The sequence below is a fragment of the Pleurodeles waltl genome, chromosome 6, assembly GCF_031143425.1.
Source record: "Pleurodeles waltl isolate 20211129_DDA chromosome 6, aPleWal1.hap1.20221129, whole genome shotgun sequence".
In the NCBI taxonomy this organism is placed as follows: domain Eukaryota; kingdom Metazoa; phylum Chordata; class Amphibia; order Caudata; family Salamandridae; genus Pleurodeles; species Pleurodeles waltl.
This window is the reverse complement of record NC_090445.1, coordinates 452227889-452372067: the sequence shown is the minus strand read 5'-3', so window position 1 is coordinate 452372067 and position 144179 is coordinate 452227889. Positions and strand designations below refer to the sequence as shown.

The 144179-nt window shown below is 44.4% G+C and overlaps 1 protein-coding gene across 1 annotated transcript; it reads right to left on the bottom strand.

Annotated features, from left to right (window-relative positions):
• Window positions 1–37400: 37400 nt before the first annotated feature.
• On the bottom strand, window positions 37401–127091 carry RHEX (regulator of hemoglobinization and erythroid cell expansion). Its single transcript, XM_069238576.1, has 6 exons — window positions 127027–127091; window positions 90446–90643; window positions 79465–79596; window positions 76007–76126; window positions 57929–57993; window positions 37401–40338 (listed from the first exon to the last, which is right to left on the bottom strand). Exons 2-6 carry the CDS (start codon window positions 90555–90557, stop codon window positions 40135–40137), a joined length of 633 nt encoding a protein of 210 aa, XP_069094677.1. The 5' UTR covers window positions 90558–90643; window positions 127027–127091; the 3' UTR covers window positions 37401–40134.
• Window positions 127092–144179: the final 17088 nt, after the last annotated feature.

Sequence of the window (144179 nt, the reverse complement as noted above, 5' to 3'; positions counted from 1 at the left end):
AGGGTGAGGGGGCCTAACTTGCTATTCGGTATGGGGTCAGACCACCATGCCAAGGACAGTGCAGCCAGAAAGGCTAATACCCAGCAGAGGCCACTGACAGCTGTCAGTGCCCAGAACCACACCTTTAGCTCTTCACCTACAAGGGAAGGGGCTAAGTTACGGGCTTCTTTGGGTTTAGGGTGCCTGTCTGCTGTGTTAGAGAGGGGGGGTTTCTACATCTTGTAGTAAACACCTATCTTCAACTCTTTTTTCTGTTAGCTGAGGAGCCACCCACTCAGGCTGCCTGACTAGCCAGGACTTCTTGTGGGTCAGGTTGGACTTTACCAGTGCCACTTTTGGAGTTCTCCACTACTGGAGCAGAATCTCCTTGGCTTGCTGGAACCTTGGCTAAAGGGTGTCCACCTTTCCTACACTGTTTTCTTTTCTTTTTCTTCTGGGGCCTACTTGCAGTAACTCCAGAATCCTTGCAGGGGCAGCAACTCCAGAATCCTTGGGAGAGGGCTGGCACTGGACCAGTTCCTCTTTTGGGCTCTGACTAACCTCTGGGTAGTCATTTCCAAGGAGACAATCAAGGGGGAGGTCTGTACTGACTACCACCCTTCTCCAGCTAAAAGTCCCACCCACTTCTATGGGCACAAAATCCACAGGCTTATCAGTGACCCTGTCTGGGCTAACTCTTACTCTGGCAGTCTCATCTGGATTGTACTGGTTTGAGAACACCAGCCTGTCATGCACAATAGTGTAACTGGCAAAAGTGTCTCTCAGGGCAGTGGCTGGGATTCCCTTCACCAGTAGGTGATGGAAGTGTTTACTTCCCTCTGGAACCTCCAACTCACCTGTTGGGCCCTTTTTCCAGTTGAAGGCTATGAAGACCTCCTCATCTGAGGAGTCATCCCCAATGGCTACGCTGGTCACCCCTGGGATTTTGCTAGGGGGTTTGTTTTGGGGACAAGAAGTGTCCTTGGTGTGGTGCCCTGTCTGTCTACAGTTTTGGCACCATGCCTTAGTGGCATCCCAGTTCTTACCCTGGTACCCACCTTTGTTTTGGGTTGTGTCTTGGGGCCCACCCACCTGGTCTGGTTTTTGGGGGCCTACAGAGGACTCTTTTTCTTTGTTTCTAGTGTCACCCACCTTTTCCTGGGCATGCTTTGCAACCCCTTTCTTTTGGTCACCCCCAGTGGAAGTTTTGGTTACCCTAGTCTTGACCCAGTGGTCTGCCTTCTTTCCCAATTCTTGGGGAGAAATTAGACCTAGGTCTACCAGATACAGATGCAACTTTTCATTGAACCAGTTCCTTAAAATGTGTTCTTTCATAAACAAATTATAAAGCCCAACATAGTCATGCACTTCATTTCCAGTTACCCAACCATCCAGTGTTTTCACCGAGTAGTCTACAAAATCAACCCAGGTCTGGCTTGAGGTTTTCTGAGCCCCCCTGAACCTAATCCTGTACTCCTCAGTGGAGAATACAAAGCCCTCAATCAGGGTAGCCTTCATGAGGTCATAGGATTCTGCATCTTTATCCCTACACTTTTCAGTGAACATTTCCCAAAGGAGAGCTCCCCAGTGAGATCTGTTTACTTTTCTGGTTGCACAAGCCCTCTCAAAAGCTGTGAACCATTTGGTGATGCCATCACCATCTTCATATTTTGTTACAATCGCTTTGGAGATTTTTAGGATGTCAGTATTTTCTCTTACCCTATTTAAGTTGCTGCCACCATTGATGGGAGTTGAGCCCATCTCTTTTCTTTCCGTTTCTTTGGCTAGGAGCTGCTTCTCCAAAGCCAATCTGTTGGCCATCCTGGCTAACAGGTGGTCATCTTCATTGTGGCTGTCCTCAATGCTACCAGAGGTGCTGGTCTCCCCTGTGGAAGAACCAGTCTCTCTGACTATTATTTGTGGTGTCAGGGTTTGAGGAACCCTGTTCTCCCTATTTAGGACAGGAGGGGGGAATTCATCCTCCTGTTCACTAACTTCCCCATCTGAAGGATTATCCTCAGAGGGATGGTCCCTTTGAACTCTTCCAAAAGCTCCTGGAGCTTTACTTTGGTAGGTTTGGACCCAGTTTTTATCTTTTTTAGCTTACAGAGAGTCCTTCACTCTGACATCCTTAGATGCAGGTAAGGGGTGAGGTTGAGTTCCACCACCATCTCATCTGTGCTAGACATTATTTCTCTAAAAGTTGTGATACATTTTTAAGAATCTAAAAGCTTCTTCTAGAACTTAAATCCAAACTTTTAAAAACTTTTAAACTCTAAAATAAATGCTAACAGGGACTTACACAAGGCCCTAGCAGGACTTTGAAAAATTTAGAAAAATAGCTCAAATTTCAAAAGTCAGTTTCTAATGACAATTCTTGCAATTTAGTCATGTGATGAGGTATTGGCTGAGTAGTCCAGCAAATGCAAAGTCTTAGACCCCACCGTTGATGCACCAATGTAGGAAGTTGACTCTGTATATACTATCTCAAAGTAAGAGGTAGTGTGTACAGAGTCCAAGGGTTCCCCTTAGAGGTAAGATAGTGGCAAAATTAGATAATTCTATTGCTCTATTTTGTGGTACTGTGGTCGAGCAGTAGGGTTATCAGAGGGTAGTGTTAAGCATTTGTTGTACACACACAGGCAATAAATGAGGAACACACACTCAAAGAGTAACTCCAGGCCAATAGGTTTTTATATAGAAAAATATATTTTCTTAATTTATTTATAGAACCACAAGTTCAAAATTTGAAGTAAATACATAAAATGCAAGGTACTCCACACAAGTAAGTTAGGAACTTTGAATTAGAGCAATAACATACACAGTTTTTGTTAAAATGGCAATACGCTATTTTAAAAGTAGACACAGTGCAAAAATCAACAGTTCCTGGGGGGAGGTAAGTATTGGTTAGATTGTGAGGTAAGTAAGACACTTACAAGTCTCAGTTCCTGGGCATAGGCAGCCCACCGTTGGGGGTTCAGGGCAACCCCAAAGTTACCACACCAGTAGCTCAGGGCCGGTCACGTGCAGAGGTCAAAGAGGTGCCCAAAACACATAGGCACCTAAGGAGAACAGGGGTGCTCCGGTTCCAGTCTGCCAGCAGGTAAGTACCGGTGTCCTCGGGGGACAGACCAGGGGGATTTTGTAGAGCACTTGGGGGGGACAAAAGTAGGCACACAAAACACACCCTCAGCGGCACAGGGGCGGCCAGTTGCAGTGTGCAAAGCAGGCGTCAGGTTTTGAATAGGTTTCAGTGGAGGGACCCAGGGGTCACTCTAGCGGTGCAGGCAGGCACAGGGGGGGCTTCCCCAGCCAGCCACCACCTGGGCTAGACAGAGGGTCACCTGAGGGGTCACTCCTGCACTGAGGTTTGGTTGCTTCTGGTCCTTGGGGCTGCGGGTGCAGTGCTTGGTCCAGGCGTTGGGTCCCTTGTTACAGGCAGTCGCGGTCAGGGGGAGCCTCTGGATTCTCTCTGCAGGCGTCACTGTGGGGGTCCAGGAGGGTTGTCTCGGGCCACTCACGGGGTCGTAGTCGCCGGGGAGTCCTCCCTGTGGTGTTTGTTCTCTGGATCTCGAGCCGGGGGCGTCAGGTGCAGAGTGTGAAGTCTCACGCTTCCGGCGGGAAGAGTGAGGTCTTTAAAGTTGAAGAAAAGTTGCAAGTTTGTTGCAGGTTGTTGAGCAGAGCCGCTGCTCACAGGAGTTTCTTGGTCCTAGGGTTCAGGGCAGTCCTCTGAGGCTTCAGAGGTCGCTGGTCCCTGTTGGATGCGTCGCTGGTTGCAGGTTTTCGACTCAGGAGACAGGCCGGTAGGGCTGGGGCCAAAGCTGTTGTCGTCTTCCGTCGTCTCTGCAGGCTTGTAGGTCAGCAGTCTTTCTTCTTTGGTTCAGGTTGCAGGAATCTAATTTCCTGGGTTCTGGGTCGCCCCTAAATACTCAATTTAGGGGTGTGTTTAGGTCTGGGGGGCAGTAACCAATGGCTACGGTCCTTGAGGGTGGCGACACCCTCCTTGCGCCTCCTCCCTGAGGAGAGGGGGGGCTCATCCCTGTTCCTATTGGGGGAATCCTCCAAAATCAAGATGAAGGATTTCTAAAAGCAGGGGTCACCTCAGCTCAGGACACCTTAGGGGCTGTCCTGGCTGGTGGGTGACTCCTTCTTGTTTTTCTCATTATCTCCCCTGGACTTGCCACCAAAAGTGGAGGCGGGCATCTCCACTAGCTGGAGTGCCCTGGGGCATTGTAACACGAAGCCTGAGCCTTTGAGGCTCACTGCTAGGTGTTACAGTTCCTGCAGGGGGGGAGGTGTGAAGCACCTCCACTCAGAGCAGGCTTTGTTTCTGGCCTCAGAGGGCACAAAGGCCCTCACCCCAGGGGGTCAGAAACTTGTCTGTCAGCAGCAGGCTGGCACAGACCAGTCAGTCCTGCACTGAAGGATTGGGTAAAATACAGGAGGCATCTCTAGGATGAACACTGGCATCAGTGTTGGTTTATTATTCTGAGACATTTGATACCAAACTTCCCAGTATTCAGTGTAGCCATTAAGGAGCTGTGGAGTTCGTTTTTCACAAGCTCCCAGACTCTATACTTAATATGGCCACACTGTACTTACAATGTCTAAGAACAGGCTTAGACACTGCAGGGGCATATTGCTCATGCAGCTATGCCCTCACCTGTTGTATAGTTCACCCTGCCTTAGGGCTGTAAGGTGTGCTAGAGGGGTGACTTACCTATGCCACAGGCAGAATTTTATTAGCATGGCACCCTGAGGGGGATGCCATGTCGACTTTGCCTTTTTCTCCCCAGCAACATACAAAATCTGCAATGGCAGTGTGTATGTGTTAGGTGAGGGTCCCTAAGGGTGGCACAACACGTGCTGCAGCCCTTAGAGACCTTCCCTGGTCACAGAGCCCTTGGTACCACTTTTACAAGGGACTTATCTGTGTGCCAGGGGTGTGCCAATTGTGGAAACAATGGTAAATTTTTAGTGAAAGAACACTGGTGCTGGGGCATGGTTAGCAGGGTCCCAGCACACTTCTCAGTCAAGTCAGCATCAATATCAGGCAAAAAGTGGGGGATAACTGCAACAGGAGCCAGTTCCTACAAACCCTAAACTTAATTTCTGAACAGTTTTCTTCTACGGATCCTGGATTGCAAGTAAATACGTTCAGAAAACTGAACTAATCACAACATAAAGTATTTTATGCACATCCCAAACCAAAGAAAAAACTAGCATTATATGAAATGTCAGTTTCCAGAATAACAGAACTTGGTTTACAATCCATGATGGGAGATAATCTTGACACGTGATTTCAATTCCAACTTAATTTATATCCCATATGAAGATGAAAGACTAACAGCAGAGAATTCATATTGGAATGTGCAACTACCGTCAAGTCTCCTATTGAAACATCCTGATTTAGGGTGAAAAGCTAGTGACAGCCTCAGAATTTTTAGGCATGAGTGTATCAAATGGTAGATTGCAAGACGATAAACCACCTAAACACACTTACCACGGTGTAAAGTCTAGGTCTATCATTGACTATATAATCTTATAACTCCTGTTAATTCCATATCTATGGCAAAACTCGATAAAATATACCACTCTCAGCAATCAATTCTATCAGCTGCTTGCACTGGGAATAAGTCCACCAATACATAGCCTTGCTCTAGTAGACGTTGGCCTACTAAAAATGGCCAATTTAAGGTGCTTGAGATTGAGTAATAACACAATAGCCAGTCTGTCTCACCTTGCCACAGATTTACTTGAGAACAGTATTATGACCTCAAGCAAACTAACGAAAGCATGGAAGAAATTTACTGTCATCCTGTTAACACACTCAGTTTCAGTCAGTGCTTAATTTGTAAATAAAAATGTGACGGTGCTCAAAGCTCTCCTCTTAAACAAGAGGCTACTGAAATTAAAAGTGCGATCACAGAATACTCAGGCAGCGTAATCCTTAAGCCACCTCGGGCCTCTTCAGTCCATTTAAAGCCACCCTTTGCCCCTTCAGCTCACTCTTGCAGCTTCCAGATTTTCCCCTTTCTGACGCTTTTTCGTTTTTCTCTTCCTCTGTCTTTCCCACGTGTCTTTTGCTCGCAGTAAATGCTTGAGGCAGAAAACTACGCGTCGGCCCTCAGAAATAAGTGCTGGTGCTCAGCACCGGAAACAACAAGCACAAATTAAGCACTGGTTCCAGTCCAAAACAATACACGACAGTCAGAAAAAAGCTATACTGGACTGTCTTTCAATTGCAAAATCTTAAAAAAGGAGCTAAGAAACCTAGGGCCAGATGTAGCAGAGGGTTTTTCCCATTCTGTGTCAATGGGAAAATGTGTTCGTACATATGGCCCCTAATGAGAAATTAGAGGAAAATGAAATGTCAATCTTACCCTAGAGCAAAGGTAAAAATACTAAGAAAACAACATAAATGGCAGCTCTGGGTAGACAGGGGTCACCTCAGCTCAGGACACCTTAGGAAATTAAAGACAGATGTGTTCTGGGCAAAGTGGATGCACAGTTCAAAGCAGAACAACTCCAGGACCTTCTGGGAGACAATCAATGGGCTTGATAGACAAGTTAATTTAATAAACAACTCAAATGTGGCTGAGGAAGCATGGATTGCATACTTAGTGAAAATGTTTGTCGGTACAGCCCAATCCGAAGGAGCAGCGATAATAAACAACGTAGATAACCTAACTGACATGTGTAACAATGGGCCTAATATATCTGAAGTTACGCAAATAAGAATTCCTGAGGTTGAACATCAGCTATACCTGCTGAAGGAGGTTCAAAAACACTTACATCCACAGGGAGTGTGATGGAGTGCCAGGGTCAAATGGCATACCACAAGCCATCTATAAAAAGGACCCTCAGTTTGGAGCAAACAAGTTAAGTACATTATATAATGAGGTCCAATTGACAGGCTATTGCGAAGAGCTGGCGTGGTTCTATAATAAACCTGTTTTAGAAGGGAGTGGATAGATCTAAGCCAGCTAACTACAGGCCAATTGTGTTAATAACCTCAGAAGCCAAGTACTATGTATCTTTAATACTGGAAGACCTCACTGAATGGTAACATAAGAACAATGTGATCCCAGTAAAGCAGACAGGATTCAGGAGAGGACTTGGCGCCACAATGAACATCCTAGCAGCTCCCCTGATTGCAGATAAATGCAAGAGAATGCAAACAAAGCTACACCTTTGCTTTATAGATTTAAAAGCAGCATTTGACTGTGTAGATTGCAGGATCTTGTGGAGAAAGCGTGAAGCCACTACTTACAATAATAGTGGCCAAATTAATACCAACTGTGGCATTTGCAAGCATTGCCATGCGCGGCCAGGGTGCAGCACTTCTGGTCAAACTGCAGCTCAGGACTTTAAGCCCATGTATGTCCTTCCCCGAAGTGCCTCTGCGGCGCAGGTTCGGCTAGAGTTTGGACTTAATCATCAAATATTAGGGAGGATATACACCTCAATATAGTGCTGGCACAAGATAAGGTCAGATCAAGAAAGCCTATGAGATGTCTCATTATAGTCAGCACTGGAAAAAGATCCACAATTCAACTATCACCAATATCTCCACACTTCATTAAAATTGACAAACCTAACTGAATTCTGGAATAAGAACTTGCACTTTTTGACCTTAGAGCAAATGGCAAACAAAGCTTCAGTTACATCTGTATTTGGAAGACAAAAATAATTTCAGCCATCAATCTCATACTTGGATGGTGCTTAAATTCTATGATAGCTTGGACCGGCCCCATACCTATGTCTTGCATTCCTGGCTCAAATTAAAAGACGCTTAATGGCTATTCATTTTGGCCAATTATCTGCTCTGGCATGTCAACCAAATTGGTAACATAAAGGTTCAATGCCATATAGGCTCTGTGGCACTGAGAAAGAATGATTTTTGTACATTTGGTTTGCATGTGCTCCCCCTTACACAAATCATGTGTTTATTAAAAAAGGAGTTTTAGCACCAGAGACATACGCACATGCAGAGCAGTGATAACTGTAATTGTAATTGTATTTATATAGCACTTACTACCCCTGATGAGGCATCAAAGAGCTTTTTGGTGAGTAGCACGCTACTCTGGAACTGAAGAGGAATTAGTGTTGGTTTAGTATAGGGAAATATGAGTACATTATTAGTATTATCATTAGTTTGGACAGAGGATATGTGAGATTGTTAGTTGGATTGACTAGAGTAATGGAGGGATAGAGGAGGGAAGACTCCAAAAGTTTTAATTGAGAGTTTATAGTAATAGGATTAAGCTTGGGATGAGTAAAGGAGAGATGGAGGAAGGAAGAGTCAAAGCAGGAGGGGTTTTGGATGAGTCAAAGGTGAGATAAATGAGGGAGAATTTAGTAGGGTTGTTTGGGAGATCATGGTAGTAAACAGGTTTGCGGTGAGCTAGATGCAGTAGAGGAGGGAAGAGCTTAGGCAGTTTAATTTTGGAGATGAAAGTAGTAGAATGGGTTTGGGATGAGTAAGAGTGGGGATGGAGGATAGATTGATAGAGACATCGGGTGATTGGGGAGACAGAGTAAGGCTTACAAGAGAGTAGAATTTATATTATATTTTATTTATTTATTAATGTATTTATATATATATATATATATTTTAGACCATTTGGGTTGGATTTATATATATATGTATATATATATATATATATATTTATCTGTATAATTTGTTATTTATTCTTTATTTAATTTACTTATTTATATTTTGAATTTTATTTATAGATTTAATGTTATTTATTTTTATTTATTTTTCTCTAGTACAGTAGGGCTAGAGAAATAAATAAATAGATATGTAAATACATAGTAAGAGAATATATGTGCAAGGAATATAATAATGGGTATAATATGAGAAGAAAAGTAGTATTGTATAAACACGGACTTTCAAGATTTGTAATATTTGAAGTTAATTAATAAGTGTACTTTTCTAACATTCATTTATCTTTCCTCAATTTTTGAATAGTGAAATACTTACTGTTGAATAGATACAATAACATTTGATCATTGTGATATAAAAACGAAAGCAGGGATTCATAAGTATCTAATATAACACTGTATCTAGGAGCTATGCAATGACCTCTGAACATGTTAAGCATAGAATAATATACACATATGTATTTACACACACACATATACACATGCACACACATACACACGCACATATATACATATATTTAACCGTGAGTAAATATACATTTATTAAACAGGCTTGAAGAGTATGTGTATAATATATTATTATGAAATAGCAGCAATACATGTTTCTTAAAGAACTATACATATCTAGAATATACTCATAATCAGATTATAAATATTTATCAACACAGGCGTATGCAGTCCATTGCTGTTTGAATATGGTGGTTATGAAGGAAAGAGCCAACTCCTGAGTAGTACAAAATTTCCAAGTCACTACGTGTATATAAAGAGAATATAAGTGTCCATATCTCAAATGTCCATGTATCTCCTCTTTGATGTTAAAGCCAGATACACAAAAATTTGGTATTCGAGTCCAAATTCATATTTATTCACGTAGTCCAAAATACCAGCTTTCAAAACGCCAATTATTTTCCATGATCAGAGTCCAAATTAACAGTCTTCAAAGTAATGCCAGATTTACAGTCTTCCAGGCAATGCCAACACGTGTTTCGTCAAGCGGAGAATATTCGCATAGACTTCCTCAGGGCATAGCACTCGGTTCTTTGCAAATTCTATTAATAATAAAATAAAATCTATACTTTAAGTCACAAGCTTCAAGAGAAACAATTTAGCTAAGGACAACACCCAAAGTGCCAACAAGTGATGGGAACAGGCATTAAATACAAACAAAACAACAATTATTTGTGCCCCAATTCTAGAAAATAGCACTATGCTCCTTTGTTACTTAACAACCACTATGAGGTGAGCCAGGAAAACCCAATCATATCAAATTAATAGTGTTATAAAAATATACAATCATATTTGCTGAGAAGGAGAGAATTAATCCACGAGCGACAACCGTAGCAGACCATCCTATCCTAAAAGATCCCTCAAACCCATTTATCAGCGCCAAAGTGAAAATCAAAATTAAATTTACCGAAAAAACACCCAAACACTTGTATAGTGAATAATTATCCCATAAGTGCCCAATATCTGTTGCAACATACCTTGGCGTCTGAAACGTAATGTTTCTAAACCGACATTTAAAATCCAACTGCAAACTTCCTTATAAGCGTAGCATAAACATCAAGTCAAACTCATCTAAAGAAATATTGAGAACGTTTTTTAGCCAAGTCTTGAGTAGTCTTCTGAAGGAAAGATAGTTATCTGTGGATCTTATATTTCGGGGCAATGAATTCCATAGTTTGGCTGCTTGAACGGAGAAGAATGTACCACCTATTGTCTTTTTCTTGTATGGTGGTGTTTTAAGGCGGGGTGCCAATCGTGAGTGGAGGTTTCTTTGTTGATGTATTAGGTTATTTTGTTTCTGATGAAAAGTGGTACTGTTCCATATATAGCTTTGTGGCTGACACAAAGCAGCTTGAAGGTGGATCTTCTCGCAATGGGTATCCAGTGTAGTGCTCTGAAGGCAGGGAAGATGTGGGTTTGTGGCTTTAAATGTAATAGTAGTTCTGAATACGTTGTAGTTTTTTCATAATAGATAGAGATGATCCATGGTAGAGGCCATTGGCATAATCCAGTCTGGATAGTAAAAGAGAGATAGTAGCCTGCACCTTGTGTGGAAATCTGAGGTGGGGGATGATGCGTCACAGAGTCTTCAATGTATTGAAGCTTGATCGTGCTAATTTGTCCACTTGGGCATTCATTGTTAACTTGGACCAAGACTGTCAGGCCAGGCGCCCAGTGGGACATAATTTTCCGATTTCCGTTTTCGAAGCATTCAGTTTGAGATGGTTCCAATTCATCCACTGATCAATGGCTCTGACGCAAATGAAAATTTGTGAGTTTTCAATGTCTTTGGGGCATTCCAATTTAAGTAGTATTTGTGTGTCATCTGCATAGTTGCAGCATGTGAGTTGAAAATCATTGTTCAATTCTGGTAATGACATCATGTAGATGTTGAATATCATAGGTGAGATGATTGACCCTTAGGGAACCCCTGCTTTTGTGAGGTAGGGTCTGGATGAGAAGGGGGGAGAATAGATAATGTAGGATGTAATCCAGTTGATAGCAGTCCCTTCTATGCCAGTTTTGTGGAGTCTTTGAATTAGGGTGTCATGGTCAACAGTATCAAAGGCAGCTGATTGGTCCAAGAGCAGTAGCGCAACAACTCCATTGCAGTCAATTGTGTTATTAAGATCATCCCCGATTGCTATGAGTACTGATTCAGTGCCTCTTTTTGGGCGGGATCCAGTTTGGTAGTCTGAAAATATGGAATTATCTTCAATGAATTGTGACATCTGGGCGAATGCTGCTCTTTCTATCAGTTTGCCCAGGAAAGGTCCATTTGTGATTGGTCAGGAAAAGTTATTGATGATTCTTCTTACAGGTGTGGCAGCAGAAGTAGATAAAGGAATGTTCTTGAAGATGTGTGGCGGCCAAGGGTCAGAAGGGTAACTGGAAGGCCTGCTTGCTTTGACCAAATCCAGAAATTCACCTTGTGATATTTGTTTGAAGGAGTGCAGAGTCTGGTTTGAGTTATTCTTGGAGGGGATTTTAGGAAAGGGGTTGGTGCTGATGGTTTTCTTCTATTTTAAATTTCCGAGTCCAATGTGTCTGCCTTGGTTGTGTGATGAGTTGCCAGTTATTTTGTGAAATTTTGAGAAGTGGGAAGACTTCCTTCCATGCATTTAGGTTTTTGAAATTCATTGAGAATTTTGTAAAATTCTTTTAGTTGCAGATTTAGAATTTTGAATTCTGTCTGAATAGTACCTTTTTATAGCTTTTTTGATTGAGGATTTGTATATTCTGTTAAGTTTGTGTAGCCAAAGTTTGTCTTGAATGTCGTTTGTTTTGAGCAAGGTCCGTCGCAACCTTCTGATTTTATGCTTTATATTTTTAAGTTCTGTGTTTCTCCAAGGTGTTGGTTTTCTTTTATCCTGTTTAGTTTTTCTGAGTGGTATTAGGATATCGAAAGCTTCCTGTAGCCACTCATAAAGTTTTGGAACATAATTATTTGTATCTAGATCTGTGTTGGCTGTTAGTTGTGTTCTGTTTCTAAGTCTTCAAAATTGAGTTTGCTCCATGGTTGATAAATGCATGTATGTAAGTTGCTATGGGGTGTGTTGATTTGTTGTGTTTTATGTTTGACAGTTATCAAATGGTGGTCTGACCATGTGATTGGCATGATGCTTTGAACTGTAACTAGTTCAGGCTTTGCAAAAATGACATCTAGGATGTGTCCAGTGATGTGTGTGGGATTGTGTACAATCTGGTGTAGGTTCAATGTGACTAGGCCAGTGTTGAGAGCTTTTGGATGGGGCATATTGGGTTTGTCAAACCAAATGTTTAGGTCCCTAAATAATGCATTGGTTTGAGTATAATGTTTGAGACCGTATCTAGAAAAGTGTCTGGGATTGTTGAGTTGTTAGGTGGAGGTCTGTAAATGAGGAGAAAGATACAGGAGGAAGCTGGTGTAGGGTTGCATCTGGTGAGGAGGGCCTCACAACCTTGTATGGAAATGTTGTCTGTTTTACTGAGATTTATTGCTTATTTGAATATAATAGCTAGTCCACCTCCTCTCTTGCCTATACGGTTTTGTTTGATGGTTTGATAGCTCAGAAGAAAAGCTTCATGCAACACTGGGGCCATGTCATCTCCTAACAATGATACTATTACCAATAGTAAGTCAGGTTGTGTGTCCGTGAGAGTGTCAAAGATGTGGTGCTTGTTTTTTAAGAGAGATCGAGCATTTATGAGCATGCAGTTTAGAAAATGTGTGTTTGTGGTGGTGTTGATTTGTTTTGGAGAAGGGTGAGCAGTAATTGAAAGTCTTAATCCAGCAGATCCCCCAATAAATTGATTACATTTTTGACACTGCATGAAAAGGATGTACAACATGAAATCTTGGACAACTCATAAGAAGTGCCTGCATAGGTACTTAAAATCTTAATTGGCAGATTATTTAAAATATTCTGGAATACCAGCTGCCCTGCATGATGATTGCACTTATGGAACAAATAATCGCTTGACAGGCTGCTGGCAGAGAACATCGACTATCCTGTCAATGGTCTGGGTCTAAATTAGATAAAAATACTGAAAATCGTTCACCATTATGACCAATAGTGTTTTGCTATCACAATCCATTTTGTGGTAGGATGTTAGCAATGTGCACTTTAAGGAGCCAACTATTATTTTCTTATTAATTAAGCTGAATGCTTGCACTTTACTTATTTATTATTAAAACTGTTGGGCAGGTTGTTGTTTATGTAGTGGAACGTTATTAGTTTTGTTGCCTATATAATTGTTAATTTGCATTTTATCAAATATTTGATCAGCCACATTTTAAATGAATAACCAGACTTGTTGATACTTATCATTGGTGTTAGACCTGGTATCCTTAGGGTGGTTTTACCCCAGACCTTTTGCCTTTACCTCCTGTTTTGTTGCTGTATCTTTTTGTTGACCTTAGGACTCTGAGCACTTTACCACTGCTAACCAGTGCCAAAGCACATGTGCTTTTACCCTAAACATGGTGATAGTGGTGAATCCACAATTGGCATATTTAATTTACCTGTAAGCTCCTTGTAAAGTGGTATACCATATACCCAGGGCATGTAAATTAAATGCCACTAGTGGGTATGCCATTACATCACACAGAGGGTAACCCAATAGTAACCCGAAGGACCTGGATAAATCATAATACATAACTACAGTGGTCCAAACTGAAATTTTAAAACTAATTTTGGGCAAAAACTACCACCTCAATTTTCATCAACACACCCCCAAACTAAATCTGTAATATAAATTAAATCATATAAATGCAGCACAAACAACATCCATAATTGAAAAAATATTCATACACCCAATATCACATAAATATGAAATTTAATAAACCATGAATCATACAATTTTAAAATATTCTTGCCCCATGACAGATCATGCAAAAAGGTAAAGAAAGTGTTCAGGAAAGGTGTTCGTGATTAAAGAAAAGTGAAAAAGACAAAAATATTCAGTCTGAGTTACTATACTGTACATAGATTTTATACAGAGGAACCTGTAGGTTGACCATTTGACAATCACATGAATGTAAAACACATTCCCACAAGGGTAAAGAAGCTTAATCACAATTGCTCTCCCGTGGTCTCCCTATAACAATCCAGGCTCAATATAATCGTTGACGTTTCGACCCGGTGAAGTAAGCAGGGCCAATTCTAGCCTCAAAAGCGGGTCTTCATCAGGACACACAATGAAAAGAGCAACCTATAGACAAAAGGACACAAAGGGGGTCATTATGACCCCGGCGGTGAGTGAAAATGTGGCAGTAGTACTGCCATTAGGCTGGCGGTACATACCGCCACATTATGAGAATGCGGGTTGGCTGCAGCCAGCCTGCCACTTCTCCACTCATACTGCCATGGCGGTATCAGCCGCCAGGCCGAAGATGTCAATCTCCAGCCCGGCGGCTGGCATAGTACCGCGGACTGCATTTTCAGCCTGCCCACCACCATGGTTTTCGTGGTGTTAGCAATGCCACGAAAACCATGGCGGTATGTCCCACTGCTGACAGGGAATTCCTTCCCTGTCACCGGTAGGCGGCTCCCTCACCCCAACACACACCTGATACCCCCACCCCCTCTCCATCCAAACTCCCCCTCACCCTCTCCGATCCTCACACTTCCCCACACCCTCCATAAATGCACACACCCGCAGACACGCACCACACATACACCCAATCACTCACACTGGCATACACACATTCATACACATACTTCCAGACATGCTTGCACACATTCTTACACAATCACTCACACGCATACAACCATGCAAACAACACAACACATACAGATGCATTCACACACACACTCACACATTCATGCACACAACCAGACACACACACACACAACACCCTCCACCTCCTCCCCTGTCGGAAGCCGGACTTATATTGTTCTAGGTGGTCTTCCGACAGGGAACGGGTAGGGGTGCTGCTACCACCAGCAGAGCCCGCTAGCAGAACACCACCAGGCCGTATTACAGGTCATGATACGGCTGGCGGCGTTTAACAGGCGTGGCGGTGCTGGTGGTAGCAGCGCCAGCTTACCACCGTCCGCCAGTAGGATCACTGCCAGATTTCCGCCCTTCTTGTGGCAGGAGTCCGGCAGTGATCATAATATGGCAGACGGATGGTAGGTGCAGTATTTTGGCAGCCGCCACTGTGGCAGTAGGCAGTTTTTACCGCTAATGACAAAATGAGGGCCAAAATGTCCAAAACTTAATATAACCTTGCTTTAAAAAATCTTTTTATATTTTGTCATTTGTACTGTCCCCATCACCATAAATTACTTAACAATTCACCTGACACATTCAGATGTAAGGTGAGACAGAAATAAATGAATAAAATCAATACATCCAGCACTTCAACGTAGAGCAACTCTCCTTCCTGTTAGTTTCAGAACAATATGCACAGTTCACAGGAATTCTTACTAGTTATCCCCCACATCAAATACACTTTCTAGTATAAGTACTGGGCCCCAGACCCACTCAAATTAGTACAGTTCTGGACTCTAGTAAGCGCTGCTGGAGTAATGACTGCTGTGTGCCAGGATTGCCACTCTGCCATGATTTTCTGTTCCCAGTGACTGCTGCCCTGCCTCGCTGTGCCACCCTGCTAACTGCTGATCTCTGCCCAGTAGCCCAGGACTCATCCACCAACTCCAGAGTGACTCAGAGCAGCCCTTACTGTACTTTGTCGCTCGCTTTCTTCAATTACCCTGGACGACTCTGCTAACCTTCAACATCAGCTTTCTTCAATCATTCTGAGCCGCTGTGCTGGCCTTTGCTGCCACTTTCTTTAATCACCCTGAGTGGCTGTGCTAACCTTCATCACACCGCTTTCTTCAATCATGCTGAGCGTCTTTGCTGGACCTCGCTGCCCGCTTTCTTCCATCACCTCAAGCGGCTGTGCTGGACCTTGCTGCCTGCTTTCTTCAATCACCCTGAGTGGCTCTACTAACCTTTGCCGTCCGCTTCCTTCAGTCTTCCTGAATGGTTTGGCAGAACTTAACCGCCCACTTTCTTCAACCACCCAAGCGGCTTTCCTGGAACCTGCAACCCACTTGCATCAATCATCCCTGAACAGCTTTGCTAAACCTGGCTGCCCATTTTGATCTTCAACCTCAAGCAGCCTTGCCAAGTTCATTGGCTGCCCGCTTTCGTCAAAGGACCTGAGCGGCTTCAGGTTCCTTGCTGTCCGTTTATACCCTGAGTCTGCAGCAGTGACTTCCCACCTTATGTCACCAGCCTCCGCTTCACAGCTTCCCCGTGGTGCCCGCCTTCTTTACTGGTGACCATGCCCAGGAGCCTCTCGCTCTGCCGCTCCCCGAGAGGCGCGTACCTGGGACAATACCGTAATCTGTGAAAACAACACACACTCATGCCAAGGAGTCTCCAGCACACCCTCTCCTATCTCATCCTCAGTTATCAATCTTGTTTTACTTACTCCTGCAATGTGAATATTTAGTAACTGATGATTTGGACCTGTATTGTTCTGATCTCGATTTATGCGGATAAACAAAGTTTTTTTTTCTTCATCTGTGTGGAGACTTTTGTGGTGTATCGCCTATGATTATTGTGTGAGTGTTGTACAAGTACTTGCCTTCTAAGTTAAGCCTCCCTCCTCTGCGCAGAGCTACCAGAGGGTGGGCACAGGTTAATTTAGGTTGTGTATTTTGACTTATTCTGAATAGGATTGGGGTCCCTACTTGGACAGGGTGTATACTGCTGCCAACTACAGACCCAGTTTCTAACAATTGGTGAAAAACTGTTTTAAGTGTTGCTGTAAGGCATTATTATAAATTACCTATCATTTGTGTATTTTATCTGACAAATCAATAATTAGAGCCGATATAAATGATCAAGGTCCAATGCTCCCTTCTATTAATTAAAGCCCTAAAGTTTAAATTTAGACTGTGGGTGATCAAGTGGGGATTTGGACCAGTTTTCCCCAGGTATGTAAACTTCTGGATATGCGAAAGTTGAAAACCCACTTAAGTCATTTTTTGAAGAAATCTTTTGTGGAGAATGTCAGTCACAGAAAGGCAATAATCCATCAGATTTTAATGTAGTGTTCAAGTTTGTTTATTAATGCAAAGTTCTTGATTATGATGAAGATGACATAAGTGAACAGCCGACATGTGTTTCGCCCCAGGCGGTCCATACACCTAGGGCTTTTTCAAGGCTTAAAATATTAATCAAATAAGGTTCATTTTGCGAGTTATTGGAAATCTACGTACAAGATGCAGAGGTCCTGGGAATAATTCCGAATTAGAAATTACGGCGTTCTAAATCAGCGCCATGGGGGCGTGGCCAGCATGGCGGTGTGAGCGGACGTGTTCCGTCCTTGCTCCGCCGCCCGGGCCTTGAAAATAGTGTAGCGGCCCCAGGGGGGGAGAAGCCAGGGGTCCAACTAAGCGTGTCAGACGCCCCAGATGTTGAGGAGCCCCGGAGGGCTCGGGACGCCTGCACTTTCCCTGTGCGAGGCGGAGGAGCCGCGGGGCCTGTTCCGATGCCCGGAGCAGGCCGGCGTGGCCCGCGGCAGCTCGGGCTGTGTGGCGGCCTTTGAGCCTTGTGGCTCCATGTTCGGGGAGCTGTGAGACGGCGCCCCAGGAGGGCGTGGTGCCGCTGGTGCCCCGCGGGGCTGTTTTCAGCACCTGAGGGGACCAAAGAACTGGTGCCTGGGACGGCAGGGGCTGGGCCCACGGCGGGAGACACGGGTCGGCTCCCGTTGAACCAGGTGCTTGGTTTGGGGCAATGAGAAGCCCCTGAGGAGGTGGGGACCCAGGCCCGTGTATCGGTGGTGCAGGCGGCCCGTGGGGGATCTTGCCGGCGCCGCGATTTGAGGAGTGGCCGAGCAGTGAGGTGAGCCACCATTGTGCAGTGGTGATTGGTGGCGAAGCTGGACCAGGCATTTAGTCCCTGGCCGATGGGCAGCCCCTGGTGAGACGGGACCCGGAGCACATGGAGCATCGGGGCGGGTGGCCCTTGGAGGTCCCTATTGTCACCATGGAATAAGGAGCGGCTGAGAGGTGAAGTGCCTCGCTACTTTGAGAGGAGGTTAGTGGTGACTGGCCCCTTCGTTGTGCCTGGGGTGATCCACGGGCGTAGTTTGGAGAAGGCTGAAATTGACTTTGACGCCCGACGCAACAAGGGTGCTGGAGCGATGGCGTCTACTAAGGGCAAGAGAGAGCCAACGGTGAGAGACAGGGCGGTGCTCCGGAGGAGCCGCCTGCTGTGAGGGCTCCGGAGGAGAGGGGCGAGGTGGAGGACGATGAGGGGGCCCCGGTCACGAGGGGTTTTCTTGCCTCCCTGTTCGACTCGCTCAGGAGCGATCTTCAGGAGCTTCGTCGAGATATCTCCCATGAGGTGAAAGAACTGAGAGCAGAAGTCACCTCCCTCGGTGAGCGGGTGGCACAGGTGGAAGATGGTGAAGTCTCTCGGGGAGAGGAGGTGGCGGATCTCCAACAAGAATGCATCCGCTTGCGGGAGCAACATGATCTCCTCCAGATTACGGTGGAGGACCTTGAGAATCGCTCACGCCAGCATAATATCCGCATTAGGGGAGCACCGACTGGAGCGGAGAAGGACGACATTGGAGAGTTTGTGGTGGAGCTATTTCCCTCAGTTCTTGGCCTAGAGGAGTCCCGAGAGATCACGTTGGATAGAGTGCACCGGGTGGGTCGGTCTCGGGGTGAGGGAGATCGCCCTCCGGACATCCTGGCTTGTGTCCACAATTATGGGCTTAAGGACAGTATACTGCAACAGGCATTCAATCCGCCGCAGATCCAATTTAGAGGGCTTCAGCTTCAATTATTTCAGGACCTTTCGGCGCAAACTCTGCAGAGGCGTCGTGAATTTAAACCTATTACGGAACATTTGCGAGCTCAGGATGTGTCATATTCTTGGGGCCACCTGTTCCGCCTTATCTTTCGCTGGGAGGGACAGCTTCATCAGGTGAAATCCATATCAGAGGCGAACCGGATCCTGGGCCAGTGGGAGGGTGGCCAGGACTTGAGTGTGCAACCGGGCCCGAGTGGAGAGGTCCGACCGAGTTGGAGGAGAAAGGAGAAAAGGAGAAAGCGACAGAGACCTACTGCGTCAGGGCAATTATCGGAGCGGAAGTCGGCAGTGTATAATGTGGCAGCTGGGACTGGTCTCTGAGTCTGGGGCGTCTGGTGACGACTGCTTAGCATGGGGTCGCTTACTTGTTTGCCTATGGGATGTCAGGGAGGGGCCGGGGTGGCGGGGTGGACGGACTTGGCGGGTGCACTTGAGGGGGACCCACGGCCCAGCCGAGACTTTTTCCTCTTCGGAGAAGAGTGTGAGAGGACTATATGGTTATGAGCACCTGTTGTGCGCAATGGTTGTTTGTTGTTGTGCTTCCTTTGTAGTCCGGTCTAGGAGTAATCATGGATATGCACCCTCGGTGACGACATGACAGTTAAATGTATACGTTTGAATGTTCGGGGGTTGAACAACCCAACCAAACGGCTAGCGATTCTGACTAGTCTAGAGAAGTTGGGGTGTCACATTTGCCTATTACAAGAGACTCACTTGTTACATAAAGATACGTTCCGCATGCGCTCACGATGGTTCCCTAGACAGCTTTGGTCCTCAACTACTACGAAGCATGCGGGGTGGCGATACTGCTTTCGAGGACGTTCCCCGGGGAAATAGTTGGAAAGATACATGAAATTCCAGGTTGGCTCCTGGCCATTAGAATTCAGCTTGGGGCGTTTTTCTTTACCGTTGCTTCCCTTTATGCCCCGAACGTCCAGCAGGAGGCCTTTCTGAGACGGTCAATCTCCCCTGTCCTTAGCTCGCCAGGTAGTGCTATGTTAATAGGGAGGGATTTCAATCTTGTAATGGACAATGAGCTTGATCGCTCGGGCCAACGCTTTGGAAAGACTGGGGCAGTGTCGGAGATGGGGCGTCAATGGTTGGCAGAGTGTGGGCTCGAGGATGTTTGGAGGAAGTCCCATCCAACCTTGCGAGATTATTCTTTCTATTCTGCGGCCACCAAGACCTATGCCCGGCTTGACCTTTCCTTGGCTTCGCAAGAGTGCATGTCCCGGGTTAGAGAGGCTACGATTGAGCCCAGGGCCTTGACTGATCATGCCCCTATTACTGTTGAGTTGGCTATGGAGGTAGGTCATGGTGGCACACCGAACTGGCGCTTTAAGGACTCCTTGCTCCAGAGTGAGTTAGCAGTGGAGTCGCTTCATCGTGCGATTGTGGATTATATTGCTGTTAATGATGACGGCAGCACCTCTATGGAGATTGTTTGGGAGGCACTGAAGGCAGTGGTGCGGGGAGAGGTTATGGCACTGTCGGCGAGGGATAATAGAACGAGGAGAGAAGTGAGAGAAAGGCTAGAGCAGAGAGTGACTGTCCTAGAGCGTACCCACAAATCGACCGGTGTGCCTAGAATTTGGCGAGAACTAGAGAAGGCGAGACAGCAGCTGAAGCGGTTAGACTGGGATAGAGCAGAGTACGCAATAGCACGTCTTAAGCACAAGTATTATATTGGGAGTAATAGATGTGGAAAGTTGTTAGCGCACCGGCTGCGAGCACAGCGCGCTGCGTCGACATTTAAGCTGATTCGTTCCCCCTCTGGTGATGTGGCCTGTGTGAGTGATCAGATTGCGGAGGCTTTTGCGGGGTTTTACCAGGGCTTGTATGCGGCGGATGCGCGGGACGAGGCGGCTCTGGACTCCTATTTGGAGGGGTGGCGGTCACCCCTCTTGGGGAAAGAGTGGCGATGTCTCTAGACCAGGAGATAAGGCTAGAAGAAGTGGTATCATCGATTTCCCGCCTGAAGAAAGGGAAGTCCCCCGGCCCAGATGGGTTCACGGCGTTGTTTTACAAGACCTTTTGTGTTGAACTGGCCCCGCTACTCACCCGACTTGTTAATTCCTTTCGGACGACGGGGACCCTAGCGCCTAGTATGTTGGACGCCACTATTACTGTTATACATAAAATGGGTAAGGACCCTGAGGATTGTGTTTCGTATAGGCCGATCTCGCTTCTGAACATAGATGCCAAATTATTTACGGGGATACTTGCCTTCCGCCTTAATCCTTATATGCCGGGCCTCATTGATCCAGATCAGTCAGGTTTCATTTCAAATCGACAATGCGGTGATAATACGAAACGGCTTTTACGTCTGATAGACAACATGGATAGATCTCGTAGAGAGGCGCTTTTTCTCCCAATTGACGCCGAAAAGGCGTTTGATAGGGTCCATTGGCCATATCTTTTTTCGGTCTTGAAGCGTTTCGACCTGGGTACGGGATTTCTATCTTGGGTCCAATGTGCTTATCGTTCTCCTAGGGCGGCGGTTCGAGTCAACGGTGTGCTCTCTACGTCGTTTTCAGTTGAGCGGGGGACTAGACAGGGATGCCCACTTTCCCCCCTATTATTTGCGCTATACATGGAGCCCTTTGCACAGCGCTTGCGAGATAGCCCCCTGGTTTCTGGCGTGAAATTTGGTGGAGATCACCACTTTATTACTTTATATGCAGACGATATGATTCTCACCCTTGCGGAGCCTGCCACCCCTTTGCCTGCGCTTATGGAGTTGGTGGATGAGTTTAGCCAGGTTTCAGGATTTAAAGTGAATATGCAGAAATCCCAGGTTCTTAGTCTGTTTTTGAGCACGGATCATGAGGAAGATCTGCGAGCACGGTACCCCTTTATTTGGTCGTCTTCGCATCTTTCCTATCTGGGGGTTGAGTTAGCGACGTCCGCTGAAAAAACGGTGGCCCTAAATTATAGGAAACTGGTACGAGATATACAGCGGAATCTGGAGGCATGGGGGAAACACAAGCTATCTTGGTTGGGAAGGGTGGCCGCGGTCGAGATGACGGTATTGCAACGAATATTATATATGTTCCAGGCACTCCCGTTGACCCCGCCCCCCCGGACCATTGCTACCCTCCAATCCGCGGTTTTGAGATTCATTTGGGCAGGTCGCCTGTCGCACTTAGCGAGGCAGGTTCTATACCGTCCCAAGAGCAGTGGGGGGCTGGCGGTCCCGTGCCTCCTGAGATATTTCCATACTGCCCAACTCCGCTTTCTTGTAGAGTGGAGTCGCCTACTTACGAAGAAGCATTGGTGTTTTATGGACCAGGCGGTGGCTGGCTCTCATATTTGGAAGGAGCCTTGGCTCCGGCGTAGGCATAGGGCTAGAGGTCTCTATACTTCCCCGATTACTGGGACAACGCTGCAAGTGTGGGATGCAGTGGCTTGTCGCTCAGAGCTGACTTCTTTTCCCTCCCCGATGACCCCCATAGGTGCAAATCCCGATTTTGAGCCTGGACTGCGCCTGGAAAGCCTTAGACGTTGGTATGAAGGGGGCTGTAGGAGGGTGGGAAGTCTATTTGACGAACATGGGGTTTTGTCCTTTGATCAGATGAGAGAGTCCTATGGCTTAGTTGAGGCGGATAGGCTAATGTATTACCAGGTTCGGCACTGGGCGCTCTTGCCGGCGAACAGAGCATTGATGGATAGGCCTCTTACGCCATTTGAGAAATGGCTGTTCTTAAAGAAGGATGACAAGAGAATTATCTCAGAGCTTTATTGCCTTCTACAAGGAGCGAGCCGTCCACCAAAGTCAAAGGGCCAGTTAAGGTGGGAGAGGGAGCTAGAGAGGGATCTCTCGGACAAGGAATGGGACAGCATATTCTATAGAACACACCACACAGCCTATAGCGCGGCAGGGACAGAGACAGCATGTAAGATCGTCTCTTACTCGTACTATACTCTGGCGCGAGTGCATGCATGGGATCATGCTAGGACAGACCTTTGCTGGAGAGGCTGTGGAGCTACGGGCACACTGGTACATTTGCTTTGGCATTGCCCCAAGTTACATCGTTATTGGGAAAATATTATAGATGAGATAGATACAGCATTCCAGGTCACGATTCCGAGGTTCACATCGTATATCCTACTGGGGCTACCCAACCCCCTTACTTTTCCATTACGATCTCTAAAGGGGAGGAAGATAGCGTTGGCACTCAATTCAGCGCTGCAATCGATTCTATCGCTCTGGGGAACATATAGGGTTCTGACTCACGTCTCATGGCTCCAGAAGTTCTGGTTTATTTTCGCAATGGAGAAACGTACGCTGGCTACCCAGCAGCGGGCAGAAGATTTGGGTGCACTGTGGAAGCCCTTTATTCGGCTTCTCTCTGTAGAATTTACTGAGTTGACATGCCCGACCTACCTGAGAGTTTTGAGGTTGACCTGAATTACGGGTTTAAGCGCGAGAGGGGGAGCCGGTGGGGTTGTTCTGCATTTGAATACAAATGGGATTTGTATGCTATGGGTACTGTGTCACCCTCATTGAAAGTGACATAGGTAAACCAGATGGCACCAGCGATTATTCTGATTACCAAGTTTGTTTTGTTGTTACATGTGTATAAAAGTTTTGCTTCAAACATGTCTTGTTGAAGGTCTTTGAGAATGCGTGTCCAATGTTTGTTTGAAAAATCTAGATGAATTAAGTCATACAGAGGTTTTATGCATTGTGTATAATCAGGTATGTATGTTCTGCCAAAGTAAAAGAAAAAAACAGCAATGACTGTGGTTTGTTGATGGTATCTGGTGGTTGAAGTTGTGTGCATTTTTTTAGAAAGTGGGGGGCTGGGCTCTTGCTTTCATCTGATAACCTGCATCCTAGGAAAAGGCAATTTTTGTTTTCTTGAAATTGAATATATAGCCCTGGATGGTGAATCCAAGAATGATCTGATTGATCCTGGGAAGATGAATGTTGAGGTTGTCGTCTGTGTGATAAATATCATCCACATATGACAACGCCTTGGGGTCAATATCATGTAATATTGAAGTTATACGGGCTGAAATCAACCCTAGGCTATACCCCTGAGGCAAACAACAAAAGTGCCGCTGCTAGCCTAAAGCGCTGAAGGCGCTAACATCCCGACTTTCAGGTGCTAGATTTTGGCAGAAAAAAACATTGGAAATGTCCAAGGTTGTTTTATATTTTCTGCGTACTATGTTGTTAATCAGTGCTGTGCTGTGTACATTTTGTATTGCGTATGGGGGTGTGTGACTGTTTAAATGCCTGTAATCTACGACTAGTCTATATAAATGGTCTGGTTTTGCAACGGGAATAACATGTTATTCATTGCAGAGACGTAGGGTTCGGTTACTCCCTGGTACAAGACTTGTGCAAGAATCTCTCACTGGAGCTTTGGACTCATGCTTAATAGGATATTGTGGTTGAGACTGTGGTGTGGACCTAAGTGGTATTACATGGTTGGGAGATTCCTTATCCTATCCTACATAGTTGCGGTACAGTGAGGGAGCCTGCGCTAAAGCTCACTCAGCTGCATAGGCTTCCTTTACCTTGTTTGGAGCTAGGGCTGGGAAAGAAGGCAAAATGACATCTTCCCTATGTGAGAGCTTGCAGACAAATTCAGGTGGCCAGTATTTGTTCTGCCAATAAAAAATCACAGTTAAGTGCTTACCAGAAGATGACCTCAATAGTACATTCTCTGTCCCTTTCAATTAGAATTTTTAACTCATAAACCCTGTTGGGTGGGGAAACGCACCTCCGCTGTCTCTATGATGAGAATGTTGTCAGTTGCTGTCACATCCAGATGATCTGTAGGACTCCGGGGACAAATTGTGACTTCTTCCACGCTGTCCAGCAGAGTTGCTGCCCATGTCCTTTTCTTGAGCAATTTTTGCAAGATTGCTGGCATGTTTTAATGGAAATTGCTATCCCTTTTTTCCTTTTTAAATTGGGGCTTCTGTTGGGGTGATTTATCCTCTTTTTTAATATGTGTTTCTGCTGAGTGTTGTGAGTCCTTTTTCTGTTTTGTATAGTCCGTGTGGTGTTCAGATCGGCCACTCTCTCACTCCGTTTATCCGGTGTGTCCTGAAAGGAACGAGAGGGATGTGTATCAGTATATTGATATCTATCAGGTGTTTTAAAGTTTCCCTATTTCAGAGATTATATCTCCATTCAGAGGTCTCTGGGTGCGGAGAATCTGCTCTCTTACTTCTTTTGTCATTGTTTTGTTTTTGCCTATCCCAGTATTTTTTAGAACCTTCTTTTGCTTGTTTAGTACCTTTCTTAGGGATGGAATTTGCTGTTTAGTTGGTCTAGCCCCCAGACAATCCCATCCTATACTAGTATAGGCTTCAGATATAATCTTTGTCAGCTCGCGCTCCTGGTTCTGTTGAGGAACCTCTCGGAGCTATTGGTGAATGGCGAAACCCACTGCTTCTCCTTTAATATTTGCTCAAAACAATTGTGGAAACTGTGTCGAAGTTACGCATCAGTTTCATCCTGGAGTGCAAGGCCAGGGCTGCCATGTGTACATTTTGAATTTGTTTTAACACTACCAGCACGTTGGCAAGTGTTGGGGTACCATGCGTGGTTGTATAAGTTGCAGCGAAGACTGTACCCCAAGTGGTGCAGTCCTCAACTGAGGGAACAATTCCAAATGGCAAGCACATAGTGAGAAGTCTGTTTATCTTGGGGTCCGGTATGGGGAAACACTGCTTCCAGCTGATTTGTTTTTTGGGCTATCCAGAACAGAATCTTTTCCTGTTCTGTGGATAATTTGCCCATTACTGAATGTACTGTTTGAGGATGAATTCCTGTAACTGCCATTTGATGCATAGCTGGAGCAGCCCTCACTGGGGTGGTATTCAAAGTCCGCATTACAAACTGAACTAGTCGTCTATATATTGCAACTGGCTCATAAAGTGCGTGTACGTTTGCTACTTGCATAGCCTGCACATCAGGATGTGGTGTGTGCATGACTAACGTGGCTATGTTGGTACGTCATTGTTTGAGGGACGTAATCTAACGGATGTATTACATATGAAAGGGCACCATTGAACCAGACTTGTTCTTGATAAGAAAGTGGCATTTTTAAGTGTTGATAAGCTTGGTACCGCTGTGGTACATTAACTATTCTGTAAGTGTGAAATGTATGTGAGTTGTCATTCAGTTCATGAAAGCTGACCCAAGAGTAAAATGTTTCTGTTTGGTATGCTTCATGAGCTTCTACAACAAATGTCACTTCCCCGCCCTAATCTGTTAAGCCATTGGCTTGAAGAAATTGCGTAAGTGCTTGTCTGCAGTTCTTCAGAATATTTACGGCATTTGCAATGTTAAGGAGGTATCAGAGTAGGGAATAGTAACATTGAAAAAACCTTTTAACATTCAAGCTTGAACAACCCACAGCCTAGATAGATGATCCCTATTCAACTGAAGAGGATTATCTCTAAAGCCACGGACGTCTCCGTATAATGGTGCTTATAGAGATAGGAATAATAAGGAGACTTGAAAATCAGTGCCTACACCATAGTTGGTGGCTCCATTTCGTAAGGACCCTTGTATCTCTACAGGACTGCTGAATTAGGGGCGGCAGCACCTCTGATTGTAGGCGACTGAGTCACTCCCACAACAGGTTGCAACAAGGTCGGCTCAATCCCCCCGGCTCTCTAGCAGCACATCACCCAAAATATGAACATTAAAGGTGATTTCTGGCCGCCTAGCCCTTGGACTCTGAAATCCTTTCAGGGATTTGCAGTGCAACAAGTCTTACCCTTTTCTCTTGTTAGAAATGAGTCTCTTATACACACACAGGCAAGAAATAATATGCAGGGAAGTTTTCAATATATTTATTGAAAAGACTGCAACCTACAAAAAAAATGCATGAGCTTCGATGATTAGGATAATGACAAGAGACTGTGAAAATAAGCAATGTGAATTTCAACAATTCTAACATTTTGAAAGAAACATGAATACACAAACCCCTCCCTAAGAGTTTATTGTCTACCCTAAAGAGAACAAGGTATGATAAACCTAATCTGCCTAACCCCTGCCCATGAGAAACGCCCCGTTACCTTGGAACAAGATTGGCCTCCAGTCCCCAAATTAGACGATGTAGAGACACAAAGACTGAGGTCTGCTGCAAAATGCTGTGCATTGTAGATGGAATCTCCTGGATTGAACCCCCTCCAATGATCTTGGTCTCACAGAGTGTTTATATAAGGCCCATGTTATTGTTCATGCAGACATCCTGATGTGGGTATGTGCCTAAACTTTAAATTGCGTGCGCAAACTTGAATCGTCGACACCATAAGAAAAATGCATGACATGTTCATATTCTGTGAAGTAGAGGGACATGATGACATTTCAATACGTACATTGCTGATAATGTTGCTTTCACGGAATAGCAACTGATTATAATATAAAAACATTTCTCATAAAATGTAGGAACTGCAAGTACTGTTAAAATGAATAAAAGATGAATAATGATAATGTTTATCAAGATAAAAAGGGCACAGGCCTGCAAGCCAAGGCTAAGCTAAACTTCTGAAAGTCACCCCTAAGGAAGACCCTGGACAACCCAGAGAACAGGGTGCAATGTATTTAAAAAGTAGGACATGCACTTTTAAGTTCTACACGTACTGGCAGTGGAAAAATTGTTGTTTTTCACTACTCCACGGCCCACCTCTCCCATAGGATACACTGTAGTAACTTACGGTAAAGTTGGATTTCCATTACCATTTTACAATTACAATTACAAAAGAAAGTGTGCATTTTCCTGCCATTTGGTGCGGGCAGCCTGTTTCTGTGTCACAAGACTGGGTGTAGTTGACAGCGGGCTTTGTGAATTCCTCCTAGACTGCCACACACAATAGGGAGCTTAGGCATGCCGGGATGGGCTATCACTGGCAGGATAGGAGAGAGGAACTGGGCACAGCCCCACTTACACTTGAATAGTATCTGTCCTGCCTCCACTCAAAGGGCTGCATAACCGCTGTAGTTAGTCTGGAGCCAAGTCCAGGAAGTCAGGGCACATGTGCAATGTAAAGGTATGCCTCTAGAAGCTTCTCCCAACTTCAAAGACACTACTAGGTATACATATTGGACCTCAGACACCAACTCTTCAGAACACCTTTGGACCTTTAGATGCTACTGAAATGACTGTCAATCTGCTGGACTGCTATTCTGAAGAACTGCTGTCCTGCTGACCCACTGCTTGCTGTCCTCTTGTCTGGGTAAGAAGGACTGGACCTGCATCTGTTGAACCCAGGATACCCTGAGTGACTCCAAGGGATAGTGGTTGGCTGGCCTCCTGACTTGACCCTCAGGGACAGAAGGTTCTAACAACCTCAAGCCGGCACCTGGACTTTGCCATCTGTGAATATATCCTGCTAGGTAGTTCTGTACCAGTCATGGAGACTTAGAAGTGGGTGTAAGGTGCTCTGCCAGCCTTTGTGGACCCAGCAGAAGCAACTCATCTCTTCTGCTCTCTGCTGTGCTATACAACCCTAAGAAGAACTGATACATCACTGCTGCTACATAGATTGGACCCATTGCAAAGATCTGCATCACCTCTGTGGCCTCTTTAGAGCTGCTGGTGTGCAAAGCATCCTCAGTGCAAGCCCTTGCATCCCTCATTGATGGCAGCCTCAACGACAATGCTGGTCTTCGCATCACAGCCTTACAGCTCCTCAGATCCAATGCATCACACCGACTGCGAGACACATCCTCGACACCGTACGTTGTTCAGTGGGCCTACCTGGGTCCCTGTAGCCAGCCCATGCTCCAACACAGTCGGCCTGAACTAGTGACTTTGTCCTGGTCTAGCGCAACCAGATATCCTTATTTGGCACTCTGTGCTTGTTGGGGGTATTTTCAATAAAATATTTAAAATTGCATATCTCTGGCTCTACTAAGTGGATTTTTGTTACTTTGGTCTTGCTTTATTTATTAAAAATGACTCTATTTTTTCTAACTTGATGTGGGATCCTTTTCGTGTTGTGTGTTTCATTTTTATTATTGTTTGAAGTGTTTCTCAAATACTTCACACAATGCCTCTACATTCAGCCTGACTTCTCTGTGCCAAGCTACCGGAGGATTGAGCACAGAATAATTTAGGGAAAGCCTCACCCTGATAAGGATTGTGGTTGCTGCTTGACCAGGGCTCACATCTCAGTCAATGAACAACCCAATTTCTTACAACAACCAAATTGTAATCCCTCTCAAACAAATATCTTTTGTTACCATCAAATCAGGATTTCCCCAAACTCATAATGAAAGCCATTGTTGGCTCAAGATCATCAGCACTTGATTTTTTGTAATGCTAGGTTGTAACGATCAGAGAGGGAAAGATAAATTAGAGAGTGGTCTTTCCAGGACTGCAATTGCCTCTACAAGGGGTGGCTTTTATGTTATGTGTAAGTGATTTGGGCAGCACACTTTAAAAAAAAAAACTCAGGGAATTTATATTTTCAATAAAGTACATTGGTTGTTGAGGCTCTGTTATATCAACTCATAAGCTAAAACCACCCATGTGACTGCAGTGGGTATTTGAAGAATGGGAAGTGGATGTTAGAGTGCTTAATGCAGTTTAGATCAGCAGAATGAAAAAGAGCCATTCCATCACCTCTCTTTTGTTGTGGGTTATTTTGAGACACTGCAGAGAGCAGGTCGTTGAGTGTAGCAACCGACTTGTCATAAAATCATGTTTCAATTAGATCGGTTATGCAACATTTAATTTCAGATAGTAGATCATGGGTATCCAGTACATGCATTTGGGGCAATCAGGTGTAAATGAGTCCCACTTTTAGGTCGGTGAAAATTATTTTAATTTGTAAAGACAGTTGTTAAAGTAGACAAGTTTGGATAGTGTTGGTTGTAGGAATAAAGGGCCTGATTTGGAACCTGGCGGACGGGTTACTCCATCACAACGGTGATAGGTATCCCGTCTGCTGAAATCTAAATCCCATTATAGGGTTTACATTTTGGAGGATGGGATATCAGTCACAAATGTGATGGAGTAACACGTCTGCCGAGTTCTAAATCAGGCCCAAAGTCTTTTGGGTTGGTGAGTCGCAGGAAGTTCTTCAAGGAGCCATCAGAGCGAGAGTTTGAAGCCCTTGGGATGGCATTGGTGGATCTTGTGCTAATGTATGATTGGTCCATTGTGATAAAGGCAATATACAAGCAATCCAGTGTTTGGTGTGGGTGCCACATGTTTTGCAGTTCGGCTGTGATGAAATTATGTATGGTTCTATGGTGTCACCTAAGCCTTGGACAATCATTTTGAGCCTACATGACGATTCTTCAAAGGCTGTCAATTTTTTTATAAATATTGATTGTGATTTTTCTGAGGGTGTTGGAGGTAAGCAGAGCATCAAGCACATGGCTGCCACAGATTTTAGGCTCTTCAATATGGATAGTTCTTGCCGGGTTGTTAATCACCATGCTTCTTGTGTTTTTTATAACTTTATTTAAATATTAGATTTGCGGTCATGGCATTCAAACAAATGACATGCAGGAGTCAATTTGGATTATACCAGACCAGGCAAAGCATACACTACATTATGTATTACCATAGATAGTGACTAAAAAAGTGTAATGTTGGGCCTTTCTATGTTCAGCTGATTTCAGCGATAGAAATAACTACACTTCAGGCTTGACTGACATTTTTAGGCTTGTGGGAAAGAACCACATTGGGGCACTTTTGCACCTTTACTTAGCATTTTTGGATGTTGCAGGGGTCGGGTAAGCAATGGAGAAGCACTCAGGGCAGGGATTCCTTAGTACACCCAGTGGCTCTTCATTTATTCTTCTAGAATGAATTATGTGGTGTGGAGGTTCCAGGGCTAATGGGTAGACTTACATTGGGTGAGTAATTTATGGACAAGGTGGACATGAATGTAGTGGGAAAACTCTAGCTGACAAGGCATAGCTGATTGTTCTTCTGAACGTCCCCTCTTGACAAAGAGTAATAGTAAATATATTTTCACTGGGAGACAGAGCAACGGGGATTTCTCAGTGGAACCTCAAATCTTCACCTGTAATGCCCATTTGTTCCCCGAGAGCTATTGGTAACTCTGCTGGGGAGGTTGGGTTACTGGGCACAAATCCAAAGTACTACACTGAGGCATACAATGACCAACCGCAGCTAAGTAGAAGATAAATGTTTAATAAGAAAACTGACATCAACATGATAAAAAATGGATAAACCGTTCATAGGCTACAAAAGAATCAAATGTATCAACCTCACGAATACAAAACAGGCAGGTGGGGAAGCCTTGGTCCAACTCAGACAGGCTTGTTATCAAAAACGGCCACGGACAAGCAAAAGGGAGCAAGGGTGTTTACCAGTGACTCCCAGAGGGCACGAGGCAGTATGCAAGCGTTGGGGCAGGCGATGGTGTCAGTGCGCAGGTGAAGGAAGGAGATTAGAGGAAGTGGTGGTTTAGGGCAGCCTGGCGCCAGTGGCATCTGCTCATAGGGAAATGACAGTTATAATGCATGTTTCACAAGTGAGCGAGGATAATGTAAGGATTGTTGCAAAAAGAGAATTTGGCCTTAGTTGGGATGGCTGCATCTGGGAGACCTGACAAATTAGCCTTTTTACAGCGGCATACCTCTGATCAGCTGGACTAGAAATGGAAGGAGGTATGAAAGGCCAGGGTGTGCATATTCACAAGTAAGGGAGGTTCTCACAGTCGAAGAGCAAATGGGGCATGTTGCAACATCCTTGGCACTGGGGTGGCCTGCAGAAGAGGACGCATGGTCAAGGGGTTGCCACACCAGAGACCAGTGAAGAATGAAAGAGAGAAGTGGGGCAGCATCATACTGTGGGAGGAGAAAGGAGACTTAATTATTATTGAGAAGGACGTTTTGTAATCTTTAGAGGAGTAAGTTAAAGTAAGGGAGTTGAAGGAGGATGCAAGTTGAACATTAGGGAAAATGTCAGGAAGAAGAACCAGCTGAATGGAATGGCAGTGGGAGAGAGAAGTGCTACGAGAGCAATGATGGAACAGATGGCCCTGACAGAAGCTGTATGTGGAGGACGAGCGTGGTTGAAAGTGAAATTTGCTAGAGGGAGAGTAACTATATGAGGGAATTAAGGGCCAGATGTAGGAAGCACTTTGCGAGTCGCAAACGGCAAAATTTGCCGTTTGCGACTCGCAAATGCGTGTTTCCTATGCAGAAATGCATTTTGCGAGTCGTTACCGACTCGCAAAATGCATTTCCGAATCGCAAATAGGAAGGGGTGTTCCCTTCCTATTTGCGATTCGCAATGGTATGCAATTCCATTTGTGACCGCTTATGCGGTCGCAAATGGAGTCGCAGTTACCATCCGCTTGAAGTGGATGGTAACCCATTCGCAAACGGGAAGGGGTCCCCATGGGACCCCTTCCCCTTTGTGAATGGACCCCAAAATATTTTTTCAGGGCAGGGAGTGGTCCAAGGGACCACTCCCTGCCCTGAAAAAAACGAAACAAAAGGTTTCGGATTTTTTGAAATGCAGCTCGTTTTCCCTTAGGGAAAACGGGCTACATTTAAAAAAAAAAAAAAACTGCTTTATTGAAAAGCAGGTCGCTAACATGGAGGCCTGCTGACTACAGCAGGCCTCCATGTTAGCGAGTGCCTATACTCGCTATGGGGCCGCAATTTGCGACCCACCTCATGAATATTCATGAGGTGGGTCATTGCGACCCCATAGCGAGTTGCAGTCGGTGTCTGAGACACCGTACTGCATAGCAATTTGCGAGTTGCAAATTGCGAGTCGGAAGGACTCGCAATTTGCAACTCGCAAATTGCTTCCTTCCTACATCTGGCCCTTAGTTTCTCTGAATACAGGGAGGACATGAGCTTCATACGAAGTGAGAAGAAAGGCAAGCAAGACGTAGTCAGGAGATGCACAGCCACAGATGGCCAAAGAGTAGGGGCCTTAGCACCAAAGATGCTTGCCAGCTAGCAATGATTGAAGGGAAGGGACATTGGTAAATCATGTTGGAAAATGAGAGCGCTTCTGACGGGGGATTGTGCACCAGGCACACTTGTAGAGCACTGGGGCTAAAAAGGGGGAGAGGCGGCTGGGGTAATGGGAAAACGTCAGGAGGTTACTTTAGAGGCAAGGGATTGGAAGAAAAATGGGCAGAAGAGAGTAAAGTCACTCAACGTGGACATAATAAAAGTAATTGGGGTCATTTTTGATGCAGAGACAACTTGGAATGGAGTTTGGGGAAGTTTTATTATAGAGGGAGATAATGGCAACGATAAGAATGACACAGATGTCCACAGATAACAAGAACTGGATTTGGGATTTTTGATTTAAACTAATGTACACTACAAAGGGCACACACAATGGTCTATTCCACTGTTCACCTACATAAATATAAGAAATCCCTACTGGAATTTTAGGGGACATGCTTGCTTTCACTTGAGGAGGAGTTTGGAGCAAGAAAATAGGTGATTTGTAGAAGTAATGAGGTGAATAAGATCATGATTTGTGTCTGCAGCTTATGTCACAAAAAAGTCACCTCCATCAGAACAAATGGCAAGTGGTTTGCCTCTGCGTTTTCTAGGAATAAAGTTTGATGTGTTGGCTATGGAGCACAGGTCTCAGAGAAAGACCTGGACATGAGAGACAATCAGCTTTTGACAGCAGTGGCCAAAGGTAAATCCACAGTTTTCCTTAAGGTGCCTTATCAGTATTGAAAGTATGGAGCTCTTACACAATCTACAGTAGAATCAAAGCTAGAAGCCCAATTAAGATTTTCCTTTTTACTTAAATTATCATCTGGTCAATTACTCGATTAGCAGAGACTGCTACAACCTAGCCTCTTGCACTAAATTGTCCCTATTCCTGAACTCGACAGTGTCGGTGTTATCTCCCTCTGGAACAACTCCTGCCTTTCCACATATGAGAAGCAACGAAAAGCACTATTTGTTGCAACAAGTTGAAAAACTCTGAGACAGCAGACATTTAGGAGCAATCGGATACAGGCCCATTACCTCCGTCATCGCTCACTTTTCCTGTTATAAGGCAGCATCCTTCATATCCCGAACTTTCCCCAGCTATTGTGAGAGGTTTCCTTTTCAGATCATATCACTCCGATGCAACAGCTTGAATGCCCCTAGTACTGAATAGCCCTGTATTGAATATATTCATGGCAGAGACAGCATGTGGGGCATTCGTGAAAGCAACCTGTATTGTTAAATCATAATAAACTGGATTTACTCTGAAATAGATCAGGCCTCTATCAGTTCATTGTTTATTAGGCTCTAGCCCGACTCATTCTCCAGAGTCTAGGCGACCTCAGGACTAGGTGCTCCAGAGCTTCTTCGGTTTGTGTCCTCATTTATGTGCTAACCTTGAACTAACAGAGGAGAGGATTTGACTTAGTATACTGTTATCTGGCAGGGCACCACACTCCGAATTGCTGGATGTAAGCGTCTTCTTAAAGCAACCGCGATCAGTTTCATGAGTCACACTTTCTAGCCGGCAGAAACAGAGACTACAGGGAAATGCTTGATGTAAAGTAATAAAAATAGCACAAGAAGTAAAAAGTCACAAAGGAATAGAAACCTTTTTCTGTGAGACTCCTTTTCACTGGGCCTGTTCTGTTTTTTTAGTAGTTTAGAAGCCTTGGAACACTGCTGTGGAGGTGCAGGGTATGCGGCCGATCTTCAGACAGGTAAACTTTGTCTGCAATTGCCAGATAGAAGCTTGCAGATCTGTATTGCTATTAGGAGCAGACATACATTTTTAAAAGACAAATATTGCTATGTATTGCCAACTATATGGAATATTGAGTTACGATTAAGATAAGGTGTGCTGATGCGTTTCGGCATGTCGCCAGTTCCATGCTCAACTAGGAGAGGGGGGCTGGTGGGTGTTCAGAAGAATACCTTTATCCTACTCTTATGTACTGTCTCTTTTCCATTCTGGACCTTGACAGATTCTCAGGCAATTGCTAATGAGAAAGTAAGAGGAAGGAGCTTTGTGGAGCTTAGAGCCAGTCAAACAGGTCAACAGAACTTGTTGGATGAATAATGAGGATGAATAATGAATCATTTTGAGCAGAAACCTCACGTTTGATATAATACATTTAGCATAGCCCATTGTCAAGTACTGGATGCTGTCTACACAGCCCAAGGAAAGGGTGACTCCTCCCAGTAGTCTCGCGCCACATTGCGCAGCATAATATACAGGAAAGGTGCCAAGTGTCCCCAATAGAGTCACAGATGGAAAGAAACATTGACAAAGGAGTAAACACACTTCTAAGGGAATTGCAATTTTCCCAGCTTAAAGTGAATATAAACTCAAGATTTTATTAAAGACACAGAGGCTTGGACTATGTGCAGTTCCTTTTAATGACTGGCCATAACAAGGATGTTTCCACAGTAACAGAACTTTAAGAACCCACGAAAATGTTTGTGCCTTGGAATGCAGCCTTTTTAATGCTGCTTCCAAGAAAGGGAAGAGAGAAGACACACCTTTCTTAGCTTGTAAAATTCTGTGGTTGCTTTCAATGTTTTTCTCTTATAGTGGCTCCTGCCAATGGGAACGAGAAAAGAACTAGATTACGCCAAGAGAAGATACCACAAGAGAAAAAAGCCAATCTGCTAGGAATAAAAACCTAACCCAAAAACAGTATAGTAGTCCTAGTAGTAAGGGGTGAAGAAAGCATGAAAAATCAGGGAACTAAATGCTTTCTTTGATATATATGCCTCAAATCGGAATTTCGGAAAGAGCTGTTGATATAATTGAGGTCCTTTTCCCCTAAGAGCTCCAGGTATCCATTGATTATGAAGTCCGGGTTTGCCATTCTGTGCTCCACACAGACGTCTAGAGTCTCTCTGCTGCCCTTCACGCTCTGCACAGCTCTTAGAAGTACCCTCTGGGTCACCTTGCGCACGGAAGCTCCAAAATAATATCAAGGATGCACAGAATCTGTCTGAGCACAGCGTCTGGCAATATGGTGATGTAGAGCATGTGAAAATATTCATCCCCTTCTGAACCAAGGTGGTTTGAAGTAAACTTTGGGTACTGATCTCTGCACTGATCCTGCCAGCCTCTCATCTCATCATATATCTCTGAAAGGCAAATGCCAGGAGAATGCCATATCTGCTGCTTTACTGCTGGCGGAGTGCACCCAGACATCACACTAGGGATGAGCTTCGTGCAGATTGTAGCAAAGGGGAATGCATGATATTAGCCACATAGCTATGTTGTCCTTGGGGGCCACTCGGCAGGCGTCTCTGCCTATAAAGTTCATGAATAGTTGATTATTTCAAAACAAGTCCCTAGTTTTATCAAGATAAATGTGTAAAGTGGAATTGACAACAGACTGTTTAATATCTCCTTAGCTGAGGAACCCTGAGATGGAACTCTGACAATACCCTGAGACAATGGTAGGATGAGTCATCAGGACTGCCTTGCCTCTGTGGGATACAGTGAAAGGTTATGAAGCTAAATGACTTATGCACCAAGCATCAAGTATTCAATTTCAGAAGCATTGTGCCACATAATGCCAATGCCTCTAAAATGTATACATCAGCCTGATCAGAAACTGGTTCAGGTCATAGATGCCCCATCCGAGGAAACAAATTCAATCAGCCTATCAGATTCATTTTGGTGGACAAAATAGCTCTGGAAAATAACTATAAAGCCCAGTTCTGGTTGTTCCAATGGCCTGAAGTAACTTGTACTCTGGCAAGTGACACAAAAAAATACATAACACCATCCACTGAGCAGGGGAACTTGGTTGTCATTGTTTGCTAGTGCCTAACAGTAGAATGTATGGCCAAGGCATATTCTCCCAAGTACCGTGTCACATTGTCAGGACCTTTCAATCATCCGGACATTTATTGGTGTTCTTAGGTGATAAGAAGTTTAGGGAAGTTGATGTAGGCACTGCAGGGTGTGATGTTTTTCTTCTTTCTGTGCTCTCACCTTCCGGAATTGGCATGTTTCTTGCAGATGATTTCTTCCTATGAGCATACATAAAAAGGGAAGAGCTCCACTATCTATGTTACATACAGAGGCACCTTCTTGTTTAAAGTGCTGCTGCACTTATCCCAAAGGCCGTACATTATGCATTTGATAATAACCAATCCACGAAGGAGCATCAGAACTTGCAAGCCAACGCAGGAAGCATTTAACATAAAGACTATAGAAGGCAAGTAGAGTGTATCATTGATACGTTGCAATGCTCAGGAATGCTACATCTTCATCATGATGAACATTTTAGCAGCTATTGACACAGAAAAGTCAGTAAATGAATCTGCTTGGTCACTCTCTGACTGTAAAAAAGACTGGCTACACGAAGAGCTTGGGTTGACTCCCTGGTGCAAGCCATCAGAATCGCTGAAGCAACATGAGACTTGATCCACTGACCTACACACAAGAAGGGAGACTTGCTTAATCCCTCAAATCAACAAGTATACAACACAATGCCATGTAAAGGAGACTGGCTTTATTCTGTGGTGGAATATCCACACATAGATAAGAAGTTAGGCACAACATAATGGTTTAATATTGTTTATACAGTGCTTTGTAAGTGGAAAGCCCTTGAGTACTGGATGCTTAACATTCTTTATCTGATGGATCCATCTTAAACAATTTGTCCCATGGAAGGTGTGGCCAGGTACATTCACCTTCCTCTGCGTTGCTCACACCACTTGAGAGTAACTTGGGGGACAAAACATTCAGTGGCTCTAAAGACATGGCTTGAAATTAGAGCTTTGTGGCAAATGCTACTGGGAAAGTGCAATGTGATAGAGGCATAAAACAGCAGAAGAGGCAAAATGATAAAACTGAAGAGAAAAGTAGCTGAAGAGAGGTTCCAATAAGTTATTTATGACCAATGGCCAGAAAGACATCTTCTAAAAAACTGCCATTCACAGGTGCAAGACCCGGGCATTCAGAAATTTTCTAGTGATGCTCATTGGGATAAAAAGGCCCCTGAAGTTCAGCGTCCCGTGGTCATCTGAAGGAGGAGATTATGTGTAGAGAAAATAAGGGCCCTTGCATTGATATTCATCGTTAGCACAACACCAAGGTATGATTGTTTGTTCTTTTCCAGTGTTAGGCCACCTTACTTCAAACGCGCTATTCAGAGCAACTGTACTCATAAAAACACATTTGCTCATTTATTACTACCATGCAGATGTCAAATTCGACTTAATTAAAACTCTACAGCTGAAATTGCATCAGAAAAAAAAAATGTTTACTAACTCACGGATTACATGTAACAATTACATTACACTGGGGACCAACTCTCCTAATACCCAAGACAAGTCTTCAGTGGGGCTTAGCCTTGATGAAGAAATTAAACACATTGCTTTTTGCTTGGTATCTTTTTATACATAGGAAAGATGCCATGACATAAACCATGCAGGCAGATGTGAGAGACCCTATAACCATTAGTCGGTTGGGGGTGGGGGTCTCATGACTCACTCAGGCCTTTGCCTCTTATAATTCATGGCTGGCCCCTGCTCACACTCAATAATAAAAATGAGTAGCATATTAAACTCTGCACATTTGCAGATATCTATCTATCTATCTATCTATCTATCTATCTATCTATCTATCTATCTATCTATCTATCTATCTATCTATCTCAAATGTTATTGAAAATAAGTTTAATTAAATGCTTTGAACTAAAAATCTTGGTATAAGCAAATTGCTTTTATTGCTGCTAATAAAAATGCTAGCATCAATGGTAAAAAATAAGGACATAAATTGATGCTTTATTTTTCATAACAAATGAAATCAATAGGCCTGTCAAGTCTTCTCATAACTGAAACTGGCTTACCCATATTACAAGTGGCAAAAGTAGCGTGCGTTTTGAAAACAAGTCTGAATATCGCTTCTCTCCTCTGACCTAAGTCAACAGAAACCCCTAAGCAAAACTTGGAATCTGATTGTGAATGTCAAAACATACTACGTGACCAATGAATGAAATGGGCAAAAGGGACAATCCATTCTACTGTCCAAAATGTAACTCCCGCCCACCACTCCAGGACAGTACTAGTTGGAAATGGCTCTGCTCAGCATAGAGGGGCTATCTCAGGCCTCTTTTAAGAGATATGGGCTTCTGGCACCCCGCTTCCAAATATGCGATGCCCAGACCTATAGTGAGCTCAGGGACAGCCGTTTAATGCCCTTTGTTCCCATGAATAAGCTTTGATAAAACCAATAAAAAACGCATAGTCGTCTTGCCAGTTTCCATTTAGGATTCGCTGGATTCATAACAGCAAACTAGTTGTCAGAGTCAGTCAGTTCTCGAGGGAGGGAATGGATTAGCATTTATGTCCAAGATAGATAGGTGGAACCGCGCTGTGTGCTCTGATAATGGATGGGTAGCAGTTATCACTGGGATGACCGGGCAGTAATCTTCGACTCTTCATGTTACAAGAAAACAAATGAAAATTACGCAAGATTTAACTGTAAGAGATGGCAGATCTAATGGCTTTTAAGTTTAAAACTCAGTGTGGCCCATCACACATCTTAAACTAAAGGCAGTTAAAAGATCTGTTGCGATTTGTCCTTGACGGAAACGTTCTTACCATAGCCTTGTACTGCTGAACATGACTGTGCCAGAATCTTTGAATAATATGTCAGAGATGAAGGTCAGAGAAGCTGGGTGAAGACTGAAAAACATACATCTCACCTTGTGTTATAAATACACCTGCTTAGTAGAGAGATCCTGATTTAATAAAATAAAAGCAAATTAAATATGTGATCAAAAGATGTCTTATTTGTTACTTTGATAATATGACTTTCCCTAGGTCTGAAGTTATCATTCCAAATCTCAACAAGGCCCAGCTCAGTCTTACAGTCTTCTAAGGTTAGTAAATTGCATACCATTCATTTGGCTAATAGTAATACTTGTTATATACATCCCTTACAAATAGCAGGAGTATGCACTGTATGGAAAAAAATATAATTAAAAAAAGTTAACAAGCATCCTTCGTTTAACAAACTTGCCATGGTATTTTAACCTGCAGAAGTAAGATAAATGGGCAGGGAGTGACTGGCAGCGAATTAAATAGACATGAGGTGCATTCCAGACTACACAGCCTTGGTATTTGGTGCACTGACATGAAATAGCGCCAGCTGCCGGCTTTTTAGCAGAAATTCGGGCACCAGTACTCTTTCTTTTACAAATAAAGCATTGCAGACGCTAGACGTGCTGAGAAACTTGGGCGTAGTCTGTAGATTCGGCTCTTTCAGGACGTAAAATGGTTCTGGGTTGAAGCTTTGCTTTTTCCGGATCCAGGTTGATGTAATCTGGGAATTTCTTTTTTTTGTGCATGCCGTCTGCACCTTGACCTTTGCCTGGAAAGACTAGGCTGGTGTAAGTGACGTCTGGTTTTGTCTTCGGTTTCTGAAGGAAAGAAGAAAACCAAATTGATTTAAACCTTTCAGACCACAGGTGATTGCTGTGTATGCTGTAGGTCAGTGGCAATACAACATCATGTCTGTTACATATGTTATTTGAACAGTTGCCAGTGGAACACTTCCAATTTGACTAGCGCCTTGATGGTGATGCGCAAACTCAAGTGATTGCTATTTACTTTTATTTGTGCGTTCATGATGATGCAAACATCTAAGTAGAAGTGATGGGCGCATTAACGGAGATCTGCACACCCAAATGATTATTAGTTAATTTACTTGCCATGTTCACGGTGATACGCACACCTAAGTAAGAATGAAACAGTGACCACATTTGTATTATATTCTAAATTGTTCTTTAACTTCCTACTAGCTGCATATACCCTATTACAATTAGTGGAAAGTTTTGCTATTATATATATAATTAAGCATTATTGACTTGAGCATTGTGCCACCCTCTGTGTTTTGGCCAGCACCTGGGGAGCCTCCCATGGATCGGGAAACTTGAGAAACAATGTTTCTTGCTTATATAGAAGTTTTGGAAGGTGATAATTGTGAACCTGAAACTTGGCTGTGGTGCGCGCGGTAGGGTTGGAATAAAAATTAAATTAATATTTAAAAAAATAAACACTTATCTCCATCGCCGCCGCCACACCCCTCCATCTGCTTCTCTGCTGCAGGCGTAGTCTTCCAGCCTGCCCTGCGGCCAATCCTGATGCTGCTCAGAGCAGTGGTAAAATTGGCTGGGAGCCTGTGCATGCTCTCTCCAGCCCAGCAACTAGGTTGCTGGGCTGGAGGGAGCCTACTGCACATGTGTGTTTGGCTGGCCTGAGATGGCTGGCCAAACATACATGCACACTGAGGAGGAGTGCACACTGCTCGTCCCCCTGTGGCCCGCCCATTTACAACACAGCTTATCGTCGTTTTCTTGTAAAGGTTTTGCAGCTGCCGCTGCTGGTGAAGGTGCAACGCTCCTCTGCCCTAACGGAGGAGCCACCCCTGCCTGAAACAAATTTGTCTCTATTAAAGCACTGTGTAGTTGGTTTTGGGTTGAAGGAGTACACACATCTATTGGTCTTACTTAGTGTTGGTGACTTGAATGTTTATCAATATGCTTCAAAACAAATGTTCTTAAGGCATGGGAAAAAACAAATGTGGTCATGATGAGATTTTGATTTTATTCCAGGAAACAAAATGCGAATTAACGTTTATGAGAACATGTTTCAAAGTTACTGTCACTTGTTTCAACCTGTGATTTTGAGAACATTAATTATGAGCAGGTGTTTAGAGATCAGATCCTGATGAAAACCGATAGTAAGAAAGTCTAGGAGAGGTTATGGGCTAGTGCTGATCTGTCACTTAATGTGCACATTGAGATTGCCAAAGCAATACAGCATTCATAAAACACTGTACAAGAGATAAGGGGCTCATCCAGTGGTGAAATTCATGTTGTTACGAAACCTAATGAAAAATAAAAAAAAAACAATATTAAAAAGGTACAGGGCAGGAAACCATCAATAGCATCCTGTAGATGAGGGAATCCATTGTATTTAGGTAATTTTAAAGTTTGCTAAGCCATAGTTAACGTATGCTCTACATGCAATAAAAAGGCATTTCAGTAGTGTGTGTGTAGATCCAGTGTATGGAAAAAAAAGGTGTAAATCTATGTGAGGACCAGACGAAATTGAGGAAGTGAAGCAAGATCCAAATAGTGTGGTGAATGTAAGTGGAGGATCAGACAAAAGAGTTTCAGTCCTACAATGTTGATATTGATGGTAAACAAATGTATGTTCTATTTGATTCCTGTTCTTGGTAAACTATTATTGAGCAAGAAGTGATGGATGAATTATGGCCTAATAAATGTTTTCTGCTAAATGATGTTGCCCTGGGGGATATACAGGACATGAAATTCATTTGGCAGGATATTTTTGCGGAAGGGTGGATTTTTTGGGGTCATGGTACTAGAGGAAAAGGGTATATAGCATGAAAGGGGCACTCATTATTGGGATGGCCTCATCAACTTGAAGTGGGCATTAGACTTTATCCTAAATTGAATTCAGTTGTCGATATAGTTGATGAATGGAAGGGCAGTAAACATGCGTGAATGAGTTTACGTTGCAATTAGAAAAAATATAATGGGGTTGTCAGTGAAAATGTAGATGAATATAAATGTTTTAGACATTGTACAGTATTGAAGAGTGATGTGATACCTGTAAGACATAAGGTCAGAAATGTACCATTTGCTTTTAGGGAAAAACTTAAAATGATACTAAAGGATTTATGTGAAAAAGGTATAATTGAGCCTGTCGAATCATGACCTTCAATGTCCCCCATTGTTGTGTCAATGAAAGCATCTGGGGAATTGCAGCTTTGCATTGACTTATGCAATCATACCGCTTGGGTGGACGTCCATCTCTTGCCAAATATACATGAATTGATTTCAACCCTAGTGGGTACCAATGCTTTTAATCCCCTAGATTTAGCAAGTTCATTCCACCAGATCAAGCTTGAAGATTAATCAAAAATGCTAACATCATTCATTACACCAGAAGGATTATTCCATTATTTTAGGTTGCCTTTTGGTCTAGCCAGCTCTGTCTCTGTTTTCCAGCATTTAATGAAAAAATGCTGGAGGGAATACCTAGGGCAATTGCCTTCAATATGATATTTTAGTATATGGGTGCAACATTGAAGAACATGATAAAATCCTGGATAGAGTCCTGCAGGCATTTTCAGATAAAGGACTAACCTTGAAAATGAACAAATGTATATTTTTAAAACATGAAGTAGAGTATTTGGGACCTCTCACAAGTGGGTCAGTTATCAAGCCGAAGTGTAGTAATGTGAAAGATATTTTGAAAATGCCTATACCGCACACCAAAGAGCAGCTGATCACTTTTTTAAAGATTAACTGTGTTTTATGAGAAGTTCATCCAAAACTACGCTGAGAAGGTCGAACCGTTAGGGAATTGTTAAAGAAGAATGCAATATTTGAGTTGAATGAAGCAAGGACAGGTGCGTTCAGTGAGTTGAAAGAATTAATAAGCAATGCACCGTGTCTAAAACCATGTGTTGTGGGAAACTAATGTATAATAGCTGTGGATGCAAGGAATTGTGGTCTAAGAGCAGTCCTCATGCAGAGAGAAAAGGGAGGAAAATAACTGCTAGATTGGTCAGATTGGTGCCAAGATTACAAGTGTTTCACTAAAGAACTGAATATGTTCCAGGGGACAAAATATTCATGCAGATTGCCTGTCAAGATTACCATTGTCAGTTGAGAATCCGGTTGATAAATTGGATGACGAACACAAGGTAGTATTTACAGTTGGTGATGTGAATTTAACAGTTATAGACAATACTGTCATTCTTGAATCTGAATGGGGTGATGACATGAGGAAAAACTCAAATGTGAAGTTACTCACTGAATTTTTGGTAAATAAATGGCCTGAGGAACGTAAGGTTCCAGGAGAGTTGAAAGGGTTCTTCAAGGTACATGAGGAGTTAGGTGTAGAAAATTTAATAATTATGAAAGGTGATACCTTCATTCCTCCTTTTGGTCTCAGGAAGAAATTCATTGATTGTGCACATGAAGATCATTTGGGAATATCTAATACGAGGAGGCTTATCAAAGATAACATTTGGTGGCCTGAAACTGGTGTAATGGTTGGTCAACAGGTAAGATCGTGCAGTGAATGTACATTTAGTGATGTCCTCATTACTGATTTGTGCCCAATTGAATTTCCTGCAGGACCTTGGATGAAATTGGGCATAGACATCATTGCAGTTTTACCTAAGCACAAGGCATTTAGGAGAGTTCTCATAGATTACTTCTCAAAGTGGGCAGAAGTAAGAATGGTTAAGGAGGTTACATCGGAGGTTATTGAAGTCAGGTGTCAGAATGGTTAAGGAGGTTACATCAGAGGTTATTGTAGAATTCTTGGATGAATTGTTTTTCAGAGAGAAAATACCACAAGAAATTGTTTCAGACAATGGCCTGCAATTTACCAGCAACTATACTCACAATTGTTTGTCTAGATGTGGTATCATTCATAGGAGGATCTCTGTATCACATCCAGAATCCAGTGGCCAAGTGGAGAGATTTAACAGAGTACTAAAAGAGGGTATTCAATTATCTGTTAAGGAAGGGTTAAGTTGGAGGACGGCATTGCAAGCAATACTCTTTGACTATAGATCCACTTCCAATTCTGTGACTGACATTAGCCCATTTGAATTGTTGAGAGGGTGTATACCAAGAACTTGTTTTGTACCATGGTGGTTGAAGAACAAGATGAGCCGTGATATTGAAGTAGATTTAAAAACAATAAGGAGGGTGGTAGAGGACTATAAGCACAAAATGAAAGTTGAGATGGATATGAGTAAAGGCATTTGCAGTAAAGTGAATGTCAAAGTGGGTGAATATGTTTATCTCCAGAAAAACACACCAGTAAGCATGCAATCAGTGTGCTGGTCAAATCTAGTGAAAGTTGTGGAAGTGTTTAGGGATACTGTGCATGTAGTAGTGGAATGGTGTGGAACCTCAATCATGTTTCCCTATTTAAGGGAAAATAGAGGAAGAAGGGGGGCAAGTGAAAGATGAAGCGGGAAGTAGAGATAGTGATAATAATGTTTTTTTTATGTACCAATTTAGTGATTACATGCCAGAACTATTTTTCATTGTGAGTTTTATTGTTTTAATTTTTGGGGGGAAGTTGTGATACATATGTTGTTGTTCGAACTGTTGGGAGTTGTATATATAACACATTACATGTTGCTATTTGAACTCCTGGGGGTTTGATTATTATCAAATGAATTATGTGCGTATGAGCAAGAGAATGTCCTGAGGGCATAAATAGAGGCGAAATAACTTTAACGGCATTCATGAAATGGGCGTGGTACTTGTAGTATTTTAACTGAGGACTAAACAATTGGAGCATCTACATTGTGGACTCGTTCTTGCTATGTGATCCTTTACCCTCTTAACAATGTCTCTAAAGCTACATGGCACAAAAGTAGAACTTTACAGCCCTGACAGCACAATGAATACAGATCTAAGGTGCAGCATTGTCTGTTGCTGTGAAATATTGTCCAGGCCAAAGCACAAATATTTTGCTGCATGAATTTACGTACTGAGGTGCTATTTAGCACCCTATTACACGTTGTTACTGGATGCTATTTTGTAGAAGACTGTCTCAAAAATAGAACACTTTTACTAGTGTAAAGTGGTGCTAAATAACACTGTTGTGCATATTAGCACGAGCCAGGCATTTTGAGGAAACTACCTCTAGCTATACCAACTTGCAAAACTCTTTACCATAATGCTGCTATAACTTCATCCTAATACACCACCAGCAGCATATAATTAGTAGCACAGCTGCACAGATTTTAAACACAATACACCCTCAAGGACATAGTCTTGCAGCATGGTGTAGTACAGTATAACGTGCAAAGACTTCATCTGCGTAGAATGGCGCATCGCACAAAGCAGAAGAAATCTAGCAAACGTTTGAAGAACAGATATGGTCTGCAGGTCTTCAGTGTACACAGAGCACAGAGCTCTGTCTCACCTGTGAAAACACTGGATGCTTCATAGTATAGTCTAATTAAAGGCCAGCAGCTGATTCACGCAATAGACCTACTAATCTCTGAGCAGTTACACAACACAACATGGTACATTTGCAGGCCCATATTAAAACTGTATAACATAACCTAGGATTTATTACTCTGCCATTACAACCATCTCACATGTCTAAAACACCTGTACACTCTCTTGTTGGTATTATGCAGTCAGGTCCTTCAAGTGTTTCCAAATCCACTATGCATAAACAACCTTTATCTGTGACCATGAACAACACTCTACAGTCTTTCAGCTAGGCTTGCGCTATAAAAAAATCATGTTCATAAATCCATACACACACTGAATCTACAGAATCTTGGACTATGTGTAGGACAAAGCCCATCAGTAGACCACTGTCCATGTTCATAACACAATAGGACACATATTCTGACCCACAAAAAATGTTTGTCATAGGAAAAATATGTGGGATAGTTGTATATATCATAGGACAACTACAAGACTTGACATAATATGCAGTCTATATTGTATCTGCACGATAAAGCATATGTTCCTTAAAGCCCTGTAAACTATTGTCAATTCTGCAGACCTTTGGCACAACTGCACAGCAAAAGACATCTATTTATTGATCCTAAAATAATTGATATCTTTATTGGCTATATTTACAGGACTTTTATTGATAGTACTATTCACCCAAACCTTTACACATGGCAATGCCACTTTAAAGCACTAGCCAACTCATCACTTGGCATGCAAGCCTCTGTCCCTAATAATTTGAAATCGTGATTTGCACGTTTCTGATAGATCTCTGCTGTTAGCTTATTGAACCACTGAACAAGATGGACATAAGATGTCCTAAATGTTCTAGAATTTGTTTGAGACTGGTGTGAAAAGATCCCAACAGATATCAGACATCCTATACCATCTTACTGTGGGGTCAATCAACTTTTAGTCATGTGTTAGAAATGGGGTTTTTGGTTGGCAGTCAGGTTGCCCTCTGTCCAAGCAAGAACCCTCACTCTAGCCAGGGTAAGTCACACACAATCCAAAATTAGCCTGTGCGCACCCTCTGGTAGCCTGGCACGAGCAGTCAGGCTTAACTTAGAAGGCAATGTGTAAAGTATTTGTGCAATAAATCATACAATATCACCATATAGCACCACAAAAATACACCACACAGTGTTTAGAAAAATATATAATATTTATCAGAATAATTGCAGGTCAAAACGAATAAAGTTGCAATGTAAATTTGTAGAGATATCACTGAAAAGTGATATAAAGGGGCTCATTCTGAGCCCGGCGGGCGGCGGGAGCCGCCCGCCTGGAGGGAGCCGCCAAATGACCGCACCGCGGTCAAAAGACCGCGGCGGCCATTCAGACATTTCCTCTGGGCCGGCGGGCGCTCTCCAAAAGAGCGCCCGCCGGCCCAGAGGAAATGCCCCTGCAACGAGGACGCCGGCTCAGAATTGAGCCGGCGTAGTTGCAGGGGTGCGACGGGTGCAGTTTGCACCTGTCGCGTATTTCAGTGTCTGCATTGCAGACACTGAAATACACAGTGGGGCCCTCTTACGGGGGCCCCTGCAGTGCCCATGCCATTGGCATGGGCACTGCAGGGGCCCCCAGGGGCCCCGCGGCACCCCCTACCGCCATCCTGTTCCTGGCGGGAGACCCGCCAGGAACAGGATGGCGGTAGGGGGTGTCAGAATCCCCATGGCTGCGGAGCGCGCTCCGCAGCCATGGAGGATTCCCCCGAGCAGCGGGAAGTCGGCGGGAGACCGCCGACTTTCCGCTTCTGACCGCGGCTGAACCGCCGCGGTCAGAATGCTCGTGGGAGCACCGCCAGCCTGTTGGCGGTGCTCCCGTGGTCGGTGGCCCTGGCGGCCACCGGCCGCCAGGGTCAGAATGACCCCCAAAGTGTCTTAAGTCTTTAAAAAGCAAACAAAGTCTCTTTCAAGCACAAAGTACCTGGTTTGGAGTGGAAAATCTTCTCAGAGGGCCACAGAAGAAGAGATACGTTGAAAAATGGTGTGTGCGTCAATTTCTCCCCAGCACACACGGACTTGCGTCGTTATTTTTCACGCGGGCAAATCGTGTGTCGTTTTCCGGCACGCGGACAGTCTCTTTCTGTGGATCGCGGGGATTACCAGATGTCCCGGGTCTGTGCGTGGATTTTCCTGCTTGTTTTCCGGCTGCGCGTCGAAGATTCGATCTCACGGCAGGCGTCGTGTCGATTTCTCCTCTGGAAGTCGGGCGGGGTTGTCCTTGCGAGACCGTGCGTCAAATTTCCGGTCGTCCCGAAGGCGTTGCATCGATCAGCGTCGGTGTGCGGCGTTTTTCTCGCCGCGGAACAAGCTGTGCGTCGAAAATTTCAGCACACGGAGCGTCCAAGTGAAAAAGAGAAGTCTTTTTGGTCCTGAGACTTCAGGGAACAGGAGGCAAGCTCTATCCAAGCCCTTGGAGAGCGCTTTCACAGCCAGACAAGAGTTCAGCAAGGTAGCAGGCCAACAGCAAGGCAGCAGTCCTTTGTAGAAAGCAGACAGGTGAGTCCTTTGAGCAGCCAGGCAGTTCTTCTTGGCAGGATGTAGTTTCTGGTTCAGGTTTCTTCTCCAGTAAGTGTCTGATGAGGTAGGGCAGAGGCCCTGTTTTATACCCAAATGTGCCTTTGAAGTGGGGGAGACTTCAAAGAGTGGCTAAGAAGTGCACCAGGTCCCCTTTCAGTTCAATCCTGTCTGCCAGGGTCCCAGTAGGGGGTGTGGCAGTCCTTTGTGTGAGAGCAGGCCCTCCACCCTCCCAGCCCAGGAAGACCCATTCAAAATGCAGATGTATGCAAGTGAGGCTGAGTACCCTGTGTTTGGGGTGTGTCTGAGTGAATGCACAAGGAGCTGTCAACTAAGCCCAGCCAGACGTGGATTGTAAGGCACAGAAAGATTTAAGTGCAAAGAAATGCTCACTTTCTAAAAGTGGCATTTCTAGAACAGTAATATTAAATCCAACTTCACCAGTCAGCAGGATTTTGTATTACCATTCTGGCCATACTAAATATGACCTTCCTACTCCTTTCAGATCAGCAGCTACCACTTCAATACTGTATGAGGGCAGCCCCAATGTTAGCCTATGAAGGGAGCAGGCCTCACAGTAGTGCAAAAACAAATTTAGGAGTTTTACACTACCAGGACATGTAAACTACACAGGTACATGTCCTGCCTTTCACCCACACAGCACCCTGCTCTAGGGGTTACCTAGGACACACATTAGAGGTAACATATATGTGGAGAAAGGGGAGGTTTAGGCTTGGCAAGTAATTTTAAATGCCAAGTCGAGGTGACAGTGAAACTGCACACACAGGCCTGGCAATGGCAGGCCTGAGACAAGGAAAAGGGGCTACTTAAGTGGGTGGCACAACCAGTGCTGCAGGCCCACTAGTAGCATTTGATCTACAGGCCCTAGGCACATAGAGTGCACATTACTAGGGACTTATAAGTAAATTAAATAGTCCAATCAGGTATGAATCAAGGTTACCATGTTTTAAGGGAGAGAGCATATGCACTTTAGCACTGGTTAGCAGTGGTAAAGTGCGCAGAGTCTAAAAGCCAGCAAAAACAGTGTCCAAAAAGGGGAGGGAGGCAGGCAAAAAGTTAGGGGTGACCAGCCTAAGGCTGTCAGGTCTAACATGTGTCCCCCCCAGCTGAAAGTGGGGAGAGCTACCCGACCTCCTGGGAGCACTCATCGCTAAGGCGGAAGTATCTGGCGAGACCATCAGCGTTAGCGTGGTCAACACCTGAGCGATGTTCCACCGTAAAGTCCATCCCCTGTAGGGAAATGGACCACCTCAAGAGTTTTGGATTCTCACCCCTCATCTGCATGAGCCATCTGAGGGGCCTGTGGTCTGTCTGAACCCAGAAGTGAGTCCCAAACAGGTAGGGTCTTAGCTTCTTCAGTGCCCAGACCACAGCAAAAGCTTCTCTCAATAGCACTCCACCTCTGTTCCCGTGGTGATAGCCTTCTGCTAATAAAGACTACCGATTGGTCTAGGCCCTCCTCATTTAGCTGTGCTAGGACCACCCCTATGCCATGCTCTGAAGTGTCTGTCTGCACGATAAATTCCTGGGAGTAGTTAGGGGCCTTGAGCACGGGGGCCGTGCACATGGCTTCCTTCAGGGAGTCAAAGGCTTTCTGACAAGCCTCTGTCCAATTCACCAACCTAGGTTGTTTCTTGGAAGTGAGTTCTGTCAAGGGTGACACAATGGTACCATAGCCATTGACAAATCTGCGGTAGTATCCTGTGAGGCCTAAAAAGGCTCTCACCTCAGTCTGAGTTCTAGGTGGTTGCTAGGCCTTGATTGTTTCAATCTTTGCCTGGAGTGGCTGCACCTTGCTACCACCCACTAGGTGTCCCAAGTACACCACAGAACCCTGCCCAATCTGGCACTTACTAGCCTTGATGGTCAGGCCTGCCTGTTGCAGGGCCTGAAGCACCTCCTTGAGGTGGAGCAGGTGTTCCTCTCAGCTGGAACTGTAGACAGCTATGTCATCCAGGTAGGCTGCACAGAAGGCATCCTTGCCAGCTAAGACCCCGTTAACCAACCGTTGGAATGTAGCGGGGGCATTTTTCAATCCAAATGGCATCACCCGGAACTGGTAATGGCCATCAGGGGTTGAAAATGCGGATCTCTCTTTAGCCCCCTCAGTCATGGCGATCTGCCAGTACCCTGAAGTAAGATCAAACGTACTCAGGAACTTGGCAGTGCCCAGCCTGTCAACAAGCTCATCAGCTCGGGATGGGGTGAGCATCAGTCCGTGTGACTGAGTTGAGACCCCGGCAGTCCACACAGAACCGGAGTTCTGGTTTCGCACCTGGGGCAGTAGCCTTAGGGACCAACACCACTGGGCTGGCCCAAGGACTACTGGATTTCTCGATAACCCCTAAAGCTAACATCTTGGAGACCTCCTCCTTGATGCTGGCTTTCACCTTATCCGATAATCTGTAAATTTTGTTCTTCACAGGGACACTGTCACCGGTGTCAATGTCATGAACACAGAGGTGGGTCAGTCCAGGAGTAAGGGAGAACAGGGGGGAGAACTGCTCCAACAGCTCATAGCAGTCTCCTTTCTGGTTTAGAGTCAGTGAGTCAGAGAGAATGACCCCTTTTACCGACCCATCACCTTCTTGGGCAGAGAGGAGGTCGGGGAGAGGTTCACTCTCGTCTTCCATTCCTTCATCTGTGACCAGAAGCATGCTGACCTCAAACCTCTCAAAATGAGCCTTTAGTCGGTTGACATGGAGCACCCTTAGGGGGTTCCTAGGGGTTTGGAGGTCCACTAGGTAAGTGGCCTCCCATTTCCGCTCCTTTACTTCAAATGGGCCAGACCAGCGGTCCTGCAGAGCTCTAGGCTCTACTGGCTCCATTACCCACACTTTGTCTCCAGGTTGAAACTCTACCAGGGTGGCCTTCTGGTCATACCAGCGTTTCATGACCTCTTGACTGGCCTCAAGGTTACTTTGGGCCTCTTACCAGAAGCGGGTCATCTGGTTGCGGAGGGCCAACATGTAGCTGACCACATCCTGAGGGGGCGTCTTTGGAGCTTTCTCCAACCCCTCCTTGACAATGCTTAAGGGTCCCCTAACAGGGTACCCATAGAGAAGCTCAAAGGGACTGAACCACACCCCCCTCTGGGGGACCTCTCTGTAAGCAAAGAGAAGGCATGGTAAGAGGACGTCCCACTTACGCCTCATGGCCTCAGGGTGGCCACCAATCATGCCTTTCAAGGTCTTGTTGAATCTCTCCACAAGACCATTAGATTGGGGGTGATAGGGTGTGGTGAACTTGTTGGTTACACCACACGCATCCCACAGAGACTTCATGTATGCAGACATGAAGTTAGTGCCTCGGTCAGACACTATCTCCTTTGGGAATCCCACACGGGTAAATATCCCCATTAGAGTTCTGGCCACCACCTGTGCAGTTACGGTCCTCAGAGGGATTGCCTCTGGGTAACGGGTGGCAAGGTCCACCAAAACCAGGATGAACCTGTTGCCTAGGGCAGTTTTGGGGTCCAAGGGACCAACAATGTCGATGCCCACCCTTTCAAAGGGGGTGCCAACGACAGGAAGTGGAATCAGGGGGGTTTTAACCCTTTTCCCTGCTTTACCACTGGCCTGGCAGGTAGGTCAAGATCTACAGAACTTATCTGAGTTTGTCCTCATTCTGGGCCAATAAAAGTGGGTGACAAGCCTGTCAAAGGTCTTGCCTTGCCCCAAATGTCCTGCCAAGGGAATGTCGTGAGCCAGACCCAGTAGGAAGGTTCAGTAACACTGGGGGACCACCAGCGCACGCGCTGACCCCATGGCCGGAGCCTTAGGCTCACTGTAGAGGAGATCATTCTCCCAATATAGGTGGTGATCGCCAGAGGCTTCACCTGCTGCCTGGTCTGAGGCTTGCTTCCTCAGACCCTCTAGAGTGGGACATTCTTTCTGCGCCTTGCAAAATTCCTCCCTGGTGGGTCCACCCTCCACTTGCCAGCCAGCAAGCTCAGGTAGGTCACCTAGGGTGGCAATGTCTTCCATAGTTGGCTCGGGAGCCTCTTCCTCAGGATCCCTGTCAACCACTGCAGGAACTTCTGGGACCGGTTTCCCGCGCCCCGTGCCCCTCCTCTCTGCAGTTCTCTGGGCCATTGTTCCAGGCTCCAGATGCCCTGGACTTCCCTCTCGGTCAGCTATCTACCGTGTGGCCTGCATACCCACTCAAGTAACCCTAACATCTCCAGGTGAGATCTGAGCTCTACTTCTTTCCAAGCAGTATGCTCAAGATCATTGCCTAACAGACAATCTACAGGCATGGCAGGACTCACAGCTACTTTCAGAGTACCAGAGACCCCCCCCCCACTCAAAGGGAACCAGAACCACCGGTAGGTGACTCTCACGATTGTCAGCGACTATGACCTGGTGGAATGTATTAGGGACTATCTGCTCTGTTGACACCAGCTGACTCTTGATAGTAGTCATACTGGCTCCTGTGTCACGCAGAGCCTCCACCTTCTGCCCATCAATGGTGACCCACTGCCTGTACTTGGAAGTATTTTGGGGCATGTGGGCTTTGGGCACCATTTCTCCTTCTCCCAGGGACACTAGGGAAATCTCTACCTGTTCCCCAAAGCTATCTGGGTCCATCTCCCCCCCGAGCGCTACACTAGTCAACCCAGGTGTCTGTCCAGTAGTGGACGGTACCCTCTTGGAGCACTGGGTGTCGCCTTTATAGTGACCATATTGGTAGCACTCTAAACATTTGGGGTTGGATCTCCCTGATTTGTCATAAGTCCCTGGCTTTTTCCCAAATCTGGAAAAGGAATGGTTGCCACCCCCTCCCTGGGAATTCTTTTGGGGGCCTTTTGAGAGTTCCTTATCTGTAAGTTTATCTCCCCCCTCTTTCTTCTGTTGGGAACCCTGACCACCTTTGTGGGTGTCCCCCCAGGTACCTTTTTGGACACTCTGGTGCTAACCCAGAGGTCCGCCTCCTCAGCAAGCTTCCTGGGATCAGTCAGCTTACTATCTACCAAGTGCTGGCGCAACTCTGTATAGGTAACATTGAGTATATGCTCTCTCAGAATCAAGTCATATAGCCCTTTATAATTATCTACTTTGTTGCCCCACACCCATCCATTCAGTGCCTTACTGGAAAAGTCAAAGAAATCTACCCATGTTTGTGTGGTTTGTTTGGTGCTGTCCCTGAACCTCTGACGGTATCCATCAGGGGTCAGCCCAAACTTGGCAAGTAAAGTGACTTTCTGAAGTGGGCATGTGTTTTGATCAGGTTGATCCAATGTGAGAAGTGTGTCCCTCCCCAATGGCGCCACATAACCCCACATAGCTACCCCCCATTGCCCTTCAGGAACCTCATGAGCCCTTAGTGCAACTTCATAAGCAGCTAACCATTTCTCTATGTCATCTCCCACCACAAAACTGGGCACCACATTTTTGGGTATACAAACCTTCTTTTCTCCAGCAGGTCCTGTCTGTATGCTGCCACCATTATTGCTGGATTCAGACTGTCTCACCTTGATCTCCAGCTCCTTGAGACTCAGTTCATTACCAACAATAGTTTCTTTTCAGCCAAAGCTCTCTCAGCTTCCACCTGTTTGGCTGCTCTTTCAGCTTCAGCTTGTTTGGCTTCCCATTCAGCTTCAGCTTGTTTGGCTTCTCTTTCAGCTTCAATTTGTTTGGCTGCTCTATCAGCTTCAATCTGTTTGGCTGCTCTTTCAGCCTCAGCTTGCTTGGCTTCTCTCTCAGCCCTTCTTTCCTCCTGTTGAGCCTCAATTTTCAGTTTTGTCATTTGCAATTGGAACTCCCTTTCCTCTCTCCTTTCCTCTGCGGTCAGGCTTTGCACAGAGACACTGCTCCCTTGTCTGGAAGAGGGCACAATTGCAGTGGTAACATCATCCACAGATAGCAACAAATCCTCTGAGGGGCCATTTTCTGGCTCCTCTTCCTCATCATCTTCTTCTAAATGGGCTTCTGCCCAGGCCCTCAGCACCACTTGAAAGTCCTCCTTTTTGGAGGCCCCCTGGGTGGGTACCCTCATTGCCCTGCAGAACCCTCTTAGTTGTTTGACCGTATATGTATCCAACAGGACTAGATCAAAGTCTCTCATTTGAGACCCAGTCAGAGACATGTTGAGTGACGATTTAGTTTTTGAAAATTGTCAGGAAAAAAAACAAACGAATTTTGCAAAAAGAGATAAAAATCAAGTTGACCTTCAACTGTGGGTAGGTAGTGAAATACTTAGCTACTGTATGTCACTGCAAAAACACAAGTCCTATCCTCACCGCTGATCACCAATGTTAGAAATGGGGTTTTTGGTTGGCAGTCAGGTTGCCCTCTGTCCAAGCAAGAACCCTCACTCTAGTCAGGGTAAGTGACACACAATCCAAAATTAGCCTGTGCCCACCCTCTGGTAGCTTGGCACGAGAAGTCAGGCTTAACTTAGAAGGCAATGTGTAAAGTATTTGTGCAATAAATCATACAATATCACCATATAGCACCACAAAAATACACCACACAGTGTTTAGAAAAATATATAATATTTATCAGGATAATTGTAGGTCAAAACAAATAAAGTTGCAATGTAAATTTGTAGAGATATCACTGAAAAGTGATATAAAGTGTCTTAAGTCTTTAAAAAGCAAACAAAGTCTCTTTCAAGCACAAAGTACCTGGTTTGGAGTGGAGAATCTCCTCAGATGGCCACAGAAGAAGAGGTACGTTGAAAAATGGTGTGTGCGTCGATTTCTCCCCAGCACACACGGACTTGCATCATTATTTTTCACGCGGGGAAGTCGTGCGTCGTTTTCCGGCGCGCGGACAGTCTCTTTCTATGGATCGCAGGGATTGCCAGATGTCCCGGGTCTGTGCGTGGATTTTCCTGCTTGTTTTCCGGCTGTGCGTCGTTCTGCGGGGCTGCGCGTCGAAGTTTCGATCTCACGGCAGGCGTCGCATCGATTTCTCCTCTGGAAGTCGGGCGGCGTTGTCCTTGCGAGACCGTGCGTCGAAGTTCCGGTCGTCCCGAAGGCGTCGCGTCGATCAGCGTCGGTGTGCGGCATTTTTCTCGCTGCGGAACAAGCTGTGCGTCGAAAATTTCGGCGCACGGAGCGTCCAAGTGAAAAAGAGAAGTCTTTTTGGTCCTGAGACTTCAGGGAACAGGAGGCAAGCTCTATCCAAGCCCTTGGAGAGCACTTTCACAGCTAGACAAGAGTTCAGCAAGGCAGCAGGCCAACAGCAAGGCAGCAGTCCTTTGTAGAAAGCAGACAGGTGAGTCCTTTGAACAGCCAGGCAGTTCTTCGTGGCAGGATGTAGTTTCTGGTTCAGGTTTCTTCTCCAGCAAGTGTCTGATGAGGTAGGGCAGAGGCCCTGTTTTATACCCAAATGTGCCTTTGAAGTGGGGGAGACTTCAAAGAGTGGCTAAGAAGTGCACCAGGTCCCCTTTCAGTTCAATCCTGTCTGCCAGGGTCCCAGTAGGGGGTGTGGCAGTCCTTTGTGTGAGAGCAGGCCCTCAACCCTCCCAGCCCAGGAAGACCCATTCAAAATGCAGATGTATGCAAGTGAGGCTGAGTACCCTGTGTTTGGGGTGTGTCTGAGTGAATGCACAAGGAGCTGTCAACTAAGCCCAGCCAGACGTGGATTGTAAGGCACAGAAAGATTTAAGTGCAAAGAAATGCTCACTTTCTAAAAGTGGCATTTCTAGAACAGTAATATTAAATCCAACTTCACCAGTCAGCAGGATTTTATATTACCATTCTGGCCATACTAAATATGACCTTCCTACTCCTTTCAGATCAGCAGCTACCACTTCAATACTGTATGAGGGCAACCCCAATGTTAGCCTATGAAGGGAGCAGGCCTCACAGTAGTGCAAAAACGAATTTAGGCGTTTTACACCACCAGGACATGTAAACTACACAGGTACATGTCCTGCCTTTCACCCACACAGCACCCTGCTCTAGGGGTTACCTAGGGCACACATTAGAGGTGACTTATATGTGGAGAAAGGGGAGGTTTAGGCTTGGCAAGTACTTTTAAATGCCAAGTCGAGGTGACAGTGAAAATGCACACACGGGCCTGGCAATGGCAGGCCTGAGACAAGGAAAAGGGGCTACTTAAGTGGGTGGCACAACCAGTGCTGCAGGCCCACTAGTAGCATTTAATCTACAGGCCCTAGGCACATAGAGTGCACATTACTAGGGACTTATAAGTAAATGAAATAGTCCAATCAGGTATGATTCAAGGTTACCATGTTTTAAGGGAGAGAGCACTTTGGCACTGGTTAGCAGTGGTAAAGTGCGCAGAGTCTAAAAGCCAGCAAAAACAGTGTCCAAAAAGTGGAGGGAGGGAGGCAGGCAAAAGGTTAGGGGTAACCACCCTAAGGCTGTCAGGTCTTACACCATGGAAGTTACTGTGAATTGTTTTGACTGAATTAACTCTACATGTTTATCATCCACGTGTTGGTAAACATGGCTGTGCCCCTGTGACCACACTTCGTCCCATAACCAATACAGAAGCACAGCAATCACATATGGAAAGAAAGATTATTTAAACATGTGTTATAGACACACTCAATTCAAAGTATATCATCCCCCCATGATTATTTACATGACAGGAGAAGGGAAAGATGAACTTGATTGTTCTATGCTGAACAACGTAGGGGAACAGCCTACAGAAAGTATCTTGACTTGGTTGGGATGGTTGGGCCTTCAGTCAATTTTGAAAAGCCTTCATCAGGATACTATGTAAGAGAAAATGTGTGTTGTGTTTCATATATAGATATCCTTCAATGGTCCATCTCTTCTTAAGTCCAGATTTCAAAGACATTATTAGTTTTATAGTAACACTTCTGAGAATAATATTTAAAAGCAAATATATTAAATTAAATATATTTATTTGCAGTGTGAAGGATTATTAACATTAAGGGTCTGATTGAGAGTTTGGCAGACTAGTACTCAATCTCAAGTGTAATGGACATCCTGCCCACATTTTTCTAAGTGCAATTGGATATAATGCTCTTATAATAAGGCAGGTGGTATATCATTTACACTCATGATGGAGTAACCAATCCGCCAAACTCTAAATCAAGCCCTCAATCTTTATCAGTTCTTAGGAGATATGTGTGCGTTAGTGTATTCCGATTTCTATATGTTAAAATAGATTGTAAATCAAGAATTTCCATAGACAGGTACACTCAAAAGTAGGGGTAAAATAAATAACCATATGAAGTTATTTGATACACTAGTCCACATTAATGAATTATTCAATAGACCTTTGTGTTTTGGACATCCTCTTATTTTAAAGCTGTTGTAACCAATCACTGAGTCTGTCCTCACCTGTCATTCTAGTAACATCAACTATATCCTCTGGCGTAGCAATTAGAAAACAGGCAGACGTAGGGACCATTGGTCCTGAATAACAGCTGTGGAAATACACCCCTTAATTCTAACTCAGTGCTGCTGCTTTTCTTTCAGTTACCTGGCAGGCTGGGTGACGGTTGCCCTCTGAACTTTCTGAACTCTCGGAGGAGGTGTCGCTTTCATCTAAAGGAAGAAAAATAAGAGTCACTGAGATAATATTCCTGCTTATTGGGAATTACTACCATATCATGACTTAACCATCTGGGCCTAAATATTTGAATATTTTAGTAAGAGAGATCCCTCATTGGTGGCCAACTGATTGCTTGTGAAGCCTGGGAACCATTGCCAACACTATAGAACAATATTATTGGTGAGAAAAATGGTAAATCCATGTTGCAAGATGTATTGTTAGCTTACACTAGGCTTATGTGCCACTATTGCTTACCATTGGTTGGCTTCATTGCCACTTTCCTTTGCTTGCTTCCTATGCCCTTGTATCCTCCCCAACCCACTTTGATTTCTCCCCCATGAACTATTCCACCTCCCAGCTCCTCCTTGCTCTGTCTCGCTCACTTTTTACTTTTCTTTCCTGCCCTCCACACTCCATGTTGCTCTCCCTTTTCCCCCTCTTCCCTGTGCTTTTTGTGTTATTCACCCTCCACCAACACCTTCCATGGTCCCCTTAGTCCCTGTGATGCTTCGGCCACGCCTCTCCAACCCCTAGTGTTTTTCCATGCTTCCTCCGCGTGTTCCTTCCCTCCACTGGTTTGCCCCAATGTTGCATCCGCACTCCCACTGTGTTGCTGTCCCCAAACAGCTTTCCAAAAAAAAACACTCACTTTCATGTGTTTTCTTTCTTTTAATGTGCCGATCTGAATTGCATCAGCAAATAAAAAGAAAAAAAGCATACGCATCACAAGCGAAGTGATCAGGCATGTTGTGCAGCATGGCTAAAATGTATTGACAATGCTAATAGGTCCCAAAGGTGAGACTTATTGGCTTTGCCAATGATTGTTTACTTTTGTGTAATGGGGAATGGAGATAGCAGCATTTAACTCAGCTGTTGTACCAGAGTTAACGAATGACCAAAATAATTCTGCAACCTTACTATGATTAGAAAAGACATGGAGATATATTTTTCTCCCATTTTCTCCACTGGCTAACTGTGAAAGATGGAACTAAGGTGGAGTCAAGGTCATTTCGTTCCTTTTGAAAAGCAGCGATTAATGAAAGATGACTTCTTTGTTTAACAAAATAGATTTGCCCTGTGTTTTGCATCAGTATAAATCAAGTTTGAATCTCTAGGAAATATTGTGACCTTAAACCTTATTTTTCTTAATCCCACTGCTTAATTTGTGCCAGTGGTACAGACAAAGATAGAAAACCGAGAAAGAGAAACATAGAAAAGAGTGATGAAGTGCGAGAACATGGATGCTTCTGCAAGACTCTGACAGCCCTGGTCAAGCATGCGGTCACCCCAACAAAGAAGAGTGGCCGAGAGGATTGAGAGACAGACTCTGCTCAGGGTGAGCAAGCAGCTCATTATGGGCCAGATGTTTCAAAGGATTTTGCATTAGCAAACTATGCGAATCTGTAAATTCCACCGTTTGCAAATGCAAAATTGCCTTTTAGGATGTATGAAAGGCAGTGCAGTGCACTTTTAGGGAATCGCAATTTTATTGATTCCCTAAAATTGCGACTTTGAATAGGGAATCACAAATTGTGATTCCCTAAATAGGTAATTGCAAATCGGGAATACATATTTGCGATTACTTGTGCACACGTATCATGCATTTCCTAAATGCGAAGTGAGCATTTAGGAAATGCAATTACCGCAAATTCAAATTTGGTGATAACCGTGTGCAATTTAAAAAAATGCATTGAAATGTATTGTTTAAAGTGCCATGTTGCGCACACATGCCCCAGGGCATGTGTGCACTGTACATGTGCACAATTTTTTGGAGGGGGGTGCATCAATGGGGCCTTAGGCCCCCAGCATCCTTGGATTTGCATTAACTAATTCGCAAATTCCTAACAGGAATTCGCAAATTGGGAAATGCAAAACCATTCGCACCTATGGGCCTTCAGGTCCATAGGGATGAATGGAGTCCCATTCCCTAATAGCGATTCCCTAATATCAATTGCGAATTTTAAGAAATCAATATTAGGGAATTTGCTATTTTCTTACATCCCACTTTACATTGCTCAAACAACCATTTCTTAAAATTTGCTATTTAAGAAATGCAAATTGAGTTTTTGATTTAGTCCTGCATATTCATACCCATAGATTGTTTTTTTCACAGTAATAAAATCAGGATGACAGATACAACTAAGTATGGCAGAACTCCTAGATGAAATACAAACGTCTGTGGATCCCTGAGAGCATGGAACACAGGAAACAGTCAAGTGCGCATGTTGACAAGAGGAGTACAGGACTCCTAGAGTACTCACTGCAATGGCCCCTCTGCCAGCATCTGCCTTTGTAGCAAGATATTGTGAGGGCCCCTAGGATGCACAGAGCAGGCACTCTCTGTGCACACTAATGCAGAAGGTTAGTTAGAGGCGAGGTTGGCAGAATATTGAGGACTTGGCTTGGCTTTTCGAGCAGTTCAATGCTACAAGACAGTCAAGCTTTCAGGGTATCTTCAATGGATATGCATAATTATTTGCCAAGTTCAAGTTTATTGATACATCAAACATCATGTTTTATCATCAAAATATGTATCAATACGTACCAATTTATATAGCACACAATCTGCCATTGTCATGGCGTCGCAGGAGATTTGGTAGAGGAAAATGTAGTTGAGGCCCTTCAGGACCAGATGCAAGCTGTTGTTGGGCTCTTTTCCCACCGATTGCTGTTGCCTTGTGGCCATTTGCCTCTTCGTACCTCTTGTATTCTCATTTGCCTCTCCTTTGCCATTTTCTGGCCTTTCGCTCTCTTTTTTCCCATTGCTTTTTTCTTTTGCTTGTCTCTTGCACTCTCTTTTTGCCAATTTCTGACCTTTCACTCTTTGTTTTTCACACTCCCACTTGCCATTTCCGTTTCTTTGCCTCTCGCACTCTCTTTTTTGCCTTTTTCTGACCTTTTGCTCTCACTCTCTCTCCCACTTTTACCCCCTTTCCACTCCCAGCACCTTTCTCGCATCCCCCCTCTCACTTCTCCCTGCTCCTTACCTGCTCTCCTGTGTGCTTCATCTGCCTCTTCTTCTCGCCTCTGCTAGCTGCGCCCACCTCACACCCACACTCCTTTCACCTTCGAGGACATACTTAATGGTGGCTGCAGCATGACTTCCTGGCTGACCCACTGAAGGTGTGCCAAAGGCAAGCCTGCCTGCACACATCTGCGCCTTGACCACCTTAGGCGGCACCTTACAATGGCGAAGGACCGTCGCCCTACTAGCTGAGCCAGCAGCTGAAAAATAAAATTATATTTTAATATTGTTTTATTTTTCAGCTGCTGGCTCAGCCAGTATGTGCAGAGAGGGGAGGGGCTGGGCCATGGGAGGGGGGAGGTTTGGAGTGAGTGCACTAAGTGCGCATGTCAATTTGGCTGGCCATCTTAGGCCGGCCAAACTGACATGCGTACTTAGGTTTCTTCAACCCAGCTGTGTTGCACAGCCTGGTTGGAGAAACTGCACAGACCCCAGTGCACTGTTTGAGTGGCAGATCAAGCCACTCAGACAAATCCTGGCGCTGCTCTCATGCTAAGTGTAGCATGAGAACAGTGCCAGGATTGAGTAGGGAGACTGTGCTGGTGTCCCATGGACTGCTGGGACACCAACACCATTGTGGTAAGAGAATAGAGGCGGCCAGCCAGGGCAGCAGAGACAGGTACTTTAAAAAATATATATTTTATTTCCCCCCGTACCACTCCTGCCCACCCCTCCCTTTGAGATTTTCTGCTGCCGCCACTGTGGACCACCCTCAATGCCAGCAACCCTGGTTCTGCTCCCCACTACAGCTACTCTGTGGTCGAACTCTGTGCACTGATCACAGGTAACACCAGAGATCTCTGCTGCCATGCCTCCCCCTGCTTCACAGAAGGCCCTTTCCCCTGCATTCCTACTGCAGCTTCATCTACGTCCACACAGTCAACAGCTTACCCCCCAGCACCACGCAGACCTCCCACCACACCACTAACCTCGCTCCACGTCCCCACAGCGCCCCACCACCAGCTCGCGTGCATCCTCTTCAAAACACACTGTCAGTGCAAACACCCTACTGAGATATGGGACCTCATCTCCAGCCTAGCTCCTGGCATCACCTTCCTCACCAAAACATAGCTCAACTCTTCACTCTCCCCAGAGATCACCACAGCAGTACTGGAAGGATAAAAAATCATCCATAGTAACTGTACCAACTCACCTGGAGGAGGAGTCGCTATAATCCACAAGGAAACCATCCAATGTGCCTCAACCACGGACACCCTCAGCCGTACCATGGAGCACCTCAACTTCAGACTCAGATCCAGTGTCAAGTCGATCATCAGAGGCACCCTCACCTCCCGGCCACTGGGACCTCACCCAAGCCTCTGCAGTTCCATCACTGTCTTCATCAGTCCCCTCACCATTGACTCCAATGACCACATCTTCTTCGGCAACCTCAATTTCCACTTCGATGACCACAACGATTCCAACTCCACCAATCTCCTCAAATGCATGAATAACATAGGACTCACCCAATTCATTCACTACCATACACTCACCGCAGGGCACACTCTGAATCCCATATTCACCTCAACCAACTGAGTCACTCACAGCCACACCACTGAACTCACCTGGACCTACCACTTCATCCTTCACTTCAACATCACCAGCACACGACCCCCACTTGCACCCGAGAGACAGCCCTCTCCACAGCTGGGACAAAATACCTAAAACCTAATGGACTCCCCACTTCCCTCAACTAGGTGGTCAAGAATGTCAATGCATAGATCACTAAATGTGCCATCAATGTCGCCCCCATCAAGGGCATCCAACACAAAAGGTCCACCAAACAGGTCACTTGGTACACTGAAGAACTCAGGACAGCCAAAAGCATCTGTAAACAATGGGAAAGAATATGGCACACTACAAAGGGCACAGAACCTCCTTCAAGACATCCCTAAACCTCTACCATCAACTTCTAAGGGAGAAGGAGAGAGACCTTAGCCGCCCTTATTGACTCCAGCCCCAACAACACAAAGGAACTCTTCAACATTGTCAGGGAGTTCTCCAACCCCGCAGCCACTGAGAACAGCATCACTTCCTCACAGAAGCTTTGTGACAAACTCGCCATCTACTTCTACGACAAGATCTGTACCATCTACAAGAGCTTCAAACTCCAAATTGATCACACCGACTTTCTAAACCTACACAGCCCCACCACTACTGCCACCCTCATGAAATTCATCCACTCAGGATCACTGAATAACCCCTGCCCACACCACATCTTCAACCTTGGAAAAGACAAAATCAGTCAAGAACTAACCTCTCTGATCAACACCTCTATAGCCACGGCCACGTTCCCAGAAGACTGGAAGCACATTGAGATCCAACCCTTTTTCAAAAACCCATCAGCCAACCCCAGTGAATTCAAGAACTACTGATGCATCTCCTTGCTCTCCTTCCAAGCCAAAGTACTGAAAAAGGCCATCAACAAACAACTCACCACCCACCTTAGGCAACACCACCTTCTCGACTCATCCCAGTCCAGATTACACAGCAACCCCAGCAATGACTCCGCTCTCATTGCAGCTACAGATGACATCTGAGCCCGCCTCAATCAAGGAGAGGCAGCGTCTCTTATCCTCCTCAACCTCTTAGCAGCATTTGAAATGGTATCCACCCACACGCTGATCACCAGACTAGACAACATCAGTATCTGAGTGAACATCCTCAGATGTATCGCCTCTTTTATCACTGAAAGAACCCAGAAAGCCAGCCGAACCCCATTCACCTCTGAACCCAAGGACATTATCTGAAGAGTCCCTCAGGGCTCATCCCTCAGCCACACCCTCTTCAACACCTACATGACACCCTTAGCCAACATCGTCAGATCCCACGGGCTCAACATCATCTCATATGCAGATGACATTCAACTTATCCTCTCTGTTATATATTGTAGTTAACAGTACAGTGAGCGTGGTGCATTTTACATCCTACGCTGTATCCAGAATGTATTTCTGTTTAAGATAAGGCAGTTACATCCAGCTTTAGGAGCGGTTGGACGTGTATCTAAAGTAGTGCTTTTATTAATAAATATTCTACTCATCCTTCACTCGTGGACCTCTACTTTACACTTTCCCTCTGCAAGGACTCCACCACCAGCAGAGCCAAATTCCATAGTTGCATAATGAGCGTTGCCAACTGGATGAGAGAGAACTGCTTGAAGCTCAGTGCCGACAAAACAGAGATTCTGATCTCTGGCAAAACTCCACCCCTGGAATGATTCCTGGTGGCCTGAGGAACTAGGACCAGCAGCCTTCCCATCCAGTCGCACCAGGAACCTCGCCATCATCCTTAACGCAAACTGACTATGACATCCCAGGTCAGCACAGTCTCATTAGCCTGCTTCTTCACTCTGTGCATGCCACAGAGGCACTTCAATTGGCTCCCTACCAACATCATACTCACCGTCACGCAAGCCCCCATCACAAGCAGACGCAACTACAGCAATGCTGTTTACTACAGGCTCTCTACACACCTCCTCAAAAGACTACAGGCCATCTGGAAGGCTGCAGCCAGACTTCACCTTCACCTCCTCTACAGAGCCCACATCTTCCCCCACCCCAAGTAACTCCACTGGCTCCCAGTAAAGAAGAGATAACAATTCAAGCTACTGACCCATGTGTACAAAGCCCTCCACAACCTGGGGCATACATCAACCACCACCTGAACTTCCACCAACCGGCCACACTACTCTAATCTGCCCCCGATCAAATGCTCATGTGCTCCACAACTATAGAAGCACCAGCACATGACACTCCTTTTCCTACCTCGCAGCAAAAGCTTGGAACGTCTTCCGCCTGCAGCTCTGCACCTCCCCATCACTACTGGAATTCTGAAAAGCACTGAAGACTTCTCTCTTCGACTGAACCTGTTGCACCTTGCAAGTGCCTGGATACCCTTGCAGATGATTAGCAGCGTTGTACAAGTCGACTGATTGACTAACATAAACAGTCTGGTTCTTTTTTTGCATTGTGGTGCTTGTACAGAGTTTGAATTTGGAGAAACAAACATATTGGTACAAAAACAGAAAGAAATTCAGGACTGAGTGAAGTACCTTCAACTGACAAGGAACAACTTTCAATTCCTGTGATAGTTCTGCCTTTTGATTTTATGTAAGGCAGCCAAATGATGCCCCAGTCGATCTTTCTTGTAATTTCCAATCTTATTGAAAATACCTGGCTGGTGGGAAATCATAACGTGGACTAAATGGGACAATATATTTTCTTATTCCCTACGTATTGTGATTACATTCCTAACATATCGCTTAGGTTGTTTGTTGGCAACATCTTTGTGTAGATAATGCATTGTGTCTCAGTGGACTTGTACAGCATAGATGTAAAATATGTTGCTTGCAGATGCAAGTACCCTACCTCTCTGAAAATTATTCCACAGCATCGCTGCTCTTACTTAACAAAATTCTTAGTTGTGTGAGTGTTTGGGCCTTTGTCCTTGAAGTAGTGCCAAATACCTATGTAATCTCTCCATTGTTTTATAAATAAACAATGTACCTATCAAATCTGAAATGTGCCATTTATATACTTCTTGAAACCTATCACTCACATTCGAATAGTCGAGCCTTTTCGCTTCCTAGATTCTGAAACAACATCAGAGGTAAGTCACTCTCAACAAACAGCAGACAACCAAAAATGAAAAACCTCCATTTAAAGATTTTGTTGATCTGAAAGTTGTGTATTAAAATAATAAATATGCTAACATTTGGAGACTCACAATACCCTATATTTATTAGAATTTTCTTTTTTTCAGTATGTTTTAAATGTCCAATTTCCACTAATCCCTTCACTAAGTTTTCTTTAAATTCTATACAGTTTTCACGAATATTAAAGGAAAAAGTAACTTAAAAAAGAAGGACTTGCCACGATAGTTCTTAAATAGGTATTGAACTCTACTCCCAATTTTCTCCCTCTACACTATTGCCTTTAACTTTTCTTTGGGTAGAACTTCCCCTGGTCACATTGAAAATTGACTGTAGTGCCTTTTCAGTTTTAATCAATAATAGTGATCCATAATACTCTAAAATACTCAATATGATTCAAAAGACAGGGAAAACATGGAATTTCATAAAGGAACTGGGTATTAATGGGTAAAAAATTAAAAGGTTCCCTGACAGAAATTTTAAACAAAACATGTAAGCATCCATTACTGTATATGAATACGTATTAATTATTTAATGACAATAACATCCCCTCGACCAAGGAGGACAACCAATGTATGTTCTCAAAGGTAAATCTCTTTATTTAAATGTATATCATTCATAGAATTGTGTGCCCACACTGTGCACATTTTATATACCCTTAAATGTGCCCCTTTTAGATCTGCGATCATTGATTTTTTGGAATGTCGGGTTGGCATGCATCACTAACCATGCCACAAATCTATGTTTGTCAATTGTCCCTCATATGAAATGCAAAATAAAACTGGCTTCTTTTTTCATTCAAACAGAATGTCGACCCTTTAAATAGCCTCCCTACCCCATCCTGATATTGTCTCCTCCAGAATTACTACAAAAAGGTCAAAATGTCGACAGATGTAGTCTGGCAGATTGTTTTGAAGAAACTTTATTATAACTGTTTATAGTTTGTGCTACCACTGGTTACATGTATTACCCTAAGGGTTGTTTTTTTGCCTTGTATATATCTCACTACCCACAACTTCCCAGACCACTGCTCCTCTGACAGATTTTAAGGTGCAGAGTTTTCTGTTTGGCACCATTCTGTGATATATCCTTAAAACAGTAGATTTACATTTGAGAAAATAAAAATGCCTTTTCCCCTAGTTAATAGACTGTTGTTGTATATATATATATATATATATATATATATATAGTAACCAGTTTATACAGAGCTCGAATGAACGAGGGTGACTTACTGCTAGTGTGCCTGATGCAAATGCAAAGGCTGCAGTATGTAATTGGGGGCATGAGAAAAGAACCGTGTTTTAGCCCTTTCCTAAAGAGAAGTAGATTAGACTGAGATCTCAACATCCAGGGCAACAAGTTCCAAAGTTTAGAGGCACAAAAAGAAAAACTCCTGCTGCCCCATCTCGTCTTATTTATTCTGGGAATGGCTATTAGTTTAGCCTAGACCTAAATGTATGGCCTGATGTGTGCCAGATAAACATCTTTTGAAAGTACTCAGGGACGGTTCGATGGATTATGCACCACACAAAGAGTTTTGAAATTTATCCTTTCCCGGACTGGGAGCCAATGAAGGCTTCGGATGGACTGAGAAACTGGTGTAAATTTCGGAATTTTCAAAAGCAGCCTGGCAACTGCATTTTGAAGAGTTGGAATTTTTTGTAATAAACGTTGCTGAGAGCCTAGACATAAGGCATTAAAATTGTCGATATTGAGGATGACTAATGCCACAATAACAGTCTTTTGGAGATCTAGAGGAATGAAAGGAAAGTTTTTTTTTATAAAACTAAGTAGGAAAAAGAGGATTAAGTGATTTGATTGATCTAATCAGAGAAGCATAATTTTCTTTCAAAAATAACTCCTAGGTTTCTTTCCTTTTGCACTGGAGAACGGAGTGGACCTAAATTAGACGGCTACCAAGCAGAATCCCAAATGGTGATGTCATTCCCAAAGAGTAATACCTCAGTTTTGTTTGAGTTTAATTTTAGACAGTTTTTCTCCATCCAGCTCACGATATGAGCCATACACTTCCTATAATTGTTGGCCACTTCCTCAACTTTAGATGTGATTGACACCAAGATTTGTGTCATCTGCATAAGAAATTACTACAAAGCCATAGCTACAGATAAGATTTGCCAACGAGGTGACACAGATATTAAAAAGTGTAGGGCTAAGTGAGGAGCCCTGTAGCACCCCTCATGGAAGGGAGAAAGGATCAGAGACAAAGGGGATCATTCTGAGTTTGGCAGTCATCACCAAAGACCTCCAGAACCCTTTGCAACCAGAAACTCTGACAGAGCGAGGCAAGAGCACACTGAAAGGAGGCACTGCACCTAGATACTACAGGTACCATCAACTTGAACACGCATCACACAACACACCACTGCACATAAACACCACAGAGCACATACACATACCACTACACAAATTCACATCAACAAACAGCACACCCAGAATCCCTGCACAACAAACACCCCCACCCACAACACAACCACATGGCACCACCAAAAACCCACAATTCCCAGAAGAGGAGCTGAGAGTAATGGTTGACAAAATCGTCAGAGTAGAGCTGCGACTGTTTGGAACACAGGTTCAGCAGACATCCATAGCCCGGAAGAACGACCTATGGCAGAGGATAGTCATCAGGGTGAATGCAGCGGGGAACCATCAACGCACAAGGGAGGACATTAGGAACAGGTGTAACGACCTTAGGGGAAGGTACGGGCCATGGCTTCCAGGCACCAAATTGCCGTTATGAAGACAGGTGGTAGGCTCCCACTGTCTCCCCCAGAAATGTCACCGTGGGAGAAGGTCCTGGCCATTCTACATCCAGAAGGGCTGACGGGAATACCTACTGAACTGAACACTGGTAAGTCTACTGTATTCCCCGGCCAATATGTCCCCGTTCACCACCCTCTCACCACCCTAACATGCACAAACCCACCATAGACCCAATACCCACCCTTGCATGCCACATCACCCTACTGACACCATTCCCTCACAGGCCCACCTAGTGCATGGCTACCTCCCACTGCAGCAAGTACCACATCTACCACAATGCAAAATCCCCCACCCTTGCATGACTGCTACATCCACATCACATCTCTGCAATTGCACGTTAAATCCCCATCCCCAATAAGTATAAGGAATGCACATCAGTACATGGCAATGACAGTAGCAAGGCAAACAATAACTATCCTCCTAAGTAGTCCCATTGCAACATTCCACTAATGGTAACACAAGCAGTGGACTGGTAACTGTCAATGCAATTACTGCCCTGCAAATCCATTTAAAGATGACATACAACCATGTGTGTCACTGCTACAATACCATCATCTGACACAATACCTCTCATTCCACAGGTCTCCCAAGTACTGCCACACAACTGAGGAGCCCATTGACAGAAAGCCCAGGCCTGGAAGCAGGTCCAATAGGGGAGGACTCCCCTGGAAGTCTGGATGTGGACGATGAACCTGGCCCATCAGGCATGAGTGGTCGGACCACCACCACCAGCCTCACACTGCCCACAACTAAAACCACCTATCCTGTGGCAGCCAATGCACAGCAGAGCCCAACTTCCCATACCTGTGTCCCAAAGTCACATCAAACAACAGTGTGCCCCACAGGACAGGGGCAGGAGTCAACAGTGCAAACCGAAGACAATGACGGTCCTGTTGTCAGTGGGAGGGGGCACACTGCACCAGGGGCACAGAGGGCAATGGCCAGTGGGAGGGCAAACGTGGGCCAAGGGAAGAGGCTGGTGCAGGACATGACTGGCCAGGAGGCCGTCTCCAGAGTCCTGGGAGCCTACCAGCAAACCCAGAACAAGATTGGCCAGATATTCACCACCTTGCAGGACACGCAAAGGCTGCAGGGGGAATATCACCAGGAGGCCATTCAGCAGTGGCAGGCACTCAATGCCACCATGGTCTCCATATTAGGGGAGTTCAAGGAATTGAACAACTTCCTGCGGACATCCTCAACCCAACAGCAGGCCCCATCCAGTAATCAGGCAACACCACTGCCAACAACATCAGCACCTGCTACTGGAATGGAAGCACAGCAGGAGGACCCACAGGCCACCAGCACTCCTACTCCTGAAGCTGAGGGACCCCCCAGCAAAAGACGCCGCCAATCCAGACATCCTGCAGGACCTGAGGCCAAGACCAATCCCCCCACCAGGAAGTGATCCTTCTTCTGAACTGTCACCCTTGTGTGCTACTGTTACACCCTGTTGGCTGTCCAATACCAAGTACATAGCATACCGGGCAAATGGATACAGGACCTGTGAGACAAACAGCTTTACAACCCACTCTGATCAGCACCCACACCATTACCCCACTCCTCTGGACTGTGATGTCATACACTTTATAAACACAAATTCACATAAGTCATGGTGCACGTCTCTTCATTTTATGTAGTGGCAATCCTGTTTGCAAGCTGCAAATATATACACATGTTGGCACCACAACAATGCTGAAGTGACAGATGTAGTGGGCCACCCAGGCAGGTGTGTAAGCACATCAAAATTGTAATGACATCCAGTGTCAACAATGGTCCCAGACAATACAGAAATCAGCTTGCAGACAGAGATGTGACCTGAAGAGGGAAAATGAAATGGAATCAGGCACATAGTTGTAAGGCATGTGAACTAAGACATACATCCACAGCATCTGAACACCTACACAGGATGACTGCCCCAGCAGCTATGATACTACATATGTAAGGGCCTGCATAGGCACTCACAGACGAGTGGGACAGGAAAGTTGTAACATAGGTAACATCCTCTATTGTTCACCTCCCTGAGTAGTCAGGGACAGGTACTTGCCAAACTGCAGCTTACAAATCAGCATGACATGCCTATACAGCAGGACAAGACTGATAAGTCCCTCTAACATATCCCCAAACAGGCAGACTGAGAGCCCTAAACCTTTGGTACAACTATAAGGCTGTACCACAATGGCGGATCAAAAGGAGAGGGACCGGGAGATTACAGGTCCAGTGTACAGCCTCCCAATAAAGTCGTAAACAATCTAAGAGTACACTGTTCCTATCTAATTAGACATTTAAAGTGAGCCAGAAATGTACAGGAGCAAGGACCCTCATGCATCACAATGGATGACTGGCTTCATCATTGGGACAGCTCCTCGTTAGGCTGGTACTGCAATGCCTAACGGGCTCCCCACACGGGGAAGCTCTTAACCGGAGTGCTCAGTAAGTTGAACATCCAAAAACCTTTGTTTTGAAAGGGTGCCCAATTTGGAGAGCCCATGTGTAAGTGGAGTGAAAATAGAAAAAGTTAAAATTGGTTCATCATCAACAAATATCACTCATAATTTAATCAGTTATATGTGATGAAGACCAAGATTAAAAACAAATCAGAGTGTCAGGGTGATGGTCACCCACTCTAAAAAGATAGATACTATGTGGTATCGCTCTATAACAGGTCTACATGTTTCGCGTCCAAGTGGTCCAGCCGGATCCTATGACGCTTCTTCAGGACCAAAAAACAATCTACTCCAACATTCCGGAATAAATATTCAACGAAATCTAAGGTAGGTAGTCACTTACTTAGTTATGTTCGTATAACAAAGTCAACCTAAGTAAATAAAGCATAACCCATGATCAATTTGTCATTAAGATTGCAAGGTTAGTGCATATGTGTGGTTAGTATAGAATACAGTGGCTCACGCTAGTGAAAAAGTAATATAAAAAGAATATAAAAAGAAGAAGCTTACCATCCCCAATATCAGGATAGCGCTTAGAAGGATCAAGGTCAGTCAAAGGAACTAATAGTCTGTTAATTCATAATCAAGAGAGGTTAGAATAATATGGAGTTCACAAGAGTAATAGGCTCGTAGTTCACCAGCTCAAAACATTGTTCAACATTGAAATCGTTGTCGTTGTTAATATGACATTAATGATAACAAAAAGAACCCTACTTATTCTGGGAATACCATGGGGAACAAAGATAGAGAGATCGATAATCATCTAGAAACTTCCATCGTAATTATATGGTTGAAGAGATTTTTCGTAAGTTAGTCCTGTAAAAACCTCTTATCATCGATATAATGTCGCTAGGTGATATCGAGTATGGGAGTATAGAATTGTAATAAATGTACAGAGGAAATTAAATAATTGTCATAGCACCCATCCGAGTTAGCTGAGCGTGATTACACAAGAAGAAGAATAAATATTCCTGAGAGAAGGTTCGTGGCATCTCGCTATGTATCTAAATCAATACGTCTTGTTAGCACAAGTGTATATCGGGAAAATGGCACCAGCATTCCACACATGTACTTAGCAGCAGTGCATTACCACTACCTCTCATGGTCACATGCGATGCCGGTAGCAGATTAAGCAAGCACCGTGACAGGTATCAGAGGCTTATCAGGGTCCTCAGACACTTCGTTTATCAACCATTATATCATCTCCTAAGATATTAGCGATTTCGGGCATTTTGGAACATCGTATGAAACTTCTAGCTTTAGCCTTGAAAAAGTCTAACCTGACGAAACACTGTTGGCTGTTGTCCATTTGAACATGAATTCTGTTGTCACCGTCTGACTCTGTGCCCAGGATGTTTGATTGGGCCAGACGTCATCTGTTCACCTAAAGACATTACAAAGGAATAAAGTGGAACTTTTCAACTCTCTAGGATGTGCCGTGGTTTTCTGTTTTACCCCTCATGGTAAGTCAACCACCCTTCAAGTTCGGAAACCAAGATGGAAGGCTGTAGTTTCCACACACATCTTGATACATGCAAATACTGCCTACAGACTGGCTTCAGCAAATACATCTTCTATGTGCAGATGACATACAATTCACACATAGCTGTACATCAGTGAAAGTAGTGACGAATGAGGTCAGTCCTGTTGTCATGTGCCTCATCCTCGTCTGCCTCCCCCTCAGCATCAGAGTCACGGACCCCAAACACTGCTCCAGCATCAATGTCCCCCTCCTCCAACAGTGGGATATACCTTCCGAGGGCCATATTATGGAGCATGCAGCATGCAACAATTATCTTGCAGACTTTCCCTGGTCGGTACTGTAGGGCACCAGCAGACACATGAAGGCAATGAAATCTAGCTTTCAAGAGATCGAAAGTCCGCTCAATCACTTGCTTCGTCCGGCCATGTGCCTCATTGTACCTGTTCTTCCCACCTGTATTTGGATGTCTCAAAAGTGTCTGGAGCCAGGCCAGGTTAGGGTATATGGAGTCACATGTCTGGAAAAGGGAACATGACCATAGGTAACAATGCTAGGCAGAGTGCTGACTGTGTTATGAGGGGTACAAATGTCTGACATGGAGGGCAGTACACATACCTTTGAGCCAGGCCCTTTCTCCCTGTAGCTGTGAGACCATTGAAGGGACACTGCTGTTCCTCAGGACGTAGAAATCATGTACTGATCCTGGGAATTTTGCGATCACATGTGTTATGTACTCGTCTGCAAGGCACACCACTTGTACATTGAGCGAATATGTACTCTTCCTGTTTCTATAGACCTGTTCATTGGTCCTCTGAGGTACCAAGGCAATGTGAGTCCCATCAATGGCCCCAATTACATGTGGGACATTTGATATGTTGACGAAGGCTGCTTTTACAGTGGGCAATTCTGGAGGTTGTGGGAACCTAATATACCTGTGCACATGCTTGAGTAGGGCATCCAGCACATCCTGCAACATGGTACTGAACTGGGGCTGTGAAAACCCTGTAGCCAGTCCCACTAGAACCAGAAAAGAGCCACTCACCAGAAAATGGAGGACTGACAACACCTGGACTGTTGGAGAAATGGCATGGCAGGCCGACGGTTGGCCCTCCAATCTAGTAATGAGACTTGTAGTTCTTATATTCATTAAGAAGTTTGTATTTAAATTTTTCTTCCTGACTGTACTCCTTCCTCCATCTTCGTTCCTGACATCTACACTTCTGCTTAAGTTCTTTAATCTCCTATGAGTACCAAGGGGCTGAGAGTTTTTCCCTATGCCTCATCCCTCTTTTCTTTGGGGCCAATAAAGAGACTACGGAATCTCTCCAATTTACATAATTGAAAGTAGCTGAATCAATATTACCTCCCAATGTAGGTTTGGGCCTAAACAGATTATTATTTAATTGCTTGGGGTCAATATTATTCCATGGACAAAATTGTAATATAGTGGCAGCCATGGATTTCAAAGAATCACTTGTAGAGACTTTAAATGAGAGGCAGATAGCCTTATGATCTGTCCATGCCAAAGGCAAAGCTTTTGTAAAACTACAAGTGGGATTATTGGTGAAAACCCCATCCAGAGTGCGGTATGCCTGGTGAGTGGGCACGTTAACAATCTGTATAAGATCGAAACGGCAAAGACTGCCTATAAGATGTTCAGTGTCGCTATTTTCATGTAACTCTAGATAAAAATTAATATCACCCACGATGGTAAAATTGGCAAGCTCAATGCAAGATTCAGTAAAATCAAGCTAAGTTTGAATACATTTATCTCTTGGCACACGTGGGCAGTATAATAGGATGTCGTTTAAAAGATTGGTATTGTTGAGTTTAAATTTAAGCATGAGAGCTTCATAATCTAGCTGGGTGTTGGGCTCAAATGTAACCTTGAGATAATCACGATACTTAGTTGCAATTCCTCCACCTCTTTTAGTCTGACGATCAACTCTTTCAATATTAAAGCCTATTGGCAGGGCAATTTTAAGATCTGGGACCGACATAGCGTCGGCCCAGGTTTCCGTGATGAATATGATATCTAATGCATGCTGATCCATAAAGTCATCAAATGCATATTAATTCTTTATTATCAATCGGGAGTTCAGAAGCACGCAGGAGATTGCCTGTTGAGATACCTTCCTTTTGGTTTCTAAAATAGTAAAGGGTTGCGGCATGTTATGAGTAGAAAGAAGAGTGTGCATTGTTTGGTACCAGGCCAAACTCACAGCCTGGACAACAGTAAAGGGCCGGATTGGCATTAGGATCATATGTAGCGCAACGCTCAGACTTACAGTCTTCTCAGAGTTCCAGAAGTGTTTCCCAAGAGTAGAACCAGGTGGTAAAATGGCCGAGGGTCCTGGCCACAGACGGGCAAAGACAGCTTGCCTTTGGCACACCTGTTGCATGTGCCCGCTGCACAGAGGCTCTGCCTGGTCCTTGAGAAGGGCTGGCATCAAGGGGGTGTGGCCGGGTGCGTGGCCAAGGTGCAGAGACACACTTCGGAGGAAGAACAGCTGGAAAGAAGAGAGGCCAAACTGGGGTCCAGCAACCCCTTCCCAACAAGCAGCTCCCCCCCCCCCCCCCCCGCAGGTGACAATTACTGGTAACTTCAAACTAATTAACAGAAAAGGGAGAAAAGCACAAACTATAAATGCTTTATAAAGGTTGCACAAACCTAGCACATGACGCAAAACACATAGGAGCCAGGCACCCCCAAAATGGTTTCAATGGGGCCTGTTAGAAAATTAACACTCGCCGTGGGTATAAGTTGCTATGGGAACACTGTGTGGACACCTGCCCGGTCCTTGAAAAGTGCCGGCATCAAGGGGGCACGGCAGGGGGTGTGGCCAAGCTCCGAGGTGCTGAGATAGACTTCGGAGGAAAAGCAGGTGGAAAAAGAAAGGAGCCAAACTGGGGTCCAGCAACTCCCTTCCCAACAAGCAGACTCCCCTGCAGGTGAGAATTACTGGCAATGTAAAACTAATTAACAGAAAAGGGAGAAAAGCACAACCATAAAAGCATTAAAAATACGGGTTAGAGAAGAGTGGAGGAGTGATGAGGAGAGATGTGGAGAAGACAACGGGCTACAAAGAGGACAGAAAAGGGTAAGACAAAGGTCAAATGTGAGAGAGCATAGCTGATAATTGTCCAGGCTGGAAATGGGAATGAGGTGGGGGTGGGGGGTTGGGGGTTAAGAAAGAGAAAAGTGACAGAGACAGAGGAAAATTGGAGAAGATAATCAAGATACAGAAAGAACAGAATGAAGGACAGAATGGTGAGGGAAGGTAGAGCAAGAAGTCTGAAAGCATTTATGGATCAAGACAGAAAATACATTCGTTTTGTGTTTTTGTGGAACAAAGAGAGTCATTATGTTGCAGAGGTTTTCTGATACATAGGGGGAGAGTTGGGATTCCCCTGAGAAGGACTGGGTTGTGCGGAGGTGTTGTTTGATTTTATTAGATTCAACTCTGAAAACATTTCTGCTTTAAAGAAGTTCGAGTCTTGTTGGTGGTTGGCTTTAAACTAAGAGCAGCAACACCTCCCCTGGCCACCATTTTGTCTTGTCTAAACATTTTACCCTCCCACTCCCAGGGAAGGATGTTCCTTGAAGGTTAGAGCTCACCATCACCATCCTGGTCATCTTTCTTTGGATGTTGAACCATCGCAGCCACTTTCTGTCCTACACCTGCTGCCACAATCTCTGGTTTTAAAGTGCTTTCTCCACGTTTACAGGAAAACTTATCTGCAAAAAATGTTAAAATGAGAAACCTTGACTCTTGTTTACTCAATATTCGCAGCCAGACCAATGTTCACAGTAAGAATGAAACTTGGGGATTTGCTGAAAAAAACACCAAGGTATCTGATTCACATATTTTTGGTCCTCTTAAGTTAAACTCTTGTATGAAAAAAACTCACCAAACCAATAGGTTAAATTTCCCTGATCCTGGTTCACATGTCAGTGGACATTTTCACTGTAGACTGGATTTATTGTTGTCAATAATAAGCAAGTTTTGTGGATTGTCCATTGGCATAAGCTTCTAACAAGGGAAGGAATTGGGCCTTTCCAACGTGCCTGCCTATCAAAAAGTTTGTAGATGCCTTGTCCACACCATGTCACCTGTTTCTTAAAGTTCACTCATTTTTAAGTAATGTGCTTTTATTCCTACGCTGAAATAGAGGACTGCATTAATTAGAACAAGCATTGTCAAAGCCGGTGGGTATGGGTATATTCTGCTAACTTGTTCAACGTATGCACATAAAAGCCAGCAGGAGTGAATAGTGAGGACTATAGTCATAATGCAGTACCTTGTGCAGTTGAGTACAAGCGCATACGTAGAGATGAAAAGATACACACAAACAGCCAATAGCAATGGGTGAGAAATGAATATTCGACTGGGCAGACTCAAGATGTGATGAACAAAGAATCAAGCCAGCTGATTGAAGACAGACAATGGCTGGGCTTTCAAAACTCAGACCTAAAAAACTGCATATGGTATAGAGATGGGCTTGTTTAATGGAGCCAGTTTTGTAAATCTGCTCGGCAACTTTAAGTTTAGGAATGAATCTACTAAAAAAGAATTTAACTTGAATCTTGTGAACTTCTCTTTCCTTACAATCATGATTCTTTCATATAAGAACAACTCTTACGCACCTCTTGGGCAATAATGAAAATTTAAAAGGTAAGCTCCAGTAGTTAGGAACACTTGACATTGCTGTGGGTATTGGTGTAAACTGACATGGAACTTCTGCAATGTGCATGTTTATATTGCTTATATTCACACCATTTTCATGTTATCTGTTGGTTTATTTCTAAAATGATTTACTTGAAATCAATGCCATTCCATGTCTAATGATTAGAGCATGCATGTCTGTGAAAGGTATGATGTTGCGCTGGTGAAAGAAGATACTACCCAAGTGGATTCAGAAGCTGTAAGTATGAATCCTGGTTTCCCAGATTAGATGTAATGTGATCTCAAGGAAACCATTTCTCATTTGTAAATCTGGACGACTTAGAAATATTTATAGAGTGGTATTACATGCTAAATAACGCCATCAATTCAGTGTATTTATTTTGGATTGAATTCAAATATCGTGCACAGGTCTTTATATTATACTTACCATTATATTCAAAATAATGACCTCTTATTAAAAATGGAAGCAAATATATTACATTTATAATTTACAGATTTAATGTATTAAATATCGTAGTAGATAAAATACAATCTACCAGTCACTTCTACTTGTTCTAAGTACTGTGACTTTTTTTACTTTTAAGGCTTTGAAGAGATATAATGCAAGACTGGACAAAATACGTGTCTCAGTTGTTGTGATCATGACATAAAGCATCACTTACGTTTGAATGACTTTGAATGGCCATACAGTATCAAACATCTCAAAAAATCACAATCGAACATTTAGTTCTCAGCAAGCAATCATTTCCTGAAGCCAACACCCTTATGGTAAATATCTCATAATGTTCTTATTTTTTATTTTTTCTTATTACCTAGAAATGGCACAGTTCTTCTATCAGAGAAGATGATCTCAAGAGACAGTGTTAAGCTTCTTCAGGTGCGTGGTACCCCACCATTCAAAGCCCAACATAGCTTTTACAGACAGAATTGACTTCTGTGACACATTTTGTTCCGAGTACGCCACACTGCATTTAGAAAGGGTGGGATCTTTATCACAATCCACATCTGTGCTATTAAGAATAACACCAACAGGTAATGGCAACCTGCCTCCCCCTGCTTTGTTGGCACTGTAGTAAGTGTAGACTTGAAAATAAATGTGTAAAAAAGAACGTGTAACTACAAAACAGAAATACAAGATAGGACTGGATAAACTACCCACACTTGACAGGAAGCAACATAGGAGCGCTGTGATAGTGCTGCCTTCTGATTGTATGTATGGTGGCCAACTGTTGTTCTAGTTGAACTTTCATTTCCAGTGTTTTGGAAAATTCATGATTCTAGCTTTGCAATGACAAATTGCATTAAATGAGAAAAAACACCTTTGTATTATCCACCTATGGCACTCAAATTCCTAATACATCACTATTCAGTTGCTTTTACAACAACTTAGTACTTAATGCCATACACCTCCGTGAGCTTGTACAGTATAGTTTTGCAGCTGTAAGCACCACATCGGGTGGGACCTTATGCTAATTCATCACTAAACAAAGTTATTTTCTTTGTGACTGATTACACCTTTTTCTTGAAGTTGTACCATGACCCCATATGCTCGTAGCATTGTTGACCAGCTTCCCAATTAAATCTGAAATGTCCCAAATTCACAAAGAACTGCTTTTAGATCATTTGGTGGTTGGAAATTGGTTTATTTAAAAAAAGGCAAGCTAACTTTTGAGGGCTCACAACAACTTGTGTAAGAGTGTTATTTGTTTACCATGCATTTCTATTTAATCCCACATTTAAAGTTGTGTTTACGTCCCATATGGTTCTCACCTGTGTAAAAGGTAAATGTGCTTTCAAATATACTATTTGCCAGAACATTGCCTAACCATTTCTTGTTGGATAAACTTCAACTTTGCACTTATGAAAATGTCTTTAAATCCTATCCAGTTTTGACCACTGCTACTCTGTGTGAATTAAAATATGCCACGTTGCTCATAAATGCCTGAAAAACCCATGTCCCAGTACCACACTTTTCCTCAGTGTCCTTTGGGTAGAACTCCTCCCACTCACACGTAAAATTGAATTTAACATCAACTCACTTTTAAAAAGTAGCACTGTCCCAGTGTACTCCTAAAAACGCAATGGTCAGAAATGTTCCCAACATAAACCTTGGGGAGAACCCTCAAGTCCTTCTGCTAAACCCAACCCAGTCTTCCCTTAGGCTGCAGCCTTCATCGTCCAAGCCATGTCCTGTCACAACCTAAGTAGTTAGAAAACCAGTGTTAGGAAGAAGGAAAAGTTCCTTATTATTGTAAATAAAATGTAAACATTCTAAGTGTCCTGGAATTAAGAGAATGATATTCCCTCACTCGCAGACTCTCCACCGTGTTACTAAATATTTCGCCCCCCTGTTAGCCTCGAGGGGTGCTCACTTCAGATGAGAGCTCACCATCGCCATGTTTTGCTTCATTTTTTGCAACTCCAGCCGTCGTGATCACGTTCTTTCCTTCCTCTGTTCTCACAATCTCTGACTTTACGAGGCTGCTAGTATGTTCTTCTCCGTGTTTACAAGAACATTTTTCTGAAAAGGAAATGTAACAGTTGAGAAAATACAGGGCTCATTGAATGAATGACTTGCTAACGAAATCTTTACCCTTGTTCTTGACAGCAAAGGTTTACTAAATTCAATTACATATATTCTGTATCCGGTTGCTCAAAACCATAAAAACAAATGATAACAGTATATAAAGAAAACGACTGACACATCATAAAAGTGCTAAAATACAACTGCCAAAAATCTTGAAATGCACTAAGAACGTTACACCGTATTCTGGCCCATAATACCTCGATTAATCTATTGTTATACATTTTCCTTAATATAATTGCCCCCTTGATGTAACTCAAAACAGCCACACATTCAGGGAGAAACTCCAATAACTGAAGGGAACTGCGGTGACGTTTCCATGAATTAAAATGTAATACATATTTTTTTTAAAACGTGATTTTGCATATTTATAAAAACTGCAAAAAATAAAAAAGTACAAAGAGGCAGATTTAAGAAAAGTGGTGCTGGGCACAGCCACTTTTCATGCACACCTTAGCGCCCCCCCTAATGCCTCCATGTGTGCGCCGTATTTGAAATACGGCGCACCATGGCCGTAGTCAGGGGTACTAGCATCATAATTTATGATGCTATTCCGGCAGTTTCCAGGATTAGCATTAAAAAATTATGACGCTAATTCTGCAAAGCACACAGAGGCCCATTCAAAACAGTGGGAGCCTCCCTTTAACGCCTGCTCTTAGCAGGCATTAAAAATGCTGATAAAAATGACGCAAAGAAATCTCTTAGAATTCTTTGTGCCATTTTTTCGACCCCCCCAGCGCCGGAATGCCCCCTTGCATCCATTATACCTGGTGCAGGCATAATGTGGCGCAAGAGGTTACAAAGTGCCACTTTGTAAATATGGTGCAGCATTTTTGCCCTTCCAACTCCACATTAGCATAAAAAAAATTACGCTAATGTGGCATTGGAATGAGGCAGGCCCTCTTAAATCAGGGCCACAGTGTTTTAAGGGGAATGACCATCACAAGCCATTTGCCCATTTTCAGGACACCCACGAAGAAAAGGTTTTGATGTTGGTATAATGAAACAAACTTGAGGTATGGTTGCATCCCCTCTTTAGAAAGAAATTCACCAGTTATAGTTATCTCTAGTAACAATAACACATACCCTAAGGCAATTATAACTTGCTCACCCACCATAATCTCTCTTGCCATTAATTATGTTGCAGTGATGTTATCAATGATGTTATAGAACATGTCATGAGTGATGTTATATATGGGGTAATTAACTGTGCGTGGTGAGGGTGCGAACTATAGGTACCTTAGGGCATGAGTTATACCTACTAGATATAACTATAATTGGTGAAGTTAAGTGTTTTTTTTAGATTAAAAAGTTACGTTGTCAGTGAAATTTTCATCCACTATAACATCACTTTTTCCTTTGTTTTTTTCAGTGAAGTGTTTTTTCAAAGTAACGTAATATTTTATTACCATATGTAAAGCCAATCCACCACTGTGCTTGGCCTTTGGCCACGTGCAGCATGGAGTTGTCGCAGGGCCTGGCCTATTGATAGGCCATGCATCCAACCCATCGACACAGCCCCCCTTCCCAGGCCACTTCAAGACCCTGGGACCCCATGCCCTAGGGCCCTTTTTTTTTTAACAGGAGGGAGATGCGCTGTCCCCTTCCCCAACCCATTTTGGGCCCTAGGGACCCCGTCCCCTTGGACCTTTGCTTTTTATTAAGAAGAAGGGGGCACATGCCCCCCCACCCTCTGAGCCACTGAGGGCCCTGTGACTCAATTTGCCCCTGAGTTTCTGCAGGCAGATTCTGCTCCCATCCAGCGGGAGCTTTAAAAATGCTCCCCCCAGCTCCGAGTAGATATATTTTTTTTTTAGCCATCACCGGATAATGGGGCCCTGGGGGCCTTCACAGGCTTGGTGATGGGTAGGGGCACCCTCCCCTTTAATTTGAAATCGGCCCTCGCGGCTTGGGGGTCCCTGGAGCGTCACTGAGGCTCAGAAAGGGGAGGTATGCATCCCCCATCTCTATTTTTGAAAATTAAGTTCCAGAGGATGGGGTCCCCAGGGCCCATTCGTGGCTAGGGATCAGTGACGGATTAGCAAATAGGCAAATTAGGCACCGGCCTATGGGCCCTACTCCTTTTAGGGTCCTCACAACAATGGATGAAAATAATATTGATTTGATCTTGAAAGAAAATTATATTCAAGCTTTCTTAAATTGTTTCCAAAAAATAGAAAACACATGAATCAACTCAAAGAAACGAAAACTTTACATTAAAGACTCTATGGAGAAATTACTGTATTAATGTAATGTACCCATTAACAACTTAAAGTACGTAAACCATAGACATCAGATTCACATAACAGTTTGTCTCCTAAAAGCTCATCTTCTGTCAGCTGTCAGTTTGTAAAAAATACGGTGCAAACTATGTACGTGTAATGCTCAGTTTTGTGTAGTAAAATTGGTTTAATGAAATTGTTGGCTGGTAAAATTAAAAATGTATTAAGAGATAATTTGCAAAGAGGGCCCAAAATTCTCCCTATCCATGACCCGCCAGGTAAACACAGTCGCCTCCTCCTGCTAAAACACAGTCCACAAACTTTGGAAGATCTTCAGATGGATCTCAGTAGACTGTTGCAGGACAGTCACCCACATCTTAGTCACAAGCAAGCTCGACTACGGCAATGCCCTCCATGCCAGCCCTGAACTAGAAACATCAGAAAACTACAACTCATCCAGAATGCCGCCGCCAGACTCATCCTGGACCTCCCACGCCGAGAACACATCTCCCAACACCTAAGGACCCTCCACTGACTCCCAGTCGAGAAATGAACCACCTTCAAGCTACTCACCCACATGCACAAGGCCATACACAACGCAGGACCATCCTACCTGAACCACCACGTCTCCTTTCACACCTCTGCCAAATCCCTCTGCTCTGCCAAGATGGCCCTGGGCACCATCACCTGCATCCGTAAAACCACCAATGGAGGACAATCCTTCACCTGCATCGCAGCAAAGAGCTGGTAAAACTCTCCCTGCATCTCAGACAAAGCCAGTCGCTCACCCTTGAGACCCTCACAGGTGAGTAGCTGTGCTTTATAAAAACTGATTGATTGATTGATTGAAGGTTTAATCTGGAACTGCTCAGGTGGAGCCTGCATGCCCCCCCTCTCCTCTTTCAACTATTCGGCCCTGAGGAACAAGGTCCCGGACCAGAACTGGCTCAAGGTGGGGGCCCAATTCACACCACCTCCCCAAATACCCTAAATAAAGACCCCAGGGCCATGGCCCTCTGTGGAGGGTCCAAATATTAATATATGAAATGCCAGCACACGTTTTATTTATTTTTAATGCTGCAATGCAGTGGGAGTCCCACAAGACTTCCACGGGATAGCTGCTATTTTTTACTTTTTAATATTTTGACCCCGGATCCCACTCAGGGCCTGGGGGGGGCAAGTTATTCCTATCCTGTCTCCTTATATTGTTTTCACAAATAAACGCAGGATAGGGGACTCAGGGCCTCATTACGTGTCTGGCGGTCACTTGACCTCCAGACTTGTGGATGGCGGTCGGACCGCTGCCAATGCGGGTGCAGGGGGCCTTTCTGGCCAGCACCATCCCAATCTTCACTATCTGCTTTGCATACAGTGAACATTGCGAGGGTGCTTGTGTACCCTGCATCCTACAGCATTGCTGTCGGCTTGATTACGAGCCGGAGACAATGATGTAGGATGTTTCCCGCTAGGCCAGCGGGCGGAAACTCTGGTTTCCGCCTGCTGACCTAGAGGGAAACTTGAAATGGGCCTGGCAGGGAGGTAGCCACTATGGCGGCAACCTTTCTGTTGGAAGTTCGGCGAATAGCCTAAACCACCCGCTCAACTTGTAATTATACCCTAAGTCTCCCAGTCCTGTAATGGCTGCCTGCAACATTTTTGTCCATGTTGCAGACAGCCAATCAGAGCGCTCGCTCCTATGGGAGCATGTTTCTCTTGGAAGCGAATTAGCCCAAAGAAATAAAAACCCTAGGCCAATCAGAATGCTCCATTTTTAACAAATTCGGTTCAAGGGACTCTCCGAGAACCCAACTGTCCAGCTATGCAAATATTTTTGATCCCTAATTTCTCTAAAACTACTGAACAGATTTACACCAACTCACAAAAAGCACGCTTTCTGGACCACATTCTAGCTTCCTGCCAAAGCAGTTTTTGCTGTACTGCTATTAAAAAAATATATGGAGATTTTGTGTTTCCAGAACACCCTCCCCCCTTTTTCTTGGGCTCCGCTAGACGGATCACCCCAGAACTCTTTCCATGTACAAACTAGGCATAAAAGAAAGACTTTTTGGAATGTTTCATGAAGATTCATCAAATGGTGTTAAAGATATTAGCAAAGCAAAAACAGCATTTAAACGCTGACCTAACCATAACAACCCAGTGGTAACTCCCACTGGGTAGTGGCTTTGTGTGCCATACAAAGTTGCTGTCAAGATGCCCATACCAAATAAAAAAAAAATATATATATATATATATATATTTTTTTTTTTTTTTCCACTGAAAAACCAATGGTTACAGGGACGTAAAAGTTATGTTCTGAATTTACTCACCCAAAACCAGAGAAATTCAGCTGTTATAGTTACTGTAATTTCAAGTAACTACAACTCATGGCCTAAGGTAACTATAACTCGTGCCGCCACCCCACACTTTTTTCTTCAATAACTTGACTTCTAATGTTTCATTGACATTTTTATTTACATTTTAAAAGTTGTCATGAGTGCTGTAACATCTAGGGTAATTAGCAGGGTATGGCAAGGGAATGAGTTATAGTTACCTTAGGCTGCGTGTCCCTGTGGACCAAATCCACTAACCACCCAACACCGCACTGTGCACAGTCTTTGGCTGTGTGTGATGGGAGTTGGCCATAGGGCCTGTTTTTTGGGTGTGAGAATAGGTGTGAGAGGGTGTCTCTGGTGTGAGAGCGTTTCTGTGGGTAGGTGTGTGAGTGTCTGTGTGGGTTTGTGAGTGTATGTGTGAGAGTCTGAGTGGTTCTGTGAGTGGGTGCATGAATGTCTAAGTGGGTCTCTGAGAGGGTGCATTAGTGTCTAAGTGGGTCAGTGAGTGTCTGCGTGAGTGTCTGAGTCAGTCTGTGAGTGAATCCATGAGTCTTAGTGGTTCTGTGAGTGGGTGTATGAATGTCTGAGTGGGTCTGTCAGTGGGTGCGTGAGTGTGTAAGTGGGTCTGTGAGTGGGTGCGTGAATCTCTGAGTGGACTTGTGAGTGGGTGCGTGAGTCTCTGAGCAGGTCTGTGAGTGGGTGCATGAGTGTCTGAGTGAGTTTCTGAGTGTCTGTGAGTGGGTGTGTGAGTGTCTGTGTGGGTGTGTCAGTCGTTGTATGAATGACTCTGCCACAAAGGAACCTCAGTTGCACTTTTATCCAACAAGAGTTCACAGCTTTGAAAGAACTAAATAGATATATAGATGGCAGGGCAGCCCCAGGACACCCACTATACACTGGTTGGGTGCTGCGCAGGGAGCCCTAGGGCTCCTGTGGCCCCAGCCTAGTCCCTGCATGCTGCAAGAGGCGGTAATGATACCGCCAGCAGGAATCAGCTATTTATGCTGGGAGCAATGTCTTGATCTGGGACTCCTGGGGACACAGCAAGTAAGCAGGCCCAGAGAGGTGGGGTCCCTGGGACCAGTTAAGGCTCAGGGAGGGTGGGGGCAAGCAGTTACCCCCTTCATTAAAAAAAAAAAATATAGAGGCCTTGGGGCATGTGGCCTTTTCAGGGCTCAGGGAGGGGGCCTTCTCCCCTAAACAATCCAGTGAGCCCTGAGGGATGGAGTCCCAAGGTCGAAAGTGGCAAGGGGAAGGAGGCCACATGGCTTCTCTCTCCTTAAAAATACAGTGGGCCCCAGGAGATGGGTCCCTGGGGCTGAAAGCATCCTGGGGAAGCAGGCAGCGTGTCCCCTTCCCTTAAAAATCTTCGTGGATGGAATCCCCGGGTAAAAAATGGCCTGGTGGAGAGAGCATGCCTCCTACTCTTAAAAATACTTTGGGCCCTGGGGGATGGGGCCCTGAGGCAAAAAATGGCCTGTGGAGAACAATACATCTTCCTCTTGGTCCCTGGCCCACCCTGGGGGTGGAGGTGGGGAGGGCAAAGGGGTGTTTAAAAAACAAAAGTTCAGGAGCCCACAACTCTTTTTTTTAAAAAATTGCCACGGATTTGTGGCTCCTCCCCGAATTCATAGCAACATTTATTTTTTATTCTTGAGACCTAAGATAGTTGCCACTACTTCCTGGTTGAGTTGGTGGCAGACAATCATATCTCAGTTTGAGATCTGTTGGCTCTGTGGATCCTCTGAGTTTTGATATATACATTTGTTGCAAATCTAATTTCTTCAAAACTAAACACTCTTTCTGGACCATTTCAGCGGTTTGGACTGTACGGTGCCTAATGTTCCTATGGAAACATTAATGGGAAAATGCGTTTTAGAACACCTCTTTTTCTCAGCCCCCGCTTGATGGATCACCCTGAAACTTTCCATGCTCAAACTAGTCATAAAGTAGCCCTTTTTTGGAATGTTTTGATGGAGATGAGTCAAACTGGGCCAAAGTTATTTGCAACACAAATAAATGCACTTCCTATGGATACACTATTGTAACTATAACTACATTTGATGTGCATGTAATATCATGAATGGATGTCACACACACATATGAAATAGTCCTGGGAGGAATTCTCTAGCCCCTCCTGGGCTCCTCCAAGGATTACCCTTGTGCATTGGCAAGAGGTTCTAAGGGCAGGTCAGCAACAGAGACCCTTGTGATTGATAGTACGTTTTACAAATCCACATAACATATCCACATAACACATTACTACCCCCTGCCTGTCTTTGCCTACTAGCTTGATCTACTGTTTTCTGGAGGTGTGGAGGAAAGGAGATACGAGAGCGGTAGGAGAAGCAGTAGAGCACGTCACATACAAGTCTATGTCCCATGAAGGAGCCAGAAGCTGGTTGGATTTTGCTTTAGTCTAGCTTGAAATCAAATGTGTCCTGCACAGAGGTGTGCCAACCCTCACCAGTGAAGGGCCTTAGCAACTACAAGCAATAGTTTCAGTGATTTGCAAAAGCGTCTTTAATGTAACATCTTGTGAGCTTTGCTTTCTGAGGAAACAATCATTCTTTCCTGTATAATTAACTCCTATGCACATGTGCTACACAAAAAACCTGAAAATTAGCTCCAGGAACAACAAAGACTTGGCAATCACTGTGCTTGAAGCTGTATTTTTACATTCTGAGTTTGCATGTTGCACGATTCCGAGTAATTTTCATCATGCCTGTCTGTTTCCTTCTATAGAGACCTACTGGAAAAAAATGTATTTAAAAAAAAAAATGATCAAAACGTGTGCCTGTACAGCACTTAATAGCTGTGAATGGTATGGCATTGCACTGGCGAAGGATAACAATACCCAATGTGTATTTAGAAGTAATGAGTTTGAATCCTCGTTTCACATCTTGAGTGTAATATGATTGCTGGCAAGCCAAGTAACCTCCCCGTGTTTCAGTTTCCCAAGTGTAAAAATGGGCCCCTGACATAGTGCTTCGGAGGCACAATGGGTATTTGTGCCCACATTTTGCACTCTCAGGGCACTACAGTATTACAGAAGGGGCCTGTTGGACCTGGCCCTTTTTGCAGGGTCATCCCCAAACCTTTTGCCTCCTACCTCCTGTTTTTTCTGACCTGTCTTGTTGGCTTTTTTAGGCCAAGCACCTAGGGCTGCCCCCCTCTACTCCTCGAAGTCACAGTGGTTAGAGAGCCCTGAAGGGCCTAGGGCCTGGCTCCTGTCACTGACAGCTGTCAGTGGCCACTGTGGTTTGCTGTCCTGGTGGACAGAGTTGCCCTTGGGTTGGAGACAGGAGTCACACCCAAGGGTGCAATTGGCCACAACCACATATTGTCCATGTTGGTACTGTCTGGCTACTGGGATACATCTGTGAGCCAAGTAAGGTTAGTTGGTGCACAGATGGGGTCCGCAGGTGAGGAAAAGGACTCCGCATGAGTCACTTTAGAGGGCCCTGAGATTATGGACAGAGAAATCCAAACTGGGTTCAGGAAGGTGTAGAACTGGAACGCATTGCTGCTGTTGTGGGCCAGGGTCCATGTTCTATCGTCCCAATCAGGGAAGTCCATCAAGGTATTGATTGGTCTCCCCTGGCTTTAGGCTGGTGGGGGTTGTGTTGGACCTGACAATTGTGCACGGTAATCCCCAAACGTTTTGCCTCCTTCCTCCAGTTTTTTATGAGCTGTTTTTGTTGACTTTAGAACTCTGGGCACTTTATCATTGGTGCCCAGTGCTTCAGTGCATATGCACTCTGTCTAAATAGAATTGGTGATTGGTTTTCTCCCTAACTGATATCTTTGATTTACTAGTAAGTCCCTAGTAAAGTGCACTAGAGGTGGCCAGGGCCTGTAAATCAAATGCTACTAGTGGGTCTGCAGCACTGGTTGTGCCACCCACATGAGTAGCCCTGTAAACATGTCTCAGACCTGCCATTGCAGTGTCTGTGTGTACAGTTTTAAACTGCCAGTTCGACCTGGCAAATGCACCCACTTGCCTGGCCCAACCCGTCCCTTTTACTACATGTAGCCACCCCAAAGGTAGGCCCAAAGCAGCCTCATGGACAGGGTACAGTGTATTTAAACGTTAGGAAATATACTAGTGTGTTTTACATGTCCTGGTAGTGAAATACTGCCAAATTCGTTTTTCACTATTGCATGGCCTATCTCTCCCATACAGTAAAATTTGGATTGCCTTGAAATATCTTTTAAGTTCAGTTTCCCTCTGGGGGCAGATCTAGATTTGGAATTTGGGGTCTCTGAATTCCCAATTTAAAAATAAAACATTTTTGTGAAGTTGTTTTTTAAGTTGTAAGTTTGAAAATGCTACATTAAGAAAGTGGGCATTTTCTTGCTTAACCATTCTGTGCCTCTGTGTGGTTGTGGAATACACATCTGGGTCAGACTGAAAGTTGGGGTGTTTGGAAATTCACTCTAGAAAGTCACACAAAGGGAGCTGAGGTGTGTCCTGCATATCATGATGGGTTTTCCTGGGTACTAGAGTGGAGGGAGGAGCTGACACTTGCACCTGAGTAGGGCTGTGTCTTTCCTTACACAAAGCAGTCTCCAGCCCCCTGGAGTGTGTCTGGAGTCAGGGCAGGGAGAGACAGGGTCTTGTGCACTACAAAGACTTTCCTTTGAAGTTTGCGTTCTTCAAAGGCTGAAATTAGTGTAAGTATTGCACTGCTGACCCCACAACTTTGGAACACTTCTGGACTGAGGACATTTTGCCAGGAAGAAGAGCTGGATTCTCTAGAAGGAACTGCCACTTTGCCTGTTGCTTTGCTGTGCTGGCCTGCTGCTTGCTGCTTCCGCCCTGGGAGTGAAAGAACTGGACTTAGCTTTCTACATCCTGCTTTCCAAGCATCTCCAAGGACTTGAACTGAGCTTGCATCCTGTTGGGAAGTCTCATGGACATCAAAGACTTCATCTGCCAGTGCCTGGGCCCTTCAGCTGCTGAGAGTCCTGGCTTGCCAAGTGGTGCCAAATCCAGTCCCTAAGCCCATGGAAGTGGAAGCTGGTGACCTGAAGTAAAATCCACGCACCAAGGCTGTAGTGGCAGAAAAATTGATCCATCCCCTGCTCAGCGGCTGAAAAATCTACGCAGTGCCTGTCTTATGCCTCCAAAATCGACACATTGCCTGCTTCAGCGTGGACCCATTATTGCAGTGCGTCTGGATTTTCCACGCATCATCTCTGAGTGTCATTTTCTTCATCAACGCTGCACCACAGTAAGGAATCGACTCATCGCCTGCCCGGCGGGAAAAGAATCCACACATCACATACCCAGCATGAAACAAATCCACGCATCACCTGTCCAGTGGGGAAATAATTGACGCATTGCTTGCTTTTCCTACACATCGCCTCCTTTGCTGCCCGCATCATCTTTTTTTACACATCCTCGCTACTGTGTGTTATAAGGATACAACTGTTGATTTTTCAGGATTAAGACTCTTTTAAACCTTTAAAAAGTGATAACTTTGTTTGAGTATGTTGGATGTTTATCATTTTTGTTTTGTTTTATTCAGATAAATATTGGCTATTGCTTATAATAAGGTGTCTTGCACGCACCGTTAAAGGCACCAAGGCGCAAATAGGTACAGTGCACCCTATTTGTAATACGAGCCAAGCTGTTCTCAGAACGTTCTTAAGGTGGTATCAGTTGCTAAATAACTGCAAACTGAAATGGAGGAGTCCTCATCACAAAACATATCTTTAATATTTAAAAAATTATTTATTGTGACCATGAGTTTGTGTGAATTGCCACTTTCAAATACAAGTGCTATAGAATGATCATTATGGTCTTGACTAGTCTTACAATACAACATATCAATGGGTAAAGGTGTAAGCCTGATATGAGGTAAAACAGGTGTGTACTAGGTTAGAAGCAAATGAGAATGACAATAATGAAGGCGTGTAAGAGTGCGGTGCTCTGGCCCTACCTAACGATAGATTGTTAAGCAGGTTCTCCATCGCCTCCGCTATCTGGTTCTAGGAAAGCACTATACTACAGGCCCCATATTCTCCCTGTGCCCACAACCAAAAGAGTTCTCCAGCCACTTTATGTTGGTTAGCAGTGCCTTACAAAACCCCAATAAAAAAAAAATACAATTTGATGTATGTGGCACTCTTCTCTGTCAAGTATAATATTCTTTGTGCTACCTACCTCTAGTCAAAAAAGATGTACGATTATATTTTTAAAAGAAAACGATTAAAATACAGTACCAATTTTGTTGCATAGCTTGAAATATCCAATGACAAGAATTGTGATATGCAGCATGAAGGTAATAGCCGCGATTGCTACTGGAATTATGAAGTCATTCTTGCTGGTCTTCATCTTCTGGGGCACTAAAAACCCCTTTAATGCGGATATGGATCAGATAAATAAGGTATTGCTGATGTTTGGCACCACTAAGGAAGAATCTGTAAAAACAAATAAACAATTGGACGTGTATTTCTTGATCATCCACAATAATGCACATAACCAAGAATAACAAAGACACATCCACTTCTAATTACACAACATTATTTTCCTCTCATCCTTGTTCTGTGCCTCCTCTTAGGTACCATCTATCTTTTATCTTTCTCGTAACTCTTAACAATGGAAAATGTGTTTCCCTCCTACACACACTCAGTACACCAGCGAGGCTTCCAACCAAAAAGTGATATTATGAATAGATCCTAGGCTGTTGCTAACCCTGATCCCTTAAAAAACAACACGTGTGCAATTCAGTGTTAAACTCCACTCACATGCTAATAAAGGTCTGAAATAGGCTATTAACAAAAGAAAAATTAATAGTGTTTGAAGCACAGATTCAATCGGTCAGAAGGTCTCTCTGCAAACTGTTGAAGCAAGCTCAAAAAGCAAAGGCAAAGCACACATTTATAGAAGACTACAAGAAGGTTTCCAACAAAGACAAGTGATAGATTCTAACAAAGGGAGCACATAGGTGTCCGAAGGGGGAAATCACGAGAAAGGAAAAGGGCGACATTCAGATTGCAACAAATATGTAAACATTTTAGCTGAACAAGCGAATCAACACTTTATCGTCAGGGAGCCAAGATGTGTAAAAGAGGCTTGACATTTCAGAGAATTGCACTTTCTTTAGGCATTGGTTAGCATGACCAGCAGAAAAACAGGGACGAAGTGAGGTACAGTTACTCCAATGACAATCATATTACATCCCAACACCCACTGGAGTTCTTTGAATAATAAATCACTGTTACACCAGTTTCAAAAACAAAGCATCCCCGAAAGAACCTCTATCACCCCACCTCTGCTACAGTCTACCTTTCCCATATTTGAATACCTGAATAAGAGGTATTATCAAAAAGAGACATCAAGATAAAAACTCCCAGTACTGTCTCCATGAACTAATTCAGTTAGTACCCTCGTGATATAAAGCACACAGCATGACTATCATTATTGTGTTACTTCTCGTGCAGAGTTGTCCTTGGCCCTTGAACCATTCCTACTGTCTTGTAGAAACTAGTGGCAGATCTGAGATCTTGGATAGCTACAAGTCAACTTCTAGCCCTCTCTACCCCTTTGCAGAGTTAAGAAAATAGCCTCAATAATCCACGACCTCTTAGATCCCTGCGACACAGGGAACCACAGTATTCTGCTAGGAAGCCTAAAGAGTGGGCAAATGAGTCTGAATCCGTGGTAGAATGGATACAATCTTTCATCCTCAACAACAAGCAATATATAAGAATTAGGCCAATGGCACCTTCTCAAGCACTGTATCATATGATATGTCGCAGGTTTCACACTTAACCTGCCTACTGTTCAGTATCTAAATTCATCACCAAAGGAAAATCTTGAAGGTCTAAGTGGACTTCAAAATGTACGCCAACATCACTCCAGTCTACTTCAGCCTGGAAACCACAACAGCACCTCATAAATGATTGGTATAATACCTGAATATTGTGGTCAGATTGTCACCTGAAAGAAATATTGTGTCCTAAATATAATTTACAAATATATGTCTAGGACAAAATATTTGTGTTAGACCATATTGCTGACAACGATATTCTGACATAAAACCCTAATAAATGTAATAAAAAGATGTGGAAGCAAATCAAAGTAACGCTTCAACTGGAGGAGTTACACCCACTTACTAAATATACGCCAGGCCACTTATGGATTAGGAAGGGAAACATTTTCAGGCAGCTTTATCAAAATCATGTACCACTGCAAAATTACGCAAAGTGGCACAAAGAGGCTCAAATCTTGATAAAATATGTACTCTCCCAGGCAAAACATTTTTGTACTGGAAAGTTGCTCTTTTGTATCACAAATAGCGCTTTCTACTATTTTGTGCTACTTTGCATCAAGGTGTCGTTCTGTGGGCGGTACTTGGGCATTCCAACGCTAGTATCCATGTATGTTTTTTGATGCACAGGCAGATTTACAATACTGTCACACCTGGCTGTGTGTCAAAAAACAAGGCTTCCTTAAGACATACGCAAAGTCGAGAAATGTTTTAATTTCTCTTAACATTTCATGTGTGCTGTACTGTAAGTCACACTTCCATTGTAGGTAACATTGACAAGATTGTCTACGTTTTTTACTGGAGGAGTACCCTCCCAATAAAAAACCTAAGCTAGGCAGTACACACACACATCTGCACTATGATGCAAAGGTCTGTGTGCGGCACTCCGCAGCCTTACAGAGTGCTAGCACAGGCAGGGGAGAGCAGCAATGTACCATACTCAGTGAATATGCTGCTCTCTTCCTAGCCAACAAAGTGCAACAACTTGGGTTTCTGTACTGCATTTTGTTATTTATTTATAAATCTGCCTCTCAATGTGTTCACCAGTCAATGCAAGAGCATGCAGTTATGAAAATGAGAATACATCTGTTTAGCTTAATCCTGTGAGCAACAATGGGTTGGGAAGAGAACCCTGATGTCACAATAGTCAATGGGTCTGGTTCTCTCAACGTAAATGTATTGTAATGTGTTCTATTGCAACATTTAGATAGCGCTTACTACCCCTATGTGGGGCGCTGAAACACTTGTTTACATGGGTGGCATACTACTTTGTGTAGGGTGTGATTGGAAGTATGTTGTATTTGTTTTGATCCTGTGTGGGAAGTATTTCTGTGTCATACGTGATGACTACTGAGGTGCGGTTATCATACTGTGGGATGCAGCTCTTACCAGTGTGAAGGATGAAACTGTGTGAAACTGAGGGACGTAGTTTATGGTTTTCAGCAAACTGGAAGATTTAAAGAGCTCCACAGGTTTTTCTTTGGAATTTGTTAAGATAATAGTCCATTTAGCCGTTACAGTATTGGGTTTCCCATTCTAAGATATTTGGCTTAAAGTTTAAGTTCCTGAGCAGGCAAAGTTGAAGGGAGCCATGTTGGAGAGATCTGATGGGATGGACTTTGTAAATATCGTCCCATATCTGATTGTCTTTGTGAGATGTCATCAAGCGTTCATTCTATGTAGCTCTTTTGGGACCTGCAGAGATGAACTAAATTAAATTCCTCTATTAACTAGCAGCATGTTGTAGATCTCTTCAGTTATTTCATGCCTATTTAGTTGGTGATGAGTGGTGTAACGCTGTGAGCTGCTAGAGTACTGAGTGATGGGCATGACTCATAGCAAATTTGGTCTTTTGTGAGATTAAGAGTGTCCAGCAGAATTAGAGAATTATTATGCAGCCTGAATGAACTACCTGACCACTGAGTGTTTTGTTATTAGTATTAGTGTGGGCCAGCAAGGTTATATATTTTATTGTATTGTAATTGCATTTATATAACGCTCACTACTCTGATGAGGCAAAGAAGTGCTTTATGCAGGACAGCACGCTGCTCCGGAACTCAAGGGTGGTGTTTTTTTCCAGTGGTTATTAGGTTTAGTTTAATGCTCACACAGAAGCCATTCCATGCCTTTAAGTAGATTAAATTATTAGGAGTTAGAACTTTAAGGGGGGGGTGATCTCTTGCAAATGGTTGGTGGTATTATTAGATGAGATACGGGAGATTAGGTATTGTTAGGTTGCAGGGTAATGAATTTAAAGGAGAGGTTGTGATATTTGAAATGAGGTGTGGGGAATCAAGGGCTGGAAGCATAAATTAATGGCATGACACATATATAAGGAAATATCAAGAGAGTTAGCATGTGCTCAAAACTGCTCAAACAGTAACCTCCTGATCAGGGCAACGTGAGAGAGTACGAGGGTAAATAATGCAAATTTCAAAAAGTAGATTCTGCCACTGAGGAAGTGGATGTCTTCTGATGTTTTCGTTTAATGTTTGGCTCACAGTATTAATTACAAAAGCAAATTGGGGTCCATTTTGGATGCCCCTGATTATAGCACAAGATGGGAGTGAGAATTACTTCCCAGACAGTGGAAGTGCATTCCATGCATTCTTGTAGCTGGTGAGAGGAGACCAAGATAAAGAAGTGAGTAGCACATAGGCCTACTACATCTAGAAACTTCACAGAGCTTGGTTGGGTGGGGCTGCTGTTTAGTTCTTCCTGAACACTGCTATCTGGTAGATCGTAAGGGTGAAGGGTGGGACTGTTCTTTCTTTTGTTCAAAGTAAGGTAAATTCTAGGCCAAGCCTGCCCTCTGTCAGTGGTGTAGCAAAACTTGAGGGCCCTCCTTTACAGTACATGGAGGCCCCACCCCCGACCCAGTCAGAAGCTCTCCGACAGGGGCCCACTGCCAATGCACAGTGTACTGTGCTGAGGGGGCTCCCTGAGGTTCGGGGGCCCCCCACCCCACAGGGGTTTTGGGGGCTAATGTTAGGCCATTGCCCACTGTGTGTCCCTAATTGATTCTTCAGAAAGGCTAGTGACACCCAGGAGAAGAGATCTCACACTTCATTGCGCCCATATTGTGAGTACTCATGCTTAGAGCCAGCTCCAGAGCTAGCTGCTGTGAGAAGAATCCCTCTATATAAAGGCAGGGGACCCGAGAAGGACACTTGAAAAATAACCAAGCCAAACCATTTATGCAGTCTTTCATGTAATTTGCAACACTGTACTATAACTATTATGAGGATTCTGAACCGGACTAATGTGTGTCAGACCGCCCTTTTTTCTGAACTTTATTGTCCACATAGAAACCTTAGACTAATATGTATGCTTTGGTACAACGTTTTCTGCTGGAAGGCGGCTCGCGTCACTGCATCTCTACATGGAAATATATTTAATCTCTGTATGCAACTTCTGCTTCAGCTAATATTACCTCCAGGCTTACTCGTGCATACTTACATGCTCAAACTAACCAGTGAGTTCATGTCCCCTTCCAACAGTTCAAGGCTATCCAAAAAGGCAACTTGGGATCAAGGCCTGTGGCATGGTAGGCATTTGCATGCTCACCATATGAAGGGGAAGCAAAGCTCTATCTTAAAGTGAACAGTTGTAGTGTTTTATTTTCTGAGACATCTGCTGGGCCTCATAATCTCGGCCTCCAGTTCTGCAATATTCAAGGGTCTTCATTTCCCTTGGTTCAGAGCGCAATAATACTATATAGCACTTGACGGAGACTTGTGTGTGGTTAATAATACGGATGTGTCACACATTACCAACTCAGGTGTCCATATTGCTTGGTTGGTGCAGCATTAGGGGATTCAAGGGTCAACAGTGTAGGTTGTGCAGGGTGGACAACATGAAGAGGCTTGGGAACATCCTTACATAAGAATCAAAATGTATAAACGACTCCAGTGTCCCAGAACTGCAGTGGTTGACCCTGGTGTACAGGTAGAAAAATCTCAACAACCGAGTACCTTTTAGAAATACGGATGTCATTTTAGATCGAACACATTTTACGTTAACATTAACTCCCATAATTCACGTCTAAAAACCGAACAAACTCCCTCCATACTAACTTCAAAAAATAAAACACCAACGAACAACAAACACTAGAAAACTTTGGCTCTAACAGTTCACAAAAGAGTTCCCGCATAAAGAAAGCGCAAAGACGCCATATTAATGACTGGCATTATATGGTACCCATAACTTAGTAAACAGGAAACTAACGGGAAATGCCAACTGTGTTTAAAGGGGCTTGCCGGCCACTCCCTGTTTGTACCGGCGCCCCTCGTGCATGCTGCACAAAGCAGGGCACATTTCAGGCGATTTAAGTCACATCAACCTCTAGGCCAATGGTGGGCTCAGGAAGTAGGTACCACCACAATTCTTTTTCTTTATTACAGTGTCTCTTTAGACACTTTAGGTGATGCTGCTGGTATTGTTCAGGTAAATATATATTTCGATAGGCCCAATGGATTATCCAAAATGTATTAATCTTAACCTAACAGAGTTAGTTGAATCTGGATTTGAAAGTCTCTCTCTGCTCTCTCACCCACGGAGCTTTTTAAGCCTTGGTTTCCTACAAGAAAAAAGAAGAAACTGAGGAATTAAATTTTATTTTGCATTTCAGAAGTCTGACAATTGGCATTGTGACCAGTGGCGCGACAAAGGCCCCTGGTGCGGAGGGAGGCCACTCCCTGTTTTTTGCAGGGGTGCCCCTTCCAGTTTCGTTACGCCACTGACTATGACATATAATAAGGGCCACCGGAATTATGCGTTTTTGCAACTGCAGCGTTTTTCATATAATTTTGTTTGATCATGGACTTTCCTCACCATATAACGAATCATCTGTTGAATAGTTTGAAGATTTCACAATTCAAGACATTTTGTTTCTAGCTCTTTCGGATCAGACGTTATTAAAATGCACTACATGCGCCAGATACTTTGTAAAGTTTTACCAGTCACCTTTCAGTTGATTTCGGTATTCAGATGTTAAACTGGCACTAATGTTGTGCAGCCTTGCCCAGACACATTTATTAGTTGTTAAAACGTAAAACTGAAGAAATACTGGTACATATTGCTCCACATAATGCTGCATAATTTGCCTTTCCTAGTTGCATTTGTCTGTCAGTTACAATACCTGCGTACAATACCACCTGCCATTCCTAGCTTTTGAGCCATCAGCATGTGGCTTTGTGGGCCATATAGTTTTGCATGTACACTCCCATTATGTGCTCAAAACCGTATTGGTGTAGGCTACAATGCCAGAATTGGCCTAAGGTATTATACATGAGATAAAGCCACTTGTTAGTTAGGTTTTACAAAGTCATATAGTTATTTTTTTTTTAACTGTTTCTTTGAGATATAAAACCAAAAGTAAACTTGGCTTATATAATTTGTGAGGGTACATTCTTTCATTTACATCATGCAATAAAAGAAGCATTGGCAAAGCAAATCATTCCGTCTTTTGCGTTCTGGAAATTTTAATACCTTGCTTCACATAACAAAAAAGGTACACTTGGACAGCAACAGCACAAACTTCCCTTACACACAAAATAAATAAAAGGTCGCAGAAGGTGAAGGGACATCACTCGGTTCTCTCACACTTGCAGAATGGTACTCTACAAGTACCTAAAACACCAAAGTAAAGTTGGCTCATATATTTTGTGAGAGTTCACTCCTTCATTCACATCATATGTTAAAACAAAAATTGGCAATCCAAATCATTTTGTCTTTTGATTAGTGGAAATTTTGATAGCGAACGTCACATCACAACAAATGTGCGACACAGGCATCAGCTGCCCAACCTTACTTAAATGACATGGAATAAGTAAATGGCAGGTTTATGTAGCAAGAGGGACATCACACGTTTCTCTCACACACACAGAATATGTATATTGCAGGTAGCTAACACACTAAAGTTAGTTCCCAAATTTTTTGTGAGGGTTTACTCTTTTGTTCACATCATGCATTAACCCATTGGGTGCCTTGGACGTAACGGTTACGTCCTGGGCAGCACCGCTTGGGTGCCCAGGACTTAACTGTTATGTCCTGCACCAGGCCCTCGAGGGAAGTGCTAGCGCTCCCCCGAGGGCCTTCCTCCCCCCCAGGGCAGGGCTGGAAGGGGAATGTTGTTTTTTGTAATGTTTTATGTGTCGGGGAGCGCCCCCTTGGGCAAGGGTCACTCCCCTAAGGGGGCATAATGTTTTTTGCTGTTTCTGCCCCCCATGGGGATAGATTGGCCAATTATTTTTAGCCCGATCTGCCCCCAAGGGGGGCAGAAGCCACAGCGACGCCAGGGATGTTTTGCTCTTTGTTTTTTTGTGTGGGGGGAAGTACACTGTTGGGCTGTTCTACCCCCCTTGTGGGCAGATCGGCCTATTTTTCTTAAGCCCATCTGCCCCCAATGGGGGCAGAATCCACTCAGAACCAGGGATCTTGTGTGTGTGTGTGTGCTTTGTGTGTGGGGATGGTCTCTTGGGTAAGCGTCGCCCCCCAAAGGGAGCAATATATTTTATGTCATTTCTTCCTCCCTTTGGTTTTCTTTTTGTTTCTTTTGTTTTTTTTGTTGAGAGGCGTCCCCTTTGGCAAGGGTCACACCCCAAAGGAGGCAATGCACTGTTGGGTAGTTCTGCCCCCCTTGGGGGCAGACCGGCCTATTTTTTTTTGGCCCATCTGCCCCAAGGGGGGCAGAATCCACTTTGTGCCAGGGATCTTGTGTGTCTGTGTACTTTGTGTTGGGGGGTGGCCCCTTGGGCCAGGGTCACTCCCCAAAGGGAGCCAATATTATTTACACAATTTCTGCCCACCTTGGGGGCAGATCAGCCTATTATTTTTAGTCCCATCTGCCCCCAAGGGGGGGGGGCAGAAGCTAAGGTGCCAGGGAGTTTTTTAGTCTGGGTAAGAAAATGTTGGGGGAACCACACAAACCACACTTCCATGGACTCCTCCGGGTGTCTAGTTTTCAAAAATGTCTGGGTTTGGTAGGTTTCCGTAGATGACCGCTGCCCCTGGGACCAAAAACGCAGGTGTCTCCCCCCCTCGCAAAAACAGGTATTTTTGTAATAGATAATTTTGATGTGTCCACGTTGTGTTTTGAGGCATTTCCTGTCACGGGCACTAGGCCTACCGACACAAGTGAGGTACCATTTTTATCAGGAGACTTGGGGGAATGCTGGGTGGAGGGAAATGTGTGGCTCCTCTTAGATTCCATAACTTTCCATCACCAAAATTTGACGAAATAGTGTTTTTTCCCAAATTTTGAGGTTTGCAAAGGATTTTGGGTAATTGAACTTAATGAGAGTCCCACAAGTCACCCTATTCTGGATTCCCCTAGGTGTCTAGTCTTCAGAAATGTATAGGTTTGCTAGGTTTCCCTAGGTGCCGGCTAAGCTAGAGGCCAAAATCCACAGCTAGGCACTTTGCAAAAAACAGGTCCGTTTTCTTTAGGAAAATGTGATGTGTCCACGTTGTGTTTTGGGGCATTACCTGCCGTGGGCGCTAGGCCTACCCATACAAGTGAGGTAACATTTTTATTGGGAGACTTGGGGGAACGCTGGGTGAAAGGAAGGTTGTGGCTCCTCTCAGATTCCAGAACTTTCTATTACCAAAATGTAAGGAAAAAGTGTTTTTTTTCCAAATTTTGAGGTTTTCAAAGGATGCTGAGTAACAGAACCTGGTGAGAGCCACACAAGTCACCCCATTCTGAATTTCCCAAAGTGTCTAGTTTGCAGAAATGTCCAGGTTTGCTAGGTTTTCCTAGGTGCCGGCTGAGTTAGAGGCCAAAATCCACAGCTAAGCTCTTTGCAAATCACAGGTCAGTTTTCTTTGGGAAAATGTGATGTGTCCATGTTGTGTTTTGGGGCATTTCCTGTCACGGGCACACAAGTGAGGTACCATTTTTATCGGGAGACTTGGGGGAACGCTGGGTAGAAGGAAGTGTTTGGCTCCCCTCAGATTCCAGAACGTTCCATCACCGGAATGTGAGGGAAAAGTGTTTTTTTGCCAAATTTTGAGGTTTGCAAAGTATTCTGGGTAATAGAACCTGGTGAGAGCCCCACAACTCACCCCATTCTGGATTCCCCCAGGTGTCTAGTTTTCAAAAATGTATAGGTTTGCTAGGTTTCCCTAGGTGCCGGCTGAGCTAGAGGCCAAAATCCACAGCTAGACACTTTCCAAAAAACACGTCAGATTTCAATGTAAACATTTAATGTGTCCATGTTGCATTTCCTGTCACGGGCACTAGGCCTACCTACACAAGTGAGGTAGAAGTTTTATCGGGAGACTTGGGAGAACACAGAATAGCAGAAGAAATGTCATTGCCCCTTGTCTTTCTCTACATTTTTTCCTTCCAAATGTAAGACAGTGTGTAAAAAAGACGTTTATTTGAGAAATACCCTGTAATTCACGTCAGTATGGGGACACCGGAATTCGGAGTTGTGCAAATAACCACTGCTTCTCAACACCTTAGCTTGTGCCCATTTTGGAAATACAAAGGTTTCCTTGATACCTATTTTTCACCAGATGAATTGCTGTGTACCCGGTTTACAATGAAAACCCATTGCAAGGTGCAGCTCCTTTATTGGCTATGGGTACCTAGAGTTCTTGATGAACCGAAAAGCCCTATATATACCCTCAACCAGAAGAGTCCAGCAGATGTAATGATATATTGCTTTAAAAAATCTGACATCGCAGGAAAAAATTACAGTGTAAAACGTGAAGAAAAATTGCTGTTTTTTTACCTCAATTTCATTTTTTTTTTTATTTCAGCTGTTATTTTCAGTAGGAAAACCTTGTAGGATTTACACAAATGACCCCTGGCTGAATTCAGAATTTGGTCTACTTTTTGGAAATGTTCAGCTGTCCGGGATCCAGCATAGGTTTCACATCCATTTCTGTCACTAACTGGAAGGAGGATGAAAGCACAAAAAATAGTAAAAATGCATATGTCCCAGTAAAATGCCAAAATTGTGTTGAAAAATTGGGTTTTCTGATTCATCTGCCTGTTCCTGAAAGCTGAGAAGATGGTGATTTTAGCACCGCAAACCCTTTGTTGATGCCATTTTCAGGGGAAAAAACCACAAGCCTTCTTCAGCAGCCCTTTTTCCCATTTAAAAAAAAACTAAACTAAATTGTTGCTGTATTTTGGCTAATTTCTTTGTCTCCTTCAGGGGAACCCACAAACTCTGGGTAACTCTAGAATTCCTAGGATGTTGTAAAAAAAAAGGACACAAATTTGGCGTGGGTAGCATATGTGGACAAAAAGTTATGAGGGCCTAAGCGCGAACTGCCCAAATAGCAAAAAAAAGGCCTGGTACCTGAGGGGGAAAAGGCCTGGCAGCGAAGGGGTTAAAACAAGCATTTGCAACACAACTCATTTTGTCTTTTGAGTAGCAGAATGCTGATACCGAACTTCACATCATAACAAATGTGGAACATGAGCATCAGCTGCGCAACCTTTCTTACAATACATGAAAGAAAAAGTGACACGTCGATGTAGCAGGAGGTACATCACACATTTCTCTCACAATTACTAAACAGGTACTCTACAGGTAGCTAATCCACTAAGACAGGAGTGAGGAGTGATAAATGACAGTTGTACAGCAGTCCTGGAAAACAATAGCCAAACCCACCCCTAGAATTACCATACATTCATGTACTCACATGGGATGATGAACCCTCATCTAACTAGTGTGGTGTGCTTCATCAATGATTTCCAAATCTAACAATGGGAAATAACTCAGAGTACTACTGTTTACTGGTTGTACATTTTTCTAGTTATGGGTTTTCCAGGTTAGGTGAGGTTATGTCCCTGAAGTCCACATGTATGTTCTCCCTTTATTAAACTCAGATCTGTATTAAATGATGTGTGGCTGTGCGAAAATGTTTTTACTAGTTTCTCCCTACTGCAAAATCAAAACCAGAGGGCTGATCAATGGGTACTCTCTTTTCTTCAGTCACCATGTTTTGACGTTCAAATATTGCCCACATGGTGTTAAGTTCCTTCCTCAGAACTAAAGTTCTTGATGTTTTACAACAAATATTTTGAAATATTCCTTGACTGTTAGGGCATCTTAAGTAAGTACATTCAATATGCCATTTTTTTTTTCATAAGATGGGCAACAACAGTAGTAAGTACCCTTAATCATAGTGGAGGCACATTTTTGGCTGAAACAGTGTAAGCGTTAGTCCGTCAGAGGACAGGTGCAGCTAGAGCAGCAGCGGCACGGGTTTCCCCATCACAGGACATGCACAAATCAAGTCAGAATAGTGCAAACGTTGCTTCCTAGCATAAATAGCACAGAGCAAGATTCCCTCTCCCACAGAAGGCAGCAAGTGCAGTCTTCTATTCCCCGCAGAACAGATTCAGAAGGACACCCTAATACTCGTTTTCATTCCTTAAAGAACATGCATAGTTAAGGTATGAGTGACATGAAGGTTACAGGCAGATCCCTCCAGTGGGTGCTTAACTCACTGAGAGGGATGCACAGGTGGATAAGTGAATGAACATGTGCGTTCTGACACCATACTCACTCAGGTGATACACACGGTGCCATATTCCGCAGTCTCGTTTCTGTCACTCCCTTTAGATCTAACCGCTGTCAAAGGCTGAGTCCTTGCTATACCAATACAGAGATCTTCTCGTTGTGTGAAAGGGAACGGAGGGAGTGGCATGTGCACCAGTATGTCCTGGCAAAAACAAAAAATCATCCTTCTGTCTCTTTATTCACCCTTTTTCTATTAGATATTCCTTTCTCATTTTAACTTTCTCTCTATCCATCCTCTACCTCTCTCCATTCTCTTCTTTCTAACCTTTTCCTTATTTCTCATTCTCCTGCCCTCCCTCCCCATCATGTGTACCTCTTTAGCTTACATTTCTACCTCTCCTCAGTCTCTTGTTTAACCTTCATTTGTATTTGTACCCTTTTCTCATACTCTCAACTCCCTTGAGATCTTCATTCACTCCTCCCCCTCACATGCCCTCTCCTCTCCCACTTTAATTCATTATAAATACCTCTCTCACACGCTTCTCATTTTGCACACTCGTTTGCCCTATCTCTCACATATTCCTATTCCTTCTTACTTGTCTCTACTAATTTTATCTCTATGTTCCCCACTTAGAGCCAGTACAAGGATTTTTGCCATCCCTAGTTCAAAATACATTTCCTATATCTCTCACTCTTGCAATGCTACCACAATTGCTGCCTGTGCTGGAACTACAGCACCCCCTGCTGGTGGTAGCCTAGGCATCCACCTAGTATTTTCTTTCCATGAAATTCCCTGGTACTTAATTGTCCTGTCTTCAACTCTTTTTTTATATTTCATCCCTTCATTTTCTTGAATGCAAGAACCTCACTCTTCCTCTTCTCAACCCTTCCTCACTTTCTCTATTTCACATACTGTCCTCTCTCTCTTTTCATTCGCACACCCTTTTCTGTACATCATCTGATACTTTGCGTTCTCCATCCTACTCTCTTCCCTCAAGCTCACAACACACATTGAACTTGCTGTTCATTCTATTGTATCTCATACTCTCCTTTCTCACGTCTTACATTCACATATCTTCTAGTGTCACCTTCTAGTAACACCCTTCTCTTAAAGATCATTTTTTCTGACGCAAACACTGCTCCTAACTTCTCATTTCACTCACATGCTCTCTCACACCATCATCTCTCAGTGAAATGCTTGGTTCGCAAAAACACACACATTCCACTTCATATTTCAAATCCTCCTTTCCTATGCAAACCCCACTTACTCACCCGTCTCACATACATAATCTATCTTGCACTGACCCTTTTTTACTTATATTATTCATTTTCTCAGCTCCTCTTTCTCTCAAGCACTTTCACTTTTTCCCTCCTTCTGTTAGACAGATGCACACACTCAAGGATAGCTGTGGTTTTTATGGTCCCTATCACGTGCTTAAACGTTGAATAAAGCTGTTTGCTGTGTTCCACAGTTTGAAAATACCAACTTAGATGGATCTGAATGCTTGTGCACTGTGTGCTGTGCAACCCCAACCTCGGTGTTGCACCTTTTCAAAAAGTGGAGGGCTGCTAGTGCCTTTTGACATAATTATATTGGCTCCCCGATCAGTTATTGTCAGGTTTTGGGCATGGCCCTTGAGTCCAAGGACAATCCTGGAGTCCAAGTACAACCTGTGGAATTGTAAGTGGGGGTGGGCAGGGACCTGCGGCTCCTTCTCTGTGGTGTATTATCCAGCAGTGGTTGCTACTGAATAGTTATAGTTAGGATCTTGTTTCCATAAGAAATGTATTTTTTGGTTTGCTTATATCTTTGGCGCTGTTTGACGAATCTTCACAAAAATCTTCACCTCAGCTCCTTCCTGAGAAGTTTTGGTGGGATCCGTCAAGAGAGGGTCGAGAAAAAGGGGGGAAAAACAAAAATGCATTTTCCTCATTATTTTTTCCATTGGAAATTTAGACATTGTTACAGCCCAGACCCCTGAACAGATTCATGCTAAATTCGTCAGAAAGTTAGATCTTGGTCCCAAAAGAGTGCTTTTGTGATTTGGTGTAAATCTGTTAAGTAGTTTTTGAGCAATTAATGCTCAAAAACGTTGTATATTTCACACACTGAAGATCCGCAGAGCTGACAGATCTCCTGCTGAGATCTGGTTGGCTTCCACCACATCAACCAGGAAGTGGTGGCAGCCATCCTAAGGCTCGGGACTCAGTCCCGAGTCCAAAAAAACACAAAGAAAAGACAAAGGGGGCAGGGTAGGGATACACTGACCCCTAGGCCTGGTGGTCACAAATGTTTTGTTTAAAAATAAAATTGCTGCATATTTGCAGAGGATTGGGAATCTGCTGCAAAATGTAAAACAAAAAGTGCAGACCCCTGCACTTCTTTTTAAAAACATTCCCGGGTGGGGCAGGGCCTGCGGGTGGCGAATGTAGGTGTTTATTTGGTGGAGGGGGCACATGGCTCTCCCTCCTGGAGCCTTAAAAAGGACTCTAGGATCCCTGGCTGAAATTTATAATGAAAGGGGGAGAGAGAGAGACTGTGCAGCCCCCTCCCCAAGCCTTAAAGATCCCCGGGAATTCCATCCCCCGGCCTGAGTAAAAAAAAAGAGGGGGCATGGGTGCACAGGCCCCCTCCTGGAGCCCTATTAGGTTCCAGGGACCCCATTTCCCAACCTTAAAATGTATGATAAAAGGCCCAGGGACCCATCCCTTGGGCTATAACACTAATTAAAAGGGAGGTGGAGCCTCAAGGGCCCCTCCCTAAGCCTTTAAAGGGCTCAGGGACCCCATCCAGAGAGGCTGGTTCAGTTACTGTGTCCTGGGTAGCCTGCCCTGAGACACAGTAGTTTCCATATGTTTGCTACTGCCTGGCAGGAGCATTTTTAAATCTCCCACCCGACAGGAACAAACAACCCTTCCCTGACTGCAGGAGTACGGGCAGGGAAGGCAAGTGATGGATCTCACCTGATGGGAGATTTAAACAGCTCCTGCCGGCTGGGAGCAGACTTCTGTTCTGTTTCTCTAAGCAGGGTAACAGAACAGATATTGCTCCCGGCCAGAGGAAGCATGCATAAATAGTTGCTCCTTCTGGGCAGGAGCCATGCCGGCTCCCACAACATGTGGGGAGACAGCTGGGGCCGTGGAAGCCCTGGGGATTCTCCTGCTATCCCCAATGTGTGGTTTGTGGGTGCCCTGGGTGGGTACCGGAGCATTCACAAATGGGCCAGGGCATGGGGTCGCAGGGGCCTTAGAAATATCTGGGTATGGACTGCATGACCCCCTCCCCATTTTAATTGAATTTGTCCTTGGGGATGGGCACCCACCTATAATTTAGAGAGGCTCCGGGGGATGGAGCCACCTGGGCCACAGTAAGAGCAATCTGTGTGCAATGCGGGGTTGGCCTCCTCCAGGTGGGTTGGCCACATGCATGGCCATCGGCTAGGCCCTGTGGCCAACCCTCCGCTGCTCACAGCCTCTGGCATTGGCTTTAGGTATGGTAACAAAATATTACTTTATTTTTAAAAAACACCATAGAAATTTAGTGAAAAAAAACAAAAGTTAAAGTAACATTATAGTTAGGTGAGAATTTCAGTTCAACACTGAAATTCACCAGTTATAGCTAGCTCTGGTAACTATAACTCAAATCCTCACCAAGCATTGCTAATTACCACACATATTACATCGCTCGTGACATCTTCTATCACATCATTGATAATATCACTGCAACAACTGCAATTAAAGTATTGATGAGAAAACTGCATACAACTGATACAGAGTACCTGCACTTCTATTTTTCCATTTCAAGCTGATATGTATATATATATATATATATATATATATATATATATATATATATATATATATATATAAGAAAAACACATATATAGACACACACACACCTATAACATAACTAGAGAGGTCGCAAGTAAAGCTGGAGACCTAGAATTAGTGGCGTCTGCAACAAGCAGCTGATCAGCTATGTTATATTTGAAGAATATCACCCATACGAACAATATAAACGTGAGAGCACTTTGTTTCATCTCTGTGACTAGACGACTGATTTACATGAACCGTAAGGTGTTTTCGTATAGAGCTCCAAGCTTGCTTCCTCTGTCCGACGGCTTTGTGGCACTTTGTAGCTCCGCAAAGACAGAGGTTATGCTCACACTTCTCGAATTTATAGACTCTAGATGGATGAAAGGCTCAGTTTTCCCTATTCTTATTCGAACCTGTGAACTGCAGAGGTTTCGTATCAGGTTAACACGAACCCTAAATAGATGAAGAAGGGTCACGGTGGAATAAAAAAACACGAAATTGGACAAAGTATGTAATGGTATAAAGATGTGTTACACTTACCTGTTCAGTACTGTGTCCTTGAATTGCTCGCCGAGGGGCCCTCGGTGTTGTTCACACTTGGTGAGCAATGAGAGGTTTTTGGGGGCAAACAAGTTTCCTTTAAGCTGTCAGGATTCTAGGAGGACTGAGGCACCGGCTTCAAGGAGAAACCCCCTGCAAGTGGTGAAGGCTGACCACTAGCGCTCGCCCAGTGTACTCCTGGTGTTGCACCATTCCAGGCGGCATCCGTCCACTTTTTTATTTCTCAGCATTCTCTTAGCGGATATTCTAGACAGCTATTAAATATGCAAAATTTGGTTTATTAAATACCCACTCCTCCAACGTCCTGTAGCTGGCTGGAGGCATGCAATGTCTTGTGTAAACCTTTGCACCAGAGGCGTAACGCAGGCTCCTGTAACTCTTGCAGCTCAGGGAGCCCCCAAAACCCATGGAGCCCCCAACCCTTCAGTATTGCTCCTTTGGCCCAAGGTCAATTAATATCTATGAGATATAGGTGGCTCAGGAGCCCCACATTACATTCTGCGGGGGTCAGGCCATCATGTTTGCATTACATCACTGCAAGAGGGTAGCTAGAAAATGACAATAACCCCCACTTTCCTCCATACCTCAAATGCCATTGAGTGTGCAAAGCGAGAAAGCCCTACCCAGTCCAAAAGAGGTCCCTTCAGCCACCTTCAACCCATCTATCTCCACATCCTTTAAGTGAATAATTCACCCATCCATCTAGTAATTTCTTCATACTTCCATCCGTCCTCTAGCATTCTATCCACTCTTTCATCATTACTCTTTCACCCATCCTTCTATCCTTCCACTCACAATGCAAGCCATTCATCCACATCCCTTCTTTTTCATCCATACATCATTTTACTCTCCTTTTACCAATCCAAGCATCCATCCAACCACACATTAAACCAGCCTTTCATCTGCCCAGACATTCGTTCTTCCACCCAGCCACTCAATGCTGACTTACATTTCCTACATCAATCCTTTCACCCTTGCATTCATTTTTTCATGTTTGGCCCTTTTTTCTTGTCATAGTTTCTTTCTTCTTTTCATATGTTCTTCATTTCACCGTGGGTAAGAGCTGCAATTTGAATGATAAAATATAGCAATAAACAGGGGTCAGTGGCCCCCTCAGGTCTCTTGGTCGTGGTGCCACTGCACCTGCTGCACCAACTGAAACTACGCCCCTGCACACTCTTTCTTTCTTTTATCCTTTCACCGTTTGGGCCTCTTTTACTGAGACTGCCTTCACGCCCCTTATGATTTTCCCTTTCGTTATATATTTTTAAATCATGCGCCTGCAGAGCTGCAGGCAGGACAGACTCATAAATAATTAGGTGTAAACATCACCCCCGCTGAAGCGGTTAAAGCGGGGGGTTGATGACGCCACTGCGTCACTGCTTCGCTCAGCAGTCTTGAGGTCTTCTGCCAGCTCGCTGACTGAACGGACATCCTGGCCACGCTCCCAGTTCTGTAGTGACGCTTTTCGCCATCATGCCCCAAGACCCCACAAGCGGCAGCGATAGGTACGTGGAACTGGGGCCACAGGATGACATGTAGTTTCCTATCCCAGTAGGGGACACTAGTGGAGACAAAAAATGTAAACGTGAACACAACATCCAGTGGTGGATGTTGGTGTGTTGTGATGAAGCAGAAAATGAAGGTTTTACATTTATTAACACGTAAACGTAGTGTGAAATAATCATGTGTGACTTTAACCGAACTAATAAAGATTGTACGGGGACAAAATGTGCCCTCAGAGTAGTTTGCCAACATTTATAAGCGTGCTTTATATAACGTGGTGTATTAGAATTGCACTAATCCGACATAATCGTAAACGTGTGCTATGATTTGCTTGTTTGAAATGTTTTAGCTTAGCATTACTTTAGTGCAGGCTTCGGCCTAGTGGCCTGGTCTCACGGTTTAGATGCTCGTATTTTTCCAATGTGCTATTAAACGTGTATTTTTGCTTGAAGCTGTACTTTTCCACTGAGATCGTTCACATGCTTATCTTAAGGTTTCGTGCCAGCCTGGCATATTTTCTCTTTACTCCAAGGTCGATTTGCAGGTGCGGACAATGGAGGCTCTGAAAGTGAGCTAATTGGTATACAATGTTGCAACTTGCATACCCATCTCCAAGGATAATGTATGCTTAAGTAAAAGCTTGAGAACTGTCGTTTTTGATTGGACAATTTGAAGCTAACCTATGAACCCTCCAATGGAAGACCCTACTGGATTTGAACTGTTGTCTATAAAACCCAGGTGCACGAGAAGACGGTAGCCATTACGCGCTATGATAGCCATTTTGCGCTATTATCCGCCATTACCAGCTCGATACCCGCCATTTTGTAGACTTCGTAGCTATTATGGCCTACTTTGCTGCGACGCCATTTTGAAAGAGACTTTGATGCTTTCTCTAATCGAGAGAAAGAGACTTTTAATGATTCTGGCCCTAGAGACTTTAACTTTGATCCTTTGCATGAAGTAGTAGTTTTACCTTGCCGCCGTGAGGCAATTGCCCCGTCCACCCCTTGCCCCTTTGCCCCGTCCTATGCTGATCGAAACGGTACCCATGCTGATCGAAGAACGGTACCTGTGAGACGAAGACTTCCTTGATTGCTGATCGTAATTGGTAAATATGAAAGGAAATTGTAAAATTGCATTGTGTTTCCTTTAGGTAACCAACTGCTGATTTTGATAAGAGCCCTAGTTAGGAGTTTTTCTAAATTAATGTTGCTAAATTGTTTTTGCATGAAGTCCCAAATGCCGATGCTAATTTGAGGTTAGACGAGGATTCCATATGTCGCACGATGCAATTTGAGATCTTGTTATGCTGACTAAATGTATGCGATTAGTTCATTACAGATTATCGTATTAGTGATTTGCATTGCTATTATCGAATGCCTTGTGATTCAAATGCTACATAGATTGCACTTGTTTCGCCGTTATGGACAGCTATTAATGTTCATATACGTTTATCATTTAGTGTTGAGACACATCTATATTGTGCTAGCTTTGCTAATATAGGGAAATAAAATTCACTAACTTTGAATAAACTGGTGTGGTTATTCCTGACCGAAAGGTCAGGGTTCGCCGAAATGTATTCTGGATTAATTGTCAAGTGTTATGTTGATCAAGGTATTGCTTATGTTCGTTATTGATTATTGATTTAAGGAAATTGATCGATTAAGAGTACGGAGAGTCCCACTTAGTCAAAAGATTCATCGGCCTAAAGAGCGTCCGAACACAGGTAAAATTATTAGTACGGACCGCTCTATCAGTAGATGGTAGCAGAGGACGGTTTCGTCTTTTGGGACCCTGTACTCTTAAAGTACATGGTGTTGAATTAACGGTCACGCATTTTGAGACCCCACTCGAGAAGTTGAATTAGATTTTTCTTGGGTAAAATAGATTGACAGAATGATGATGGGCTAGGTCCACCGCGACTTTCCCGGGATCTCGGAGCTTGCGAATGGAGAGAACGGAGGTGTGGATTCGGCGTTGGCGGTACTAGTGATGGTATGAGTGAGGTTAGGGTTTTGCGCTTGCACAGCTTATTGCCGCAAGGTGTGTGAAAAGGTTGCGAGGATTTTTCTTTTTAGAGGATAGCGGAGGTGCGACTCCGAGTGTAGAAGTAGTGAAGTCGTCGAACTTCATAGAGATAGCGGAGGTGCGACTCCGAGTGTGAGAGTAGGGAAGTCGTCGAACTTCATGTGCGTGTGGCGCTTTGTGCATAAAAAGGTCCACGTGGTTGTTGTTGTTGTTGAGACGGGCCCTGCGAGGTCAAGAGACTCCGGAGTATGTTGATCTATGTTGTGGTCTGGGCGGTTTAGTAGGTTGATCGGGCGTGGTCAACGAGTCGGTACGTGTGTTAGGGAGTGAAAGAAACTTCGACTTCGGGCTTTGACAAGATTCTAAGTGCACTAGAACAGATCATTGACAAGTTGAGAGTAGGTCTGCGGGTCAGATTTGCTTGCGAACGTGGGGACCGAGAAAGACGGAATAGCGGCCGAGGCTAGTGAAAAGTCCCTAATGTCCTGAAGCGATTGTGTTACCCTTCCTGTAGTAAACCGACAGATCTGTTTTATTTTTGGTAGCTCGCGATACATGCAAGAAAGTTGTTACGAGAGGAGCTGAGTGAAGGAGGACTAGTCGCGAGGCTTTGTCAGCCGCAGTGTGTGTGAGTGTGACGTCACTAGGAGCCGCGCTGGGATAGGTTGGTTGCAGAGAAGGGTCGCGCACGGATTGGACGCAGTCCGTGGGGCTCGATTGGAAGGGGAAAGGCAAGCGAAGAGTATTCCGGGAATTAAAGTCACCTATTGATTACAAACTTTGTGAAATAAAAGACGAGAAAATGAAATTCTTTAAAGCATTCAGGAGTGCGATGAAGGGGGAGTCTTACATTAAAGCGAGTGTAGGAGAGGAAACGCCACCCGAGGGTACACCAGCTTACATTGTAATGGAAGAGAAGGGGGTAGCTCCGTGTCTTTGGCTAAAGCAATGGCACAAACTGACAGAGAAACATGGGAGCGTAGCGTTCCCGATACATGGGACATTCAATATAAGGATCCTAGAGAATTTGAGATTCACGATGTACGACATGAAGGTGCCTCCAAGGCCAGCCCAGTTTGAGGCTCTAGCAATTTGGGAACTAATGGCCAGACAGCAACAGCAGAAGAAGTTTGAGACCAGGATGAGAAAGGTGGAAAAGACACTAGCGGATGCTAGGTGGGATAATGCACAGAAGGTGTGGAGGTCAGATGTATTGCAGGGGATAAAATTGTTTCCCGCAATTACTAAGGAAGAAGAGGAGACAGGTAAGAAAGCTACCTGTAAGACAGACAGGAAGTGTTCCAAGGATAGAGAGGACGAGGAAAAGTTGAGAAGAGAAGAGGAGTTAGAGGATGAGGAGTTAATAATGCAATTGCTGAACGACCGTCCACCACCTTATGCGGAGAATGGACAAGGTTCAAGTACCAGTTCCGCCCCTCCGGCACCGGTACAGAACAGTGAAACTCAGAGCTCAGGAGCATCATCGGGATCTAAGGACCCGAGTCTGCCGTTCACCCCGCAGATACCGCAGGTTAGGAGAATATATCCAGATGTGCCCATGTTGAAACCAGCAGAAAATTATCAGCCGCAGATGCCAGGGTACTACAGCAGCGACAACAGTGGAGGAATGATTCTAGAACAAACCGTAAGGGGAGTACAGAATGGTTACAACCCAACAATGGCACAAGCTGAATCAACTCAGTTTTTGATGCCCCAAAAGCAGATGCAGGGGGGAACAGCACATGCTCAAATGACGGGGAGTCAGATGGGCATGCCGACAATGATGACTCATGGTGTGGGAATGAACATGCCTCAGAACATGGGAAATGGACAAAACCCAGATGCGATATCACTACCCATTACTGTAGGTCCACCGGTACCTCTGTACAGTCAGCCTAATTTAGGTATGAGCGGTCAGGGATCAATGCTGCAGAACGGGACAGAAAGGAGGTGCATAGAAAACACGCCAGGGATAACTCCGATAGCGGCTCAGCCAAATGGATCTGGGTCCTTGATGGAGTTTAGTCCCATGTGTGCTCAGTCAACGCTGGTGAGGTCGAGTCCCCCCCTGATAATACCTCTAACATCGAACACTGAAAAGTTGCCGCAACCATCAATGGCAGTCGATGTGAACGCTACACTTATGGGGTTGAATGCGCAACAGCTGACGCAGTGGTTCAACAGTCTGAATTCCACACAAAGCTCAGCCAGTGGGAAGGGTGAAGATTATATGAATAGGATGAGGTTGAACATGGAAGCACAAGAATTGGTGGAAGGGACTATGGGTGTCAATAGATTAGAGTCCTACTCGGAAGAGGAGCTGAGGTATCTATGTCCAAAGATTACGAAGGAAGTGAACAAGGTACATAAAAGCTTGCAGGAAATAGCTGACAAAAACGGGGTTGACATAGACAAGACAAAACACTTGAGCAGAAGCTACAGGCTGGATTTTGGGGCCACAGATTTTGAACACATGAGGTCAGCAGGCATGAAGGCGCACCTTAGAGAATTGTTGCAGAGTGCACAAGTGTGGAGGTGTTTAGACAAGTGGGAAAGCAGGTGGGTAAAGAGAAAGGAAAAGAGGAGGGACAGCGCTACAGAGCACAATGAGAAAAGTCCACAAAGCAGCGAGACAGTAACCATGTTACCAATGAGGGAGACAGCAGGGGGAAAATTAATACATGTACCATGGCACAGAAGTGACATTCAGTCTTTTACGGATGATTTTCCCAAACTGAGAGAGAAACCGATTGAATGGTATCAGCAGACTGACAGGTTTGTGAAGCTTGCAAAATGTCTCTGGGAAGACCTGAATACTCTCTTTGAGATTGTGGTTCCGGCAGATTTGTGGGAGGATTGCAAAAGAGCTGTAGGTTGGCCGACAAGTGAACCAGAGAGAGACAGGGAGACGGGTGCACCATCACCTATGGTGATGAGCTTGTACTATAAGGTGATTGAGCATTTGAAGACGAAGGTTGCCGCGAAAAATGTGGATTGGCAGAAGATTGATCGAACGGCCCAAGAGGCTAAGGAATCGATTCATAGTTACTATGAGAGGTTGTTGAAGGCGTTTAAGAACTACAGTGGCACGGAAACAATAGAGGCGAAGCACATGCTCCATTTTGTCTTCAGATTTGTGGAAGGGCTGAGACCAGAGATAAGTCAGATGATAAAGTCGCATTTGATCTGCTGGCAGTCGAAACCGATTGATGAGGTGTTGAATTATGCGAAATACTGTAGCGACGAAATTGAAGTGAAACAGAAAAGGTTGAAAGAGAAGGTGATGATGATGCAGCTTAAGGCAGCTCAGACAGGTTTGCAAGGTCTGCAAGGGTTGCAAGGGTTCCAACAGCAGGTCCCGCAACCGCAGCCGCAGTTGCAGGGAAACATGGCGTTTCAGCCACAAGCCAGAGGCAGAGGAGGTTTTGTGAATAATGGTCCGGATTTAAACACTGTTGTGACGGGTGTGCAGGCAATGAAGAAGGTGATGCCGTGTCACGTGTGCGGAATTGTCGGTCATTGGAAACGCGAGTGCCCGATGGTGGTGCAGGGAGGTGCAGGTGCAGGTGTAGGTGTTGGTCAGCAAAACAATGATGTCAATGCATTTCAGACAATGAGGGGACCGAAAATGAGAGGTCCAAATCCAAATTTTCAGACCATAAATGAGCTGCAGGGATTACAACCTATGCAGCCGCAGCAGATGCAGATGCCCCGTATGCAGATGACGCAAATGCAGCCAATGCAACAGCAGTTACCCATGGTACCTAATCAGCAAATACCCTTGGCACCAATGAGTCAGCAGCAAGTGATGGTTCCTCCACAGGTCTCGGGTCTGGTAATGAGTACAAATGGCACCGTACAACAGTTCCCATTACACAGTGAGAGTGGAATAAACAATGTATGGGAGAGTGAAAGTTCAGAAGAAGAAGGAGATTGTGTGCTTGCAGTATCCTTGGAAGTTGATCAAAAGGGTCCGTACGTAGAGGGAAGAGTAATGGGTCATTGTGTTTCATTCTTGGTTGACACAGGGGCCACACGTTCAACTGTTAAGAGCAGTGAAGTACCAAATTTGCCACTCTCGGGGAGGACAGTTCAAGTGGTGGGAGTAGCAAACAGACATCTGACGAACCCAATAACAGATCCGGTACCAGTCAGCATTGGTAACTATCAAGGGTTACACAAATTTGTGGTATGTGACTCAAGCCCGATAGCACTGTTAGGAAGAGACCTATTGTGCAAATTGGGTTGTTCGATCATGTGTTCGAACGAAGGAATAACAATCCAGACGAGCAGTGATGGGGAAGAAGAGGACAGTGTAGAGGGGGATGAGATGGAAACGGTAGATGAAGAGTATCCTCTGATTTGTCTTTTCCCGATGATAACTGAAGAAGATATTCCAGCTGAATTACGGGAGACAGTCGGAAAGGAAGTGTGGGACATGACGGGGAAAGAGGTGGGATTGATGAAAGGAGTGGAACCAGTGAAAGTGACTGTAAAGCCCAATGCAATTTTTCCCCAGACCCCACAATACCACATGGCACAAGACACCCTCATGAAAGTTGCTCAACTTATTGACGAATTTGTAAAACAGGGAGTACTGAAAGAAGTGTTAAGCAGTCCATGTAATTCACCAATAATGGGACTAATAAAGCCGAGTGGAAAGGTCCGACTCGTGCAGGACTTGAGGAAAATAAATGACATCATAGTCAAATGCTGCCCAGTAGTACCGAATCCAGCTGTGATAATGTTCCAGGTCCCTTGCGATGCCGAGTGGTTCTCAGTCATCGACTTGTCACAAGCATTCTTTTCTGTGCCTCTTCATGAGGACAGCCAATTCCTCTTTTGTTTCAAATTCCTAGACAGAGTGTACAGTTGGTGTCGAATTCCTCAAGGGTTTTCTGAGTCACCGTCAATCTTCAATCAGATTCTAAAGAAAGACTTGGAAGCATTAGAATTGCCATTTGAGTCAACCCTAGTACAGTACATTGATGACTTACTGGTTGCATCAAAGACAGAAAGTGGCTGCACAGCCGATACCATTGCTCTGTTGAATCATTTGGGAAGGAATGGACATAAGGTGTCTCCTTCCAAATTGCAGTCCTGTCAGAAGAAAGTGAAATACTTGGGTCACCAGATAGAGAAAGGGTCACGGAAAATAATGAAGGAAAGAATAACAAGCGTACTTCAAATGAGTCCACCAAAGACAAGGAGGGAGGTGAGGAAGTTTTTGGGAATGGTGGGCTACTGTCGCCAGTGGATTCCCAACTTCTCGACTCTAGAAAAGCCTTTACTGAAACTGACCCAGAAGGATGCATTGGATGAAATTGAGCTGAAAGGAGATGAGATGGATGCTTTCATTGAGTTGAAAGAATGCATGTGCAGGGCTCCAGCTCTAGGTATGCCTGATTACACAAAGCCTTTCACATTGTTTTGCCACGAACGTGATGCATGTTCTTTGTCTGTCTTGACTCAAGCCCATGGTGGCGTAAACAGACCAGTAGCGTATTTTTCAGCTACTTTGGATCCGGTCGCAGCAGCACTCCCAGGGTGTTTGCGCGCCGTAGCAGCAGTTGGTATCAGCCTCACTCAGAGTGAAGGAATAGTGATGGGACACCCAGTAACAGTCATGGTCCCTCACTCAGTTGAGATACTCTTGACCCGCTCCCGAACGCAGCACATGACTGGAGCAAGACTCACAAGGTATGAAACGATAATTCTGGGATCACCGAATGTGCAGCTGAAAAGGTGCACTACGTTGAATCCAGCAACCTTGCTCCCTGGAGAAAATGCTGAAATTGAGAACGCTGAAGACGTCGAGCATGACTGCCTTCAGGTGACTGAATTTTGCACAAAACCTCGACCGGACATTAAGGATACTAAGCTTGATGAAAATGACCAAATTCTTTTTGTTGATGGTTCATGTCTAAGGGACGGGATGGGGATTTTGAAAGCAGGATACGCTGTATGTACTGTAGCAGGGGTCTTGGAAGCGGGATGGCTTCAAGGAGTCTATTCTGCACAAGTAGCAGAACTTGTAGCCCTTACCAGAGCATGTCAACTGTCTGCATTGATGAAAGTCACCATTTACACTGATAGTCAATACGGGTTTGGGATTGTGCATGACTTTGGACAACTATGGTCACAGAGAGGTTTCCTGACTTCTTCAGGATCCCCAGTGAAAAACGGGGAGAGAATAAGGGAATTGTTACACGCCATTCAAGTGCCAGCCGAAGTTGCAGTGGTAAAGTGCAGTGCTCACACGAAAGGACAGGACTATGTTTCTCTGGGAAATGCATATGCGGATCAAGTCGCAAGATTTTGTGCCTTGAACTGTATATTACTCAGGGATGATTGGAATTCGATAAGTGAGCCAGAACTCGAACCAGCTGAAGCATTTGCCTTGAAGGTCGTAGATACAATAGATGAATTAAAAGCTTTACAAAATAATGTCAGGGAGGATGAAAGAGATTCCTGGATTAAATCACAATGTATAAAGAGACCAGACGAGTTATGGGTTTCACATGAGGGAAAATTTGTTTTGCCAAACAGTCTCTTATCACAGCTTGCGCGGTTCTATCATGGGCAAGCTCACCTAGGGAGAGATGCCATGATAAGATTGTTCAAAATTGATTGGTTTAACCCCAGATTTCGTCAAGCTGCAGAAGCAGTTTGCCATCGATGTGTCACTTGCCAGCAGATGAACCCAGGAAAGGGAACAGTTGTGAACGCGAGCCACATTGGTAGGGCAAGCGGGCCTTTTAGTCGTATGCAGATGGACTTCATTCAGATGCCTGTGCATGGGGGTCTGAAATACGTGTTGGTGATTGTGTGCATTTTTAGTCACTGGATTGAGGCATACCCCACACGTAGAAATGACAGCCTTACAGTTGCCAAGCTATTGTTGAGAGAGTTAATACCACGTTTCGGATTCCCGATCTCTTTAGAATCAGATAGGGGAAGTCACTTCAATAACGAGGTGATAAAGTTACTTTGCGAAGCGCTGAACATTGAGCAAAAGCTGCACTGTAGCTATCGCCCTGAAGCCTCAGGACTGGTGGAGCAGATGAATGGTACACTGAAATCAAGAATGGCGAAAATATGTGCATCGACAAACTTGAAATGGCCTGACGCGTTGCCCTTAGTGCTAATGTCAATGAGGAACACCCCTGATAGAAAGACTGGATTGTCTCCGCACGAAATTCTCATGGGCAGGGCTATGAGACTTCCTGCAGTTCCCGCAAACGCGCTTTTGAATATTACGGATGATATGGTGTTAGACTACTGCAAGGGTCTGGCTGACGTGGTTCGCTCTTTCTCTCACCAGGTGGAAGCGACCACCTTGCCACCGATCCAAGGTCCAGGACACGCACTGAAAGCAGGTGACTGGGTCGTGGTAAAGAAGCACGTGAGAAAGTCGTGTCTGGAACCCCGTTGGAAAGGCCCTTTCCAAGTGATCCTGACGACAACTACCGCTGTGAAGTGTGCGGGGGTTCCCAACTGGATTCACGCCAGTCACACAAAGAAGGTGTTGTGTCCCACAGATGAGGAAGTTGAAGCGCTAAAACTGCCAGTGCCTGACAAAACAGTGCTGAGTGCTGAGACAGAGCAAAACCGAACTGAAAGCGAACAGGCAGAAACGGGAGAGAGGGAGATATTATCTGAGGACGAAGAGACTAACTCGCTTGGGGGAGACCAAGGAGAAAGTTCAGACAGCGACGAAGCAGCTGAAGGTGACAAAGAACCTGAAGCAGCTGAGGGTAGCAAAGAGCCTGAAGCAGCTGAAGGTGACAAAGAACCTGAAGCAGCTGAAAGTGATAAAGAGCCTGACGAAAGTAACGGTGACGAAGGGCTCGAAGAAGGTGAAAAAGCAGGAGAGCCTGATCAGAGGAGGGCTTTCCCAGAAGCAGACGGTATAGAAAAAGAAAAAGAGAACGTGATTGATTCCCCAGAAGGAGGGGACAAGGCAGAACAGAACGAAAAAGTTCAAACTTCTACAGAAAAGATCGCAGGTCCATCAAATGGACACGGTGCAAAGAGGAGGCTAAGTATATCACCAGTAAAACAAAAGACTGGAGAAGGTTTGAACGACGGAGAAAGGCCAAAAGTGAAAGAGAAAAGAAAGGAAGTGACCGTTGTGGAACAATGCTCAAGTGAAGAAAAAGACTTGACAAAAGAGGAAAGTACCAGCGAAGCAGAATCAAAAAGAGAAGCAAAATTGAAAAGGAAAAGGATACCAAACAGGAGATATTCCAGTCCTGAATGGGCATATGCAGTCAATGACGATTGGACTGACGAGTTTGTATCTCTAAGCATCGAGAACGAAGAAGAAGAAGAGATACCAATAGAAAAGAAAAGTTTTATGGACTCTGTCGATTGAAACGGTGATAAATGATATTGCCTGCTACAATCTAAAGTGATAAAACCAGCTGAGATATTGCTAAACCGGATAAGACATTTGCTAAACCGATAAAGACTGAATTATTGCCGAATTGAGACAAATGCTGCTAACCGATAAGTGACTGGCCTCCTGAAGAAGACGGTGTGAACATTGCGCTCGCTCAGCTTTGTAATTGAATTGCTAAATAGTTTCATTTATAGGTGCTTCTAGCTCTCTGATTCTATACAGATCATGACGCAAAACAATAGAAAGAAATATTGTAAATATGTGTGTATAGGCTTGATAATTGCATGTGTACTAATAATAATGGCAATTGTACTTGGAGTCTTATTATGATAACATTTTTGTAGGAGCGAGTGAGTGTAAACATACGTTTATCTTTAAGGCCAAATGGACATTCATGATGAACGGACTTGACCCTGTCATTCCAGGTGTATATTACATTTGTGGGTATAATGCCTATTATCGTCTTCCAAAGGGATGGTGGGGGAGATGTTATTTGGGTATAGTGTTCCCAAAGGTTTATCAACTGGATGACCTATCGATGATTCAAAAGACATCTGGATCCCATCGTATCCAGAAAAGAGAGACCGCAGCTGCTGTGGTAGGAGATATATTTGGAGCCATGATTCCTTCGTTGGGAGTTGTGTTGAATTCCATCAAAATAAGAAAGTTGTCTACTATAGTGGATAACATGTTGACAAAGTTTTCAGGTGCTATAATCCTGATAGATGCTGAACTTGCAGCGGAAAGAGCTATGACTCTTCAAAATAGGCTTGCTTTAGACATTCTTTTAGCAAAGGATGGTGGTGTTTGCAAAATGCTTGGTACACGCCACTGTTGTACTTACATTCCAGACAATAGTGTGAAAATTAAAACTATGCTTGCTAATCTAACAAAAGAAAGTGCAGATTTGAAGGAATTGAAAGAACCAGGAGTGTGGGAGAAGGTTGGAAAAGGACATGCTTCAGTGGGACATTGGATTGGGGGAATTTGGAATGGAATATTGTTAAAAATAATAGAGGGAATTTTAATAGTTATAATTTGCATATTTGGAATTTGGGGAATAAAAAGGGGAATAATAATGATTATGGAAAGAATTAGAAGAAGAAAGGAAGAGAAAATTATGAAAAGAATGGCAGAAGAATACAAAGCGCAAACTAGGGGAATTAAAAGGAAAAGAGAACTGACAGAATTTTAATGGAATAAAATTTGTGGGCGTGGTTTGGTGTGATGACTAGTAGTCATCAGAGGAGGGATTGATGAAGCAGGAAATGAAGGTTTTACATTTATTAACACGTAAACGTAGTGTGAAATAATCATGTGTGACTTTAACCGAACTAATAAAGATTGTACGGGGACAAAATGTGCCCTCAGAGTAGTTTGCCAACATTTATAAGCGTGCTTTATATAACGTGGTGTATTAGAATTGCACTAATCCGACATAATCGTAAACGTGTGCTATGATTTGCTTGTTTGAAATGTTTTAGCTTAGCATTACTTTAGTGCAGGCTTCGGCCTAGTGGCCTGGTCTCACGGTTTAGATGCTCGTATTTTTCCAATGTGCTATTAAACGTGTATTTTTGCTTGAAGCTGTACTTTTCCACTGAGATCGTTCACATGCTTATCTTAAGGTTTCGTGCCAGCCTGGCATATTTTCTCTTTACTCCAAGGTCGATTTGCAGGTGCGGACAATGGAGGCTCTGAAAGTGAGCTAATTGGTATACAATGTTGCAACTTGCGTACCCATCTCCAAGGATAATGTATGCTTAAGTAAAAGCTTGAGAACTGTCGTTTTTGATTGGACAATTTGAAGCTAACCTATGAACCCTCCAATGGAAGACCCTACTGGATTTGAACTGTTGTCTATAAAACCCAGGTGCACGAGAAGACGGTAGCCATTACGCGCTATGATAGCCATTTTGCGCTATTATCCGCCATTACCAGCTCGATACCCGCCATTTTGTAGACTTCGTAGCTATTATGGCCTACTTTGCTGCGACGCCATTTTGAAAGAGACTTTGATGCTTTCTCTAATCGAGAGAAAGAGACTTTTAATGATTCTGGCCCTAGAGACTTTAACTTTGATCCTTTGCATGAAGTAGTAGTTTTACCTTGCCGCCGTGAGGCAATTGCCCCGTCCACCCCTTGCCCATTTGCCCCGTCCTATGCTGATCGAAACGGTACCCATGCTGATCGAAGAACGGTACCTGTGAGACGAAGACTTCCTTGATTGCTGATCGTAATTGGTAAATATGAAAGGAAATTGTAAAATTGCATTGTGTTTCCTTTAGGTAACCAACTGCTGATTTTGATAAGAGCCCTAGTTAGGAGTTTTTCTAAATTAATGTTGCTAAATTGTTTTTGCATGAAGTCCCACATGCCGATGCTAATTTGAGGTTAGACGAGGATTCCATATGTCGCACGATGCAATTTGAGATCTTGTTATGCTGACTAAATGTATGCGATTAGTTCATTACAGATTATCGTATTAGTGATTTGCATTGCTATTATCGAATGCCTTGTGATTCAAATGCTACATAGATTGCACTTGTTTCGCCGTTATGGACAGCTATTAATGTTCATATACTGTACGTTTATCATTTAGTGTTGAGACACATCTATATTGTGCTAGCTTTGCTAATATAGGGAAATAAAATTCACTAACTTTGAATAAACTGGTGTGGTTATTCCTGACCGAAAGGTCAGGGTTCGCCGAAATGTATTCTGGATTAATTGTCAAGTGTTATGTTGATCAAGGTATTGCTTATGTTCGTTATTGATTATTGATTTAAGGAAATTGATTGATTAAGAGTACGGAGAGTCCCACTTAGTCAAAAGATTCATCTGCCTAAAGAGCATCCGAACAGAGGTAAAATTATTAGTACGGACCGCTCTATCAGTTGTGATCATGTGTGTGGTTTGTCCTGTGCCCATCTACATTGAAATGCAACATGCCCAATAACCTTGGTGTCTCAGCCAGGATTCGAACAGTTCACGAAAGGATTCTCCCTCCCAAATAAGTACTGAGCATTGAGTGCCATCATACTGTATTTGTGCGGGCAAGAAAGCAATACCATGAGGAAGATGAAAATGAAGCCCATTGAGACTATCTCTCCAAGGTCTCTCACATATACCTTCCGCACAAGGGGATCATACGCTCTAACATCCTACTTGCACCCACTTAGTTACTAATATGGGGTACTTATGCCAAGCCTCCCCGGTCCCTATTTATTATAGGTCTGCTTCATTCCTCAAGAAATGGGATCTGCATTGTGTGGAAAAAAACACAAGAGGGCGGTGAGTTAAACTATGTGTGCTTGTTTACGAGGCGAGGTGGATGCTGGAAGGAGAAGGTGACCCCAGACACATCCATTCTGCTGCACCTGGTGTCTGTTCTGTGGGGGTGCTTTGGGGCAGAGGAAGGTGATAGCACCTTCCAAACCAGACATTAAATGGGTGACAAACATGGCAATTAACAATCTAATGGTTACTGCAGTGTTTCTATATTAATTGCCTTGTTATATTTTTACGTTGGTGGAGTGTTTACAGAATATTTTTTATAATATATATTGTATATGGTGCATATAATTTGCATAAACTAACAAAAATTTATATAGCATAGTATTAAAAAAAAATGGTTTCTTGTGTTTCTTTTTTTTTTTTACTGTGAGAAGTATCTTTGAAACTGTTTCTTTCAACAGGTTTACAGCCACAATTATCCTGCAAAAATTCTCAACCTCTTTTAACCCTTAAAATCCTGCATGAAAAATTGGCCTTCCATCACTTATTTTGTTTTAAACCGACCTCTGATGCTTTCCACCTTCTGTCTCTTTCTTCTGTATACAAGCCACTCTAAAAATCTCATGCCTATCTGCCTTAAGCTCTTTGGTAACCATAACAATATCTATTAATCCCCCCCCTCTAATGATCACATCTATGTCGAGCCTTACCGCAGAATGCATGGAATGAGCATGCAAAACTAACACCAATAACCAGTTGACTGACCACTACTCACCGCAAAGCACTTCAACGCCTCGTCAAGGGTAGTAAGCGCTATACAAATACAATTTATTATATATTCTACTCTTTATTGTATCTAGGGGAACCAGTGCCTTATATGGACAAACAGTACCAGTGGGAGAGTACCGGTCCTACACCATTAGAAATGTCCGTGCGTGTACAGCACTTAAGGTGACACTGAGAAACTGGATGCCAGGCCTTTGGGCCAGGGCCATTTACAGCTCACTACTGGATTATATTGTAAAAAGGCAAACTTCAGACGATGATGAGTTTTCCTGACCCACTCACAGTTGTAGTAATTAGGTTTATTAGCTTCTCTGTTTCAGCCACAGGTGGAGTCCCGCAGGCAGTTGACTGTCTCAACTCTGTCACCCATGGTCTTTGACACAGCCAGATTTACAAAGATTACCAGGCCTGACTTTGCATCAAAAAATGTTCTTGATTCAGGCGCAAAATCAGAGAAATGTTTCAAATTCTTCTAAAATTTTAAATATTGTATGTGTGCTGCACCACAGAGCGCACACCAAATGTGGGAAATGTTTACAAGATTGTCTAAGCATAGGATTTTGTACTGGAAGGCTACCCTCGTAGTACAAAACCTACGCTAGACAGGACACAAATATCCTTGGACTACAGTGCAAAAGGTGTTGTGTGGCTCTTCACAGCATTATACAGCTGATGCTGCTCTCCACTGTGCTATTTAATGTGGATCTGCCCCTCACTGTGTTCACCATTCAAAACATGAGCACACAATTAGGGAAATTAGGTTATATGTGTTTCACCTAATCCTGTCAGAAACAATGGGCTGGAAAAAGATCCCTGGTGTCACATCAGTCAATGATTTTGGTCCTGTCAACATAAATAACATCACTGGGCTGTTCCTCTTTACAGATATTAGTCTGCAGCACTTTTAGCTTAGCTTCTTCCAAACTTTATTCATGTTATAATGCTTATAACTAGTACAACCTTATCGGAGACACAGATGGGGTCACAGGGCTCTGTTAAGCACCGGTGCTATACAAGAACAAATATTTAAATGGATAATGAATTCAGGACTAATGTTTGCCTGTGTACCATTGCTAGCTATTCGAAAACTGCCTTCGCACCCGTATATAGAAGGATGAATATTCCACAAACTCAAAAGAATACCCAGTATGCATGCATTTTAGTGCTACATTTACAGCTTTCCCAGCCGTAACCACTTTGGGACAGACTTACAAAAAGAAATGGAAATCTCAGCAGGTGCCATTGTACCAACAAGTTGCATAGATTTACGACTTTGTCAACGTGTCTGCTACCCCTTGCCTTTAAATGTGGATTGCTAGCAGTGAGTATAATTTTCGCAGATATAAATTATTTTCTCCAGGTGAAGAAGTCCCTTTACTTATATTTATAAAATAAGTCCACACTAACTGTATCACTTACCCCTACTTTTTAAATACACAAGCTTATAAATGCTTTACATAGGAAAGCCACTGCAAATGTTTGAGAATACAATGAAAATGTCAACAAAAGGCCTCATTCTGAGGTCCCTGTATTTGGTCCTATTACTTTCTAGGGACAGAACGTTGCAGTTTCTCGGTTCCAACCTCAGGTGGAGGCCTGTGGTACTTTCCTGTCGGTTCTGTAGGAATCGAAGGGGAAGCCAGGAGCAGCCCTCGTCTTCGGCACACGTGGCCTACTTTTTCAATATGCTTATCAAATTAATATAGCTTGGCAGACCTCGTTATGGCACTCATAGTGACTTAGGCTGTTTCAGTCCTCCTCTAGCTGTTTCCCGATGGAGCCTACAGCCTCCACCAGCCTGATGGTCAGAAGATGTGTGCTCTTGGCAGTTGCGGCCTTCCTTGGCCAATTGGCTCTCCCTAGGCAGTATCAAGGCTTCTCACAACTTTGACAGTGGCAGCACCAAATTACGGGCCACAGATTCTCTCAGGCGGGCACACAAATTGTGAAAATTGAGCAATCTTGTAGTTGCCGTTCTAATTCGGAACAGCAAAGAAAGAGAATTGGAGACTCACAGCATCGGTTGCTGCTGGTTTCTTTCTCTCTGACAGTCCAGTTTCTCTGGCTGTTCTTCACGAGAAGAAAACGCTGTTTTTCTCTTGACAGTTTCTCCTCCTGCAGGGCAAGGCAGAATGCTCTCTCAGCAGTCAGGGAGGCTTCTAGGTGCTAGGCCTCAAAGCCTAGTGTAGATTTCAGGCTATGTCCCATCGCCTCTTGTAAGCTGGCTTTCTGGCAGACAGCAGCACTGTTCACACAGAAGATTTTGCACAGAACGCTCCTTTTCTTGGTCTTGAAGAACGTGGAACTGGAACAAAGGGGGTGATTTGGATCGCAGGGAATGTGGATGCCATGGCTCAACCTTAAGAGCCAGTTTCGGTTGGTTTCCTTTTCAAGTGCCCTTGTCAGGCCGTTTTCCAGACACAGACTTTGTGTAAAGTGGTGCTGCTCACAGCAGGCAAAACTGGGGCTGTCTTCAAGCAGCGCACCCACAACATGGGCACAATAAAGTATGAGTATTTTTGCACCTGGCCTGGCGTCAGCCTTAATGAAGGAATACAAAGGAGGTGTCAGTAGACATCATTCTCGTTGACACACATAAAAAGGTCTGATCAACTAGAAGATCACAAAGCATGATACTTTGCTACTACTGCTAAAATAAACATTAAATGTCAGTTTTGCATGCAGCAGGTCCCTCAAGTCAAGGGTACCTGCCAGTTCACCATGCGGAGGACACTCCCGCTCCAACAGTCCTCCCCCCCTATTTCAGCAGTGTAAGTCAGCCATGATTGAGCTTCTGTTGGCTCTGGTGCCATCCCACGTGCTTCACTAACTATGTCTACGCTCCATGTAGCCATCACCAAAATAAGGTTTAGATATTTACAATAGAATCCATTAATATCAACTACCTCAGTCCAAGCCAACTTTAAAAGTAACCTTCTTCCAACAATGCTGAAGGCACCCCTCACCCAAGAAAATGTGTCAACGATCATGAGAGAAAAAAGGTCACCTCTAGGCTTGTGTGAAAATGTTGATATGCTCCATATAATTTTAGGCCACGAAAATTCTCACAATTGTTTTCTGTGGAAGACTGGCTCAAGGATTACATGAATTGCACAGGACATTTTATTCTCAAACCATATCTCTTACATAACATCTAAATTCAAGGTACATCCTGTTATTCACTTTTCCCACAAGTTACAGTGGAGTGAACTTCTTGAAATTGTGTTGAGTTTATCTTTGCTGAACGGCAGCAGAAAAGAGGTTGACAAACAATAACTCCTTTCAAACGTACCCTAGTTCTGAAACCTAATAATAAAGGCTATTACACAACAGATTCATTCACACTAAAAAACACACCTACACTCTCAGTGTAGAAGATGCCTCATCAGGAGTTGTAAGACTTATATAGATGCAATTACAATACTAGTGCAGGAAGAATCTAGATATCACTTTGGCTGTGTCCTGTCATGCAGTGCCTGCAAAGGATGCCCAAGCGCTTCTTGCATTAGCACAGGTTTAAAAAACAATGCTCCTGCTCAGGTGGACTTAATACCCAACATTTGCCCCCGCAGCCATTAAGAACCATTAGAATCAGCCTTGCAAGAAGTTCCAAAAGCGCTTCCATTGCAGCTTTTACCTGAAGGAAAAGGCTTCTATTTTCACCTGGACACAACACAATCCCTGAAAGGGCCCAATTCAGAAAACATTTTCTGTAGGCGTGACTTACTCTTGGATACTCACGAGTAGGCCACCAGGCATCAGGAGTAAGTCACATTCACACAAGAAGCTTTGGGGATTAGACTCAAACCCTGGAAAAGGGAGACTATCATAAAACAATGGTCCTAAAAAGGTAATATAAACTTCAAGTTGTTCAGAAGACTGCTAAGAAAGCCCAAGGACGCAAAACAGTTTGCACCACCTGAAAAACTGCACTCTGAATCCATGCACTCCTACGCATCAGCAACCATGCCTCTGTTGATCCCGCACAGTGCTCTGTTGATTTTGTGTACTGAGCCACCCAGGCTTGTAAAGACTATATGCATTCAAAACGAAATTTGACATCCTTCAAATCTTTCCAAATAAGTAAATAAAATGCACAAATGCAATTGTATCATTAAAAGGAGCTCAGTAGCGACGCAAACGATGATTTGTAAGACATATATCTTCCTTCATTGTCATTGACTTTTCCACTCTTTTTCCACTTACCCAACATCCACGGACCCCTCCAGTAAGAGTTGCTAAGATGTCTTCCTCTGGCTCACATACTTTCTGACGCCGCCATCTGATTGGCTGCAAGTCACGGCCTTAACTTCCGAGCGCGTCACTCGGAGAGATAACAGCCCGGCACTAGATCCTATCAGAGTGAGAGGAAATTACAGAGAAAGGCAAACCGCAGAGAGTTGGCTTGGAACATGGTTTACGCTGAGGGAGGATTGAAGATAGACTTAATACGCTTATCTGAAGCAGGCCAAGAGCATTTTTTATTAACTTAGTTGGGTTTTTATTTAAAGCTCCTTGCCCCACTCCCACCCCCCGCCAGCCAGCCACTTCGGAGCTCCGTACTGCAGATAAAAGCTACAACTATGAAACTTTGCATTTTCTGTTAATTATCTCTGGTGATTAGTTGGTTGACCAAAGCTTCTACTATCAATGAGACGGAGCATCAGATTGTTCTCTTATTGAAGTATGGCTGGTGCGGTAGATCTAGCAATTAGCTTGATTTAGCCTGTAGGTTGCGTTTCGGTTCCTTGCTATTTCCTCGACTTCAGTGAAGTGTAGCAACTGTTAGTTTGGTGTTTGTCCATCATCAAGAACATGGCACTTATGAAAGATCCTTTTATATAATCAAGATAAAAAGTCATGATTGAACCCAACAGTCGGAAGGTCGTGAGGCTGTTCCACCTTAGTGTATTGCAGTGCTTAATTTGAGCCGGTGGATTCCGGTGCGGGACACCAGCACCTATTTTTGAGGGCCGGCACTTAGTTTTCTGCATCAAGCATTTACTGCGAGCAAACGACACTAATGAGAACGATGGAGAAAGAGAAAAACGAAAAAGCTTCACAAAGGGCCAGAGCAGAAAGCTGCAAGAGCGAGCTAAAGGGGCAGGGAGTGGCTGTAAATGGATTAAAGAGACCCAAGATGGCTTTAGCATTACACTGCCTCGGTGTTCTGTGCTCACACTTTTAAATGCAGAAACCGCGTGTTTCAGGGGAGAGCCTTGGGCATCGGCACATTTTTATTTACAAATTAAGAACTGTATAGTGCATGCATTAAACCGCATAGCACAGATCCCCATAGCCAGGTACGCACCCTAAATACACTGGATAAATGCATGCAGAGGAAAGGTCGGGAGGCAAATGACTGGGACCACACCAGTTTTACCTGGAGAAAATTATGTTGCAGGTTTGTTAGGTATGGTTAACGTACATGCAAAAGGACAGCAGCGATGATAGTAGCAAAGCTGACTGTCCAGCCGATTAGCCAACCATCACCAGGAATGTGCATCTGGTGCAGATATTTTGAGTTTGACTCAACTCTGAACCCCATGATCCAGGAAACTGAACTTACCTTCAGAGACAAAGCGTTACCAGGCAAGCCCCGGTTGCTAATGCTTACCACTGCTGTGGTAATAAGGGGTCTCTGTTGCTTTGACCCCAGGGCCCTCTCGTAAGGACTCCGGAGGTACTGACATGATGCCCCATTTCGCCTCTTTCTTGTGATTGCTGTCCACACCAACGTCCTTTGGATCTCCCCTCAGCTCAGCCAAGCCTCAAGGGTCACAACCGCCGACAACAAGCCTCCCCGGTATTATTAGCCTTATCTGTGAAGTCTGAAGTTGCTGACCCAGATCTTCTTATTCATTATGAAATTCAATTTTGGTAGTGGTCGCTTTACCCTGTGGCTACCTGTACCAATGAAAGGAGTGCATTGTGATTTTCCACCTCTCTCTCGACTTCATATGCCTATATAATCGTCCTGTCATATTTGTACATTCTGCTGTGCAGAGTGGTGCACTCCAAGATCCTACCCTGTGCCCATCGTCATCACTAACAGTGTCTTACTCCCTTACAAGCAAGAAAAAAATAAAAACATTTTCTTTAGAGGGGGCATGGTGACATGCCTGCGCCTGCAGCTGAGCTCATCTGTATTCAGGTCTGTGGTCCTTATTTTTAATCAGGGGTCCTTTAATAAAATATGAAGGGAGCATGTTATAGAACTTATCTTTCAGCTGCTACCTTCCTAAACTGCTTTAATTATAGTCCTCCAAATTGCCACAAGGCTCAGCTAAATCTGTGTCATTCCGAGGTGGCTTCACCTCATGAACCTGCATTGGAGAAATATCCAGCAGCACAATGGGAGTAATTACTATCTCATATTCATGTACATGCTAACCCTGAATAGGATGATGGTCTGATTAATATTGAAACTGCTCCAGATTGCTGTGGAGTCTATATGTAGCAATTAAACCGAAAATCCTTACAACCCGAAAGACTAAGGGGGTCATTCCGACCCTGGCGGTCCATGACCGCCAGGGCCGGGGACCGCAGAAGCACCGCCAACAGGCTGGCGGTGCTTCCTGGGCCATTCTGACCGCGGCGGTAAAGCCACGGTCAGAAAAGGGCAACTGGCGGTTTCCCGCCGGTTTACCCCTGGCCCAGGGAATCCTCCACGGTGGCGCTGCTAGCAGCACCGCCATGGGGATTCCGTCCCCCTTCCCGCCATCCTGTTTCTGGTGGTTTTTACCGCCAGGAACAGGATGGCGGGAACGGGTGTCGTGGGGCCCCAGGGGCCCCACGACTGCCCATGCCAATGGCATGGGCAGTGCAGGGGCCCCTAACAGGGCCCCATAAAGATCTGCAGTGTCTGCTTTGCAGACACTAAAAATCGCGACGGGTGCCACTGCACCCGTCGCACCCCTTCAACTCCGCCGGCTTCATTGTTGAAGGGGCTTTCCCGCTGGGCCGGCGGGCGGCCTTTTGGCGGTCGCCCGCCCGGCCAGCGGGAAAGTTGGAATGGCCGCCGCGGTCTTTTGACCGCAGCGCGGTCATTCGGCGGTAACCGCATGGCGGGCGGCGACCGCCGCCCGCCGCGGTCAGAATGACCGCCTAATAGTGGTAAGTAAAAATGTGTAATGGAAGCTCTTTTGGACATAGGCCCTGATTACGAGTTTGGCGGAGACAGGCCCTCTAAGCTGGCGGTGCCGATCTGACCGCCAACAGGCTGGCGGTGCAGACTGCCGTGTTACGACCGAGGCGGTGAACAGGCCAGTACACTCCCAGTTTACCGCTTGTACCGCCACTGCGGGCCGCCCGCTGACGATGGCAGATGATATCTACAGGGCAGCAGAAAGGACCTTACCACCCACTGTATTACGGCTCACCACACCAGCATGATTTTCGGGGCGGGGTGACCTCCACTCAAAGCCTGGCAGAAAGGAACAGTATATAAGGTAGCACTCACCATAGGGACACAGAGGAGGCCGCCGACGACATGGAGTGTGTACTGGAGATCTTCCCAATGCTAGTACTTGCAATCCACCTCCGGGACATGCAGCGTCAATGAAGATGACAATGGTGAGTACCCCGCCTACCATGCAAGGAAGGGAAGGGGACTATGACACACCCACACACCACACACACCTCACATCAAATGGCACGCACACACACACACACAGCAGCACTCCTACCCATATATACACACATACACACACATGTGTGGGCACTCACAATACACTCACGCACAACCGGAACACACACCACGTCCTACACACGTCAGTCACACATCAAACAACACCACAAGTTAACACACCACAACACTCATACCGAGTCACACACAAACTGATCACAAAACCATGGCCGACAAAGAAGATGGCATACCAGACACACATACGGCACACAACCACAAGTGCATTCCACACATACACTGGAATCATACCAATGCGCTATCGTCCATACCACTCACTCTACCATGCACAACAACTGAACACACCTCACAATCAATTACCCACACACATACCATCCATACCAACTTCCAAACCCATCACCACACAAACAGCATTGCACACACAAATACAGACAGAGGCAAAGCTGTGAACAAAAATGATGTTGTCACACAAGCACACTACACATGCACAGATGGGGACAACGATCCACATACCTGTGCACACGAGGCAGCAATAGTCAAACACAGGACAACTTGATCAAAGTACACCAACTGTGCAGGTTGGTCATATATATCAATGTGAACAACAAAAGGGGAAACAGGAACTATATACAAAGATGCCCAATGAGGCAGTTCTTTGGTCCAGGACCATGAGGCCAAACGGTGCCAACAAGGGCCCAACTTGACTCTTGCAATGGCCATGGGCTCCACAGGGCAGGGGCATCAATAGGTTCAGGCACTTCAGGGCCCAGGGGGAGGGGTTGGTAGTGGATACTCAGGTTAGGAAGGGGGGCTTGGGCTTTGGCTTGGGGTGGGGGTCTTGGCCTTAGCCCTGGAAGGAGGGGGAGTGGGTTTAGAACAGTGGGTGGGAGCATGATCAGGCCTCTTCACAGTTTTCTTCTTGGAGGGGGAAGGGACATGGGAACAGGAAGGAAGGTCCAGGGAGGAATGTAAAGTGGAGGGACTGGGTTTGGGGAGGCCACGGGAATGCACAGGAACAGGATGGGGAGGGTCAGGAGGTTCAAATAGGTCAATGCAGGAAAGGAAAAGTTTCTTTGGAGCATGTGGAGGGGCTGTGAAAACAGCTGTGGTAGTGGAGGTAGAGGGAGTGGTTGTAGGATGTGTAGGTGTGCTAGATGTGGATGCAGGTGGGTGCTCAGTCTGCTTGTGTGTGGTGGATGACTGTTGGGTGCTTGAGTGGGTGCGTTTATGTGTTCTGGGAGCAGGGTGGAAAAAGGTGGGAGAGGACAAACAGGTTGTGTGAATGGATGTTGTTGTGGGGTCTGCAGGTCTGGTGTGTGTGCTGCAGGTGTCTGTTATGGCTGTTGTGGTAAGTGCAGGTGTGGTGTCTGGGGTGCATGTCTGGGTGACTGCTGTTGTAGTGACTGAGTCAATGTGGGCAGGATCTGGGAGTGAGGATGCAGTGCTTGCGGTTGTGTGGTGAGGTCACTGTAAAGGAGGACAGGGTGGGGGAGACAGTGGAGGCCGTGGTTGTTGTTGTGTTTGCACCTGTCTGTTGGTGTATGCATAGCTGTGGTGTGATTTGTGGTGCCTGTGTGTATCCTTGTGTGCCTTGTGTGTTGTTCTGTATGCATACTGTTTGGTTTGTGAGCTTGGGAAGGGTGAGGGCTGCTGGATGGGGCACAAGTGGTTGGAGGGGGGACAGAGGTACTAGAGACACTGGCTGCAGTCAAAGAGGAGGCCAGAGCATGAAACGATCTCTGGAGGCCAGACAAGGCACAGTGAATGCCTTCCAGGTAGGCATTGGTTTGCTGCATTTGTGATGCCAGCCACTAGATGGCTTTCACAATGGTTGTTTGTCCCACAGAGATGGTTCGCAGGAGGTCAATGCCCTCCTCATTGAGGGGACCACGGCTGACAAGGGCAGGGGTTAAGGTCTGTGCGGCGAAGGAGATGCCTGATGATGCTGATGCACACAAGGTTATAAGAAAACAGAGGGAGGGGAGACAAAGAAAGAGATGCAGGCTGTGAGCATCTCAACTATGATGCAGGAAGACACACATGCAGTACCTCAACTTACCATAGCCTTTGCACTACAGGAATGTTCCACTGATAGGGATTACACCTGCCTCTTTGGAGTACATTACACTGACAGTGGTGCCCTACAGATTCTCTGTACATGTCCTGCAACTCCAACTGAGGTATCCATTTAATGCTCAGATGTTTTGAGTACCACTATGTCACTTTAGAAGACAACAGCAACACTACCTGACTGACTGTTCCGGAGGTGGATTGCAAGTACTAGCATTGGGAAGATCTCCAGTACACACTCCATGTCGTCGGCGGCCTCCTCTGTGTCCCTATGGTGAGTGCTACCTTATATACTGTTCCTTTCTGCCAGGCTTTGAGTGGAGGTCACCCCGCCCAGAAAATCATGCTGGTGTGGTGAGCCGTAATACAGTGGGTGGTAAGGTCCTTTCTGCTGCCCTGTAGATATCATCTGCCATCGTCAGCGGGCGGCCCGCAGTGGCGGTACAAGCGGTAAACTGGGAGTGTACTGGCCAGTTTCCACCTTACCTGGGTACATATGTCACATACACAACAAAGTAACATAACCTGGTCAAGAAGCTGAACACCTGCATACCCTGACACCTATGAGTCACTGTAACAGCGTCCTTTCTCCACATTGCCTGCAATCCCCCCAATACAGTTGACACACAGGACAGTGTGAGAACTCACCCCCTTGTGGCTGCTGTGATGCCTTCAAGCGCCCATCCAATGCTGGGTTGGCCACCGCCAGAATGCTGGCCATTATGGGGGTCAGGTTCCGACGTGCACCCCTCCGTCGTTGGGAGGCTGTCCACAGCTGGGCCTCTGCGGTCTTCTGGCCATTCGTCTTAGGTCCTCCCACCGTTTCTTTCAGTGGGTGTTCTGCCGGCTATAGACCCCCAGGGTCCCCATGTCCTTGGCTCGCCATAACCCCTTCTTCTGATGGGTGCTGACCTGCATGGGAGACACATAGGAATACACACTGATGTAAACTTATCACACGCATGCTGACATAGGGTACAATGGTACTGACAGTAGTCCACCATACACTTAATCATCTTCCTACAGGTTCACATTGATTGCCTACTCCACTACTCCTATACTCTTAGTAATCCTACATTCACACACACATCCACCCAAGCAATTGCACTCACTGCTAGGACACTGTTAATCCACTCACTTGCTCCTCTGGTTGCCCATCCAACTTTGCATACAGGGGTAGGACCCCGTCCACAAGCCTGGTCAGCTTCTCCTGGGTGAAGGCTGGGGCTCTCTCCCCTGTTGCACATGCCATCTTCGCGACCAGATTCGGGACACAGCAGCACACACAGTGGAGTAGTGGTTGTGTTGAGTGCAGGAGTAAAGTGGCAAAGGGAAATCAAAATGGCAGTGATGACCGCAATGGTTCGCTCCATCACCGCCAGCGGCAATCATGACTGGCCCCTCCATAGACACCAATGTTAACCAATGAGGAATTGCACGGCTGTACAGACCTCCTAACGCCATGACGACTTACACCACCGAGTCATGTCACTTCCATCTGTCCTCTGCATGTAGGACAGGCGACTACCATTTGTAGTATAAAATGTATTAGATTGCAATTTCTACGCTCTGTCCATGCTGTCATATCGTTTTGTACATACTAGGCACATCAGTCATACACAGTTCTACATGCCATATGTGATGTGTGCCATAAGTTAGCTGCGTTTGTAGGTTGCATAGCACCGTGAGCACTCGTCGGTTGTCACAATGTTAGCTGTATACAAGCCTTCCATGATTTGAGGGCTACGTTTGTGCAGTTGTGTGTGCGTAGACATCATCCGTAATGTGTTGGTGTGGTGACATATGTGTGTTGGCCCTCCCTAGGTACCGACCCATGCAGAGACTGAGGAATGCACCAGCATATCGGCCCCTAGTTGACCTGGCAACCATGGAGGAACAAGACATCTTACTGATATACTGCTTGAACTGGATGACCATACGTGAACTGTGTGCCCAATTGGAGCCAAGTCTACTGCCAGAGGGCCATTTCAGGCGACAGTGGGCTTGGCAGCAGGTGTGCCACAGCCAATGTTCAGTAACATCTTAAGGGATGTCCTCACTGCCTTGCTGAAACACCTCCACAGGTACATCAAATTTCCCCAAACTGTTGACTTGCCCACTGTGAAATCTGAATTCTATGGCATTGCACACATTTCACATGTGAGTGGGGCCATAAATGGCACCCATATTTCCTTGATTCCTCCCAGGATAAATGAACAAGTGTACAGGAAAAGGATAAATTATCACTCCATTCATATACAGGTGGTGCGTCTTGCAGACCAGTATATCTCCCAAGTGATTGCAAAATTCCCTGGATCTATGCATGACTCTTACATTTTGAGGAACAGCAGTATCCCACACCTGATGACACAGCTACAAAGAGAGAGAGCCTGACTTGTGGGTGAGTGAGATGTGAGAGTGCAGTAGCTAGCAACCTGCCTTTCTTACTCTTTACCCTCTACACAATTGTGACATGTGCTATTTATTCCCACTCTTCCCAGCTGATTCTGGCTGTCCAAACCTGTCCTGGCTGTTGACACCAGAGAGGTATCCCAGGTCAGGGGAAACAGTGGCTCTTAGGGAGTGCCATAATGGGTTGTGTAGGGAGATGTGTGCTGTGATGTGGTGGTGCTGTTTGGGGTAGTGGAGTGTGTGAGTGAGTTGGTGACAGGTGTGGTATTTGAAGGTGCAGTTGTGGGATGACTGTTTGTGTTTTGTGAGTTGGATGTGGCATGTGGGGTGCGCAAAAGTGTGACTTGAGTTCATGGTGTCTGTTTCCAGGTGGCCGGGAGTTGTGTAGCTAGGGATTGTGGGTTTTGTGGATGTGTGTTTTATAGTGATGTGTGTGGATGTGTGAAGTGTATGTATGTGTCTCAGGTGTGGGGTTTTGAAATTGACCAATTTGGAGTGTTGTTGTTGGTGGGTCAATTTTGTTGCCACAGTGGTCCATACCTCCAATGCCGTGCTGCCGTTGCACAACCGCTGTGCTGATTTGTCAATTGTAATTGGGAGGGTGGTTTATTTTTACCATGGTGGTGGCGGATTCAGTGCAGCCTGTTTCCCACTGTTGTTCGGTCTGGCGGGGTCGGATAACTCACTCTTTTCTGACTTTTTTTGCCTTTGGGGTCGTAATAAGGCAGTAAGTTTCCCTCGTCCACGGCGGTGTTTTGCCAGCAGACTGCACAGCTGTATAGTATTATTTTACCATAATGTGCAACCAAACCATTATTGCTCCTCTTTGGAGCTATACAACCTGTGCCTTTAAATAATAATAGTAATAATCATCATCATCATTATTATTATTATTATTATTATTAATTTATTGTAGAATACATTTATTTTTTTATTTTAGGGCTTGGCTCCTTCTCTCTAAGAACTATTGTTACCAATTCTTTAAAATATATTGCGGCTTTGAATATGCCCAGCATTACTCTCACCTCGGGCTGTTGCTGTTGGCTATTTGGTGTGTCGTTCCTCCTCCTCTGAGGAACTTTTATTGTGTTGCATAAGGGACTATTTTACATCTCAAAAATACACTAGAATGTCAGACCTTAAATTCTTTCCTCCAAAGACGTAATACACAGAGGAAGTAAGAGGTTAAATGTTTTAGTTAAGCCCAAATGAAAGGCAGCCTGCTGGTTTTGCCAGTACTTGTTTGCTCTATCTACTCTGACCAGCCTGTTAAGAGCTCTATAAGTTATTATGCACAGTCCGATAATGCAACACCAGAACCTCAAAGGGAGATCACAGTGGCATGATCCATCATTTGGTTCACCTACTGATGTATTGTATGGATTGCCTACTTGAGCAGAAGATTGTGGTGTAAACTTTTCGGTTGTTTAGGAAGCGCTTTTTGAAATCCTTTTGATAGCCCAGTGTTACAAGGTATGTAAATTGACCTGAATGTGTCATTGAATACCTTTAATCCTGTTTCTGTTACCTCTATTTGGTTCTTAGGGTTTTTTTTGTGAAAGGTAGACATGCTGGCATTAATAAAAGTCAGTCACCCCGGTTCGTGGTATGCCTTTTTAGGTCTCGGCTCTAGACAGCATGCATGTGCTGTTTTGAGAAGAGACATGCTGCATCTGCTTTGTGGGCTTTAGCCCACCCATAGGCTTCCTATTTGCTGGCACCATCCTCGCTCTGCCAGTCTTCATTTACATTTGTCCATGGCATGCATTTGTCTTGCCTCTTCCGCAGTTTTCCCCTCCCGGAGAGCAGCGACCAAGTACACTATCCCTCCATTATCACTCATTGTATCATCAATTTAGGAACTTCTTTTTTCTTTGTTTAGGAGACTTCCTTGGGAGCATTGGTATTCTCATTAGCGCTGAGCTCTTTTTCCCTCTCCCCTGGCTATGGCTCCCTCCTACTGGCATGCACTAAGGAATGTGTTTGGTAGATAACTCTTTGTGACAAAAAAATACTTTGAGGAACAAATTTGTGTGAAGAATACCTGTTCTGTAATTCCTTAGTAGGGCACTAACCATTACATGTTTCACTATAAAAAGAATGGATTTGTTGCTGATGTTATTTGGTAACGCTGTTGTAGGCTATGCTGAACCTGCTTTTCCTGCCAGAGGTGGGCTGTGAGGAGGGATACCTACAACAGGCCAATAGAGCTAAAAGGTCTGTACTCTGGCAGAGTCAGCCTCCAGAGTGCTTCTGTATGACGTGTACCCACCTCCATCCACCCCTCCAACAAACTAATCAACTTACCCTTCTGCAGTCTCCAGAATAACTCAAATTACGGCCCTAGTGGTCTTTCGGGGACAACCTGTCTCATAGATAAATAGCAAAATACTATCTGGTTCTATTTTCTCTCAAACTGTGAATTTTAACTGCATATTTCCAACGGCTGACTGAAACCAACAAGCCTCAGTCCTTTAAGACAAGCGGTACTTCTTGACACCTGGCTACCCATACAACTTTTGTGTTGGATGTTGGCATATGAAGTTAAGAAGCGGACACAATTGTGTCCTATAATGCAAACTTCCATGTCATTATTAACTGAATGCTAATACACACAAGTGTATAATCCAATGTTAGGATCGCTCGGCCTTGTGATACTTCCACAGAGTGAACATGGCCTGATATCCTTGTTAAGGAGGGCTAGGAAGATTGGGAATAGGTGTATAGTGGGCCAGTGAAGGAGGAGAAAAGGGTGAGATGCTGCTCATCTGGAGTCCGTGGTAGACAGAATAGTTTCTAGGTCATTGCTGCTTGCGTCACAAACATGTACCTAAAATTAACATACGGCAAACAGACCTATTGTCCCGGTGAAGCCCTTCTTGATCCTGTGACAGTGAACTGCAGAGCAAAGCGCCTTTTTATGATTGGTACTTGCAACATGCAATCCTAGGTAAGAGGCAACAGACTGTTGCACACAGTCAAAAATATGAAAAAGTCAATGTGTGTTTGAAAATGGGAAAGAAGCCAATTACTGAAAGCAAAAGTGATATTTGACTATATTGTGATGTTAGGAATTGAAAAAAGAATGATGCAAGTGTATGTGTTATGTTAGCTCCTGCAGAAACATATTGTATTGAGCAGGGCTTCAAGTGGGATGACAAAAATGGGGGTATCTAAATGGGGTGTGGCTAAAACGCAGCATGGCTCTATATAAATAAGGGAGTGACTTAAACATGTGTACTAAATCCTGTGCTTCCCATACTGTACCATCTAGCCAGTATGTTGGTGTTTCCCTGTGAGCTTTCTGTATTGGATCCAGACATAAAACACAGTATTGTACATGCACCTAAAAAAGCCAAACCAATTGGCCATGCCAATGTTTGGTAACAGTATCAGATAAATAAATGATTTTGTTGTCAATTATCAGAATTTAAAATATTTCAATTCTGAAAATATGAAAAATTGAATTAAATATTACTAAGATCTGTGGACAGGGTAGTAGCCTTTGGAGAGTCTCAGTCACTTCTGTTCTTCCTTTCGTTTCACTTTCCACTGCAGTCTGTCTTAAACATGTTTTCTCCCCACATATTTCTGAAGTTCTCCATCTACATATCCCACACCTCATGTCTTTCCTCTTCAGCACCACCTTTTCACTCTCTCCTGCAAGTACTTCCTTACATCTCCTTCACTTCAACAGCCCACTTACACACATAACACACCCTCTCACCTGTAACCACTGCATTATCTCTTACTCTTGTCAATATTTTAATAGATATGTACCACCACCACAACACTTTTAAAATTGGATCACAATTTAAACTGGCACTCTGTACAATTGCGCTGTGATCTGCAGAGAGGCCATAAATTGGAAGAACAGGTAGCTTGCACACCTCCTTGACCCACTGACAGGCACAGTGAGAAACTTGCTATGCCCTAGTCTCAACTCCAGAGCTCTCAGTTGTGGTGGTTATAAAACTCCACCCACAATCTAAAACTCAGACAGTTACAGTAAAGGTAATGTGCTACATTCACTATACAAAAGCAAAATGCTACATGAAAAAATACAGAAACACAACATTGTGGAGAAAGTAAACTCTTATGGAATGCAAGATTAAGTAAAAATAAAATGTAAACAGGAACTATATTGACATTTTTTTTTAATATTACTGTTCAGAAATTGCCTGTAAGGTTGAGGACATAAACATAGGACCCAATAAGGACCTGTTTCAATGTAATTTTTAGGTTGCAGCATACCCGACAGCCCAGCTGTCTGGGTTCCTAAAGACATCTTGGGTACGTTCAGAAAGCTGACCTGGAAATTCATTCTTTCCATTGCCTGCCATTGGCTTTGTTGTTTGTAACTCACATTTTCTTGCTTTCCATTTGCTGGCTCTATTTATTTTAGACTGTACAGCTTGAGTTCATTCCTTCAGTTTCTCAAACCTTATTTACTTCTGAGTGCTTGTTTCCTATAAATAGGCCTGCATATCCTGTTCCTATCTCATCAAATTTGCTGTGCATTCAAAGATGAGGTCAAATGTCATACTCTTTCTTCAGAGGGTGCTTGTTTACTTTACTTTCTGTGACTTCAAAGTGAGAGGATTTATGAGATAATCTTGCTTGATACTGGGGGTTCGAAACATTTTTTTCTAGCACTGACAAAATTTAAATGAACTGTATGAGTATTTCAGAATATATCAGAATTAGGAACACAAATGAAGCACATTTTTTGTTATTTCTGAAGTGTATTGGAAACAAACACTTTAATATGATAAAACAAATCATTACACTAGGTGAAGCAATTTCTACACATTTTGTCTGTGCACTGTATAATTTTATTAGTAAAACTGTATGTCTGTGCAAATGTAGTGGTCATTTCAATTGTGTTGTCTGTAATGGAAGTGTGCTAACACACAATGCATTCTTCACTCTGCACCACTCCAAACCACTGCACTGTGCTCTGCACCACTCCACTTTACACTATTCCACACCACTGCACTCTGCCTCATTCCACTGTATGCACTGCTCTCTACGCCACTTCACACTACGCCTCTCCACTCTACCCTATACCACTCTACTCTTTGTCAATGCACCCTTAGCCACTCTACTCTACAATGCTGCACTCTTGGCCACTGCACTCTTCACCACTCCAGTCTAGGCCACACCAATCTACTATTCACAACTGTACTCTAGGCCATTCTGTAGCACTGCATTCTTCGCCACTGCACTCTATGCTAAAACACTTTACGCCAATACAGTTTACTCTGTAACGCTCATCTCCATGCCCCTGCACTCTTTGCCAATCCACTGTATGTCACTCTAATCTACTCAGCACCACTGCACTCTATACCACTGCACTCTACATCACTTTACTCTATGCCATTACAATCTATGCTGCTCCACACAGCTGCACTCTACCCTTCACCACTCCACTCTACTCCACTTTACTCTCTCATGAAACAATCTACTGTAAGTCACTGCACTGTGTGCCACTCTACTCCACTCTGTGCCACTCCACTCTATACCACTGCACTCTATGCATTCTACTCTTAACCACTGCACTCCATGCCAGTGGGCTGTACACAACTGCACTCTATGTGCCTACACTCTACACCACTGCTCTCTACGCAACTTTATTCCACTTTACACCACTCTGACACTCTACTCTGCACTACTCCACTCTTTACTACTCCACTCTATGCCACTGCATTCTATGCCACTGCACTCTGCAGCACTATACTCTACTCACACCACCCAATGCTACTCTACTTTGCACCACTCTACGCCACTACACTCTATACTACTCAACTGTACTATGCACTCTATGCCACTGCACACCCTGCCATTTGTCTCTACTCTGCGCCATTGCTCTCTGCAACACTCCATTCTGTATCTGTACATGCTACTCTATTCATTGCTGCTCTACACCACTTTATTCTATGCCATTGCACTCTACGCCACTGCACTTTATGCCACTCCACTCTACACCACTCCACTCTGCACCACTGCACTCTCCGAAGCACCACTCTAATCTACGCCACTGCAATCTGTGACGCTGTATTGTATGTCACTGAATTCAATGCCACAGCACTCAATGCCACTACATTCTACCCCACTATATTCTGCAACACTCTACACCAATGCACTCTACACCAGTCCACTGTACTCAGTACCACGCCAGTGTATGCCACTCTATGCAACTCCACTCTATGCCATTCCAATACACAACACACTCTGTCACTCCACTGTACAACACTCTACCCCACTCTTCACCATTCCACTCTACGACACTGCATGCCATTTTCTTCTATGCCACTAACTTTTAGAAATGATGAACAGCAGCCACACTGGTGTACAACATTGCTAATACACATTGGCAAAGCTCTTAGTTTTTGCATAGGCGAGACCTATTGGCTTTGCAAATGCTTGTTTCACTATGTCTGGGTCTGAGTCCCGGACGGACCTGCCTCACTCAAAGCCCCGCTCATTAGGCCTAAGCATAAAAACAGATAACGCTTTGCCTTGAGTAAGAGAATGACTGAGTATAGGCTAGAAAAAGGGATTGGATATGAAGAGGAGTTGTTGCACAAGCCCACACCAGGTAATACAAAGGCAAATGACAGCCTCCAAGATAAGTAATGAACTCTGAAAAGATTACATATGCTCATACTCATAGGTGATAGCTCCTGATAAACCTAGATCCTGGTGCATCACAAACATGTTCGGACTTCCTTGCCGAATTGTGTGAGTGGCCTCTGAGTCTCCCACACCTCACAGCTATTCATTGGCCTGGAGTCGAATGGTGACCACCTGAAAGGCTGGAGCCAACCTGTGCCACATGGACTGCAGGGGCCTGCGTTATGCCCCTGGCTAGAGCGCGGTATTCCAAAATCCCACCATGAAGTTTAATCTTGACCATTTTATACTGCAGGTCAAAGCCTGTAAAACTGTGTCGCCTATTGTTTAGTATACAATTAAAAGGTAATCAATCCCATGCCCAGGGCGCCGCACTGGATAATTAGACGATCTAAAATTAATAGTTTTGGTTGAAAATGGGGGTTCCAAAAGACAATTAAAATATGCAGGAGGATCCCCAGGCCCTTAAAGGAAAGCTGTTCCAATGATGAAAGGCAGTGGGAGAGCGTGGGACTTGACGACTCAATCTTGTTTTGTCTTATTATGTGATAGTGCCTCGCCATCATTGAAGAAATAACAATATTTAGCAGTAAGGCTGGTCTGCATGTTAACTGGGTAAAATCGATGATGACCCAGTTGACCATATGGTCAGTTTGACCAGACCTCCAAATTACATTACAATGGAAACTTGAACCTGTTAGATACCTATGAATTCAATATCACTGGGACCCTGTAGTTAGTTATTCTTAGAGAAAACTGTGGGCAGTGTATGGCATCCATCACACAACTGGTTGCTTGATTGATCAAACCGCCGCTGTCTGTGGCCAGTAGGGTAGCACTAATGAAAATGATTCTACTTCCAAAACTATTACATTTACTCCAAAATATCCTGATTGCTCTCACACGTGTTTACTTTGATCAACTAACGTATGTAATCGTGCATCTGGTGCAGGCAGGCCATGAGCCTAGAACTGCTTGGTATACATTGACTAATCCTTGTATATGAGGCTGCCCCCAATTTTGAGGTTTACTACCTTGTAGCTCAGGCGCAGTTTGTACACTGCTTGGATCATAATACAAGACAACCCGCACATTGAGACCTGGAGGGGGGACTGGCAGCCCCTACACCGTTGCGTACAATTATACCAAAAACACCTTGACGTCCAGTCATTGAAATTCATACACCGGACAGCAGGATAGGTCTACATTAGCCAAATTGTTAAATAAAAGGCCCCTGTACTGACAAAATCAGCCCTCTGGTCAATAACCTTGTGATACAGATGCTAATGGATAATGGAGTGATGAGACACCTACATGATAGAGATTTACACACTATTGACATAGACGTTTAAAGGCATGGGCAAAGTGAGTACTGGCCGAGGGCCCCAGCCTTTCACGGGGCCCCTGATAGGGCCAGCTCAGTTCTATGGGGAGGTTTGGTCTGTGACCTTGAATACTTAAACATATTGTTTTAAATAATGTTTCCTTTCATTTATTTTTAATGTGGGCAATGTATGGGAATCTTTAAAAGACATTTTACAGAGAAATGTTTATGCTTTTCAGCACCACGCAACATCCATAAATAAAGTTTAATTTAGATCGAAACAGGACCGTACATATGAGATATGGGAGGGGGTCACAAAGATTATATTGGCAATAATATTAGTCAACCGCTGCTGTATTATAATATTGAAAACACACCTCACTGTCCCTTAACATTAGATGTAAACGCATTTAGAATTTGGACCAGTGTCTGTGCACTGTCCGTGACCTGGCCACAGAGGGCATCAAAGATCTGAAATTAGATCATAAATTCAAAGCTGTTCTGAAAAGGGCCCCCTAAACTACGGCCGAGGGCCCCCAAAATCCTTAAAATGCCCCTTACTATTGATGACCTCTATGTGGACCACTGCTTTATATGGTGAGTGACAGACCTACATCCATGGACTCCCTGACATACCATAGTTTGTGAAGTTTACACAGTGCAGCATATTCTGGCTTTCCATCTGAACCTGCAGAATGAAGTTTACTCACCTACGTTTTTGCCAACTCAAACCCTGCTAAATTGATCACACACACGTACAATTACGTGATGAGGGCGGCGCGGAGCTACATCCTTGCAAGGACCACGCATCAGTGGTTATACTAACGCATTTAAGGGCTGGTGTCCACATCAGTGCACAAAAATGCGTGAGTCACGCAATTATAGCACTCCCAATCACCTGACGAGGCGACCTCTAAAGAACTCAGCTGCACAGCACTAAGCAATCACACTAATGTGTGCTGCACTTGAAAAGCATTGGGCTCACTTGCTTTAATGTTTACTTAGTAGCACTGACACGACTTAAAACACTGGCATTGATGATCAAGGGAACTATGAGCCTCCCAAGTGACTTCCCATGCCATTTAACCTTTACATTCGCTCACACACACATGCTTACGCATACCCAATCACACATACACACACTCTTTCACAATAACACACTCTCACCTGCATGCACACAACATACATTTTTTTTTTTTTTACTTACCTCAACTGCCAGGGAGGGTCCTATTCCAGCTATTTGTACTCCATCTGTATTATACTAATAGAGAA

Coding starts and splice junctions, on each gene's coding strand:
- RHEX (XM_069238576.1), bottom strand. CDS start 90,557: ATGAAGACCAGCAAGAATGACTTCATAATTCCAGTAGCAATCGCGGCT. Junction 76,127..79,464: donor TGAAGCAAAACATGGCGATG/GTGAGCTCTCAT, acceptor CATTTTTTGCAG/ATAAGTTTTCCTGTAAACGT. Junction 57,994..76,006: donor AGATGACCAGGATGGTGATG/GTGAGCTCTAAC, acceptor TTCTTCCTTTAG/ATGAAAGCGACACCTCCTCC.